This window comes from Carassius carassius, chromosome 23, assembly GCF_963082965.1.
Source record: "Carassius carassius chromosome 23, fCarCar2.1, whole genome shotgun sequence".
Taxonomy (NCBI): domain Eukaryota; kingdom Metazoa; phylum Chordata; class Actinopteri; order Cypriniformes; family Cyprinidae; genus Carassius; species Carassius carassius.
In genome coordinates this window covers 3,740,282-3,865,729 of record NC_081777.1, presented here as the reverse complement: position 1 = coordinate 3,865,729, position 125,448 = coordinate 3,740,282, and the positions used below count along the sequence as shown (strand labels likewise).

The 125,448-nt window shown below is 38.5% G+C and overlaps 6 protein-coding genes and 1 long non-coding RNA gene across 19 annotated transcripts in view; 3 read left to right on the top strand and 4 right to left on the bottom strand.

Annotated features, from left to right (window-relative positions):
- Positions 1–5,967: 5,967 nt before the first annotated feature.
- LOC132101217 (PTB-containing, cubilin and LRP1-interacting protein-like) lies at positions 5,968–30,297 on the bottom strand. Of its 2 annotated transcripts, XM_059505977.1 has the most exons (3): positions 30,069–30,287; positions 17,283–17,429; positions 5,968–7,228 (listed from the first exon to the last, which is right to left on the bottom strand). In XM_059505977.1, exons 1-3 carry the CDS (start codon positions 30,096–30,098, stop codon positions 6,740–6,742), a joined length of 666 nt encoding a protein of 221 aa, XP_059361960.1. In that variant the 5' UTR covers positions 30,099–30,287; the 3' UTR covers positions 5,968–6,739. The 2 variants fall into 2 exon arrangements, with proteins under 2 accessions (XP_059361960.1, XP_059361961.1); XM_059505978.1 differs by lacking the exon at positions 17,283–17,429 and having other exon boundaries at positions 30,069–30,297.
- A 57-nt stretch (positions 30,298–30,354) lies between these two features.
- Positions 30,355–32,474, top strand: LOC132101218 (uncharacterized). Its single transcript, XR_009423154.1, has 3 exons — positions 30,355–30,665; positions 31,366–31,469; positions 32,071–32,474. It is a non-coding gene; the product is annotated as an uncharacterized LOC132101218 (long non-coding RNA).
- An 84-nt stretch (positions 32,475–32,558) lies between these two features.
- Positions 32,559–73,008, bottom strand: LOC132101216 (delta and Notch-like epidermal growth factor-related receptor). Its single transcript, XM_059505976.1, has 13 exons — positions 72,594–73,008; positions 54,658–54,987; positions 54,472–54,566; positions 53,565–53,728; positions 51,682–51,830; positions 51,357–51,510; positions 43,064–43,177; positions 40,513–40,743; positions 37,992–38,114; positions 37,804–37,917; positions 37,376–37,507; positions 36,483–36,729; positions 32,559–35,184 (listed from the first exon to the last, which is right to left on the bottom strand). Exons 1-13 carry the CDS (start codon positions 72,888–72,890, stop codon positions 35,073–35,075), a joined length of 2,262 nt encoding a protein of 753 aa, XP_059361959.1. The 5' UTR covers positions 72,891–73,008; the 3' UTR covers positions 32,559–35,072.
- Positions 73,009–76,261: 3,253 nt separating this feature from the next.
- On the top strand, positions 76,262–87,085 carry LOC132101853 (protein LBH-like). 2 transcript variants are annotated; one of them, XM_059507073.1, is made up of 4 exons: positions 76,262–76,591; positions 84,344–84,419; positions 84,914–85,193; positions 86,255–87,085. In XM_059507073.1, exons 1-4 carry the CDS (start codon positions 76,470–76,472, stop codon positions 86,323–86,325), a joined length of 549 nt encoding a protein of 182 aa, XP_059363056.1. In that variant the 5' UTR covers positions 76,262–76,469; the 3' UTR covers positions 86,326–87,085. The 2 variants fall into 2 exon arrangements, with proteins under 2 accessions (XP_059363056.1, XP_059363057.1); XM_059507074.1 differs by having other exon boundaries at positions 76,459–76,591; positions 84,297–84,419.
- A 206-nt stretch (positions 87,086–87,291) lies between these two features.
- On the top strand, positions 87,292–90,059 carry LOC132101852 (C5a anaphylatoxin chemotactic receptor 1-like). 2 transcript variants are annotated; one of them, XM_059507072.1, is made up of 3 exons: positions 87,292–87,449; positions 87,924–88,477; positions 88,597–88,798. In XM_059507072.1, the coding sequence occupies exons 2-3, from the start codon at positions 87,929–87,931 to the stop codon at positions 88,648–88,650; spliced, it is 603 nt and encodes a 200-aa protein (XP_059363055.1). In that variant the 5' UTR covers positions 87,292–87,449; positions 87,924–87,928; the 3' UTR covers positions 88,651–88,798. The 2 variants fall into 2 exon arrangements, with proteins under 2 accessions (XP_059363055.1, XP_059363054.1); XM_059507071.1 differs by having other exon boundaries at positions 87,924–90,059.
- Positions 90,060–96,519: 6,460 nt separating this feature from the next.
- Positions 96,520–104,740, bottom strand: LOC132101851 (dapper homolog 3-like). Of its 2 annotated transcripts, none has more exons than XM_059507069.1 (4): positions 104,216–104,740; positions 98,652–98,787; positions 98,214–98,306; positions 96,520–97,938 (listed from the first exon to the last, which is right to left on the bottom strand). In XM_059507069.1, the coding sequence occupies exons 1-4, from the start codon at positions 104,423–104,425 to the stop codon at positions 96,608–96,610; spliced, it is 1,770 nt and encodes a 589-aa protein (XP_059363052.1). In that variant the 5' UTR covers positions 104,426–104,740; the 3' UTR covers positions 96,520–96,607. The 2 variants fall into 2 exon arrangements, with proteins under 2 accessions (XP_059363052.1, XP_059363053.1); XM_059507070.1 differs by having other exon boundaries at positions 104,212–104,342.
- Positions 104,741–105,598: 858 nt separating this feature from the next.
- Positions 105,599–125,448, bottom strand: part of LOC132101214 (protein Aster-B-like) — a 144,916-nt gene continuing 125,066 nt past the window's right edge. For 6 of the 9 annotated variants that reach the window (XM_059505966.1, XM_059505968.1, XM_059505967.1 and 3 more), the window contains 12 exons: positions 123,460–123,575; positions 123,177–123,348; positions 122,901–123,093; positions 122,000–122,146; positions 121,484–121,602; positions 118,998–119,140; positions 118,807–118,910; positions 110,830–111,030; positions 110,262–110,352; positions 109,659–109,766; positions 108,573–108,696; positions 105,599–108,491 (listed from right to left, as the gene is read on the bottom strand). In XM_059505966.1, the coding sequence (XP_059361949.1) occupies positions 108,402–108,491; positions 108,573–108,696; positions 109,659–109,766; positions 110,262–110,352; positions 110,830–111,030; positions 118,807–118,910; positions 118,998–119,140; positions 121,484–121,602; positions 122,000–122,146; positions 122,901–123,093; positions 123,177–123,348; positions 123,460–123,575 (1,608 nt within the window). In that variant the 3' untranslated portion in view covers positions 105,599–108,401. The remainder of the gene's footprint in view (positions 108,492–108,572; positions 108,697–109,658; positions 109,767–110,261; positions 110,353–110,829; positions 111,031–118,806; positions 118,911–118,997; positions 119,141–121,483; positions 121,603–121,999; positions 122,147–122,900; positions 123,094–123,176; positions 123,349–123,459; positions 123,576–125,448) is intronic. The other 3 variants (XM_059505974.1, XM_059505970.1, XM_059505973.1) reach the window with 1 other exon arrangement.

The window sequence follows — 125,448 nt, the reverse complement described above, 5'->3', positions numbered from 1 at the left end:
TATTTTCATCATTAAGTATCAACTCCAAAATCTCTATTATAATATATGAACCACAAAAGCCTTAAAAAATCAACAAAAACATGAATCTGATATGAAACACATACTTTCTCCAAAAGACCATTATTAAAATGTTTTTTTTTTTTTTTTTCGGACTATTATTTAATATATCAGGCTTTACGGGGTTAATCTCCACACATTTTCTTGAACTTGAATTCATTTTACTGACGTGTTTTTGAGTGTAACATCAGCAGGTTGTAAGGTTGCATCAGCCCTTCTGCTTCGCCCCTTGTGTTTGGAATGAATCAGTCGGGTGGATTAATGACACTTGATCTTTACAACCTGAGAAAAACAAGCAAGCTAATTCATCCGTTCGGACATCACTGATGCCTACTCAGAGCTTCCATTAAAGCCCCTGCATGATGCTATCTGCATTACAAAAATCTTCTTGGGAACACTATGCTATTTCATTACCCACAATGCACCTGTCTCGCTGATATGAGTTTGTGTAGGGATTAAACCAAATCGGGTGCTGACCTTCATTCCTGTGATAACGCCACCTCACACTGGTCACAGATCAGCATTGGACACATTAGCTTGGACTCTGAGGTTGTCATAGTGCTTCACTGATGGATGATGGTATGATAGGAGATCCAACAGTGTTCATAGAGGTGAAGAAGAGAGAATTGAGCAGGGGGATTCTCTTGATGCCTTTTTTCAGATATCAGGATTCAATCTTTGCAGCTTTCTAAAAGGTCAATTAGAGATGTCAGATATGCTGAGATAATACTGCTTAATCTGACACAGCCCTTTCGAGCAACACCCATCGGCCTCGGATCAGCTGATGTCCCCTGATGTCTGTCACTGATTTACATCTTGTTTTGACTAGTACCACCATGCCCTGCTCAACACAGGGTCTTATTCCAAAATGATTCCAATTTTAAAAAGAAAGGAATTTTGGAAGGTGTGTTCTTCCATGAGTTTTTATATTGTTATCCCCAAACAAAAGACTCAAACGGTTCTTTTTAAAGTGAATCAAAAACATACAGGTCAAGCCATATGCTGTATAAAAACATGGATGTAGTGTCCGTGACGTCATGCTTCCGAAGAGTGTTTTTGAAGCCCAAAGTTCCTGGAAGTGGCCGTCGCCATTATTGCAGCATGTCACTGAGCATCACTCCTGGATAATCGAAAATGGGCAAAAAGGCGGGAACTGGTTGCTGAAGCCTAGCCCGCCTAGCAGTGTCAACAGGCAATCCCCCTGTCACTCATGTGGCCACGCCCTTAATCATGCAGAACTTTAAGACTTAATATAATTTAAACAGTTGAGTTATAAAAAAATCACCCCCCTCACAGTTGTCATGAAGGGCAAAATTAGCTATATAGACCAAAATAATTTTTTGACCCAGGCTGTAAACATGTTTTTTTTTTTTTTTTCTGCTGTAAAGTTGGGAATTTTAACATGGGGGCTGACTTGCTGCCTCGCTGCCATGAGGCAATGACTTTGTAGGCAGCGTTTATGCATGAAGGCATCTCATGAAACTGATTTCGGACAGAGTTCTATCGGTTTAATGATCTACGACAATATAGAACAAGTTTTTGTGATAACTAAACGAATATTTAATTAAACATCAAAAGTGCAAAAAGTCAGAAATATACATTTACACACAAACTTACCACCAAACGCAACTTTCAGACGCCAATTTTATTTTTATTTTTTTGTATCTCAACCATCATGGAATGGAATGCACAGGATTGTGGGATATCAAAGGGAGTAAAGGATAGGCTAGATCTATGCTGCCTTCAAAATTCGATCAGAAGAAGGTACCTCCGGAGACAGGAAGTAAAGCAGAATTTGGATTCGAACGTGTCTTGATGCCTTCCTTCCTTGGAATGCTGCCTCCGAAGGCAGCATTTTAGAGTTTTCGGAATGCCGCCTGTGGGATTGACTCTCTTTTGCTGCCAGCCTCTAGCAGACAGTTGACGAATTACAGTTTAAGTCAATTCCGTATTGGCTTCACGAGAGAGAGCGGGAGGTTGCCGCTTAAGTCAAGAGTGTAGTCAGATTCCTCAAACAAATGACTCTGTCGGTTCTTTTCAGTGAATCAAAAACACAATACAATTGTAGTAAAGTTCCCTAAACAAATGACTCATATACTGAAACATGCATCTCAGTCGGTGTAGTTAGATTCCCATAAGAATGACTCTTATGAGCTGGTTCTTCTTGATGAATCAAAACAGCTGAACTGGAGTGAAGAGTCTCATTCCCCAAACAAATGACTCTTATGAGATGGTTCCTTGTAGTGAATCAAAAACATACAGCTCAGCCAGTGTAGTTAGATTACTGAATGAATGACTGCTATAAGATGGTTCTTTTTAGTTACGCAGCAACTTAAGTAGTTTTTCAACCAGCTATTTTTTTTTTATTTTTACTCTTACTTTAGGAATATTTTACTTCAGTACAAGTACTGAAAATTAATATAACTCAAGTAATACTTTTACTCAAGTACAATTTCTTAGTACTCTTTCCACCACTAATTATTTATAAATTACAGTGGATTTGGGCATCCGCACGTCCTGATTTTGCGGAGTTAGATGTGTTCCTAGGTCAACATATTTTGTGGACCCTGGAACATTTTAGTCCAAAAATATATTCTTGACCATATCCCTACACCTAAACCTAACCTTAACCATGAGTAATCCCTAAAATCAGAGGAAATGATAGATGAATGACACTGATGTACGAGCACCAAACAGTGATTTTAAGCGTAAACTTCACAAAATCTATAAACTGGTTCTTCAAATCTGATTGGTTAATCACAATGTTGTTCCAGGGACAACAAAGATGTTGTCCCAGGAACATGTCTCACTTGGTAAAATCAGGTTCTGCTGGGCATCCGCCATGACACTTGCTGTAAGAAAAAAGAATTGTTGGATTTCTGTGATGACTAGAATATAGCACCACTGGAAAAGGCTCTCAGCCAATCAGATTCCAGAACCAGAAATAACTGTATCTGTGTGTGTGTGTGTGTGTGTGTGTGTGTGTGTGTGTGTATAGAACACAACCTCCAACTCCAACACTGTCTGTGAATCAGTGCTCAATAACAAGAAAGAACCTCCGGATCGTGATGGAGCTGAAGCTGAAGAGCTGAGTGTGCAGTAGAGCTGTGACAGATCTCACTCATGACGCTGGCGAAGGGTTTCGTCTAAAGTGCCTCCAGAGGGAGAGAAATAAGAGCTTGGTGCGTCTGAAGAGGCTTATATAAACCCTTTGATCCGAGCCCATATGTTCAGCGATCTCACACATTACTTAATCTGACACCAAACTGTATTCACACTATTCACTTTGACTCGTGAGAGCTGCTTATATGAAGCTGTGAGTGCACTGCTGCAAATAACACATATTAGTATATCGAAGTATTTATTCACGCTGGTCTGTTTAGTACTGAAGCATATTTAATTAGTCTACACTTATGAATCAGTCATTAGTCTCCTACAGTTATGTCCAATCACATAGCTTGCGCGTCAGGATCTTGTCAAGAGCAAATTTCTTGCCTCAGGCATTATTCTATAATTATCTTTTGCGTAATGATTTTGCTTTTCATTTTGAACGATCGATTATTATTTGACACACAAGGCACCTTCACAAAAGTCCTGTCAGTAGAAATAAAAGCAAGCATGTGAGATGAAATTAATGAGCAGAATGTAGCCTACCATATCATATGTGGAGGTGTAGCCTATATCGTTAATTTGAATGATGATTTCAATACCGCATTTCCATTATACATTCTTCAATGCTGCAGCGCCTTCTAGAGGTTCAAGATGAAGAGAAAATAGTGGCATAAAGTAAAAAAATCAGTTTTCTAGGACTCTGCCGCCACCTACCGACTAAGAATGAACGTGCAACTATCGGCACAGATCTCAGTTACTTTATAGGCCTAGATTATATATTAATATTTAAATTAAATATATACATAAAATATTTAATTACAAAACCTGATCCATACACCTCAGTCTGATATGTAAATAATAACAGAAAAGAACCACAACATAGCTTGGTAAATAGTTTATATATGACTGTATCTTTATCTTTGCAAATACAGCATAAAAAACACATGGTAACATTTCAGAACATTAAAGCGGGTCTGAGCCATTAAGACGTACGTAGTGAGAATGTTCATCTGCAATTTTAATAAAAAAAAACAGCAACAACAACAACAACGAGACGCTCATCTTCATTCTCTCCTGACATTTCATCACTCACAATGAAGGCTGGCCTCCGCTTCCAAGCCAAATTCACAGTCGGCCTTAACACTGATTTCTTCAATGGTGCTTGTCACTTCAAAATATCAAACATTTAATGCAGTATTTAAAAGAAGAAAAAAAAGGATACATTTGTATTTACACTAATCAAATGATTTTTTTTTTTTCAAATACACTGTAGCTCTATATCTTTTATATATTTCTTTGTATTTATAAATGTCACTGCCAGATGCACTCCAACAGAATCCAAATCCCAATTAGAATCCGATTTCAAATCAGAATTCAAAATAGAGTCGGTTCATTCATCTGCTCGATGCTCCACACTCCATCGTCCCATAACAGGGTTTTCACAGGTGAGTGGAGCCACGTGTAAAATCACGCATGCATTATATTACACACACGTGCTGCTGGGCATCTTGTAAAAAGAGTGACTCTAAAACACTATACAGCTTCCAAATTAACTGCAAATACAAATGTATATTTAAACAAAAAAGTAAAATTATAATAATATTTTAAAAAGGCTTTCAGTACCAGTACATACTGTATATAGCGCTTGCAGCACAAGAGACTTCATACATTCAGCATGGGGAGAGACAGGCACTCTAAGGGGCAGCTATGCTATTGGGGTCCTCCCTCTCCCTGCACAAAACATTAACACAGCTCTCTCCAAATCCACCAGAAAGACGTCCCAACACGTGAACGAAGGACCGTTCGCGATAGGAGAAACAACGCTTTTTGAAGCTTGGAATCAGCTGAATCATTTGCTTCATAATATCATTTACGGTTTCAAAGCACACAAAATCTCTACAGTCTGGCGGCACCTGCTGGTCAAAAAGTGTAAACGTAATAAAAACTCAGCCCAGACATGCATTATGACACCTTTTATAAACCAACTGCAAATATTTTCACGAGTGTGTAATATATTAAAGGTAATCCACAAATAATTACATATGAAGGTTCTTTGAAGTTTGCGTTTTATTAATTTTTAGTGTAATTATTGTTTTTGCTTCATTTGGCAGGTGCTAGGCAATTAGAAGCATAATTAGAAGTATAGCCTAATATCTTGAATTATACACGCAAACTTTATTAAAAATGAACCTGACTCAGTTAAAAACCATTGATAGTTTCGCTAGATCCACAGCATCTGAATTTTTATGTTTTGAAGTCGAGGTTTGAAACCGTTCGGCATCACAAAACCTTACTTAGGCTAAAATCACATGATTTGGGGAGTTTGATTCAGCGATTCGAAAAAAATAACAAAAAAAATGTTTCATGAAGCCTTGTTTCAAAAGGACCTATCGCAAGTTTGTGAATTACAGGTGTGGTCACAATATCGTAAATTTCGCGTCAAAAGGTCTACTATAAATAGCTTAGCAATGTATCAAGCTCAGCTCACACTTAAGCCTCTTTCAAACCAAGCAAAACCTGCACGGTGAACTCTTTCCTCCTCACAAAACGTTTGCAGACTACTATCAGATTGACTGGATTTCGCTCACAAACAAGGGTGAACATGACCCTGCAGGAGTTCAAGAAATAAGTTCACCCAAAAAATGAAAAGCAAAGTCTCTTTCTTCTATTCAACACAAAAGAATTTTTTTTTTTTTTTTATATACTATGGAAGTTCATGGCTACCGCAATTATTAGTTACCAACACTCCTCAAAATGTCTTCTTTTGTGCTCAACAGAAAAATACACAAAGAAATGAGGTTGAGTAAATGATGACAGAATTTTAATTTTGGGTGAACTATGGCTTTAAAATACAGATGCATCTGGAACATCTTGCTTTCAACATTTCATTTAACCCAAAAGCGTTAGTATTTTTTGTTGGAAAGCACCTCGCGCACACAAACGCACAAAACTACGCTGGACAGACAAGCGCACTCAGTTTGTAGTAGAGAACCCGTTCCATAGTTAATCAAAGGCTCATGAGCTGCAGACAAACAAACCCTAGATCGCACACTGACTTTTGGCATCTTAAAAAAAAAACACTGAAATCGATGCATGGTCCCTATAAATACACTTCAATGGCCCGATAAAGGTAAAGAAATGCCCTGGACTGGCTGCCCACCATAAATATCTTTTTTATCTCTCTGAAGTCTACTTCGCAGAGGAAACACACCTCTGCATTATCTAAAAAAAATGACATAAAAGATTTCAACACACACATCAGGAACTCCCAGATCCAACGGTTTTGATGGGCAGAACGAAAGCAACATAACAGGTGAACGTGTAACAAGTTCTTGCCAATTCACACGTGCCATATCAAAACCAGCAGCTTTCAAGTGGGAGTGTGGACGCTTTAATAAAACGGGCACGAACTGTCTGGCAGCCGAGATGGAAAAAAGACAGACTAGTTTCTTGGTTTGTGGTTTGAATTTCCATTTGCGTTCTCTTTCTGTTGTGGTTATTTTTCTGCATATTCTATTATGGCACAAAGACGTGAAGAGCGCGAGAGCCGTTCCCGAGCCCCGGTGCTCTCTCAGCCGTCGTCGGGTGAGCTGGCCTCTTCGGGGAACTCGTCGGACGAGCCGCTTTTGTGGATGCGTCCTTCGCTGTGCATGCTGTGGAAGGTTTTCTTAAAGGCTTCCATCATGGAGTGTGCCAGTTTTTTGGCCTCCAGTTTACTCTCGCACTCCACGGCGTGGCAGTCCATCTGGAAGGTCAGATCGTCGTTGATTTGCCGGTAGATCCAGGCGAAGACGTTGGGGCTGACGTCGTGATCCGCCGTGCAGTACGCGATGCGAGCCACCTGGAAGGTGTCCATGGCCCCCGTGGTCTCGCCCCGGCCGTCCAGGTGATGCAGTCGTACCTGGAACGGACGGATCTCCAGTATACCGTTGCTAGAGGTGATGGAGTCATCGTGGGCCACTGATGTCCGCTTGGTGTCCCATAATCCCACCACAGCTGACTCGGTGCAGCCGGACAGGAAGTGAGTGCCGGAAATCGTCACCTTGCCAAGGTAGGTCACCTAGTGAGGCAAACACACAAAATGATAAATTCAGACAAATGCCCACATGCATGAAAGATATATATATATATATATACACACACACACACAGTATATATATATATATATATATAAACATTTGGGCATACAATAAACAACTAGTTAATAACCTGAAATCAATATATTTTTTTGCTTTACTGGTTACTGAATTCGTTAATATATTTTGTTATACTGAGAATATGCTGAAATGTTTTGTTTCATCTATCATTTTTTAATTGCTTTTATTTTTCTTAGTATTTATTTTCACATATCTGTGCATGATAGAAACACAGTATTGATATTATAGAAGGACATTTACATAATTTTCAGTGTAGTAATCATTTTGTCGAATTGCAATAATAATGGAAAAAATAAAACTCTTTAAAACTATAAATTATTATAGAACTGTAAGTATTAAATTAGGCCTTTTTTTGTTTGGGTCAGTTTATCAATTCAATTTTAAATGTTCCAAAAACACTTTGGGGGAAATTATATTATAATTATTATTATTATATTAAAATAATACTATATAATCAAGTAACACATTTTAAAACTAAAAGCAGAATTTGTCACATTTTTTAAACAATAATAAAGATTTTACACATATTAAATGTGTTTCGTTCCTTGATGGTTACACTACTTCACATGTTCTTGAATCATAACCTTTAGTTAAAAATGAAAAAAAATAATACACACACACAAACACTATATGAACTATAGAGATACACTGTTTTTTTATTATTATTTTTTTAAGAAAAACAAAAGATTTCAGTGAAGAGGAGTAGTTGTGAATCCCTGATCTTCTTGTGTTTGAATGCATGTGTTTTGGCAAAGGTTTGGGAAGAAAAACACTGTCTGTCTATCTGTTTTCCTCTTCCAGACGTTTTGTTTAGTCTGCATCCACAAGGTCTAGCTCTGGCCTCCCATTTCTTTAACTCGTTTAGGAATTCAATAAAACAATATAATTTTTTTGTTGCATTACACACTGTACAAACTTTGAAGACATGCCAGGGGTCGAACATCTGTGCTGTACTTGCTAAGAGAATTTCAGAACAGAATGCCAATTCATCCCTCTTATGAACATGACTGTGGCGTCTCTCTCTCCAGATGCGTTTGGTTTTTCTTAATCTCATTCCTTCTCTTCTGTCTGAAACAGAAAGATGAGGCCTTCCTGCGAGCAGGGAGCGGAAATGCCTGTAATATCTCTTCTCTCCTGAAAGTGATTTACATGAGTGAGAGGATGAGTGTTCTCTTCTGGAGGAAAACATTCGACCTGAAAGCAGCCCCTCACTACTCTACGACGTGTGTTTCCCAATATCTGATGGATAACATGAGGCCTTCAGATACATCTACATTTATTTTTATTAAATAAAACTAAAATCAAATCAAAACGATGAACTTTTCCAAACTATACTATCCACGATCCTCACCCTTCCATCAAGTCATTCCTCATCTATGTGATGTGTGTTCCCTCAGCGGCGACATGACAGATCACAGTCTTTCTGAGAAAGTGCGTGTTTGTTCACACGAACCTCATGATGTCTGCTCCTATGTGTGTGAGCGTATATCTCTGAGAAATCATCAAACACGGGCAGATTGATGCCTCTCAGTCACCAGAGTCTAGACAGCGACAGAGCGCTCATTCATCTCTCCGTCCTCTCACATCCAGACCACTGAGAGCCATCCAACAATACAGCTGCTCTTCCAGATCCTGATGCACAGGGCTCAAAGTGAGTGACTGCAAATACATTAACCTGATGAAAATACAGCATCCTATGATTGTAAACTAACTAAAATAACGTAAAACACGTAGTATCTCCACACAGTGGAAGCACATGCACACACCTACACTAAGTACATGGAGAAGCAATGTTGTTTGTGCAACTCTGTTATGCAACATGTGGCCACAATTACTCACTATGTGTGTGATTCACTCCTTTAGTATTTTATTCCAAGGGCTGGGTGTTCTGGACAAAAATAGATGTATCTCAATATTTGTTTAGCCTTTCAGTAAAAATTTTCGACATTCATGTATTTACAACAAAATAATTTGAGTTTTTTTTTCTTTTTTCAGAGAAACGTTTGTTTCAACAAAACAGTCACTTTTGTCTGTACAAAGCGATATATATATTTACAAGGTTAATAGGACTGCAATTTTGTGTGCAAACCAGATTTTATTAAAATGTTTTTAGATTATATTTACTGCTGTATTTTCAAACAAATAACTAGTTAAATCACAAGGCAGTACCAAAAAAAAAAAAAAAAAAAAAATTAGCAATTAACCAAGTACAGATGATGGAGATCAAGACAAATTTATGCCTTGAATAAACATTTTTCTTATGAAATCCAAGGTTGTAAACCTTTGGGGAACTTAATTGATAAATAATAATACACTAAAATCACGAAACATGATTTACGATGTTGCAAATAGAGATCGACCGATATGGGTTTTTCTAAAGCTGATGCTGATGTTTAGAGGTCAGGGTCAGCCGATGGCCGATATGTGCTGCCGATTTTTAGGGCCGATATCTTGAAGTTTTCACCTTCATTTGCATGCTAAAATGTCACACTAATAAAAAGTGGATGCACAACATTTGTAAACTTATCATCATTTATTGAGCACTGACTTGAACCATCTCTCGAATCTTAATTTTGTGCACTGCACAGTATTCAAATAAAAAATGGATCCAAAGTAAACCAAACAAATCAATAAACTTACCAAAGATTTAAATATATAAAACAGGTAATATATATATATATATATATATATATATATATATATATATACACATACACACAGTACAGACCAAAAGTTTGGAAACATTACTATTTTTAATGTTTTTGAAAGAAGTTTCTTCTGCTCATCAAGCCTGCATTTATTTGATCAAAAAATACAGAAAAAAATTAATATTGTGATATATTATTACAATTTTAAATAAATGTTTTTAAATTTATTATACTTTAAATTATCATTTATTTCTGTGATGCAAAGCTGAATTTTTAGGATCATTATCACATGATCCTGTAGAAATCATTCTAATATGATGATTCATTATCAAAGTTGGAAACAGTTCTGCTGCTTAATATTTTTTCAGAACATGTGATACTTTTTTAGGATACTTTGATGAATAAAAAGTAAAAAAAAAAATGAAGCTATGTTTTTAAAATATAAATATTTTGTAATAACAATATACATTACTGGTCATTAATTTGGGGTCAGTAATTTTTTTCTTTCTTTTTAAAAAAAAAAATAAATACTTTTATTCAGCAAGGATGTGTTAAATTGATAAAAAGTGATTGTAAAGAAAATATATTATTAGAATATATATTATTAGAATTGTTTTTTTTATTTTGAATAAATGCAGTTCTTTTTAACCTTTTATTCATCAAATATATTAGACAGCAGAACTGTTTCCAACACTCATAATAAATCAGAATATTAGAATGATTTCTAAATGATCATGTGATAGACTGGATGTTACATGTGACACTGAAGGCTGGAGTAATGATGCAGAAAATTCAGCTTTGCATCACAGGAATAAATTATTTTTTAAAAGTATATTCAAAAAGAAAACTATTATTTTAAGTTGTAATAATATTTCACAATATTACAGTTTTTTCTGTATTTTTGATCAAATAAATGCAGGCTTGAGGAGCAGAAGAAACTCCTTTCAAAAACATTAAAAATAGTAATGTTTCCAAACTTTTGGTCTGTACTGTATATATATATATATATATATGTGTGTGTGTATGTCAATCATTTACATAAAAGTTTTAGAGCATTTATCAAGTAGAATTTTTCAAGTTTGCTGGAACATAAATGTAAACTTAAATATAGATTTAAATAAATACAAGTTTAGAAATAAAAATAAATTAAACTGAAAAATATAAAAAAATAAATATATAAAAAATAAATAACAGTAGTGCTGCAAACACACTAGCGACCAGCAACATTTGTGTTTGGTGTAAATGACACAGAACATCTAAAGTGCATACTTACATCGCAGTCTGTTCATTATTAAAATAAAGTACAGTCAACCAAACATTTAAAAGGTTACACTGGTCAGTTTAAATAGACCGTAGTATACCGGTCCTCTCTGCTGTTATGCACGTTTTTGCTCATGTGAAGAGGATGATCTTTTCCGTCTAGTTTACATTAAAAAAAAATATATATATTATAGTTTAACATTCAGATACATTGCGAATATGGAAACATTTGGATATGTGCAGAACGAGACGTGAGCAATAACCTCCAAATACATCTAGTCAAACCCGCGCTCGCTCGTCCTCGTATGGATCGGATCATTTTTCAGATCAGCAAAAAAAAAAAAAAAAAAGGCCAAGACAAATAAACATACGTTTTGTCTTTTTTTTTATTAACATTAAATTATTATATTAAAATATATGAAATCAACTTAAAGTGCACATAATATCTTCTTTTTAACATAATAGCCCGACTTCTCATCTTCCAGTGTGCTGTGATGAAGTGAGCAGTTATCATCACAGAGCTCTCCGTCCCCCTGGACGTCCACCCTTCTGTCGTGAGCGCAACAGAGGATGCTCGGGATAGTTCATCCACAACTTTTTTCTTCTGTTCATAAAGATCTGGCACAATCTTTTCGCTGAAGTGGGTGCACGACGGGATGTCGTAACGTGGCTCTACGCATCGTCACAGTTTTACACCTCTTTCCTCATCATTATATCTGACAGGGAAGCCAAATGCGTGGGGCGTTCAAGCTCCTCCGTTCCTCCGCTCGCCATGACCACTGAGTGTGGACTGAACATGCACAACTTTTTTTTTTTTCATAAATCAATCCGCGGGTCACGTGTGTGCCGAACCGAAGATATTGATCTGAATGAATCCCGGATCAATGATGATCCGTTGCACCACTACTATAGTGTCATTTGAAAACATTGCAGTTGCGTTTTAAAATACAACAATAAGCACCACGAAACCATTTAAAGAGGCGCATTCAGCGGTCTCCTTGACGGGAAACAGTCAACAAAGTAAAATGATCTCCAACGTATGGCACGCTCTCTCTTTATTTTATCAAATGATCATAATCACATCGATTCATTTTATAGTCCTGCTACTAACATTTTATTCATACTAAAACCCCTTTAATTCGGGTGAGAAAGCTTTTTTTCCAAGTGGCTTTTGCACATAATAATAATACCGCTGCAGACGCATTTTGCAGCATTAAGGTTAATAATTGATCCATAATTTAAACGACGATCGATCATGGAAATTATCGAATATTGACATTCCTAAGTACAAATGAGTTGGATGGAAACCTGGTTATTGTCTGCATGAAACCATGCTCCCGAACAAATGTCATTCACCGTTCTGGGCAGCTCCAGGACAGCTGTCTCTCCGAGTGCGCTGCTGTCTGTGAGTGGCGGAGTAACGCTGCAGTGTTTGTGAGAGCTGTCAACTTCTCCACCCCATTTACAGAGTGAAATTCTCTGACTACCTTTATCTCCCAGGACTGTCTTTGGGTCCTTCACATGTGCAGCAGCACTTTCCACTGCAGGCTGACGTGCCTGACCTTAAATCGGCGCTACTAAACACGGATATCGGCCGATGTCGATATATTAAAAAATGACAAATATCGGCCCGATATATCTGCCGACCGATATATCGGTCGACCTCTAGTTGCAAATGTATCACATCATAGAATACATCACCCAGTACTACTTTATGTCTACCAATTATGTTATGGCATTTACAAATCAGTCAAAAACCAACAAATATTTCCAGCACACACTCATAAAGCTCTACAAGTTGCTCTGCTGCTGACTCTTGTGTCCAGCAGGTGGCAGCGTGACGAATCACAGTCTTCTGCTGCTCAACACTCTCCATGCAGCACTCTTCACCAGCTCAGCATTCCAGAGCGGAACGTTAATGATTCCAGAAGGGAGGCGCATGTGTCCCCCGAAACACATCTGCACACAGTCATATACACAGAGAGTGAGAGTGTGTGTGTGTGTGTGTGTGTGTGTGCCTAAGCCACAGAAAGATTCTTCTGAGGGAAAGTGATGGCTTTATTTGGTCTGTGTGCGTGTGTGTGTGTGTGCGTTTGGGTGGTGGGGGGGGGTCACTATGTGTGTTAACAGAATATATATATATATATATATATATATATATATATATATATATATATATATATATATATATATATATATATATATATATATATATATATATATTATGTGTGTGTGTGTGTGTGTGTGTGTGAGTGGGTGGGTCACTATGTTTGTTAACAGAATATATATAAATGTGTGTGTGTGTGTGTGTGTGTGTGTAAACCGCACACAGAACAGACTTTGTACACGCTGAGCTCACAGAAAGAATCTTTCATAATGAAGGCTTTCCCAAACATACAGCACCAACATACACAGAAATAAACTCTCACCAAACACATTCTCACAAAAAAAAGCATCTAAATGAAGAGTAGCTAGTACACACACACGCACACACACACACAAGCTATGAGTCACCCGCTCTAAGTGTTGCTACACTGCTGAGGTCCAGACACATTCTCTACACAAGTGTGTGAACACAGACGCTAACAGCTACACAAGCAAATTTTGTGCGTCACTGTATTTCGAAATTTGTCAGAACTCAAAACATAATGCTGGACAAATGTGTGCCGCATTCTCAGAGTCACCACATGAGATGCTTTCGCAACATTTGCAGAAACATCATCTTCTAGAGTCTGTTTTCTCTGTCATGGCACAGAAACAGTTGAAGAGACTCATGCTGGTCAACTCAGTTAAAGCTGGTCAACGTTGACATGTTTCTCTGATTTGGTTGATTACCACATTGTTGATTAAACATTTTTACCATTATGGGGCTTTTTTTTTTAAATAACTATTTTAACTGAAATATTAAATTATTTTATAAAATGTACTGATACTTTTAAATATGAAGCTATACCTGTTAGGTGGTGGCGGCAATTTACCGTCTTAATGAGTGAGTCATTGAATCATATACTTAACCAATTTGTTTAAACTGCTGAATCATTTGTGAGTGAAGCAAGTGACGGTCTTAATAGTGGATTATTGAACAAAACATGATTTTTGGCCATTGTGCTTAAAAGTGCTGGCAGATGAACGTGAGATTGCAGAGGCGGAGTTAAAGCAATTCAACACACACACACACAAATAAATGTTTCCACTAATGATGACATTTTGATTTCCAACATTATGAGGTCAAAAAAAAAAAAAAAAACCTTGTCGAATGAGATCTAATAACATGCCTTTAGAAAATATGCCAAATTATATTTAATGCTGGCTTTAAAAATGTGACGCTCAAAGATGTCTGTCTAGCACAACCTTCCACAGACCATCAACCAAAAGCTTGTGTAGCAGTACCCTAACAGTACCCAGACTGCACAATAAGTGCCATTTTCAAGTCCAAGAATGTCTACTTCAGCTTCGTGGCTTCTTTAACAGGGTCTTGCTCTCTCAAAGTGCTTATTCAGTTCATGGGAATTCTAAGAATAAGACAGAGACAACAGGGCAGAGGAAGAATGTGTTTATGGCGTATTGTGGTAACAGTTTAAACCCATGTATGACCCTGATTAAAAAGCGGCCAATTCCACAAACCACACAGTTATGAGGAGATCAATACAGAAACCACAGTTACAGACACACAACAACACACACATTCATGGGAAACATTCATCATTCAATCACATCTGTCAGCACACACACTGCAGAAACAACACCGAGTACAATCTCAATGAGACGGGAACTATTAAGAACAGGAATAAGACAATCCTGAAACAAGAAATGGGTTGAAATCGGGATTATTAAAACTAGTTACTTAAACTACATATTATATATATATAATTAGTAGTACAATTAATACAATTCTAAATTAATATGAAGACATATGAAACTGACCCAGATCAAAACAACAAAAAACTAAACTAATGAAACTTTACAATTTTAAATATAAAAACAACTTTGAAATATATATTTTTTTAAAAACTAACCAGGTTAAAAAAAACAAAAGAAACACACATTACATGGTAGCCAACTTTACAATTAAAATAAAAACAGAAAATACTAAATAAATACAACAAAAATTCCTAGACTTAAACTAATTTTATTTCAGCTAGTTGCCGAAGCAGCATTTAGAATTTTCATGTAGCTTAAATTCATGCATTAAAATAACTAAACTTAAAACATGAATGAAATCTATATAGACATGAAAAAAAAAAACATAACAACATGATTCAAACTGTTAATAAAACTACAATAGCATCTCAATGACACTAAAATAACACTGGTTTAAACAAGAAGAGCAGACATTTCATATATGCCTAGTGAGAAGTGAGCACAGGAGTGTGTGTATAGAACACACACACACACACACACACACACAGAGAGCGGGGATGATCGCCATGGAAACAGCATATAGGCTAGCTTTGTTGCTTCGTTACATAATCAAAGGGCCTCAATGGATGATTAGGTGCTTCTTTCTGTCTTTCTATCACTAACCCTCTCAAACAGCTAACCTCGTGCAACAACAAGTGGTCAGACATCGGTTCAAACGGCCTCTGCCATCTCAAGAATCATGCAAATCATTAGAAAACCAGTCTACACCCAAAAATGTAGAAATGCTTGTGGTGGAGTGTGAGTGAGTGGGTTTAGGGCAAACCAGATGCTTTATATTCTCTGAGGTCCATGTTAAAATACACAGATGAAAATATGTGAAATGTTTCAACGGAGCGCAAATATGTGCCCACAGTACATTCCTTAATGGTAGAAATGTGGCATAAATTATGGAGGCTCTACAGCTTTCAAGAGAAGGAACGAGAAACACTAGTGAGGTGGAAGAAACACGACAGAGACAGAGATACTCTGCGTTTGTCTTAGCCAGCATTTTGCCATGAATGGATGCTGAGGTTTCCATGGCAACAACATTGCAGCTTCTTTAGTAGGCCGATATCCTTGAGAGATTTTCTGTATTTTTAGCTGATGTATTATTCGGATGTTCTTTTCTCTCAATACATGCATGTGACTCTACAATATTCTACAAGGACAGGTCGACAAACAATAGAACATGAATACAGCCAAATGCAGGAACCCATTTTTAATATGTGAAGCGTGTCATTTGTACACTACTATTGGAACTTCAAAAAATATTGTTTTCCCACTGGACAAATAAGTTGTCCTGCCCAAACTCAAAACATTGCAGAACAAAATAACACACTTCAATTTGAATATCTTTAGGATTATTTGGGTCATTGTGGAGCTCTTTTACATTTAAAAATCAAATCGGGTCAATGACATGATGCACACTGTTATGTTTAGATCTATTAATGTATTCAATAATATGTAAAAAATTTTTAGATATGCATGCAAAATCTACATCTTTAAACATTTGGGGGGGGGGGGGGCATCAGGGTGATTCAACTATCCTGAGATCATGAAGAAGAAACCTCGTTAAAACTGTGACATTCTTGAAAAGAACAACAACTTATAAACAACAACTACAAATATTTTAACAGAACTGCCTGACTGTTTATTCAAATTTGAAAACCTTTTGTCTGCCAAATCATTTGGTGCAACCAAGATCCAGATAAAACATAATACATTAAAAAAATATTATAGAGAAGACACGTCATCAGTCGATAAAATATTTGATAATTGTATATTTTTATGACAAAGCAAGGTTAGTTCAGGTTATAACATATCATGCAGTTTGAATCCCTAAAAACATAATTATATTATATCTTGAATGAATAAATCACGGTATTTCTAAAAACAGATTTTTTTTTTATAGATTATAAAATGTTAAGACGTTTACACTCACATGCATTCAAGGAATAACAAAAAAAAAGGGTTATTTCCTTTATTACTTGATGGTTGCACCACATGACGATAAATTTAAACTTCTTGTGAAAATGGTATCAACATTTTTTCAAAAGTACATGGCAACAACATACATTTCTAGGAACTTGTTTTTTTTTTAAAGACACTCTTATTTGTCATTGAGCATTAAATACAACAGCTTGTTCACCTTGTATCCTGTGTGTGCGCGGTTCTTGGTATGAGGTGTGGTGGAGCACAGCTCGATGGCTTCTGGCTCATGAAAGATCACTGTAGGCAGCGGCTCCTTCCGGAGCGTCAGCACGTTGAGTTTGGACTTCAGCATGGTCTGTAAATGCTGAAAAAAGAGAAGAAGAACTCAGTATAGGCTGCAGTTTGAACATTTTTAACAAATACAGATTCACAGGTGCCTCTGTTTAAACTCATAAAACACCATTTCAACAACTTGGACAGATGAATGAATGGTTTGCGCATAACATCCAAGTTACCCCATACAGTTTATGGCACCCTTGTGTGATATTTCACAGACGTCTGTCTCTCTCGGTCTCAAAAATAATCTATTTACAGCTTATTCAACAGAAGAACGTAGAGAAGGAGCAATGGAGGCCTTCCATGAAAAACGTTGTGCTCTTTATTTGTGCTAAAAATGTTTACCAAAACATATCAGTCTGCATTTCCGCAGGGTCATAATAAAATGTGTCTTCTAAAACAATGATAATTCAAAGTTTTGGTATGTCGACCTTAAACTTCCCTTTCTGAAATAAGATATTGTTATCCAAACTTTACCTCCTGCAGAGCGAAGTGTTCCTCTCCAGAGAGAGAGAGAGAGTTTCTGAGAAACAAGAGGACATTCTCAGAGTAGAGTCCTCATTTCAGGAAGCCTCGACACACATTTTCTCCCTTTACATCAACACTGGATGCACGTTTCTGTAACTTAGGCAAGTTTTCAATGGGCTGATCCACAGGAACAGTTTCACTTCTGTTTTTAGTGGCCAACAAAAACAAGTGCTGAAGAAACATCACGGGGCTGAGCTTCAAAAAGAAGCTTTAGTACCAAACCAAAGAGCATTGTTAACAATTCTGAATTATTTGGGATTTGCTAGATGCTGCATGTACTGAGAACAATGTGACCCAGAAAAAACTAAATCATCTCATTGGATTTTTAACATTATTATTATTTTTTTTAAATAAATAACCGTTAATAAATAACAAACGGCAAATCTCAAAATGAAATCTATTGCATATTGTCTATTACAATGTTGTGATGCCTAAATTCAGCTGCAGTAATTAAAACAACTCTTTTTAGTGAACTTTTACAAATTTTTTGACAAATATATGGAATTGAAACCGTAAACGTGCAGTGTAGAATTTTATTTATTTATTTTAATAGTTTAATAGGTCTGCCAATATCTGCAAAAATTCTATTCAAAACAATGTTCCTGGCCCAAACTGCTGCCAAAGAGCTTCACTTAATGACTTCCACACCTGAACTACACTAATGCCCCGAGTTTGTCATATTCAACCAAACTTAAGGGTCACATCTGCAGCACAGTGCCACACTAACAACAAATTAAACCAACGGTTCTTAAACATGAAAGTTCCTAATCAAAAATACTGGATTTTATTCCTCAGTTCATCAGTAGTTGCTTCAAGATCAAAATAAATGGGTGTAAGATAAGGGAGATATCCAAAATATGGACTAATGTGGGGCCTATGGGGACAGGGTTTGGAAATTTTACACTTGCTTTCATCATTTGGTCAAAATCTAAGTTTGAGTCCATTATTATTTGGCACATTTGCGTCATCAACATGAGTACTCGTGGCAAACAAACAAAGGTCCAAAACAAATGCTCTATTGAGAAAAAGGTAGGGCTGCACGATTATGACAAAATTCATAATTGTCGATTACTCTCTTGAAAATGTAATTGCGATTATTAATTACGATTATCACAATTTACATTAATGATGTTTATACCATTGTTTTATGCAACTGCATGCAGTATTTTTATATGAAATAAACAAGCTGAAAACACTAACTGAGCTTTTCTATGGTTTTAAGCTTCAAATGTCAAATATATATCGGATTGGTTTCTTCTTTAAATTATATAAAAAAAAAGTAATAATATGAATGGTATTATGTTATACTAAAACTAAAATTAAAACAATGGAAAAACCTTTAAGGTAACATGTAGAAAAAAAAAAAAAACATATCTTAAGCATGCAAAATAACATAAGTGGAGTTTAAATGATTTATTGATTAACAACCCTCTACGGACACCTTGGCAGTTGAATCGCCATTGGCTAGTAATTTTTTTAGTTTACTCGCCAGACTGATATATATATACACACACACACGTTTGTAAAATGGCACAGTTTTTTTAATATCTGAAAGTACACTCTTAACATCAGTCAGTTAAACATTATAATAATTAAGTATTATTTAATAATAGAACTTTAGTAATTAGAATTTAAACTTGATAACCATGTTTGAATGCATATTAGTCATTTTAACTGAACTTAGGACTAGTGGTGGTGCTTTTTTTGGTAATTCAGTGTTTCTGTAAAAAAAAATATTGGGAAAAAACTAACAAAAATACTGATAAAATAATAATGGTACGAATACTACTAATAAGAACAATATAAAACACACTAAGGATTAATTCATGAATATTAATCAGGTTGTGTGCGTTCGCTTGAACTGATTTGCTGAAATCAATACAGGGATGATAATAGGTGAGCGCCAGCCAATGAGATTGCGTTTTGTGCATTAGCTCTGGCCACTACAGGAGAAACCGGAAGTTCTTAATCTGAAGAATTCCAAAGGAACGCCGTTATTTTTACAGGAAAATACATCAAAGAATATCTTTTAAATGTGGCGTGTCAATTCTGTCTCTATTCGCTATCTCTCTGCGTGTGTGGGAGACAAAGCGGCAAAGCGACACTAGAGTTTATGGTACGTCAAATACAGGTGCGTTGCACATCCATTCATAAGAAAACTCAAAAATATCACAGATCGCTTGACGGGGAGTGAAATTCTGAAGCGCTCAGTCCAACAGTGTTTGGGGAGTGAAAATATATCTGTGACTAACTTAGCCTCCAACTCACACACTGGTGAGTAAAAATTGAGAATGTATTGGCTGTTGGCTAATATTTGACATAAGGTAAAGATTTAGTCGCATATGCCAATGATTTACTCGCAATGTAGAGGGTTGATTAATTTGAATGATTACTTAATTGTGGCATCCATAAATGTTATCGCAATTAGAAATTCGATTTATTGTGCAGCCCTTGAAAAAGGGTGGCCACATATTGTTATAATGTTGTTTTATTATCATAAAAACAAAATACATTAAAAAAAAAATACATAAAAAATATAATTTTCCATCAGGACTACAGAACAATAAGTTTAATAAATTGTGCAAACTGTTGAACTTTACCTTGGTATATCTCTCAAATAAGTTGCATAAGCAGCAGTTACCAGTCATAATAAAAGTTGCTGAAAGTACTTTCGTAGACGAAGTATCTAGAAAGACTACTATACTTCTCGAAGCTCTACAACATGCATTAAATAAAATGCAATTAAAATATGCAATGTTTCTATGTGTATAAAAAAGGGAGGTAGAAAACTTGTCAGATTTAAAGGGATCATATGATTTTTTTTTAAAGATCATTATTTTGTGTAATTGGTGTAACAGAATATGTTGATATGCTTTAATGTTTTGAATATCTTAGCACTCATCGGAAATGTAATGCCCCTTTACATAATCGTGAGCTTCATCTTTCAAAATAGATGTTAAGACAGTTAATAATGTCCTTAATTTTACTATCAGTTCAAGCCTGAAAGAGGAACAGAGTCACATGACAGACACAGTGATGAAGCTCGTATGTGTTTGCAGAACACAAGCCACAGACGGTTAAGGGGCCGTTCACATATCGCACCTAAAAACGCATGGAAAACGCTAGGCGTGCCGCTTTCGCCTTCTTTCCAAAGCGCTCGGGCAGTTGCGCCCCTGAGGCGTCTGTCGTTGCTAACCAATCATGACCCGCTCTTTCCATGAAGACGCGGAAATTTCAGCAAAGGATAAATGGATTTGCAGCACTAAACATTGTTTGCAGTAGCTCTGCTACTAAGTTACTAAGTTTATTTAAAAATGGCTATCCATATACAGCTATGATCAGCTGTTCCTTCATCTTGGCTGAGCTTTCAATGTTGTTACGGGAAAGGATGAAGCTGATTGGTTAGTTCTTGTCACATGACCTGCGGTGCGCTTGCGGCATTCTGAAAAGTTGAGATGTTTTTAGCTCGATGCGTTGCGGACGCGCCTGGAAAAAATGAGCGCGTCGCAATTGGGCGGCATTATGCACATTTTCCACAGTGATGTAGGACATGTGGAGGCATTTTTGAATGAGACGTTTTAGGGGGGATTGGCAGAGTCTTAACTTTGATAAAGAATATCTCTTTTGATTTGAGACTTTAGTCTTTGCAACTTTACAGATCTTCTTTATGAACCAAGAGCTTGTGACACTCCAAAGAGAAAGGACAAATTTTAATTGCATCATATGACCCCTTTAAACTGTGAACCATGTATATATGTGTGTGCCGGCAACCTGCTGTGTGTGGGTGAGAGATGAACCTAAACTGGGTCAGTGTTTAACACATTATACGGATGTTTGTGGGTCTGTCCTGCAATGATGGGTTTAACAAGACCAGGAGTGTCTCTGTTCATTCATATATCACTCACAGACAGAGACAGAAAGAGAAAAACACAAGAGAGCTGGAGTGAGTTAGCGAGGTAGTGAGACAATGGAAACGGTTCAGCCAGATCTCTGGTGGCTATCAGCTTGATTACATCTGACAAGCCTCGTATTTCATCCACTCTCAGATTTAGCTGACTTCTGGCGACATTCTTCAGCAATTTGGTCTTGAAAAAATATAGGTCAGAAACACATAAACAGAGTCTTTGCAGAATATTTTGAGTTAAATGCAACAGTCTTCACGATGTCTGCCAATATCTGCAACAATTCAAAACACTGCTCTTGGCCTTCACTGCTGCCAAAGGCCTTCGCTTAATGACTTCCACAACTGAACTACAAAGCCATCTCCATGCCGTCTCCACTCATCTTCAGGGACATGTGTAGCCACCATTAGATTATCCAGGCAATGTTTTCAAACTCCGTTTAACTGTTTGTTCAAAACGTGAACTTCCCATTCATGTCTCAATGGTCTGAGCTCAAGATATTTTCATGCCTCAATAGTAACAGTAAATTTAATAGCAAATATCCTACATTTTGCTTTTCACTTATTGTATACAGGCTTCAAAATTCATAAAAGATGTGTTTATTTGTGAGGATGGTCATGAAGAACAAAACCTGTAAGAATCATAAACTTTTCTTGGCCACAGAGCTCATTTTCCACAATAATCCAAAAAACTAATCCAAAAATCCTACTAGGTTTTTAACAAGAGAATCAAGATGATATGAACTATAAAAATATAATAGGCCTAGTCACTGCAGCAATCTATTAAAGTGATAGTCCACCAATAATCAATTACTCACTACTCATACATGTTGTGACAAACCTGCAAGACCTTTGTTCACCCCTCGAAACACAAATGAAGATATTTTTGATGAAATCAGAGAGTTTTCTGACCCTGCATAGACAGCAAGGGAACTACCATGTTCAAGGCCCAGAAAGGTAGTAAGGACATCATTAAAATAGTCCATGCAACATCAATGGTTCAACTGTAATATTATGAAGCTACAAAAGCAACGACTTTATGCAGCAATTTTTTCTCTTTCATGTTAGTATTACAGAGGAATCCAATTGTGCTTCACCTTGTTTATAAGCAGAGGAATTCACACATATGCATCATGTACTGCCATGAGCGCATGTCGAAGACTGACACGGAAGAGAAAAAACATTGAATAAAGTCATTTTTGTATACTCTGTGCACAAAAATCTCTTAGCTTCATTAAATTATGGTTGAAACACTGATGTCATTTGGACTACTTTAACAATGTCCTTACTATCTTTCTGGGCCTTGAACATGTCAGTTGTGTCGCTGCCTATGCGGTTTCAGAAAGTTCTCGGATGCCATCCAAAATATCTTCATTTGTGTGCCAAAGATGATCGAACGTCTTATGAACAACATGAGGGTGAGTAATTGATGACAGTTTTCTTTTTTTGGGTGAGTTATCCTTTTAAGACAAATTAATTGCATGGCATTTGCAGCTCAGGCGATTGGCTCAAAATGTGTCCAACCAAACTTTGCAAGAGATGCGAAGAATGCGAGTTGCTCTCCAAAGGCGATTTATTGGTCTATTTGAAAACTGACTTTCACACAGAGATGGTATAAGCCAATAGTAGGTTAAGAATAAGAGTGTGTACAGACAAAGCTTGTATGTTCCAGTGTGTGTGGCCTGTCCGGGTTTGCATATAACTTTATGATGGTCCGTGTTGCATTTCACATGGACCTACCAGGACCTACCAAGTTAGGACAGACACGTAGGAGGTCCCATGCTGCCACTCGATACAAATATCTGGCAAAATGGCGTGGGAAAATGCCAATGGCAGCGGAAAACCTCAGTCAATGCTGGCCCCGTCCACCTTCGTAAAAACACCAATCAATGTCAAGTAGCACAAGCACCACTCACACATACGTACAAATAAAAATACATTGGTTAACTGTAAATGCATTCATTTTCACATATTTTTCAGAAGTATTTGCACACACACGCATTCCCACCCATAAGCTCTCCGTGAACACTGTGAGAGATTCCTGCCATACACAAGAGAAGCTAACGACAGACATATCTGTGGTATACCCCCAAACTCACTCAACACACACACACACACACAAAATTATATTCTTGGAAACTCTGAATTGTAACAAGTAATGCAATAAGGCAGTATTGTACTACAGTTCTCCCAATTAATCCTTTAAAGAACACCCAAAAACACATACTTCACACAAATGCCAAACCCAAATCTCTCCTCTCCATGCGAACATGCTACAGAAAGACTGGATTCAACTTTGAAGGTGGGTTCACTTCAGTTCCCTTATAATGACAAACACTGGAACAATGTGGGATGGAAATTTCTACAACAAGCAATTTTGTAATGGGACAAAGAATTAGCATCCACCATGGGCGTCTTTTCCGGATAGACCTCAGTGTTTTAGAAAATTCACTGTTATTTAAAAGTCAAAAATCAAGGTACCTCTGATGAGCTATTCTCTGAGATGATTTGAACTCAACTGAACTCAGATCTTTGATATTTTGAACTTAAATTCAGACAATATTGTTACCTAGTAGTATTTATAGCTGAATTCCTGAAAATGTAATTATTTGCACTTATAGTTAGCTTTGATTTATGATTTGGGGCTCTGTGAACCAAATTGTTACAGGACATTACATTTTAAACTTGTTGCATTTAATAAGTGTAGAAAATTGTTTTAGTTTATGCTCTAAAATACGGGTTGACCGATTATCGGTGCCGATATTAAGAACTTTTATGGTTAACGGTATTGTTCATTTTCAAAACCAATTCGCAGATAAAATAATAAAAAAAAAAGGAAAGAAAGTTTTCGTCAGAGCCCTCTTTATTCTTAATTTTTACCATAATTGTAATTTTTGCAACAGATAGTTCACTATTGGATAGTTCACAAAAAAAATGAAAATCATTTACTAAATGATAAAATATGAATTTCTTCTCTTCTGTTAACACAAAAGAAGATATTTTAAAATATGTTGGGAAACAAACAGTTGCCAGTTAGCCATTGACTTAAATTGAGTAGTCTTCATTGTATTTCCATACTATGGACGTCAATGGCTGCCAGCAACTGTTTTTTCCTCAACATTTTTAAAATATATCTTCTTTTGCATCCAGCAGTAGAAAGAAACCCATATATAGATTTGGATCAACTTGATGGTAAGTAAATGATGACAGAATTTTCATTTTTGGGTGAACAAAGGCGGACCTGAGAAGTGCATTATATTCTGAGTGAAAGGGGAAATTAAATTTAACCTGTTAACTGTCACCCCATCCTGTATACGGGATGCCTACGTTTATTTCACTATATTACAATTAAGTCCTAATCTAATCATGACAAACTATATATCGTTGGAAAGTTCTAAGACAGGGTTATTCAAATCTTGCCCTGGAGGGCCAATGCCACGCAGAGTTTAGCTCTAACCCTAGTCAAACACACCTGAGCATGCCCTGGTCTAAGACTCCTAAATAGATATTTTACCAATCGTTTTTGTTAAAATTATGTAGGAAAAGTAATAGATTAATTTATCACAAGAGTTCACCTCAAAAACCTACATCATAAAAGGAGTTCTGACCTTTGTCAAAAAAAAACTTTTTTTCTCTATCCCATTTTAGAAATAATCATAAATTATATTTCACTTGAAGACTTAAAATCTCAAAATTCATCCTTTGAAACCCATTTTAAAGTCGAACATTGGATTACCATGAAAATGGTACATCAAAATCATATTACAAAATGTTTTCAGACATGAATTATAAAAATTTAGGTTTGGATCAAGCACTTTCAAGTCTATGTTCAAAAATGTGAGTGACAGTTACCAGGTTAAGTATTAGTAGAAAATAATGATGACTATGTAGATATATGGGAGGAAAAGAAGAACTTCTTGCATTCATTATAAGTTACAGCTTGTAACAAATAAAAATGTTTTTTGAAGTATAGACAAATCAATGTGGGAATGATTTGCATTGATGGCATAGTTTCTGTTTTTTTTTTTTAGGGCATTTGAACATAATTACAAGTCCTGCTGAGAAATCTAAAGGGATAGCTCTATAAATGTTTACTCACCTGCACGTCGTGTTCAGATCACTGACTTACTAAATGATCCAGTCTGAGATGTTAACATCTCACTGGACGTGATGTTTATGATAGGATGGAATGGGGGGGGGGGGGGGGGGGTTATCTGCCCTGATTATAACTTGATAAAGCTCAGTTCTGAAGCTCAGTTTCAGAAACAACAACACAGAATACAGCAGAACGGTTCCAGATCACAGAATGGGAGAGACGAGAATGAGATTGAGCATCGCCATTAACACAGCGATGCCCGTTACCATAGAAACGCCATAAAGAGAAAGCCTGCCTGTAGTCATGGTTACCATGCAGCGGACACCGAGAGTGCTTCAGTGCATTCTGAGAAAAGTGCGCTGGAAAAGTATCAGTGTACACGAGTGTTTGTGTGTGGAGGGCTCGAGAATTAGATCTTGTTTCAATGCATTGTACGAGAATCAGCCCCAAGTCCCTTTGTTAATTGCAACATCAGGCCATTGCCCATCACTAGTGTGGCAGTCGTATAACTGTACCATGCCTGGATGGTTTTTGGAATCAACACTGGGAATGTACTCTGCTCAAATCACAGTGAGACCCTCAGCTCCGGAGAAACGATGTCTTTATTTGTGATGCTAAGAATAGTGTTACACAAACACACAGATTACACTGGGCAGAACATTCTGTAATATAGATAGCAATGTAGGAGTGATGTGAAGCGTATTTTTTGCCTCAAAGCAATATCATTCACTCACACAGTAGTACACACAGTAATGACAGAACATTTCCATTTTGACACAAGTTCCCCAACTCAACTGAGTTTAACTTGTTTTCAACCCAGAATATCCTGGATTTATTACCTGTTAAAATAAATCAACTTGAGCCATAATTTCAAATCATCCATCCTTTCCTTTTTGTACCAATTTTACAACTTGCCACAATTACATAATTCTTCTTCTATTAGTTATGTACGTGCATGATCATGTATGGCAGAACATTTTTTAATCATCATTTTTACAATTCTGCTTTTAAATCCTCCAAAAAATTTCCCTACTTGCCACCTTCCATTGCAAGTGCTTCACTGTAACCTCATTGTTATCTTAAAGAAAAAGTCTTAATCATTTTATATGGAAAAGAACATTGCAACTGAGCTTAACTTCTATTAAAGTTGCAATATTCCTTTAATAAACATGAGAAGTTTTGCATTTATCAGAGTACTAAACCATGCTTACTACATGCTGTCTCAGATCCAAGTGAGAAATTGCTCTGTCTTACTTCAAAATGAGCAAAGTGTGAAAACACAAGTAAATCCTGATCTGCACAAAGTCAATGAACCACAAGGGTCTACTCAAAAAGCAATGGGTTTTGAGGTTGGTTCTGGCCAGTTGAGATCCAAGAGAGTGGGGTTATGCTGGGTGGAGCTCTCTGAGAGGACAAAACTCTTCAATATATTCTTTGACTGGCTAATATATTGCTGATTATACTTCGGCTATATGAGATATAATATCCTACTGTTGCCATACATAATATCTGATTGTAGTGTTTGATGGTATAATCCCATTAGATTAAAATCTCCATGATGTAATGCTCTTAATACATCCCATGGAATTCAATGAATCTTATTATATCCAGTCTTTATGAGATTAGAAAGAGCTCACTCCAGATCCAGAAAACTGAACTGTGTGTAAACAGTTCTAAATCATGTCTTTAACTATGTACTCCTTTTTAAACGTATTACTATGTACATAGACTCTTAAAAAATAGAGCTTTCATAAGTGGGCTTTCACAACGAAGCATTTTTAGCACCCCAAAGAACCTTTCAGTAAACGGTTCTTAAAATAAAATATTTTCTTGGTGAGAAGAATTTTAATTATTTTAATTATCAAAAATATATATATATATATATAACTCACTATATTCACTATGAAGAACCTTTAAGGTCACATGAAAAGATTCTTCATGAAACCATTAAAACCAATAATTAACCTTTATTATTAAGAGCAATACAGTGATTTAATTAGGTACAATATTTTACTTTATATATGAAATACTCATTTGAACACCAGTGTAAATAGCATATACTATTATCTATTTAAGTACATACATGTACAATAAGAAAGCATCAGAAATGCTTTAAACACTGAGATTTATGAATTATTAAAATGGTGTCAACGGACAAGAGTAAACATGTTCCTGAAATACTATGTATGAAGTACATACTATGTATTTTACCGGTGATAAACTCAAAAAAGGGAAAATCTGTCTTTTGTTACATGTCTTTAAATGGTTTATAGTGGATTGAGACAAACGTTTTGTTACGCATAACCGCACATTTTGTTGATCAAATCAGTAAAAGCAGCTTTCAAAAGAGTTTACTATGCTATTTAATCAGTGTCGCCATGCCAAACTCTGGGGAAAGGTTGTGCAAGTTTATCTGGCAAAGTCCACCCAGCTCCACATCTGGATAATATTACAAACAGTGGAGACGTGAAGCCCAGCACCCCGGGAGATAAAAATACTTGACATGAACTTTTTTTTTTTTTATTTGAAGGAGATTTACAGGTAACTGCTGGACTTCATCTATAACTGGATGAATTTGAATCCTTGGAGAAATCTGGCTAAATATTCTGCACAGAAACTGGATTCCAGTGTCGCTTCCTTGCAAAGTTACACTGTAAAAAAAAAACAAAAAAAAAAAAAACGCACAGCTTGTCAACAGATGTGCTGTACGTGTAAACCCAGTCTGAGGTGCCATTCAGATATGATCAGGCATCTTGAACTGTTTTAAATTGACATTCCGACTTAAAAACATAAGGCTCAACCGTAGTATTGTGTCTGCATACTTTAGGATTCCCAAACCTTTTTAACCAATTTCCATGGACTTTCCATTTGTGATGTGTGGATAGGAAATAACCGCTACAAGAAAATTCAGTTTAAGCTGGTAGCTTTTGCAAAGCTTCTTGCCGGTTCAAGTTGGTTATTAGCTAGTTCAAGCTGGCTGTCCAGCTTTGATGCTTCAAAGGCCATCTTAAGCTATGGTATGACCAGCTGGTAGCTAGTTTGATGCTGTTAATGATTAAGTTAAAAATTCTGTCATTAACTCACACAAAAGTCATTCCAAACACTAAGACTTTCTTTCATTTTCAGAACACAGATTAAGATATTTTTAATCCCGTGCTACATAACACAGGAGAATGAACCTCACTGGTTCTCACGTGTCAAGCAAGCCTGCTTGAGCTCCTGATGTGTGCACTGATTAGGGTTTATACTGAATTAAATCTGATCATTATATAAAGAGATCATTTATCTTCAGAAAATGTGGACTAGACCATTCAATTCATATCAGTTTAGCAATCTCTTTATAATTGTTTCAAAGTGTAAGATTTTTTAGTGAGGACTGTCCGTGGAGGAACAGAAATCTCTTGGATCTCATTAAAAATATCCTCTTTTGTGTTCCGAAGATGAACAAACGTCTCATGGGTTTGGAATAAGGAGAGAGTGAGTAAATCGTGTAAGAATCTTCATTTCTGGGTGCACTTTCCCTTTAAAGACCAGTGTGGACTAGCTAGCTGGTTTTAGTAGGATTGTAGGCACTCTTCTGAAACTAACGAATCTGCTTTGTGTTGAGCAGTGACTTTGTAGTAGTCGTGACTTTTACACATTGAAATAATTTCTATGGTTTTTTCCAGGCCTGAAAACTTAATTTTGAAACTCTCCCGTTGACGTGGGACTCGCGGTGTTTAAAAACAGCGCAAACGCAACACAAGAACGCGCCCTGTGTGAACGCGCCCTCAGCAAGGCCAGGAGCACAGTTGGTTCCAGCAGCACAACAGCGTCGCTCCAGCCATTTCACAGACAGCAGACAGACACACCGACGCTGGGAAATGGCCTTGGGTCTGGAACGGCATGATATGGTTTAGAAGAACTGTAAAACTTCAGCTCTATTTTGCGACCAGACTAGCAGCTGCAGTCCATACGCGCTGAGCTTCAGCCAGGAGCAGCGATACAAAGTTGAAGAGGTGTAGCAGTTTATCAGATGAACTGAATGAGGCTTGCTGAATGAGAAGCTGGTGCGCCCGATGACTGGCCTGCACTCCGCGTCTCCAAAATGAACGACAGACAAATAAAAGCGTTTCTTACAGAAATTAGACGTCCGATCTTACCTGCAATCGCTCCGACGCAGGCTGCCACATTTTTGTAGATGATACGCTCGATTGTCAGGCTGGAAACAGGGATAGACCAGCTATTTCATCTGCTCGCTGACGGCGCGTGCTTGCCCCTTCTGTCTCCTCAAGCAATCCCGAGGAAAATATAGAGAGACAGTGGATTCCAACGGTGCGCAAGAACCAAACTCCGCCTGTGTGAAAACGCACAGGCTCTTTTCTTTCTTTCTCTCCCCCTTTCTCTGTCCCTCTGCGTCCTCCGCCCCCTCTCTCGACTGCTGTTGTTCTCAGAGTGACCAGAAGAGGGCGCTACTTAGTGCAGCGCATCAGACGTTACATTTATCTTTTAAATATTTATTTTCACAAAATACATGAATGCAATATTCTAGAATACAAATGTTTTCACATATGATGCGCTACTCTAACAAAATCCGTTACGTCATAAAACATAAGATTTTTAACATCAAGAATTAGGCTATATGATGAACATGAATGATATTCAGTTCACAAAAGTTGTCACGGAGGGCGTTTCTAGCCTTTGATAAATTGTGTTTGCTTTTTGATTTCGTTGGGCTGTGCACTACTGAGCAACCATAAGTAAATATTCGAGTATGAACATATTTTGATAGTCTTATATTCATAAATGACAATCAATCCTCATTTATCTACACGGATGCGTGCACAAACTGCATGCGCAATAAAGAGCTGCTTTGTCTTTGACAAATGAAAGCAGACATTTGCAAGTTTTGTTTTCCCACAATAGTTTGTAAGGTAAATACACCTAATCCAGTACTCTTTTTGTTTCATGTCTTGTAAAATATTAAGCTAGCTTACTTTCTCCGTTTTTAGAAACCCCTGCTAATGATTCAGCGCATGCGTGAACTGTCCAAATAAATGACGAACAAATTCAGAACTTTATGCAGCTCTGATTCTAAACAGCGGCAGAAATCACGACTTGATTGCTGAAATATTCTAAAAGAAAATAATTATCTAGAAAAGGGTCTTCTATGAATTAATAATAATATATTAATAAAGTTTTCCTTTGAAATATACCTTCATTTTAGTTAATAGTTTACTAACTTGCCTTTACGATTTTATATCCAATGTGCCAAACTTTGTAAGTAATACAGAGAGAGAGAATAAATAAATACAGATATCCAAATTTATTTTAAAGAATCTATAGACCGATATTTCTGCTATATATCGAACATTATTGCCCCTATGACAAATAGTTCCATTCTTATTTAGTAAGACATGTCTGTTTTTTCTTTTTTTTTTTTTTTTTTTTTACAACTAGGTTTAAGCTTTCAAACCAGTTGTCCGCTGAATGAATGAGTGTTTTGGGGAATCAGAGAGAAGCAGTCTGATAAACCTGGACTTTCTGAAACCATGATATCACAGGTCAGAGACTGACCCTACCCAAATGCTGTGTTAAATGAAGATTTTCCAAGTTTTACATACAGTTAAACCACCAAATCTATGTTACATCCATAGTAGCCTACACATCTGGTATTTAAAGAGAATATTTAAAATGCAATTTATATTCTGGTCTTAGAGTTTGTACGATGGCTAAGGATGCAGCATGCTCACATGCATATTTGACCTATTATTAATTTACTTATTCATGTACTTTTCAGTTTAATTCATGTGAGTGCACTTTTTAAATATTTATTACAATCACAATATTTTTGAATAAAAACGGCATCATATACTGTATGTACTTTTCTGTTAATCTCATAACTGCATATGCATCAGAATCCATTATAAGTTTTTGTATTTTCTATATGTAGTAGAACAATTGCATTCATCTTTATTCTAATCCAGAAACTGATTCTAGTCGAATGAGAGGTCAAATAAACACTTAAGGGGGTTATAAGGGACCTCAGTCTGTTTCAGAGGTCAAAGCCATCAAAACCGTGTCCTTTCTTGCCTGTGGTGGGGGGACTTCTGAGCGACCAGAGCATCATCACATTACGCCATTCTTACAGATGTTTACTTTCAGAACATCTGGAGCCCACACAAGGTCACTGAAGGGTCCAGGACATCGTTTGAACTCCATATAAGGGCACTGCCAGCTGGGGGACATTCCATGTGCAGACTGATGGTAGAAAACACATCCTCTCTTACCGTCTGCATCTGAGTGTGTGTTTCTCATCATGAGGCATGAGACACGATTGCAACACTGAATGCTTTTACAAATGTCACGTTTGCTTTCTACAAGGAAAGTGGTTCTGAGTTCGGGCTGTTTGGAGTGATAAAGTGTGTTCGTGTGTGAATGAGGCGTAGCATCTGTTCTTTTTTGGATAAACAAAACACGTCTGATGTGTGCGGCATCTTCCAAAACGTCTGGTTCCCTGTGATATGAAGTTACATGTTGTGATACCTTATCTACAATTAAATATCTTCAACATGTTCTAGAAACATCCATTTGTACTTTTAAGGTTTGTCTCGTTTATCACATGTTAAACATCCAAGCATTAAAAGAGGCTATAGGCTTTCACTATAACTTTTATTAATACATCGTTCCACATATATAACCAAATGGGTGTTATCTTTATCTAACAAAAACAGTTCTTGGGTTAGAAGTTTCCCTTTAGTACTGATCCTAGACACAACCTGTTCATTCACCTAAAGATGAAGATAAAATCTTAAAACTTGCCTTCATGCTGTTCATTTCCGATCTTCTGTCAAACACTATAATAGGATATTTAGAGAATCTCCAAGGGCTGATATAGTTTGGTCAAGCTCCAAAATGGACAAAACACAGTAAAAATGCCAAAAGTCTCCCAAATAGCTTCCAAATCCCATTCACCCTTTAGTTCAATTGAAAACATTCAAATAGTGAGATCAGCTTTAAGAAACCTGAGCCAGTTTTATTTGATATCATTCAAACCAAACATGGCACGATGCTTCTCAAGGAGGAATGTTTTCATACTTACAAACACGATTTGAAAGCTATGACAGAGATTTGTGGCGAGCATTATGCATTTCAGTCTGCTCTTCGTACAGTTTTATCATACAGCTTCAATGTGTCTTATGAAAATGAACTGTTTTTATGCTTTTTCCAGTACTTTCATTGAATGGAAAAGAGCAGCTTGGACATTCTGCAAATTAAGTCATTTTTAGGCAAATCATTTCCTTAATTCAGGCTTTAAAAAGCATCAAAACTGGTCTCAAATCAGCTACAGAGGGCAACTTCTACCGGTCTATATACTAAGCAAAAAGATAACCATAGGAGTACAATGAGTATAAGTAAGAGTAGATAAGAGAGAAAGGAAAGAATGAAAACATCCTATGAGTACCACTCCAGCCAGATGCAAATGAAGTGAAAGAGAGGGAGAAAGAGCTGGAAGCCATTGCAGGAACACCAGAAGCACATGGCAGAAATACACCAGTCTTAACCAGAATCCAGGACCTGTCGGAGACACTTCACTTGTTCCAATACTCTGACTCACTAATGTCTCAGTAGATACTAATGGGGAAGGTAATCTTATTCTTGGAGGCTATTTTTAACTCCATTTCAATGCCAGTAAACATTCTGTGCAGATTAAAAGTTTCAAAGTTTCCTACTTGTGCACATTATCTTCCCTACAACTTCCATTACATAGGCAGCATTTTCAGTTCTTGAATTTTCCATGGCTCTCTCACACATTAATGTGTTTACACTCACAATCAATTAAGTTTAACAGTCTGAAAACACGTAAGGCCATCTAAATGCCTTAAACTTTTTTTGTTTTTATAAATTAAGTAAATGTCAAAAACCATTTGGCACACTTTTATTTTTCCTTTACTCAGATTTCCTTTGCTCAGAAACTGCTGGTTTTGCACATATCCGTTTACCAGTATATTTGGACAATGAAACCAAAATGTAAACTCAGTTTGATTGTATTGCCAAATAGTTTTTGAGCAAATTCTGGATAGTTATTGCCATTTTACAGTATGTCTAAACTGACTCACTAGTTTTCGTGAAGATTTTTCGGAAGGTTTTTTGTTTTTGTTTTTCTCTCCTCAACTCTCTGATAATTTGTGGTTACATTTGCAAAATTTCTACACGATTTTGCAGGCAAATGTTTTATTTTTTTTCCCCAATTTTCAATAGTTAAGGGAATGAATGACACACAGCTCACACAGAAGTCACCTTCAAAAGCTGTGAATCTGCATGTGAAACTCCCAGTCGCATAGATTCCTCTAGAAATCACTGGATTTAGCCAGAAAAATTTAGCCAGGCAGCGGTAAATGTGATCAAAACTTAAGGAGCTTTGCAGGTGTACTGGAACAGAGAAGTCTTCCAGAAAACACTATGCAATATAGATCAGGGGGCCTAGTTTATTACTGAGGAAAACGACACCACCAAATATTACTTTTAAAAGCACTTTGTTGTGCTGCCTTCACATGGACAGTGGTATCTTAAGACTTTGCTAACACCAAGTTTATGACACAAAAGAGACCACAATAAACAAGAAGAAAGAAACAGCAAACAACAATGTACATAAGGTTACAGAGTAATGCCAAACCACTGACCATATCCATGCACCAGTAAGGCAACCTAAATTAATTATTCTGTATAAAGTTACAGTTTAACTGTACTATGAGTTTTTTTTACTCCTAATTCTAAAGCTTTTGCTTGGATTGCTGCTATCATATTTGTAATCAGAGTCTAGAGGGTGGAATGGTTTGGTTAAACACCCCCTCTCATACACATTTTGCAATGTAGCTTGTTATTCATCTACTTACATTCCACAAAACATTTGCGTCTGCAAACAAAGCACATTTGTTTGGGACTATTCCATTAACTAATTCTGTGCAGCACTGCTAGTGCCTGATATGAATTAAAAGCTTCATGGTTTACAATGATAAAATATATCAATTTCAAAAGTTTTTTGTAAGGTTTGATTAATTTTTTTAATCTGTTCTCTGGAAAGAAATACTGCATGGATTGGCTCGTTTTAAAGACTGGAACAGTGGCTGTGTGTATGTGGTATGTGTGTGTGCAGATGTATTGCCTCACAAATCTTTAGTTTTAATGAGTGCAACTAAAGGCTTGTCATCAGGGCTGTAATCTTCATAACTGATGGGAGTCGCATCATACATCGCTGGTCTAGATTTCTTCCCAAACCTGTAACACACACAAAGGAATAGGAGATTTTTGTTGTTGAATAGTTGTTTGATCTCATGATACTTATAGCCTGAAATGACCCGGTTTGACCAGCATGGCACTGTTGTGCAAGACTTTAATTCAGCACTCTTGGCTGCAATCCAATAATAGAAGTAGACGCTTATGAGAAGTGCAACGAAACCAAACCAGTTTTACGAATCTACAAACAAAAAATGCTGTCATGTTTAAATCCACCGATATACTCACGGCAGAGTTCTCTTCACTTCGCTTCACTTGGCTTGAAGGTTAAAAGAAGTTTGATATAAGCAAGTATTGGTTTACTGTTAGCGAATATCCCAGACCTGCTGAGAGCTCGGTTTAGATGAATATGCCAATATGTGCTGCACATTTTCCTCTCAGAAACGAAATAAACACACAACAAAATGAAAGCGGTGAGAAAACAGCTGTTAAGAAAGCATCTGATCGTAGTGATGTGGATAAGTTTGCATCAGTTCTGCACCTAACACTCCAGTAAAGTCACATCACATTTATATATTCATATAACACTTTATGCAATATAAAGCAGCTCTATTTGCATATGAATGTATGGAATATGTATAATTCGATATTTATAGGAACTGCGAAAGCTGAATAATTGATTAAAGCTTAATGATTAATCTGTGAAATAATCGATTAGTCGATTAATCACTACAATAATCGTTAGATTAATTGATTTTCAAAATAATAATTTATTGCGGGCCTACACATTCTGTCATTAGTTACATGTCTTTCCAAACCCGTAAGACCTTCGCTCATCTTTGGAACACAAATTAAGATATTTTTTAATGAAATCAGAGAGCTTTCTGACCCTGCATATACAGCAAGGGTCCTACCACGGTCAAGGCACAGAAGCATAGTAAGGACATCCATAAAATAGTCAATGTGACATCAGTGGTTCAAGCTTAATTTTATGAAGCAATGAGAATACGTTTTGTGTTAAAAGAAAAAAAAAGACAACTTTATTCAACAATTTCTTCTCTTCCCTGTCAGTCTTCAACGCACGTCCTTGCTACCTTTCTGGGCCTTGAACATGTCAGTTGCGATTCTGTCAATGTAGGGTCAGAAAGCTCTTGGATTTCGCCAAAAATATCTTCATTTGTGTTCCGAAGATAAACGAAAGCCTTACTGGTTTGGAAGTAATTAATAACAAAATATAAATTTTGGGGTGAACTATCCCTTTAAGTAGTATTAGAAAGAACAGACTGAACATTCTTTAAAAATATCTTCTTTTGTGTTTTACAGTTGAAACTATATATTACCTTGCATGGCGAATAGAGGCGATGGCGTTGCTGAATTCACTGTCGATACTGCGGCAGTTGTAAAACTCCTGGTAGGTGTGACGGGAGGAGCCCTGGTACTCGATACGGCTGATGCGACAGATGCCAACGATGAGGATGATGAGCATCAAGACGAAAGCCACGCACAGAGCACCAATGATTATGTACAGAGAGTGACGCGGCATGTTGGTCAGCGAGTCAACCTGCTGAGCCATCTTCCACTGCAGATCTGAGAGAAAAGAAAGTGTAAAAGAGTGTCTTCTTGAGAAAAACTTGCGCTGTACTATGTGGTTGATAAGGACTTCTGTTATAACGTTGATAGGGTGTTCTGGATGGGGCATTGCTAGGGGATTCTGGGTGTCTGGGTGCAGTTCCTTTCATTTACAACAGCAGTCTAGCTGATGAAATGCTTTAAAAACAGCCACAGACCAAGCGTCATCTAGCAAGGTCATACACACCCCCGTAAACACAGTGGGATAATCCTGAGAATCTCTGAATGGCCAGTTATTTCAGAGAGTTACATGGCCAAGCCTCCTCGCACGTCACAGTCATCCCACAATGATGTGACCTGGCAGAATGTGAGGAGGTTCACAGAAAGCTAATGGTGCAGAGTCACAGCTGCCATAAAAGGCAGGAGCACGTCACTCCTCAGAGGATCCGCTGTGCATTCCTAACGCTGTCCTTGAGGCCTAAGTCATCAAGGAAAAATGACTGAACTGCCACAAGCAAAGCAAGAACACCGCATCCCTTTAAGGCGCTGCCCCCAAGGATGATTTTAAATCATATCTGTGTTATAAATTAAAGAATTATAAATAATTAATGATTATGCAATAACTGTGTAGTGTTTGTAGGTAGGAAGTCTGGCGTAAACTCACGGATATCACAGCTTCCGCCGACCCAGCCAGGAGGGCAGTGACAGGTGTAGCCATTTGATTGGTCGATGCAGGTGCCGCCATGGTGACATGGGTTGCTCTCACACTCATTGATGTCAACCTCACAGTTCTCACCTACAAAGAGACAAAAAGGCAACATACAGTACAGACCTACTATCTGTACTATATATATATATATGTATATATATATATATATATATATATTAGGACTTCATATCTGAAAATATATAGCTGCCTTGCAAAATCCTTGTCCCTTGCACAAATAAGATAATTTTTAGAAGTCTGTGGATTCTAACAGGTTCAAAATCCCTATATTAGAAGTAGTAGAATGGTAGTATGGTTATATGTTATTCCGAACCCAGCCAAAGACACACTTATATCATACAAAAATAACAAACACTAATATTCACCCATATATCCTGGAGGACACACACAGGATGCGTTTCTCCCTCCACTCTCACAGCGTCCTCCATTCTGGCACCTGAGCTTCAGACAGGGGTCCTTAAATATCTCACAGTGCTTACCTGAAATAACCCACAACACATGAATCACATGCCATTTCTACTGACATTTTTATCTCCAAGTGCATTAAACGCACCTGTGAACTGTGGGGCGCAGATGCACTCATAGGCATTGATCAGGTCTCTGCATGTGGCATAATTCTGACAGGGAGCAGACAAGCATTCATTATACTCCTCCTCACAGTACAGACCATGATAACCTAAGAGAGTAGATAGAAAACACTAAATTATTGTCTGTAGCAATCAACAGCATGTCATAGATGTAGTCTACAGTATAGAGTTTAATTTGTATTTCCCCTTAAGTTTTCCTAGAGAGCCACTAGAGAGCAGTGTTCAGCTTAGTTCACTTTTTTTTTTTTTTAGTTGGGGTTTACAGGATGAGGACAGCAGGAGCAAACTGATGGCACAGATGACTGTAAGAAATTTTTTTTTCTGTGTAGTATATACATATATAAATATATTGATCCATAGATATCATCATTAAATGGCTTCATTTCTTTATTCTGTTTAAAAGTTTAAAAATTGGAGTAAGGAATCTGTTTAAATCGCTAACTCCAATTAAGAGCGATAGCAATAGTGATGTTAAAGGTCAAAGTAAAAACACTGAACGCAGAGCATTTCAAAGTATACCGCATTTGATATTGTGCGCAAACACAATTCTTTGCAAAAAATATGGTTACTTCACAAACTAACTGACATCGCCAACTACTGGCCTGGCATAAATAATACAGCAATTTAAGTTGTTTCACAGATCCATGTAAACAGTGATCAGTTTAATAAAGTAATTGTGTGTAATGTGTAAATGTACACATTTATTAAAGCAATAAAATATCAAATATCTGTGAAAAAGTGCATAATGTTTATAAACAAAACATAATTAAGTTTCTTAAACAATTATAAACAAAAAAGAATCATGCATAGTTCAATACAAAGAGATGAAAGGCAATCACACAGAGTAGGAGATGCAGTGGGATGAAAAAAAAAAAAACCATAAAGTCCAGAAACATGTTTTTTTTAAACATTGAACTTACTTTAATTTTACATGAATTTCTAAACATGTGTCTCTTTTGTGCGATAGATTGATAGATGTCCCTCTAGAAAATGCGCAAAATATGTGTTCTGTGTGAAAGGACTTGTTTTTAGTTTTAATGTAAACAACATCTTCTCTGCATTGATGTTCTCTTTTCCCAAAGGTTTTGATTAAACAGCGCAACATCACTGCATCTAGTGGGATCAACTGGATAGGCTAACAAAAACATAAAAAAGCAACGACACATCATCATCGCATTTTTGAGCGCCAATCTACCTGACGCACACCTAACATTTGAATGCAGTGTTTTTGCATTCAAAAGTGCATTTTATTTTTAAGCTTGAGGAATAATCAAAATTCACATTTTTATTTGACAGCCCTACTACCATCTTGTGAACAAACTAATTAGTGCAAAATGAGTGTGCATGTGCAAGCTGAGCGTACAGAGTATGTGCGGTTAGAAAAAAATCAGGCTGTGATCTTGCAGTACTATGATGATACTGAAATTTACACAAACACCATTTCATTGAAAGTAATATACAGCCAAGTATGTTGATGCTCTGCAATAAAACCCATCAAAAGTGCACACACACAGCAGTGAACTCACACCCGGAGCAATGGGCAACCATTTATGCTGCGGCACCCATGGAGCAGTTGGGGACCTTGCTCAAGGGCACCTCAGTCGTGGTATTGCCGGGCCAAGACTTGAACCCACAACCTGAGGATTAGGAGTCAAACTCTCTAACCACTAGGCCATGACTTCACCATTGTGTGCTGGAACACAACCACTTGACATATGTGCACTAGAAAGTCTAATCCTCGTCCAGTGCTATTTATTTCCAGAATTTATGAGCAATAAAAATATATTTCTATTTGTTTAAATTAGAGTTATGGGTATTTCTTAAAACTTTCACAAAACCGCTTATCAAGACATGCTGGGAAACAAAAGTTTGGACAAGTGATGTGGACAAACTAATTAGTGGAAAAACCTCAAGCTAGTTAAAAAAAAAAATAGAATGTGCATGGTTTGGGCTGTGCTTATACAGGACATGCATTCTATGCTGATAATTAAATTTAAGTCATGCCCACATCATGCACTGTACGTATACCTTAGTGTATGTGTAAAAAACAGAGTAAACCTTAGCCTTTTGGGGGTTTTTACTCTGCATACATCACTAACTAGTATCCCAGGCCGAGAATGCTGCCGTTAAATCATTTGATCATTTATTTAGCTGAGGATCATTTTGTGTTTACAGAGTGTGCAAATCTCAGCAATCCCACCGGAATGGACATTTGTTGTTAGAAGTGTCATCTTCATAGCACCATCCCATTGAGCATTATTTGCAATCCCACTGGAGAACGTTATGTCCCATTGGACACCTCTTATCAGAGCGGGGTGATATCAGTGGATAGACTAATCTGACTGCACAGCTGGTGCAGTCACACTTCACAGACAATGATGTCTGAGCACGCAATATGCAGGAGGCAGTTGCCATGGCAACCAGACATAGTTGGAGGGAATGTAACGGACAGATACAGCTATGAGCGGAGGCCAATGAGATGCTCACCTGGTACACACAGACACCTGTAACTAGTGCCGATGCTGCGGCAGATGCCGTGAGCGCATGGGTTGAGGGCACAGAAGTCCACTAGCTGGGCGCAGGTAGGACCAGTGAAACCTGCAGGACAGGTGCAGCTGAAGCCCAAACCAGCACCCTGTGGGGAGCAGCTGGCATTATTGTGGCAGGGCCCAGAAACACAGGGATCAATCTTCTGCTCGCACATGGCACCCTGGTAACCTAACAGAGAGAAAGAGACTAAGATGTGCAGTATTGCATAAAGAAACCAGTTTGAGTCTGATGCAGTTCATTTTATCTGATCATTTCATAGGGCCTTGAAAATGTAATTTGGTTGTATATTAAGATGTGGGTGTGGCACTCAGAGACAAACGTGAGCTTGTAGGGTTGTGTTTAAATCGATAATTAGTAAAAGATTTTGGTCACAATGCAAGAACTATTGGTTTTATACACAGTTGAGTGACAAAATAAAGGAAAAACCTGTAGGAAGTGTCTTAGTAAGGTTGGGCTACCACTACTGCCAGATGAGCTTCAATGCGCCTTGGCATTCTGTAAATCTCTGGAAACTCTATTGGTTGGAAGGAGCACCACTGTAATGTATTTCAATAATGATGATAGATAAACTTGAAAATCGAAACGTTTTCGACTGGATTAAAGATCCAAAAAGTCAGTAAAACCCAGAATTCTGTATATAAGTGTGTGCAGGCACACATGTATAGTGTATGTTTGTTATTGTGCATTTGTAGTCTCCTCTTAGTAACAAGCACGCACCAGCAGATTACAAGCTTGGTGGCTATGATCCCCCTAATAAATGTCAATCACACACAGAGAAATAGAGCTCAGTGCACTGATCCACCCACAGTTTTCCTTACGGAAGCGCTTTCATGCATTATCTTAATGAAACTCTCGCAGCCTGACAGAGCCAACATGAATGTGCTTCACTGCCAGTATTAGAGGAATAGTTCACCCAAAATTGAAAATGCAATTTCCAAACCCTTTTATTCTTCACTCTTTTTTTTTTTTTTTTTTGGAACACAAAAGGTGAAACTAGGACAGATCATTGTGATTACGAATGTGAAGCTCCAGCAAAAAAAAAAAAAAGAAAGAAAAAAAAAGCGCCTTGATAGTCATCCATTTAACTTGTGTACTATTTAATTTGTCTGAAGTCAAACGTACATGTAAGCTCAAATCAATGTACATTTTTATAACAATTTTATCAAAAAACATTGTTGTAATGTGTCTCATGACCAAACCTCACTGCCATCAAGCATCACATAACTGGTACCATATTTCATTTGAGAGCTTCATTGAAGGGAACGATTTGCAGTGAATTATTTAAATTTTAGTCTGCCTCTTACACAAAGCCATTGTATGGAGATTTGGAACATAGTGAAGGAGTAATTTGGACTAATTTTATAGTGCATTTATGACGATTCATAAATGTGAATATTACCAACTGTAATTGTATGATAAACTGCTTTGAAAAAATCATTCTATTGTGTTCCACTGACATTCAAATTTATACATTTAGCAGACATTCTTATCCAAAGGGACTTACAATAGAGGAGAATAACCAATTTTGCAGCATTCACAGTATACAATGCTGTGTTTATTAGAAAACTAGAGGTTGGTAGAGCAGAGGAGAAATGCAGAGAAGAATTCAGTGGGCTGTAGAGTGGTTTAGGGTTGTAGAGTGGTTAAATGCTGGTGGGAAAAGGATGTCTTCCGCTGCTTCTTGAAAGCAAAAAAAACTTCTTGAAAGTTGATGGTTTCAGCAGTTTGGGTGAAGGATAGTAGCTAATTTAAATAGATAATGGAAGAAAGGGTGACAGCTCTGGAAAACTGTTTTCCCCATTTCGAATGGTACTAAAGGTTTGATTCCAACCGAATGCCTTTCATTGCTGTTTGCGGTCGTTTCTATTACCGTCCAGAGTTTGAATGTATGGTTTAGCCCTGATGCTGAAATAGCTATTAACTGCCTCACATATTTAAAGCCGTACCCTGAGCTGTACCACACTAATTAGAAATGTGCTAATGGTGTCACTTTCCTTATTGTTTCAACGTTCCTCGTGTTTCAAACAGTGGCTTACGGTGCCTGTTCACACCGCAAGATCGATATTTCAGCCTACGAGTGCATTTCTGCCACCAAAGTTCAAGGGACTCCTATCAAATTTCCTTTCTAGTCTGTTTATAGTGCTTCTTTGGGAAGCAGAAGTGGTTGTGTCCCTGTTCTATCTGCTGACTGAGAGCGTGCCCTGGTTAGAGAAAGAGCCAGCTCTGAAGCTGCGGTCCCCATGAGAGAGAGAGGGCGGCGCTGGGTTGTGTTTCACGAGTAATTGGAAGAAAGGAAGACAGTTTAAAATAAGCAACTCTCTGACACACTTAGAGAGACCAAGAGGAGATGGAACAGAAATAGTGCTTGAATCAGGGCGATTCAAGATTAACACACACATACACTTGCAAACATACACACCGAGACAAACACACAACAGATTTGATCATGTCAGACATCATTTCATAAGAGCAGGCTATTAATAAGTACCTTCAGCACAATAGCAGTGAGGTCCTTCTAGGCTGCTGGAGCAAGTGGCTCCATGCCTGCAGGGTCCAGAAACACAGTGATCTACCAATGACTGACATCGGTCTCCCTCTAAACCTAAAACGCACACACAGAGTGTAGTATTATTTACATTTTCCATAACACATAAGGGATTAAAAACACATTACATTTGAATGCATCATATATAGAGACTGACCAATAATCGGTTTTAGTGACCGATAATCAATTTTCCTTAATCGGTTTGGTAATATCAGACACCAATGTTATGCAGTAAATAAAGGTGCACATTAGAGTGTTTGATGGGATGTGCTTGTCATATGCTGCAGATGTCACACTCACTGTTAATAATTAATAACTGTGCTGTCAGCATGTATTTACATTAACTAATTTTGTCTGCAATAAAAATAGTAATAATTCTGATAACATGTAATTTGAAAGGGACACTAATGTGAAGTGTTAACTGTTTTCTTAGTAACTTATGACAATTTTTCAAAGGAACTAGTATGACTATTAAAGTAAAACATTAAATATATATCAGTTATCAGTAGGGGTGTAACGTTACGCAAAAATCATGGTTCGGTACGTTCCTCAGTTTTAAAGTCACGGTTCGGTTCATTTTCGGTACAGTAAGGGAAATAAGTGCAAACATTAAACTGAAGGTTGTTTATAACTATAAACTTTTTTTTAACAATTTGTTTACATATATATATATATATATATATATATAATAAAATACTGCTGCAAAGTTCTCCACTAAATAAAATACTCTGTCTCAAACTAATATCACATAGTAAAATATAATGAAAAATATAAATAAATAACTATGATTACAGTGCAGCATTACCAATCCCAGCTTGTAGGGCTGCTCATATTTAAAATATATATATATAACTTTTCCAAAGTGTAAAGTGCAGCAACAACAGTTTCAGTTTTTAGACCTGCTCAGATTTCGTTATTGCGTTGGCCCGATCGGAATTAAGATCAAAGGTCTTTTTAAATGCTGACGGGAGCTGCGTTTGAATTACAGTCGTTTTTTTTCCTAGTTGTAGTGATTTTCACACTCGCGTGATGCCTTTTGAAAACTTTAGAATCAGCTGCAGGGCGGGATTTGCGCTGAACGCGGAGACTTCCGCCACTTAAAAAGTGAAAAAAAGTGAAAGTGACGTGACATTCAGCCAAGTGTGGTGACCCATACTCAGAATTCGTGCTCTGCATTTAACCCATCCAAAGTGCACACACACACACTGTGAGCACACACCCAGAGCAGTGGGCAGCCATTTATGCTGCAGCGCCCAGGGAGCAGTTGGGGGTTCAATGCCTTGCTCAAGGGCACCTAAGTCGTGGTATGGAGGGTGGAGAGAGCACTGTACATTCACTCCCCCCACCTACAATTCCTGCCGGCCTGAGACTAGAACTCACAACCCTTCGATTGCAAGTCCAACTCTCCAACCATTAGGCCACGACTTTCCCATAATATAATATGTTCATGTGGAAACACGAAAATGCACCTATGTTACACACACAAAATAATGCATTCGGTCATTCGGTAAACACGTGCACCGTACCGAAAGCTCTGTACCGAAACGGTCTGGTACGAATACACGTACCGTTACACCCCTAGAATTTCAATATCGGTCAATCACTAATACACACACACATTTGTTTTTATATTAAGCTAAATATATTTTTATCCCTAAAACCATATCTAAAAAAATTCATTTCACATTTCACATTTTTATAAAGACATTTAGCATGTTTATTAACGGGGTCATATGATGCGATTTAAAAATGTCCTTTCTCTTTGGAGTCTTACAAGCTCTTGGTAGATGAAGAAGATCTGTAAAGTTGCAAAGACTAAAGTCTCAAATCCACAGAGATATTCTTTATCAAAGTTAAGACCCTGCCACGTCCCCCTAAAACGTCTCATTCAAACATGCCCCCACGTCTACATCACTTTGTGGAAATATTTTCGTAATGCCACCAAATGTTCATTCTAAGAAAGAAGGCGTGGTTTCAGTAACCGCAGTTAGTGTTGAAAGAGCTATGTCAGGGAGATGCTGTGTGTATCTAGGCAAAAGCAAAAGCAATTTGTCCTTCCGAAAGTAGATGCATTTAGGAATCTTTAAGATTACTTACAACTGAACAGCAACACATTTAATGTACAATTGTTTCGTGAACCTAGGAGAGGAGTTCATTTTGACTTTGCTACGACAATCTGGCACTTCTGAATCAGCTACTGTATGTTTTGTTATTAGTTTAAGTATGCGTTTTGAGTTTTGCATGTCACAAGTGTGTGTGTGTGTGTGTGTGTGTGTGTGAGAGAGAGAGAGAGAGAGAGAGAGAGAGAGAGAGAGAGAGAGAGAGAGACATCACAGAGAGTCACATCACATAGTGGAGTCAGCTGTCTTAACTGTCCGTGGCTTGTGTACTGCAAACACATACGAGCTTAATCACTGTCTGTCACGTCACTCTGTTCCCCTTTCAGGCTTGAAACGATGGTAAAACTAAGGACATTATTAACTGTCTTTAAATTTATTTTGAAAGATGAAGCTTGTGATTATGAAAATGGGCGTTGCATTTCCAATGAGTGCTTGCAGTGTTCGGCCAATCACAATGCACTGGGTCAGTTGGCCAATCAGAGCAGACTGCTCTTGTTGAAAGGAGGTACTTTGTAGAAAATTACACGTTTGAGAAAGGCCAGCATAGAGGACCTACAATAATGTACAGTATTTGAAAAATAATGTGCCTTTGAACATTGAGGCATGTCAACTTATTCTGTTACACCAAATACACAAAATAATGATCTTTAAAAAAGCATCATATGACCCCTTTAAAATGTTTTCCTTTTTGTGGGCATGCTGTTGATTTTTGTGTTTTACTATTCTTGAATGACTGACAAAGATCTCCTTCAAAGCACACAGACAGATTGCATTTTCTCAGTTCTAAAAAAAACATTAAATTTTAATGCATCATACAAAGTAGACAATGACCAATAATCGGTTTAAGTGGCCGATAGGTTTCCTTAATTCAATATAGTTTTTGTAATATCGGATCCACCAACAATGAATGATAATGTATAATTACTGTATACACAACAAGTGAACTGATTGTGCTTGCATGATATATAAAGTAAAACATAAAATAAATATACATTTTGCATATCAGTTTTCATACATATACAAACAATCGGCATTGTTATCGGTTATTATAAGATCTATATCGGTTAATCAATAATACAGAAGCAGTCCTTTTTTGGAACTTTCCTTTGAGTTCCACTGTATTTATATTGAACTAAAAACCCTCACAAAAACCTTTATGCTTTTTTTACATTTTCATTATGAGATGATGCCATTTTCCTCATGTGGATATTGGTGATTTCAGGTTTTCCTATCATTGTGGAAACAGTTATTCCTTGTAATGTAAAAAAAAACTCTCACACACACAAATGATTGCAGTAAACACAATCTGTTATTTTCCTTCAGAGTGAAAAAAAAACTCACCAAAGCCTTCAGTTATAAACCAACAAGAATCAGTTGTCCAAAGCAGGCTGGCTGCTTTTCTTACAACAACACTAATTGACATCATTTATCCCTTCCTGTGTTCTCCATAATCCGCTTACAAAAACGGCAAACAGTGTTTCTTCGTGTGCTTGCATGACTTCCACTAGACATTAACAGATATGCCTTTGCTATCAGCATGTCCATGACAGCATTTCTTAAAAAGGCACAGTTGTTTTTTCTAGAAGGCTTTAAATAACAGGCTCAAAATAATCTTCATTTATATGATCAAAGTCACAAATCCCCGACCTTCAATGTCTCTTGCACAACCCTTTTTTGTTCTTTCTTTTTCATTTTCTTCCCCTGCCCTATCTTTCCATTTAGAGCATTAAAGCCCTGTTCGCTGCCCAAGGTTAACCTCCATTATTCACAAAAACAGACACAAGACAGCACATGCATATACACAATTTATAAGACATTGCTTCTTGCTAGATTCCTGTTATGCAAATACTCAGCACTATTTCATGTTCATATTTTAATGTATTTCAATTAATAAAAGCACATTGTAGATGTTTTTTTATGTTTTTAATAAAAAATGTTTGATGTTTATGTGGAACTAACCAGGGAAAGGGAATGTTACAGCAAAACTAATGCTAAATGCTGTTCTTCTGATCTGTCTATTAATCAAAAACGAGTAATAACATTTGTGCAAAGCTGATGGACTCCCTTCTCATTTGTTTGCTTATGTTCTCCATCTCAACACATTAAACTTCGTCAATTTAGTTTGTCTGTTGTTAATATTATTGCTGCAGCTGCTGTTGTGTTATGAAGATGAAACTAAATAAAAACTGAAGCAAAACATTAAATAAACATCAGTTCTGGATATCAGTTAAAAGACATAGAAATATACAAATAATTGACAACTATATTGGTTAAAAAATTATAAAAAATTTTTTATAATAATAATAATCACAACTAACTATATATAATTGATAATAATATATGTTTGAACAGTCAAACAGCATATAAGGATGTTTTCCAAAATTATGAGTTTATCTATTTTATATACAGTCGTGGCCTAGTGGTTAGAGAGTTTGACTCCTAACCCTAGGGTTGTGGGTTCAAATCTCGGGCTGGCAATATCATGACTTAGGTGCCCTTGAGCAAGGCACTGAACCCCCAACTGTTCCCCGGGCGCCGCAGCATAAATGGCTGCCCACTGCTCTGGGTGTGTGTGTGTGTGTGTGCACTTTGGATGGGTTAAATGCAGAGCACAAATTCTGAGTATGGGTAACCATACTTAGCTGAATGTCTTGTCACTCACTCGCTCATATTTCACAATAATACTGTTTTTATTGTGTTTTTGATTCAAATAAGTGAAACACTGATGAGCATAAAATACATAAATATAACATATATGGTATTATATTATTGTAATCTGACTTTTCATATATGTTATAATTTGAACTTGCATAGCCACCACAGTGAACTATTAAAGAGATGGAAAAAAACAAAGAAACAAATGTATAGGCAATGAAAGCTTGGTTTCGAGTAAAAAAACATTTAAAAGGTTTATTTTTCTTTGAGGAGGCAATCTGCATGCATTGTGAGTGTTTTTTCAATGAAAAAGCTCAGCTCTCATTCGTCTCTTCCCGAAAGAAAAAAAGGCAGCAATCTGCTTCCCGCGGTTCAGGACCCGCTGCTGCTGAGGCACGGAGGGGAATGAGCTCGTGATTTCAGGTGGATCTGTCTGAATGTTTAGAGAGGGACTTTCCCTTTCGTGAGAGAGAGCCTCGGGAGGATGATGTTATATCTTTAACACTTTCTGATACTGAGGTTAGTTCTCTGCTGGGTTTTTACCCAGGAGAAGCAGGAGATATTTGAGGATGGTGAAGAAGCTGAGGCTGAGCCTTCTCAATCCTCCTACCCTGCGTATGTAGAGCTGTTGGAGTTTATGGATCTTGCCAAGGCAAAGTTGGACTTGCCATGAAAGTGCGCTAACAAGGTGACGCCGTGAGGCTGCCTCGATGAGCGTTCTTTCTGACCATAGCCCTCCAGCTCAGGTGAGCCTTCCATTTCTGCCTGATCTTCATACAGAGATCGAAAAGAAATTAAAGAGGCAGTTTTCTTCTCGCATCCATTGGTTTCGGCATTAGAGTTGTGCCGACATCGAGGCGATGTGCGAAAGCAGCTATGAGAGAATGCCCCATGTAGAAAGAGCTTTCTTTTTGCGGGGGAGACATCCTCTCTAAATCTCCCTCCTTGCCATCTAAACCCCTTCAAGAAATATATCTCGCTTAAATGGCAAGGCATAAGCAGCAGCAGGTCAGGCTGTTGCTTTATTACACACGATGGGGGTGCTTCAAGCATATCAGACTGATTTGCTAGGAGACCTGGATAGAGGCAAGGGCCTTTTTCCTGATCAGGTAGCCGAGCTGCGCCGCACCACGGATCTCTCTCCATGCTACCAAGCAGGCCGCCTCCGCCATGGGCAGGACTATGGCGGCCATGGTGGTAGCGGAGAGACATCTGTGAATGAACCTGGCAGACATCGGGAAGAAAGAAAAGGCTTTCTTCTCAATGCTCAGGTTTCGCCTTCTGAACCTTTTTGTATTTTCGTTAAGACGGTGATCAAGAAGTTCAGTGAGACGAAGGCGCGCTCCACTGCTTTCAGATCCTTCATTCCATGAAGGTCCAGGTCTGATCCCGAACAACATAGGGGTCCTGGCCTGTCTCGATCTGAGGATCAAAGACAGGCACAGAAAGCTAGTGTTGCTACTCGCGCTCCTCCCCCACCTGCGGGCAGGGGTAAGAGGAATCGTGGGTCACAAAGAGGTAAGCAGAACCTAAGGGATGTGATCCAGACAAGGCAGCGTTCTTGTCCAAATCAGATCAATACCTAGGTATCAACTCATTCCCTTTGGGAATTTTTAACTTCTGCTCTTATCCTCCTTCCTAATTCCCCTGTAAGAGACACTGCGTCCTTTAGCTCCCTGCCATGCTTCAGACACAAGCTTCAGACGAAGAAGTGAATGATGTGTTCTCCCGGTGCCTGTTTATAGTCACGGCGGCAGTGATGTCAGAGGCTGTCGCCGGCCAACTCGTTGTTGTTTTTTCAATGTATGCTTCAGACAGGGGTCACGATGAGGTGTTCCCCATAGCATCTCCTAGAGGACACAGTGTCTCGTTCCCTACTCAGGGAACCATGGTTACATTCGTAACCTGAGATGATTTTTAGAAATCTTGGCCAGCTGAAAAGTATGAACATGATAAGTATGAGCATGTACAGCACTCAATACTTAGTTGGGGCTCCTTTTGCCTGAATTACTGCAGCAATACAGCGTGGCATGGAGTCGATCAGTCTGTGGCACTGCTCAGGTGTTATGAGAGCCCAGGTTGCTCTGATAGTTGACTTCAGCTCACCTGCATTGTTGGGTCTGGCACATCACATCTTCCTCTTCCCAATACCCCATAGATTTTCTATGGGGTTAAGGTCAGGCGAGTTGGCTGGCCAGTTAAGAACAGGGATTCCATGGTCCTTAAACCAGGTACCGGTAGCTTTGGCACTGGGTGCAGGTGGCAAGTCCTGTTGGAAAATGAAATCTGCATCTCCATAAAGTCGGTCAGCAGCAGGAAGCATGAAGTGCTCTAAAACTCCCTGGTATATGGCTGCGTTGACCTTGGACCTCAGAAAACACAGTGGACCAACACCAGCAGATGACATGGCACCCCAAGCCATCACTGACTGTGGAAACTTTACACTGGACCTCAAGCAACGTGGATTGTGTGTCTCTCCTCTCTTCCTCCAGACTCTGGGACCTTGATTTTCAAAGGAAATGCAAAATTGACTTTCATCAGAGAACATAACTTTGGATCACTCAGCAGCAGTTCAGTTCTTTTTTAAGCGAAACGCTTCTGACGCTGTCTGTTGTTCAACAGTGGCTTGACACAAGGAATGTGACAGCTGAAACCAATGTCTTGCATACGTCTGTGTGTAGTGGTTCTTGAAGCACTGACTCCAGCTGCAGTCCACTCTTTGTGAATCTCCCCCACATTTTTGAATGGGTTTTGTTTCACAATCCTCTCCAGGGTGCAGTTATCCCTATTGCTTGTACACTTTTTTTGTACCACATCTTTTCCTTCCCTTTGCCTCTCTATGTGCTTGGACACAGAGCTCTGTGAACAGCCAGCCTCTTTTGCAATGACCTTTTGTGTCTTGCCCTCCTTGTGCAGGGCGTCAATGGTCGTCTTTTGGACAACTGTCAAGTCAGCAGTCTTCTCCATGATTGTGTAGCCTACAGAACTAGACTGAGAGACCATTTAAAGGCCTTTGCAGGTGTTTTGAGTTAATTAGCTGATTAGAGTGTGGTACCAGGTGTCTTCAGTATTGAACCTTTTTACAATATTCACATTTTCTGAGATACTGAATTTGGGATTTTCCTTAGTTGTCAGTTATAATCATCAAAATTAAAAAAGAAATAAACATTTGTAATACGTATCAGTCTGTGTGTAATGAATGAATATAATATAATATAATTATTATTTTTTTGAATGGAATAAGTTAAATAAATCAACTTTTTGATGATATTCTAATTATATGACCAGCACCTGTAACTCTCAGATGAATAGGGATATGCAAATGTGATATTCCAGTCAAAAAACAAATAATGCTAATGCTAATAACTAAGATCAAAACCCTGTTAATCCTATCATAGTTATTCAGCCATGTCCTGACACAGTTTCCTGAGAATCCCTCAAACACACATAAGCTCACACACCTGGCTGGCAGGTACAGGAGTAGTTTTGTCCTTCATCTCTCTGTTTGAGGTCAGCACAGGTGCCGTTGTTTTCGCAGGGCTTCAGGTGACAGGCATCAAACTCCTCACAGAAGATCCCAGAATACCCATCATCACACTGGCAGTAAAACGTGTCCTGTGATTCACATTTAAGCACACATCATCAAATCTTCACAGAAACCCCATAACCATAACTATTATATCAACACTTTGAAAAGCACAGGTCCAGGGTTGTAATGCTTGTAAAGTTCTTCAAAAAGAGAAAATATGAGAAGAAATAACACTTATTATGATCTGAGATCATTACCACAGAGGACTGGGTGATGCATTTTCCTTTCCCAGAGCATTGTGGGTCGCTGAAGCCACTGCCGGGCTCCACACAGTTATTGGTTTTTACATTGAGATGCAGCCTCAAAGTGACCTCTGGACCAGAGGGTGCACCAACATGCAGCACACCTAGAGAGAGACAAAAATAAATCCACAATTGTAATAAAGAGTTACCCTTTTCCCAAAGCAAATCCATGTCATAAAATTGTAATAATATTTTTTACTCAACTATAAACCTACAAAATTTCCTTTTAGGCTCAGGACCTGATATTTTATAACATCTGCTATGACAACAACAGCGTCTTCTTTCTCCCTCTCAGACATAAATAGACATGTGCACACAAACACACACACACACACACACACACACACACACACACACACACACACACACACACAAACACATAGCAATGCCTCAAGGACAGACATTGTTTGGCTCACAGAACCAGACAGGGTCAAATAAAAGACTCATCAATGTGTCTGGAAAAACTCTGAATTGCAAACAAGTTGGAAACAGACATTATGCTCAAGGATGTTTCAAAGGCTAAGTCCCAATTTGAAGCTTGGAATTTCTCATACTGTGTGTGTGTGTGTGTGTGTGTGTATGTATGTATATATATATATATATATATATATATATATATATATATATATATATATAGTATAAGGAATTACTTGATTTAAAAATTGGGATATATATATTTACACTCACTGGCCACTTTATTAGGTACACCTGTTCAACTGCTTGGTAACACAAATTGTTAATCAGCCAATCACATGGCAGCAACTCAGTTTACTTAGGCATCTAGATGTGGTGAAGACTTGCTGAAGTTCAAAACGAGCATCAGAACGGGGAAGAAAGGGGATTTAAGTGACTTTGAACGTGGAATGGTAGTTGGTGCCTGACGGGCTGGTCTGAGTATTTCAAAAACTACTGATCTACTGGGATTTTCACACACAACCATCTCTAGAGTTTACAGAGAAAGGTCAGAAAAAGAGAAAATATTCAGTGAGGGGCATTTGTGTGGACATAAATGTCATGTTGATGTCAGAGGTCAGAAGAGAATGGGCAGACTGGTTAGAGATAATAGAAATTCATCAGTAACTCAAATAACCACTTGTTACAATCAAGGTAAGCAGAATACCATCTCTGAATGGACAACACATTGAACCCTGAAGCAGATGGGCTGCAGCAGCAGAAGACCACACCGGGTGCTGCTCCTGTCAGCTAGAAACAGGAAATGGAGGCTACAATTCACACAGACTCACCAAAATTGGACAATAGAAGTTTGGGAAAACATTGCCTGGTCTGATGAGTCTCTATTTCTGCTGCAACATTCAGATGGTAGAGTCAGTATTTGGCATAAAGAACATGAAAGCATGGATCCTTCCTGCCTTGTCTCAACGGTTCATGCTGCTGCTGGTGGTGTAATGGTGTGGGGGATATTTTATTGGCACACTCTGGGCCCCTTAGTACCAATTGAGCATCATTTAAATGCCACAGCCTACCTGAGTATTGATGCTGACCATGTCCATCCCTTTATGACTACAGTGTACCCATCTTCTGATGGCTACTTCCAGCAGGATTAACCAAATCACAAAGCTCAGATCATCTCAGACTGGTTTCTTGAACATGACAAAGAGTTCACTTTACTCAAATGGCCTCCACAGTCCCCAGATCTCAATCCAATAGAGCAGCTTTGGGATGTGGTGGAACGGGAGATTTGCATCATGGATGTGCAGCCAACAAATCTACAGCAACTGCATAATGCTATCATGTCAATATGGACCAAAATCTCTGATATTTATTTATATAATCCTCCATGTTGCAGGCAAATACATATGTTTGAAAAACACACTTACTGATGAAGTAGTTTTGTCCAAAGGGCAGGGACTGGTCAGGGAGCACCAGGCCATCTAAGCTCTGCTGAAACCACATGATTGTACCATCTGCAACAGAGCACTGCTCATAACCAGCCTCTCCTACACGCCACAGCACAGCGGAGCCACTCACATTACCCACCAACCTACACACACACACACACACACACACACACACACACACACACACACACACACACACACACAGATCTCATCAAAATCAGTCACATGCCAGTATGTCAATGAACTAAAGTCAGAAAAAATTATATAGCAAACTGTACAATGGGAACAACGATAAGAACAAGATAAGCTTGGACTTTTATTCTTCCATAAATGTGAGAGCCTAATGTATATTGTATAATTTTCTGAAATTTACTATATTAAAGCTTTTTAAATAATTCATATGATCAAAAATATAGATTTATCTGTCATTATTGGCCAAAAATCATATGAAAAGTACTTTGAAATTATATGGTAAAATTGTCAGTGTATTTCAAGAGTGTGGCTGTGTGTTTTAAATATATAATGGATGTAAAATAATAATCTATGTATTTGATATTGTAATATTTAATTGTTTGTTTTATTACATTTTATATATATATATAAAGTATTTGGAAATGATATGGTAAGATTGTCAATGTACTCCAAAAGCATGACTGTGGTTTAAATGCATACTTTAATTATATAATTAAATTAATACAATTAAACATATAATCTATACAACTGATTAATAAAAATAAAAAAAGTACAATTATTTTTATTATGTTTTATTTTGCAATAGTTAATGGCTAGAAATATCCATATATGCTACAAAAAACTGAAAGCCCCCAACTCTCTTATTTTAATAAATATCTTTCCAAGAAAAATAGGACATGAGAAAGTTTCTTACTTCACAGCTGTTTCCTCGGCAACCTCCATGGAAACGGTCATCATTCCTGCAGACTCACCTCCGGCGGTACTCACACATTCGGCTTCATCAGTAATCTTCAACACACACCCGCACAAAATAAGCTACATACAGGAGGAACCCAGCTGTCATGACACATCGGGCTCACACAAACGCACACCTGCTCACCTGCTGTTCCTCCCACAGTATCTCCACCACTTTCTGAGCCGGTTTGGGTCTCCATGGCTCCAGGGTGGGCGGAGCTTGAGTGGTGGTGGGGACTGTGGTTGGCTGGAACACTTGAGTGGTGGTCGCAGGTGTGGCAGGCGTGGCATGTTCCGGCACGAGGCTCTCGGCGAGGTCCCAGGTGGACTCGGACAGGTCAAAGGTCAAGGTAGGCAGGTCACACTGAACCCCACTGTAACCCTCGCTGCACTCGCACGCAAACCCATCCCCCTCGGTGTCCTGGCTACAGTTGCCATGGAGACAGGGGCTGCTGGCGCATGGATCTGCAAAAAACTGCACCCGATAAAAACAACAAGTATGAGAGATGAAAACTGCATCATATTATCAAACATTTTAAATTGCTCCAGTCGCACAAAACAGCAGCAAACGATCCAGCTTTTATTTCAGGCAAACATCTATCGACTAACAATCACATGGCCTGAAGACTGAGAACTGAGAGCAATTAATATACTGAAAGTACAGACGAGCGCTGTTATAAAAATGAACAATAGCAATAGAAAATCTACAGTGCTAATTCTTTTATCTTACAATTATGTCGTGATATTGATCCAATTACTCTAATTACTGTATGCTCCATTTCCTTTGGCAGGGACATGCCTTCTTCCCAAGAGATAAAGTAGGACTTATATGTGCTGGCATTACATAAGTAATCGAACATAAAATGCTTCTGCTGGAAAATAGATGATATTAAGGATAATCAACAACATATGGCCGCTGAGTTAAAATAGCTTCTCCTTATATACAAGAACTTCTCTGTAGTACTGAATCAATTGAATCATCATTATCAGGCCCAACATAACAAAAACATGTTTGTAATTACTGTAACATTTACAAACCATCATTCATTGAGAAAAAAAAACATGCCTGTGGCAAAATTAAATTGCATGTTTTGTGTCACATTAAAAGTGACAATAAAAACATGTTTAGGTTTATCTGAGACAGGTAGAAGTGAATCTGGCAATGTTTTATTACAATGTTGTATGTATTCTGAAATTAAATTCGTTGAGTGGTGCTAAATGGTTAATGCTCTTATGCATTTGAAATTCTACATTAAACCTGATCTTAAAATAGTGTCAACAAGAGCAAACCTGAGATAAAAACTCATTTGCTGATGCAACCATGACATGTTAGCTTGCATAAACAAGTCTTTGTGTTCTTTTATTGTGATTCACAGAACTTGTACCCGAGTGCTTTGTATCACAAGGCTAATGCTGTACCAGGTGCGCTAACAAGCAAGTTTACTACATTAGAAAAGCCTTACAAATGGAGCTGGATATGCAACACAGATGCCAAAATGTTTCAGTTTACAAAACATGCACTATGGTAAAACTGCACAAAAATATGTCTTTATTAATCAATAATCTGCCAACATGATTTGTGTGAAAAGGAATGAACCTTTATGTTGTTTTACTGCTACTAGTGATCATTTCAGGAACTGCAGTGAAATGCACGTAGATGTAGAGGTCTGTAGAGTGATGTTTTCCTATGAGCCTTGGTTGAAAATTCATCAACTGTAAACATTTATGGTGGAAATAAAGTGTAACTAAGCCCTTTTATGCTGCAGAGAATTTGAGATGTTATGTCCTTCTTCACATCTGTCCTTGAGCCCTGTTATTAAGCTAATCAACTCAAATGTGAAAATCACAGAGGCACATCTGAAGTGCACTACAGTACTTCTGCTGCACGTGTTGAGGGCTACATGTCTCACCAGCCACAATTATGTTTTCACAGCAGATGAAAAACATAAATATAAAAAGTGACATACTGTGTTTTTAAATGTTTTTAAATTAATCTGCAGTGTCACTTTTCATCAAGTCCACCTGAGCTTTAACACCTGCAGCAGTTGATTCATTATAATTATTATTAATTTTTTATATGTATAAACAAGTAAAGATACATATCAATCAATATTAAGCATTCAATTATTGTCAATACTAGCAATTTTAGTTTAAGACATGAAATTATACATCTGTGTTCATAACAAATTCAGATTTATTTAAAAATTATGATATTTTAAAAAAGGAAGCAAAAATAGTGTGGGGAGAAGAAAAGGTCATGGGTGAGGAAAAGACCTTCAAAGTGTGAAGCAATGGATGAAGCGTTTACAGTATCAAACTCTCACAATTCCCAACTAAAGATATCTCACCAGACCTGCTCTCACCGACATTAACACATCCCTGACCTTTGACTTCTTCAATCTGATTTGAACAGAGAGCCTCCTCTAATGTGAAGAGCTGTGGACTGGTTTCAACCCAAGATATTTATCCAATAGAGACAATGTTTAATTTTCTTTCACTGCGACTGAAGAGAGTATTTCAAAAACCTTTCAAAAGCCCAAAAGGTTAGCTACACGTCATCTTGCAGCAAAGATCATCACTTATTCTCTTTCCCTATTTTTAAAGGTCAAATTGCTTCTAAATCTTGCTGAAATGTCTCCTTGGACATGAATAACAACTCATGGTCACAAACTTGAAAAGGGTGAGCACTTTTCTACTTAAATGTTTTTTTTTAAGAATATGCATAAGACTTTTTATTTTTATAACCAGTCATTAGTAGCACGGGTATGATATATAATATTCAACAATACATTGTATGGGTCAAAATGATAAATGTATCTTTTATGCCAAAAATCATTAGGATATTAAGTAAAGATCATGTTTCAAAAATGTAATTTTTGATTAGTAGTATGAATTGGTAAGAACTTCATTTTAAAGGCATTTTTAATATTTGAATTTTTTGCACCCTCAGATTCCAGATTTTCAAATAAATATAGTAATATAGTTGCATCTCTATGCATATATCTTGGCCAAATATTGTCATATTCTAACAAACCATACATCAATGGAAAGCTGATTTATCTAGCTTTCAGATAATGTATAAATCAAAAATGTAAAAAAAAATTGTCCAGGGTCACATTTTATGTACTGTATAATCATTTTCTTTTCTTAACAGTTTTAATTCATTTTAAATCCAAATGTAAACAATTTTAAAAGTTTTTAAATTCCTTGTTTTTATTGCTGGGATTGTTATCTTTTAATGATTGTTTTAATTATTTTATGTAAAGTACTTTTAATATCCATTGTGTATGAAATGTGCCTTGCCTTGCCTAGAATTTATTAATTTTTTTGAAAATGCATGGTTCTCCACATTTATTCCACATTCCAGTGTTTTCAAAGTGTAATCACTAAATATCTTTAAAATCAGGATTGGTCCATGATTTGGTCTCAAGCCGTGTGACACATTTATAGGTGGGACATTATTTGGAGAGAAATGTGAGTGAGGTTGGAGCATCTTGCACATGTGACACTTGTATTGTTGTTTATGGACAGGTAATTATGTATTTGTGCAGTGCCTGTTGAACTGGACAGCTTGGCACTTTCTCAAAGCATAATCACAAATCCACTCAAAAAGAACAATGTGTAGGTGTGCACGTGTTTGTGTGTTCAGGAAAGAGCACAGAAAGAACAAAATATTTCTAACACACACACACAAACACAGCTTGAAAACGTACTCGGTAACTAAACGTAACCTCGGTTCTCTCTAGAAGAGCGAACAAGTACTGCGTCTTAGCTAAGACGCTACGGGAAAAGTCTCTTTTCACGAAATACTGAAGCAAAAAATTATCCTTAATTTTGTATTTTTGTAAAGCGCATTTGCAGCAGTACACAGCCATAGGCGAGACGGCTCGTTCGCTCATTGGCTTGTTCTGCGGCAACTGCACAGCCTATCGAGCTTCGCGCCCTTCTTGCCACTTCCCGCCGAAACGGGTGTGGCCCAACCTATAAAAGGAGCTCGAAAAGGCTGACTCACCTGATTTATTTCATCGCCGAAGCGAACCAGAGTGAATCGTACGCACGGCAGAGAACGCAGTACTCGTTCGCTCTTCTAGAGAGAACCGAGATTACATTTAGTAACCGAGTACGTTCTCTTATGAGAGCTCTCTCGTACTGCGTCTTAGCTAAGACGCTACGGGAACCCAATGTAAAACGCTGTGCGCGCAGGGATCACACACCAATAAACCTGAAGCAACGCCCAGGATTTACAGTGCACAGTCACCTGAGGGACTCAAAGAGAGTCCAGGACAGAAAGGGGGAAAAGCCCTCCGTCCCATATCTAGCAGCATCCGTAGATGCGGCAATATGACATCACACAGCCGAGGCAAGGCCTGACCAATGTGGCAATGCGGGTCTTACGCAATACTGCCCATATAACAGTCGGCAGCGCATAGCGCTCGTGAACTCAGAATTCCCCTCAGGGCCCTGATTCGACTATACCGACAGCAGCCTTGCTTGCAAGGCTGGAACCTCCAGGTTATAGAACCTGATATATGTAGACGGCGAGGCCCAACCTGCCGCCATACATATATCCTGCAAGGAGATCCCAGTAGACCATGCCCACGACGAGGCGACGCCTCTTGTGGAGTGTGCTCTGACGCCCAACGGGCACTGAAGGCCCCTGGAAGCGTAAGCTAACGCTATGGCGTCAACTATCCATCTGGATAGAGTCTGTCTCGAAACAGCCATTCCCTTGGAACGTCCACCGAACGAGACAAACAGCTGCTCCGTCTGCCGAAAGGCAGCAGAGCGAGACACATAAGCTCTTAAAACCCTGACAGGGCAAAGAAGACTCGAGTCTCCATCCTCCCCTGACACCGGCAGGGCAGACAGGGCAATAACCTGAGCCCGAAACGGTGTGTTGAGGGATTTCGGCACATAACCGTGCCTAGGTTTGAGTATGACTCTTGAGTCATTGGGCCCAAACTCCAAGCACGACTGGCTCACAGAGAGCGCGTGCAAATCACCCACACGCTTCACAGAAGCGAGAGCCAACAAGAATACTTGTCTTGAACGACAGATGCTGAAGGCTAACCGATTGGATAGGCTCAAAAGGGGGACCCTTCAAGGCCTCCAAAACCGCCGCGAGGTCCCACATAGGGACTGACGGAGGTCTGGGAGGATTCAGCCTCCTAGCTCCTCTGAGGAACCGGATGACTAAATCGTTCCTTCCTATTGACTGACCGGACGCCGTTTCAGAAAACGCCGCGATGGCCGCCACATAAACTTTGAGCGTGGATGGGGCTCTGCCCAGACATCGTGTCGACGGAGCTCTAGGCTGAGTGATGGTATTTAGCACTCCCACTGCGAGATCAGCGGGTAACCGTTGAGTGCCCACAAATGGAGGGACCACAACTCCGGTTGAGGGTGCCAAATCGAGCCCCTGGCCTGCGAGAGGAGGTCCCTCTTTAACGGTACCGGCCACGGGGCGACATCTGCGAACTGCATCAAATCTGGGAACCATGGTTGGTTCTTCCAAAGAGGTGCTACAAGCAGTATTGAACATCTCGTTTCTCTCACCCGTTCTATCACCTGCGGAAGGAGGGAGACGGGAGGGAACGCATAAAGCAGGCAGCACGGCCATCTCCGTGACAGCGCACTTTCGTTCTTGGAAAAGAACGCGGGGCAGTGAGCGTTTTCGTGGGACGCAAAGAGGTCCACCTCCGCCATGCCAAATCTCTCCCACAACAGCCGGACTGTTTGCGGGTGTAGAGACCATTCGCCCGTAGGAACATTGCCTCTGGACAGCCTGTCTGGACCCAGATTCTGCAGTCCAGGCACATGCACTGCTCTCAGCGAGCGCACGTTGCGCTGAGCCCAAACGAGGAGGCGTTCCGTCAGCCTGCACAGGTTTCGGGACCCGAGACCGCCCTGGCGATTTATGTAGGACACCACGGACCTGTTGTCCGAACGGACTACGACGTGGTGATCCTTGATATGGGGACAAAAGCGCGTCAGCGCATTCTTCACTGCCAGCATTTCTAGGCAGTTGATATGATGGAGCTTTTCCCGTTCTGACCATAGGCCAAAGGACGGTCTGCCTTCGAGCAGCGCTCCCTATCCCGAAGTGGAGGCGTCCGTCGACACCATTTTCACACTCGGGGAAGTCCCCAGGCTTACACCTGATCGGTACCAGCCGTTCGCTGTCCGAGGTGCTAGAGCCGCAACACAGCTCTGATCGACCTTGAAATGCAGCCGGCCAGACGCCCACGCTCTGCGCGGCACCCGAGCCTTCAGCCAGAACTGCAGGGGGCGCATGCAGAGCAGGCCCAGCCGCAGAACCGGAGATGCTGAGGCCATGAGACCCAGCATCTTTTGACAGTGTTTGAGCGACACGGTCGCGCCACAGCGGAAAGAACTCGCTGCACGCTGAATGCCCATCGCGCGCTGTGGTTACAGCCGCGCCGTCATGGAACACGAGTTCAGAACTATACCCAGAAACAGGATCGTCTGACTGGGGTTCAGCGAACTCTTCGCCCAATTGACACTGAGGCCAAGCTTCTCGAGGTGATCGAGTAAAATGGCCCTGTGGTCCACAAGCTCCACTCGTGATCGGGCCAGAACCAGCCAGTTGTCCAAATAATTCAGCACTCGTATGCCTCTGAGTCTGAGAGGAGCGAGCGCTGCATCCATGCACCTCGTAAACGTACGAGGAGCTACGGACAAGCCGAATGGCAGGATTGTAAACTGGTATGCCTGGCCCTCGAAGGCGAATCTCAAATATCGCCTGTGGTTTGACGCTATCTGTATTTGGAAATACGCGTCCTTCAGATCTATTGACATGAACCAGTCCCCTCTGCGAATCTGCGCGAGGAGCTTCCTGGTCGTGAGCATTTTGAAACTGCGTTTCATCAATGCCTTGTTCAGCTGTCTTAGATCCAGTATGGGCCTGAGACCCCCGTCTCTCTTGGGCACCAGAAAGTATCTGCTGTACAGCCCCCCCTCGCTTTGAGCTTGAGACACAGGCTCTACAGCCCCTTTGCTCAACAGTTTTGATATTTCGGCCCGAAGTATGTGTGCTACTTCTGTTTTGACCGTAGTTTCGACGCGTGCTGTAAAGCCCGGTGGGCGTCGAGAAAACTGTAGCGAGTAGCCTCTCTTTATAATGCCTAGCACCCAATCCGAAACCCCTGGAAGCGCTGACCATGCATCTGCATGAATGGCTAAGGGCTGGATGCGAAACACGCTCTGTTGACTGGGCAACGGCGGCGCTCGACTGTGCTGCGTATCTGAGGCGGGGAGTGCGCTGATCACAGCGGGCAGATCGCTCTTCCTCGACCCCGTTCCGGAACTTAACCGACTGGGGGGAGGCTGAGCAGGTCCCGTGGGACTCGATATATCTGCGAGTAACCGTGGGCTGCATGTGTGCACTTTTACCACTTTCAACTCGCTGTCTGCCTGTGCAGAATGTACGTGCACGGGCCTCGTTTTTACAGAAGCCCCGCGCCGTATGTGACATAGTGTATGTGGGCACTGAGGGGTGGGCACGTTTACTATGCAGTGTGCGCGACCGACTTGAGTCGACATTATGGGCGCAGGCCCTGTGTGCAGGGCTGTGCTTACATGTGGAGATGGGCACTGAGGAGTGGGCATCGTCACAACATTTATAGCACCATCCGCCGTGGCCGGAACACCAGAAAAAACACTCTTTTTGTGAAACATCTGGGTAGCCGTGATAACAGCTTTTGTGTGCAGGCAAGCGGGCACTCGTGCAGGCTTGCGCATTGCAGAAGACACTGAGGCAGTCACAACTCTTGGAACTGCAACAGCGGCGCGCTTGGGTGAGAGCTCGGCCACAGCGGAACTCGAACACCGGCGCTTTCCCAGCAATGCTAGGATGCTTTCGGGGCTTCTGGCTTCACCGCAATCCTCTGCCGCGGCTCCCGCGGCGCGGGGCGATGGCTTGAAGAGCGAGAACGGGGTCCCGAGCTGCGTTGCTGACGCTGTCGCGATGACGCAGCAGGTGGCGGTGGGCGTGACTGAGAGCTCTGTGGGGCCGGTCTAGAGCGGCTAGCTGCAGAACTGGAGCGCTTCGGCAAGAAGTGCTTGAACGCCTGCGAAGCTTTATGGTCCTCGGCGAATCTCTCCACAAACTCGTTGACGGAAGATCCGAAGAGGCCGGCAGGAGTTAGCGGCGCGTCAAGGAACGCAGCGCGCTCAGACTCCTTGATGTCAGAAAGCGTCAGCCACAAATGCCTCTCAGCCACCATAGCGGAAGCCATAACCCGTCCCATGGCCTGTGCAGCGGACTTAGTAGCGCGGAGGGAGAGATCCGAAGCACTCCTCAGATCCGCGAGACAGATTGCTTCAGGTCCCATCTCATCCAGCTTGCGGAGAAGATCGCCCTGGAAAATCTGTAGCGTAGCCATGGTGTGTAACGCAGACGCAGCCTGCCCAGCAGCAGAGAATATCCGTGCGAGCAGCGATGACGTCATGCGGCAGGCTTTGGATGGCAACGCCGCCTTAGTCCGCCGTCCAGCAGAGGGCGGGCAAAGGTGCGCTGCTATAGCCTGTTCCACCGGCGGAAGTGACAGGTAGCCTCTGTTCTTAGCACCGTCCAGTGTGGAGAATGCTGGCGAAACAGATGAGCGGATTCTCGCCGAGAATGGAGCGTCCCAAGCTTTCGCCACTTCTTCGTGAAGCTCAGGAAGAAAAGGGGCGTGCTTTGAGCTTGAGGGAGAGCGCTCATCCGGAAGATAGCTACCATCCAGCCGGGAACGTGAAGGGGGCACTGGTGCAGACCACTCGATGCCGAGGCTCGCCGCGGCCAGCGAGAGTACACGCATCAGCTCCTTATCGATATCCCCCCGTCTGCTGGGCCTCTGAGCAGCGGGCGCGAGATCCACGGAGCTCGCCCAACCCTCACTGCCCGAAGCAAGCAGAGAGCACGTGTCTTCTTCCTCCGACGCGGGCCTGAGATCCACTTCCTCAGATGACGCGTCGGCAAGCAGCGGACGCTGAGCATCGGGAAGTGATGCAGGGGAGGCCGGCGAAGCGGAGGGAACCGGCGAGCTCGGCCGAGCTGGAGGCGGTTCTGGTAGGCGCTGCGAGCAGCGCTTCTTACGGCGCTGCGGCGCAGCGGATGATGCAGGCTTCGAGAAGGATGCCAGGCGAGTCCTCAGAGTCACCATAGGCATTAACTCGCAATGAGGGCATCCGCCGTCAGCGAGCGCGAGCGCTGCATGGTCCTCACCCAGACAGGAGACGCAGATGACGTGACGATCTCCTTCGCTGAGCAGGGCTCTGCACGAGCCGCACGAGGGCATCTTAAAAAAAACGCAGCTCTTTTGTGAATGTGCATCGCAGGGCGAACACACACACAGGAAATAAAAGAATAAGGATGTAAAGGATATGGGCGCCGGATAGCGCAGCAGGAACGGCAGTGGAAGGCGGCGATGCCAGCGGCTTCAGGATGGCTCGTCCTGCTGATATGCTCTTCCAGACGGCGCTTGCTTCCTCGTGATCCAGCGATGCGTGAGCTTTGCTGAAGAGATGAAAAATCAGGTGAGTCAGCCTTTTCGAGCTCCTTTTATAGGTTGGGCCACACCCGTTTCGGCGGGAAGTGGCAAGAAGGATAGCGCAGCAGGAACGGCAGTGGAAGGCGGCGATGCCAGCGGCTTCAGGATGGCTCGTCCTGCTGATATGCTCTTCCAGACGGCGCTTGCTTCCTCGTGATCCAGCGATGCGTGAGCTTCGCTGAAGAGACGAAAAATCAGGTGAGTCAGCCTTTTCGAGCTCCTTTTATAGGTTGGGCCACACCCGTTTCGGTGGGAAGTGGCAAGAAGGGCGCGAAGCGTCTTTATTGGTCTGATGTTGCATCAGCCTGCGCTCGATAGGCTGTGCAGTTGCCGCAGAACAAGCCAATGAGCGAACGAGCCGTCTCGCCTATGGCTGTGTACTGCTGCAAATGCGCTTTACAAAAATACAAAATTAAGGATAATTTTTTGCTTCAGTATTTCGTGAAAAGAGACTTTTCCCGTAGCGTCTTAGCTAAGACGCAGTACGAGAGAGCTCTCGTAAGAGAACCCACTGCCATTCCCACTGACTATTAATAGAGAAAGTGAGAGAGAGTGCGTGTGACAGCTCATGTCTCATCATTCAACTGTATAATGATTTTGAATGAATGAATTCTCCAGTTTTCTTTGAGAAAAGGGATAGTTTTCATTTATGAAAGTGTCTTTCAAGCAACGTTTGCACTCATACTTTATGAATATCATCAAAGGCCAGGAATGAAATGGAAATGAAAGTGTGATTGGCTCATAACCACTAAACATCAGAGGATGGCCTGAATGAATATTAACCAGCCTGCAGACGGAGGACACAGTTAACAGGGAAATACAAATACTTGGAGTTGCATCAGAAAAAATAAAAGTTGTTTATAGCAGCACGGGCCACAAAGGATTCATGTTTACTTACATTAAAGGTTGAACGAAATGAGATTCAACTCATTAGCGCTATCTGATGCAGAAGTGGAAAATCTTTCTCTGGGGTCTTAATGCAGAAGGCAGTTTTATTCAATGTCATGGCTACATAATAACACACAAAGATGCACTCAAAGCCAGACATCACTGGCAGTGACATTTATTAATGCAGCACGTTCTGAAAGGCAGGTAGAAAGAGCAGATGTGCCACCAATTAACCAGCCAGATGAGGCCAAATCAGTGCAGAAGAGCTGCCGAATTACAGATTCTTTAGAAAAATTGACTTGTGTTTCTAAATGAGGCAAGACTAAATAGGCAAGATCAATTTTCCCCATTCAACATCATTATAACAAATACCTACTTTCCCAGAAGCTCTAAGAATGTGATGTTCGTCTTAACGTACCGGTAATGCATGGTGTTGGATCTAAATTCTGTTGAATTAGACTTGGCATCTGTTTAATAGGATTTTCTTGAAACTACTCATGTTGAACATTAGGAAGTAAGACTTAAAGTCAGAATTGTGGGATATATATATATATATATATATATATATATATATATATATATATATATATATATATATATATTTTGAGAACAAGAAAAAAAAACAGCAATTCACAATTGCGAGATATAAACGTGTAGTTATGACTTTTTTCAAAATTGTGACATATAAACTCGAAATTACTAGTTATGAAGTCCAATTCTGAGTGAAAAAAGTTTATATCGCACAATTCTGACTTTAACTTGCAATTACTTTAATATTAATATTAGCAATAATATATAAACTCCAAATTCAGAGGAAAAAAGTTAGAATTGTGAGTTTATATATTGCAATTCGGACTTTATACCACACATTTGCGACTATATATCATGCAGTTCTGAAAAAAAAAATGAAGATGTTTATCAGAATGTCTAGGGTGTGCTCTGAGTGGTAATGTGTGCTGTGCAATATGGAGCTCCGCACATGAGATTCAGGAAAAAAATTATTGCGTGCACAATATAATATTTCGTTCTTTGTTTTACTAAATTGTATGCACGACACAATTTGTTCCCTCGTTTTACTAAATCACACAATTACTAAATTGTGGCCATGTTTTAGTTGAATCAAATCGAGTGAACGAATTATTATACTGTGCCATGCACACAATTTATTTAAACCGATGCAATGAGTTGGTAATTTGTGCGTACAACTTAGTAAAATGAGGGAACTAATTATTATGCTGTGTGCACGATTTACAATTTTCCCCCTGCATGTCATGTGCGGAGCTCCATCGTTAAGCTCCAAAAGCATCTTAAAAGTACTTAATTTGACTTGTCCACATAATTTCAAATCATCGCTGAAACAAATTTTAAATATCATTCTAATTTGTGCACTTTTAAATGTAGTGCTTCAAGATCATGTTCCTCAAACGAAGCTATCATATGACTTTAGAAACACATTTTTCCTGTGTTTTTAGTGCACTTTCTTTGAATGGAAAAGAGCAGTGTGCATTAATCTCTCCTAAATATCTCCCTTTGTGTTTCCCAGAAGAAATAAAGTCATGTAGGTTTGGAACAACATGAAAAACATCTATCTATCTATCTATCTATCTATCTATCTATCTATCTATCTATCTATCTATCTATCTATCTATCTATCTATCTATCTATCTATCTATCTATCTATCTATCTATCTATCTATCTATCTATCTTTTCACCCCTTCCATTCTCATTTTAATCATTTATTCTACCCACAAATCCCTACTTTAATGAGACTCCCTCTCTTACATGCTTACAAGTCTCCATACAGCTAGTGTGAGTCTTCAATTTTTCAAAGACAAAAGCAATTGGTCAGTCCAGCTCTCTCTTTAATATTAATGAATTCCCCTTGCTGCTTAACAAGCTGGAATCAAAGCCAAAAGACCAAAGAGAAAAAAAAATAAAAAAAAAAAATAAAAACATGACGACCCTTAAAATAAGCATCCCTGGAGATATGACCAGCAAACAGATCTACGGTTTAGTATGCATCCACCTACTGTACTAAAAAAGTGACTGTTCAAATCCAAAACCACATACATCCTTCTCCTTCTAAACACGAGTTCTCAGAAAGGACAGGTGACTCATACACAATCACTTTGCGTCAGATGCTGGTTAAGAGGTCAAGTGAGCTCCTCAAGGGCAAAAAGGCTACTAACTTATATCAAATCATTCCAAAACATCCCTTTCTCAGAGTTCACAAAAAGTAATTTAATAAAAAACATGTGATTCTGCTGCATCACATACATCCAGTCACATCAGCAGCAGTTAATGAAGTTCAGAAAAATGGCTGTCTCATTACAGGGCAACTGAAGAACACCAGCCTTGCCTGGAGAAATGGAACACTGAGTGACATCACAATGACGTCAAGCCTTGTCGACCAATCATGGTGAATCTTGTCAGTGCATAAACCAATCACGCAGCAGCATCCTTTCTAACTGCATTGGGGGAGATGTAAAGGAGCAGTATGACGTTGCAGGACACAGGTTTAGATGCAAGCTTTAACTAAGGTTGAGGAAAGGACAGGACACTCTGGATACACACAGAAACCATGCAGAGAGATGCATGAGATGCAACCACACACAATGTCTTAACTTCATGAGTGCCACCTGTTGTCCAGTGAATGTACATGCGCACGCAGTGAGACAGCTCTTCTGTGGATCCCTGCTCTGGGTCCAGCAAAGCTTTGGTGTTATTTAGGTCAGAAGCCCTAACTGTGTCTAGCTGTGCTACCCACATTCAGGCTTTGTTCCCAGTAGTGTATTAAGTCTGATGTGCGACTACAGCCAATAAACAACAAATCTATGGTTAAAACCCTTTCCCTAAGGGAATTTAAGCATATCTATGAGCTGCAAAATAAATAAATAAAATTTAGCATTATATTCAGTGCTTTCAAGTGAATAATCCGATATATCGCATCCGAAAGAAAAGTGTTTGTTTACCATATCATATATGTGTATGTACAGTACTGTGTATGTTTATTATGTATATATAAAGAACCACACATACAGCATATATTTTGAATGTGTTTTCGTGCATATATTCATATTCATATAAATGATATAACATAAATATATTAAATATATAAACATTCAGTAACATATTTTCTTAAATATATACATATGTGCGTGTGTGTGTATATATATATATATACATAATAAATATACACAGTACACAAACAATTTATGTAAACAAAAACTTTTATTTTAGATGTATAAGATCACGTTTAGTCGTTTGACAGAACTAGTTAAATATATATATATATATATATATATATATATATATATATATAGATAGATGCTGATCATATAATTAGAATATTATCAAAAATATAATTTATTCACTAATTCCATTCAAAAAGTGAAACTTGTATATTATATTAATTCATTACACACAGGCTGATATATTTCAAATGTTTATTTCTTTTAATTTTGATGATTATAACTGACAACTAAGGAAAATCCCAAATTCAGTATCTCAGAAAATTTGAATATAACTTAAGTTCAGCTCAGCTCTTCTGCATTCTTGGGTCTGGCATATCGCATCTTCCTCTTCCCAATACCCCATAGATTTTCTATGGGGTTAAGGTCAGGCGAGTTTGCTGGCCAATTAATAACAGTGATACAATGGTCCTTAATCAGGTACTGGAACCTTTGGCACTGGGTGCAGGTGCCAAGTCCTGTTGGAAAATGAAATCTGCATCTCCATAAAGTTGGTCAGCAGCAGGAAGCATGAAGTGCTCTAAAACTTCCTGGTGTACGGCTGCGTTGACCTTGGACCTCAGAAAACACAGTGAACCAACACCAGCAGATGTGTTGACCTTTACACTGGACCTCAAGCAACGTGGATTGTGTGCCTCGTTGTGACAGCTGAAACCCATGTCTTGCATACGTCTGTGCGTAGTGGTTCTTGAAGCACTGACTCCAGCTGCAGTCCACTCTTTGTGAATTTCCCCCACATTTTTAAATGGGTTTTGTTACACAATCCTCTCCAGGGTGCGGTTATCCCTATTGCTTGTACACTTTTTTCTACCATATCTTTTCCTTCCCTTGACCTCTCTATTAATGTGCTTGGACACAGAGCTCTGTGAACAGTCAGCCTCTTTTGCAATGACCTTTTGTGTCTTGCCCTCCTTGTGCAAGGTGTCAATGGTCGTCTTTTGGACAACTGTCAATTCAGCAGTCTTCTCCATGATTGTGTAGCCTACAGAACTAGACTGAGAGACCATTTTAAGGCCTATGCAGGTGTTTTGGGTTAATTAGCTGATTAGAGTGTGGCACCAGGTGTCTTCAATATTGAACCTTTTCACAATATTCTAATTTTCTGAGATACTGAATTTGGGATTTTCCTTAGTTATCAGTTATAATCATCAAAATTAAAAGAAATAAACATTTGAAATGTATCAGTCTGTGTGTAATGAATGAATATAATATACAAGTTTCACTTTTTTAATAGAATTAGTGAAATAAATCAACTTTTTGATTATATTATAATTTTATGACCAGCACCCAGAGGTGGAAAGTAACGAATTACATTTACTCGCGTTACTGTAATTGAGTAGCTTTTTTGTGTACTAATACTTTTTAAAGTAATTTTTTAAATCTGTAATTTTACTTTTACTTAAGTATATTTTGTTTGAAGTATTGTACTTTGCTACATTTTAAAACACATTAGTTACTGAGTAAAAAAAATAAAAATAAAAAAAGAAATGCTCCCTGGAAACTACGGCAGTAAATAATGGGCAGGAGGGCAAACTGGCGCTAAAATCACAAGAAAGATGCAGACGGACAAAACAGGCAATAGTGGTGCAGACACCGCTGAAAACGAAACCCCGTCATATTCTGAAGTTGAACTCGAAGGAAATGAAGTGAACCCCTGGCCATATGTATGCTCTATTATGCAGTGTAAGCTGTACTTGCCTAGGAAGACCAAACTAGCAGCTTATACAATCTCGACAAGACATCAACCCTTCGCAAGAATGTCGAGAATTGCATTGGTGGTTAAAATGAAGCTTTGACATTTTAGCATGAGGTTTTGCACAAATTATCCAAAAAGACAGTGGTGAGGAGTGTGCTATTTTTGTTTTAATGATGTGCGCGCGCATTTATAGTGCGTTCTTTCACTGTGTGATTCAGTCTCCTAAAATGCATTTAGAATGATCACAAAATTTATGATATAGGGGCAGAAAATTCACATATTTATATAATTTCATATATTAAATCAAAATCACACAAAGAATGCCATCTTTTCCTCCAAAAATCATCATGAATATATACATACATATATATAACAGTTCAGTAAACAAGTTAATTAAGAGACTTGCGTTTTAGACACCATATTGCCTTTTTTAGCTCTATTTCTACAACAGAAAATAATTCCAAACACAGCCACCAAAGCACAGTTTTGCGTCTCTGAGCAATGTGACAGTGTTTCGTTCATGAATGAATCAACCGTTTAAATGATTCGGTTCAATCGCAATGACTCACTTATTAACAGTGTCTTGCTTACACATACTGGCCATTTTAATTTCACATTTAAAGTATCTTTTGATTTTTTTTTAAATAATTAATTTCTTATAATTTCAAATGAGTATTCAACATTTTATGTCTTGTATATCAAAACATTATTCATGCATTTGTAACTGCAGGTTAAATGCATTCTTGTCCTATACATCTAAATGCCACTTCCAATGAATCTTCTGCATTTCCTCTGCATTAAAAGATGAGTTTGTTGATACTGATTTGCCTGGTAACAGCCCAAATGTTTTATTATTCAAAATAACTGATTCCTTTAATTAAAAACAACTAGTTTGAGATTAATAGACCTATCCCAGGGGTGTCAAACTCAGTTCCTGGAGGGCCGTAGCCCTGCAGAGTTTAGTTCTAACCCTGCTCCAGCACATATATCATGTAGTTTTCAAATAAACCTAAATGATTAGATTAGCTGGATCAGGTGTGTTTAATTAGGGTTTTATCTAAACTGTGCAGGACCGTGGCCCTCCAGGAACTGAGTTTGACACCCTTGGCCTGTCCCATTTTTGACTCCCTCCCACTGTTAAAATGTAACTAAGTAATTTTTACTCTGAGTAAAGTTCAAATGAGCTACTTTTTACTTTTACTTGAGTAGATTTTTAGACTGGTACTTTTACTTGTACTTAAGTAAAATTTCATTAATGTAATGGTACTTTTACTTGAGTAGAATATTTTTGTACTCTTTCCACCTCTGCCAGCACCTGTATATATAATTAGATTTTTGTTTGTTTGTTTTAGTTACATTTTTAGTCATTTTTGTAAATATGTCTATATAGTTTTCAGTCCTTTTATTTACTAGATTTAGTTTATGCAGTTTTGGTTATTTTAATACATCAGCTTAACTAAACAGAAATTAAAAAGTGTTATCTAAAAACAAAATAAGGTCAATTTTTGTAAAATATATTTTATTTTTATTTTATAGTCGTGGCCTAATGGTTAGAGAGTCTGACTCGTAATCCAAGGGTTGTGAGTTTGAGTCTTGGGCCGGCAGGAATTGTAGGTGGAGGGAGTGCATGTACAGTGCTCTCTCCACCCCTTAATACCACGACTGAGGTGCCCTTGAGCAAGGCACCGAATCCAAAACTGCTCCCTGGGCGCCGCAGCATAAGTGGCTGCCCACTGCTCTGGGTGTGTGTTCACTGCTCTGTGTGAGTGCACTTTGGATGGGTTAAAAGCAGAGCACGAATTCCGAGTATGGGTCACCATACTTGGCTGTATGTCACGTCACTATAGTAACTATTATGACTATTGCAGTTAAAATTAATATTGTTTGAGTTAACTATTTACACACAAACACATACACACACACACACACACACACACACACACACACACACACACACACATATATATATATAAACAATTTACTTTCTTTGGATACATCCAATTGTAGAATTTTCTTGCTTTCCGCATAAAATTAATATTTGGAAAGGTTTCTTTTTTTACTAAGTAGAAAAACAATCTTATGCAGAAAAATATTTTAATGATATTTTTCTGTGAAAACAATTTTGAAAGTAACTCATTTTTATTAGTATATTTATTATTATTATTTTAATGTAAATGTTTATTGGTTAAGTATATATTGTCCTGCAAAACAAGAAATATATCGATTAAAGATTTTATTATTTTTTTACTGATCCAGATTGGTCCATCATCACGCCACAAATGCTCCTAACTAGAGGTTGAAATAAAGCTTGCATCACCCATCACAGAAAGCCCCATAGTGGTTTCTTATAAAACAAAATGCATGCAAGGAGGTCAACGCTGGATACTTGCAATGTGAATCAAAATGGTGTCAGACTGAGAATGTTTTCTGCTGTGTTTGTGTAGCAATACACTACACATACCTCAGATACACATATCTAACTGCAAGACAAACATTAATGCTGTGATCTTTTCCTCTAACACACACACACACACACACACACTCAGAGCCGCCTCTCCTCTTCTCCTATCTGTTGCCACAGCAACACAGCACTCTCCATCACGTCTTACCGACAGCACATGAGCTTCTGCAGACTTTTGACAGAAATGCAATTATGATGGTTTATTGACACCGACGCGGCTCTGCTCTCACCTCACAGTTCTGTCCCATGAAGCCCTGCCCACAGATGCAGGTGTAAGCCCAGAAGTCAGTCTGCATCTGTGTGCTCGGACTCTCCTCCATCTCTCCCACTCGACTACAGACGCCTCCATTCAGACAGGGTCTGCCCTCGCAGGGGTCCGGCGGGGCGCTGGGGGAGTCGGTAGGGCCAGGGCTGGATGTCAGAGGGGTCCCGAGTCCATCCCTCACCCCGAGGATGAGGAGGAGAGGAAGTATGTAGCGCTGCATGAAGGCGGTGTAGATCTGGTTCTCTCTGCTCCTGCTCTGCATACGCTGCTGTGGAAGGCAGATCAATGGATTACAGTCGTTCGCTTGCGGCTGTGTGCGTGTGTGAGAGAGAGACAGAGGGAGCGGTTTACTGGACTGGAAGGTCTGAGCGTGTTTGAGGACGGGAGAGAGGAGCGGAGGGGAGGGGAGTGACGGCAGGTGACGACACACACGCTCCTCCTCTCAGTGTGTTTCAGTGTGTTTCTGCTGTGTCAGTGGAGCTGAAGCTCTGCAACAACAGTCAGACACCTACACATTACACAGTCTCATCACTCAGACTTTCTCACTGGATGCATGCAATTATAGCCATCTGATAAATGGCATATATTAAAATTCTACATCATTTTGTTGGTATCACTTCAGGTTAGTAAACACATATTCACTATTAATCAAGAGTTCCCCCCCCCTCCAAAAAAAAATCTGATATTACTGATAGTAAGTCAGGTAGTTGTTGTAGTAGTTATGTGTTCCCACTTAATATTAGTATAGATGACCTTAACTACTACGTACTTACTGTACATAAAAAGTTAGGGACAGATTTGGTGGTATAGGTAGGTTTAAGGCATAAGGGATTTGTCAACAGTGTGTTACAGAAATTGCAGATGTAATTACATGCAGGTATTTAAAAAAAAGTTTAATGTGAAAACATGTACACAATAAAAAAGTTATTAATCTAAATGTAAGTACATAGTAGTTAAGGCCACTTAATGTAAAGTGGAACCAGTTATTTTTAGGTAAGGGATATGATTAAGGGATTTAAAATATGAATAAGGCATTAATAAGTGATTTATAAGTTCTAATAAGCAATACCAATATGCTAGTAAGCAACTAGTTAATTGTGAACACTGTTCCCTTAGCTAAAATGTTACCCACTTCACAATATGGTTCCATTACTTGGCTATCATTACTTAACATAAACTAAAAATGAAATATACTACTGAAGCATTTATTACTCTCAGTTAATGGTATTGTTAATATCTGTTTATATTATTTAATGGAACTTAACTAATTATGTTAACAAAAATGGATAAATATTGTAAAAACAAAAACTATCCATTGATAGTAAATGTTATAGTGTTAACTAATCATTTTGACTAAATTAAATTAAAATAAAACAAGAAACCGTTTTTAGTTCTACAAGTACATTTAGGAATCACAACACTGTAATGTACAGTATAACAAATTCATGTTGAGATTTGTTAAACATTATTATTATTATTATTATTATTATTTTATTATTATTATTTTTTTAAGATTAACTAGGTGAATGTTACGATAATCTAAAGGTAAAAAATATGTGGTATAAAAGAGTAAGCAAATACTGACCAGTGTTATTTTAGTATTATTATAGTATTACAGTAATTAGCATTCAATTTGGTTTTAGTTTATTTTGATATTTTCAGGTTTCAGTTTAAATTTCAGTCATTTTGTCACATGCTTTTGTCATAATTATTATTTCATATTTCTATTTAGCTTAACTTCAGTTTTAATAATTTTAGTACTTGTTGACATTTTTCAGTTAGTTGCAAAGGCACAACTAATTAAATTAAATTAATGGCATTCTCATTTAAAATGAGCTTTTCCATCTAATATTCAAGTTTTATTTAATTTAGGCTTAATTTAAATGAACAAAAACATAGTTTAAGTTAACAACAACACTCATAATAACTGAAACTGACTATAAAAAAGCAGCCCTGAGTAGATGTTACTATACTATTACTATACTAAGTGATCAGGCTCAGTTGGATGCATGGTTTCCGAATGATAAAATGATAAAATGAGAGAAAAGCGTTCCAGCAATAGAGCAATCAGAATCATATTTTGAGCTCAGGCTTTTTTGACACTCTAATATGTGCATAGCAATGCACTAGAAATGACTCAGAACGTCATAGCAACTGAAAGACAACATCTTGGCAAGAATTTCATTCTCATTTCTATCTGTAAGCAGCTTATTATTTACCCTGCAGTCTCCAGCAGAAATGCACGGAACATCCAGTACATTCTTCAAGCAACTCAACATCCAACATCTACTTCACCCTTTCAGCAATCCAGTTACAGTAACATCACACTGATGTGCATTTCTAAACCTGCTTCTCACTTAACAGCAGCTTCTACATCCATAAAAGGATGAACTGTAAGCCGACTGTGAAGTGCAGTTGTGTTTTATGATGGCAGACGCTTTCACTGCGCTTCCATCAGAATCTTCTTCAACTCCTGGTTACCATGACAACCGCAAAGGCAGCCCCAGTGCTCTAGCATCTTCATTGTAAGGGCAAAATCTCATTATAAACTCTTTATGAGCATGCATAATACTAGCATATTTACTGTTCATCAGTACTTATAAAGCACATATTAATGCCTTATTCTGCATGACCATATTAGATTGCTTAATCCCACTCCATTCCTAGACATAACAACTTGTTAACTATTAATAAGCAGCAAATTATTCTAAGTGTTCACTGAGGCAGAAGTCCTAATTAATAGTAAGCTATAGCGTTAAAAGTGTGAACAAAAAGCATATATTTTAGACAAATTTTGTCTTTTTAGACTCATGTTGTCTGTTTAGTTTCAAACTAAAACTAATATATTTGAACTAAGATATTCAGGAGCAATATATAGACAATGGGGCCGCCTCCTGGTTACAGACGGTAGGACACATTATAAACAGTATAAAAGTATATAGTCCAAAAACTAGCTTTATTTCACAACTTATTCCAAATAGAAAGAAAGCGACACACAAGAGCCAAGAGCGAGTTCGAGGCCGCTTCAGAGAGGAAGGGATTTATGTGCTTCTGCAGCAGTTTGAAGGCTATTTTGAGAGTTTACAGTTACAGACCTCTGAAGCTGCAAAAATATGTCTATAATCAAGTCTGCCCATCATAGTGTCGAAATGGATTTCCGGTTAAATCTGCACCTGCTGTTATTCTTGTCTCATACTTAATGTAGATAACATTTTGTAAAGGAAGTGGCATATCATTTCTGATTACAAACCAGATTGTATGTTTCCTGCTAATGTCTTCACAAAAAATAAATAAATAAATAAAATAAATTGAAATGAAATCTATGCTATTTCAGGCTATATATATCCAGCCCCTCCCTGTGTACATGCTTAATTCCCAGAATTGTCCAGATTTGGTTAGATGGACATTTGGTTTCAATTAAAAAGCACAGAGAGTCCAATGCATTTTTAAGAAACCCAGCTCTTAAAGGCAGCATTAGGCTGATATTAGATCCATGCACACTAGTAAGTGCACACCTGGCACGTGTGCCAGACCGTTTGAGTCCACTCACTACTCTGACGTCACCGGCCCTGCCATACTAATCGACACAGACACTAATCCAGCTCTTCTATAAAGCCTTTCTCCTCTGCTAGGGAGGGAGCGAGAGAGAGAGAGAGAGGAGTTTAGGATAAAAACAGTAAGGCAAGTGGAAAAAGTCTCTGAGGGAAATGCTCAACATTGCAGTGCTTGACTGAAATATCTACTTGCAGTATTTTTTCTATTGCGTCCACCATTGACCCAGAGCTACAGGCCTTCACCTGTCACTGCACTCTCAGGCATCGCACTGGACAAGTGTCCCCCGATGGGACCGGTGGAGGGGCAGTGCTGTGGGAGCTGCCCCTCTCTGCCCCCTATCATCATACCCGACATGGGCATCGTGGAGCTCTGCACCACACAAGAGGATGGATGCCTTCCCACAGATGGGTAGGACCCCATACAGATTCTGTGTGCCTCTTTCTGTGCAAGACTGAACAGATGGCTTGAGTTTGAAATATGTAACAGGGGACTAACACCTATGTATAACGCTAATGGCTTTTTGGCCTAAGATGTGGCAGCAGGTATGCTTGATTTATAGCTTAATTGCATGCATGCAAACTGATGATGCGTTTGCTTTTCACTGTAATAGTAATGCGATTTTAAAGGAAAAATAAATAAAAATGATACATGTATATTTTGTGATACATTTAATATACAACAACATATATAGCTTTACAGTTAAAAAAACATATATTTTTAAGAATATGTTAACAATAGGAGAAATATGCATTAAAATTCCATCCCATGATGACTGAAACATTATCAGTTTTTCTGATTAATTTCTGCCAGCTGACAGATTGCAATGCCAAAAATTAACAATTTTTTTTTTAATATAATATTATACAATTATTTATATTATATTTTTTTTAAAGCTGCATTTATATATACAAATAGTTATAGTGAAAAGTGCTATACTAATAAATTTCCTGTTCCAACAAACTAAAATTCATTAGTTTAACCCAAGCTACAGAATAATAATGCGCATTTGATCAGATAATCACTGCTTATCAGTAACTGATCAGAACTTAATAGGTTGCCAGTGCAGAGAAATATTGGGGAAATATGATCATATTTTCTTGACCTGGTAAGGACTCTAGCCGCTGCATTTTGTACTACCTGTAACTTGTTTATTGAAGAAGCAGGACAACCACCTAGAAGTGCATTACAATAGTCCAGTCTAGAGGTCATGAATGCATGAACTAGCTTTTTTGCATCAGAAACAGATAACATGTTTCGTAGCTTGGCAATGTTTCTAAGATGGAAGAATGTTGTTTTTGTAATATAGGAAATATGATTTTCAAAAGACAATTTGCTGTCTAATGTAACGCCCAGATTTTTGACTGTAGAGGAAGTAACAGTACATCCGTCTAGTTGCAAATTGCAATCCAATAGGTTCTGTTTACTGTTTTTTGGTCAAAATAAGTAATATCTCTGTCTTATCCGAATTTAATATTTACATTTTTAATACACTCTGTTAGCTTAGATAATTTAGAAGTTTCATCTGGTCTCGTTGTGATATATAGTTGAGTATTATCAGCATAACAGTGGAAACTAATTCCATATTTTCTAATAATATTACCAAGGGGCAACATGTATATTGAAAATAGCAGAGGACCTAGGACAGATCCTTGTGGTGAAAATGTCACCTGTGACAGCTGTAATATTTTAAAATATTTTTTACGCAATAAATATTTAACAGGTTTAAGTTTAATTTCAGCCTGTTATATTATCTTTTGAACATGCAGCAATTCAAATTGTACAGTATAATGTATTTTTAAATGCCTGGTTAGGGGGTATGGGAAAAACATTAAAATTCGTTAAAAGAACACCCACATACAACCACGTTTACTTGCATATCTTGTTAGAAAAGTTCACAGCTGCACTGCAAAATAAACAACAGAAAATTTAGTTCAATTCTGCCCACATCGAAATTTTGTACTTCTCCCTTTTCAAGTTTAGAATAGCACATTTGTTTCGAATGCAACATTTCTTTGCATAAAAGTGTCTATTCAGCACATCAGAGTGAATGGAAAAAGTTGAGCTGCTAAATGTGATTCGACACATACTGCATGGATCACACATCCCACAATGCAAAGCTCTCAACTCTGCATTCCATTTCTAGTGTGATGAATGAACCAGCTGATAACAGCTGTGATCTATATTTTTTTTTAATGCTGAGATATATTTGTCACAATTTATTTATTAATTTTTTTCAAGTTTTATGTAGATTTCATATCTGCAGAGATGACCCATAATGCCGTAGTCATCCAATCTGTTGGTAATGAAAACTGACTATATGAGGGCATAATCCATTTTGATATAATCTGGCCCAGGTTGTCTCTTATAAGCATCGTAATCCGACCGTTCAGCAGAGGCTTGAGAGAGGAACGATTAGTCACAGGTCACCTGAGAGCAACTGCGCCACACCAACAGACCAGATCTTGTTTCTTAGCATTATGACTGTTGTAAACACACATGTTCAATACTTTCTTTGTGTCTTTGCTTTGTTTGAGTGGCTCACATACCTGCTTAAAGGGACAATAAGTAACTTTTTAGGTATTTTATTATCTAAAATCAATATTTTTAATCATAAATATGTCCACAATGGTGTACAAATACCTATGTCAATCTTTAAACTAATCCTCGTAAATGAAGAATTTATTATCTTTATATACATGGGACGGGTAGGTCGACGGAGGCTTCCATGTAGTTCCGCCAACTTGCAAAACTATAATAGCAGAGAGGGACAAAAAGTACTAAGCCAACGCGTTTCCACAACGCGTTTTCGGTCAGAGCCAGAAACGCAGGTGCAGAGCAGTGAGAGGCGCTTGAAACTGCACCGGCAAGTTTAAAAGTCTGGATTGCATTCTTATTATGGACCATACATATGCCGCGCCACAGGAGAAGAAAACATCGTCGCCAAAACGAAGTGCTATTATTTTTGGTACATATCGCCTACCGTAGATGCAACGCGCATTTGAAAAAGCGAGGCGCTGGAGAGCAAAATTAGTTTGAATGCAAAATACAATTTCACCACTAGATGGGAGTAATTCCTACTTAGAGTCCCTTTAATATTATTGATTTAGGTTTCCATCAGAAACATTGAGATGTTAGGGTTATGATAATCACACAAGCAAAGTTATTGTTCCAAGGGTGATATTCAAAATTATTTTTATACAACAGTTCAATTAACTAGAAATTCTTGTTAAAGCAATTTTTTGTTTGGTTTAAATTTTTCCTTGAAATATCAGTTTCCAAACAATGTTTTCTTTTCAGCGATCCCACTACATGTCTGTTTTTTTTTATTAATTTAATTTAATTTAATTTTGTTTTATTTTTTTTTTGTTTAACTTGATAATACTCTAAATCCCCCACAACAGGTTGTTCGTCACTCTACCTTAACAGTCTGTTTTCTAATTTCAAATGTAACTTGCAAAATGTTAATAAAATATAAATAAATAAAAGGGCAGATTGCTTTAATGCAGCAGCTAATACACTTACAGCTGTTGATTTATTTATTTACTGATTTATTCACTGTAGGGGGCTCAAAAGTCACAATAATACACAAAACAATTTTTTACTCTGACGGTTTTGCTAAAAAGTCAGAGTAAACAAGCAAAGCACAGCAGTGTTGTTTCGTATGTGATTAGAATCCCGCCAAATGTATTGCATTCACATATCTAAAAATAATAAGCGAAGATCAAATATTTAAAAACACGTGTAAAAAAATGATTTTTTTTTTAAATAACAAACATCACAGTCATGAATCGAAAGAAATTATAAGCGTAAATCAAAAATGTAAACACATTTACAATTATATTGCACAAAACTGAAACATGAATTCAAAATTTTCCAAATCTCAAACAAAACCAGGTTTCCTGCTCATATGTTATTTGTGTTCTTGTGGTCTTTTCCCCTTTGCTCTTGTTTCCACGTTCTGCGCTTGCGTTTCTAAAAGTTGCAGTTAGAGTTTCATGTAAATCAGGGCAGGCTTCAGCGTCACCATTGGCCCGCAAGTTCTAGATTGACAGCTGCTCCTCTAGCCAATCAGTCCAAGAGGGAGTTGACGTGACTCCAATGCGACTCTTGGCTGCTGTGGCAGGTGTGTGAAGTAGAGGGTGACAGTGACACAGGAGTGGATTTTCAAATCTCTCCCGTCCCACTCCCGCAAAAAAATAACCCCTCCCATCCCAATCCCACGAAAAAACTGGGGGAAAACCCCGTCCCTTTTCCCGGAATGACTCATGTTCTCTCCCACTCCCATGTTGTGTTTTTTTTTTGGGCCGGAATCTGTCCATTACAGTGAAAAACTACAACACAGATCACAGCATGCCCACTTTAGTTGAATAAAAATGTAGAATGTAGTTTTTTTGTTTTGTTGTTATTTTATTGAACTGAAAGCCATCTTAAACAATGCACATTGTGCATTGCACACAAGCAATGTAAATCATCCATGCTAACACACATTTTCTATTTTATTTATTTTTTCATTTGAGCGTAGACATTGCACTCTAGATTTATTTTTCATACACAGAGTTTCTCGCTCAAGTTCACATGACAGAGACGACAGAAACCGCAGCTTGTTTTCTTTAATTATTTTACAGAAGCACAAAATTTCGTTGTTATTCTGAGTGCACACAAATAAACGTAAGTGGATTAGAACGATTTATTACTTTTATCTGTATGACCAAAAATGACGGAGTATTTTAAGAGCAAGTGAGAGCAACGTGCCTCCATCTGTCCTGCTGTTCAACCTCCACACACACTTCAATAGTGCACATTTCTCTAGGTTAACAGTAGATTGAGCCATGTATTACTACATACATCTTTTAGATGAAAAGCTATATTTGAGGTCTATGAATGATAGGTAGGCTTTTGGATGTACTGCCCAATGTAGGCTACTGTATTACCACATAGACCATCTGTTAACGATCTGGGCCCGGTTCCCCAAAACGTTCTTATCGCTAAGTAGTTCTTAACCTATTCTTTAACCTCTCTCTTAACCTTATGGCATGATTTCCGACACGTTTGTACACTAAGTATATCTTTTGTAAGTCACACTTTCGTAAGGTTGGTCTGGACGATTCGTAAGCTCTCTCTTATAAGTGTTGTTTTTAGCTCAAGACGCTAGAAATCTTTAGAAAATCTTTAGAAATCTTTAGAAATCAACGTAGTGCAGTACAAGTCAAAAACTATTGTATGTTGACAATGTTAAGGCTCAACAATGATTTTATGTTATGTACATTTTAAGACTCATAATAAAATATGTTCGCAATGGATACAGGCCTATTTATGAAGTTGACTTTATGTGGTTTCAGAACTAATATGGTGGTAATTAGCCTAGGCTATTTTGTAATGTAATTAAAGCGTTTAAATTAGCAATCACTTTTGATAATTAAAATCTGGCAAACAATTTGGCTCTAAATGGCTAAGATCTATAAATGGGTAAGCATGGTGGTGTCCAGTTCCAACGTGTCCTTGTATTGAATCAAAGACGGAGCCGGACGCGGAGCCGTTTAGTCCATGTCAATTTTTTTATTTGGCAAAACTTATGCCCTTTTGACATTTTGCCTGACGTGGCTATATTAAAAAAAAATTAGCCTCCCAAGACAACTCATTGTGGAGCAGCTGGACCTTCCCAGACCTGCGCTGGCCAGGCTAACCCGGCGGGATTTTGCTTTAAGCCCTGAAGTCCTGCTTGCACCGCTACATTTTTTTTTTTTTTTGCTACAGAGAGCTTCATCGAGGTCGTGGGAGAGGGCTACGGCCTAATCAAGACCTCTGTGTAGAGGTGCGTCCACACTGTCACCAACACCCTTCTGCACCATGCCGGGGATTACATCCTGATGGATGGCACACTCATCCCTATCACCAATTCATCAGTGATTGATCAGGCGTAGGCTAATTATCGTGCCATAAACGTGCAGGTTATAGTAGACCATAGGGGTGTGATCTCTGACCTGGTGGCAAGGTCCAGCAAAACTTCAAGTTACTCTGACGAGAAGCTTGGTGCCCTTTTTTACGTTGCTTCCCCAGCATATTCTGTATCTAACTCTCTCTCTCTGTTCATTGTAGATAGCTTGCTTTTTATTGAAAACATTAACCAATGGCAATCAATACCGCATCAAACAGAAGTAACTGCAGCTGCTTGCCAATCAATTCTGATTGTAAAGTACCTTACCATTAATATAAAAGTGTATTATATAATTTTTAGAAGTCGTTAAACCCATGTCAAGAAGCGGCACAAGTGGCACAACGGTATAAGGAGGGTGGATGATTAGCGACGGATACCCGGTTCGTCTAACCGTCACAACATATCGTGTGAACATATTACTGACCATTTGATCATTTAATTTATAGTCTATATTCTACTGATAACTTGAAATATGTTAAAATAAATATCACTGTAATAACTTGAGGAATGTTTCATTTTCATAGAACATGTTGTCTTTCTTAAGGCTGTAATGCACCTTCACGTGAAGTGGAAAATCGATTCCTGAGCAATCGATGCCAACTAATTCAGCACCCTCACTTGGGACAGAGCTTTTGTAACGTCGGACGTAAGAGGCAGCGTGCTTAGAAGCTTTCTAAGGGACACTTCGGGGAACACACTTAGGAACATAAACAACTTTGGTAAGATATATCTTTCGAGGTCTTCTTAGCACGCTAAGAGTGAGCGTTATCGGGGAACCAGGCCCTGTCCTTTACCAGCCACACCAAAGCAAACAGGAGGAGAGCATATAGAGACAGGACAAGTATAATTGAGTTCACAATAATAGATTAATAGTGATTTTGTTTCCAATCAATGTCAGCCTCTAGTGTGAAGATGGATAACCAGCGTCAGCAGGCAAATCCCGGATTATCTCAGGTAATTAGTCTTAAATATTTTGTAACTGGGTGACAGAAACATTCCCTTTGTGTGATATTTAATGCGCATCTTGTCAGTAAAGCCGGTGATGAAGATTTACCGATGATTACAGAACCGGCTTTACTGGCAAGATAAATTAAATATCGTGTGTGATTAATCGTGCAGCCTAACTGCCTAAAATTTAAGTATTGCTCACTAAACCAAACTAACAAGACACGTGTTAAGAGGCTAGATATCGGCCTACTCGGACAACATAGAGCTTGCAGAAAATATCATAACACACAAAGGGAATGTTACTGTCACCAACTAACAAAATATATATGGCTAATTACCTGAGATTTTCCTGCTGACGCTGGTAAACCATCTTCACACACCTGCCACAGCAGCCAAGAGTCGCATTGGAGTGACGTCAACTCCCTCTTGGACTGATTGGCTAGAGGAGCAGCTGTCAATCTAGAACTTGTTGGCCAATTGTGACGCTGAAGTCTGCCCTGATTTACCTGAAACTCTAACTGCAACTTTTAGAAATGCAAGCACAGAACGTGGAAACAAGAGCAAAGGGGAAAAAACCACAAGAACACAAATAACATATGAGCAGGAAACCTGGTTTTGTTTGCGATTTGGACTTTTTTAATTAATATTTCAGTATTGTGCAATATAATTTTAAATGTGTTTACATTTTTGATTCACGCTTATTATTTTTCGATCCATGAGTGCGCTGTTTGTTATTCAAAAAACATTGCATTTGTTTTTCGGTCTTGTACTTTATTATTTTACACGCATTTTTAAATATTTTATTTAAGCTTATTATTTTTCGATCTGTGACTGCAATACATTTGGCGGGATTCTAATCCCATAGTTTCGTTCCTGAATGTATCTGCATTACTGAATGAATCTGTTGAGTAAAACTTCCTCACAGACACTGTGTCTTAATTCTAAATTGCATTGTACTCTTACTATTTATACCAGATAAATATTGAGATAGACATTATAAAAAGTGCATGCAGTTCTGAATTTAGGCAATTAATTTTGTCCTTTGTACTGGCATAACTATAAACTACAGAAATAGTACTGTGTGTCTGAATTCACATTATTTTGTACTGATCTGTTCCCTCGTCATAATGCTCAAACAGACTGCTACAGACAGTTAAAATTGTAGTGGGAAGTGAGTATATGAGAGCAACGAATAGTAGTTGACTGTTCCACTGCTATTCCAACTTGTAGGCCTAATTCAGATTTGTTCCAAATGCCATGATCTCACTATATAACAGAGGGATGGAGTACCCAGAGGCCCAGGCCATGGATGAATATCCAGTTCAGAGAAATGGGGACAGACTGCCCTTTCAGGTAAAAAACTGAGTCATCGTTCATCCTTTTGTCTTTTCTGTGAAGTCTGTAATGATATAGGGTAAGTTTAGGTAAAATGGATAAGGTTTTGCCTTGCAAACACTGTGTAGATTTTTTATATTGCTATGTCAACATTGGCTAATCCAATGTCATGAGTTTGGAGCGGGAATATCTGTTTGGAAAGTGTTCAGCAATTCCATTAGTGGTGCCATTAGTTGCACACAGCAGCTTCAATTTGCAGACTTAAAGAGTTACTAGGTATTGCATCAACAGTGTGGTCATGCTGAAGCAATGCTTATCTACATTTTGTTTTATTTGATTACAACTGCGGTTCCCTCACTAGTTTTTAAGCAATAAAGATCCCAAAGAGGACACATGCAGATTGTGACATCACATATGCTAGAATTTCACAATGGTGTTGAGTTTCATCAGTTACGTGATGGACATGAACCACTGAAGATTTCTCTGCTCTCTCTCTTTCCTTTATTTTGCAGATCTTCCCAGATCCAGTGGAAGTAGTTTTGAGTACTGAAGGATGTCTGACTTGCGCGCCGCAGGAAAAGGAGCGCCAGCCGTCCATCATGGTGGAGCCGACTGACATCAGCGAGGTGGAGAGCGGTGAGCTGCGCTGGCCCCCAGAAGACGTGGACTTTGACGAAGATGAAGATCTGTTCTTGGAGCAGTGCATCCCACCTGCTAACATCGCAGACTGGGGGGAGGATGAGGAACAGAGCTCGGTTATTGAAAACCACCAGCAGAACACTTCTCTGTTAGGTACTTTCACAACCATTCTGAACCACATCTAGACCCATACAAATTGTGTTGCCTTCCTTTGGGGGTAATTTGGTGGGAAAACAGTGGTTATCAGTTGAACTGAACATGGTAAAACATGATAAAACAGATCTGAGAGTACTACACTTTTCAATGATGTCATATTATTGTAGGCCACCCTGGAAGTTTGCAGCACACTAGTTTCCTTAATAAAACCCCAGTAAGATTTTAATTCCCCCACTGGTTGCTGGATTATTTCAGAAACTAAGCTCTGTGAATAACAAAAATTATGATTCTTACAGTACATGCTTTGTTCATAAGATAATCGATAACGATAATCTTCACAAATGAAGATGTTTTGCATTTTTGAAGCCTAAGTAAAAAGCTAAATAAACTACACCATGGCCACATGACTTCAACATCACTACCATTAACCTTCCATCAACTCTTTATTTGAAATCTACAAGTTGGAAAGTTTAAGAACAAGGCTGTGAAAGTGACTAGAGAGTATAATGAATAGCTGTTGGGTATGATGACATTTCACCTCTCCGACAACCTCTGTAAAAAATTTTTTTTTTTTAAAGATTTTCAAGTAAAATCTTATATATATCACAAGTGGGTATTACTGATCAATTTAATGTCACGGAATAGGATGCGACTGGAAGTGTTAAAATGCTAACTTCGTTTCCAGGTTATGGCTTACAAAAATATTCCATTCTTGCAGAACTCTGTTGGTAGATAAAATAATGCTCAAATTAACCAAACTATCAAACATACAAAAATGCATAGAGAGGAGATGTGTTGAACCATGAACTTTCAGACTGAAGTTCCATGGGCTTAAAAAAAATAGCAGTGGTTTCTGCAGGAAATCAGTCTACTTCTCTATCTTGCTCCTAAACCTCAATTTAAACATTGGGCAACAGATGTTGTAGCCAAAATGGGTTGTTGCAAAACTATATATATATGTATACTTATTGCTCATTTTCAGTTTTATTTACATTAGAGGAGTCTGGTTGCTTTAGTTTTGTTTCAGTTTCTCTATCTGTCTATCCATCTGTATGTAGATCTTCAAACAGATGACTTTAGGGATGACACCCCAACTCTACCTCCAGAGAGTGCTTCAACGCTGAACTGATGCCCAAAGAACCCTTCCTCTAATGACTTTATACAGTAGGTCATTACCACGAACCCTACACTTATTAATAAACCCTTCAGGAAATGAGAGGATATTTACTGAAGACCTATGGGACTGTGCGGTGTAGATTGTGGTCGGACACTTTCCGTAGACTAGAAAAAAAGAGCAACAGAAACTTGTGAAGACATTTACTGAAATGAAATCATATATTGTAATATAGTGGCCCATAGAGTCATTACAGTCTTTCGTAGGTTTTTTGAATGCAAAATGATTATTTATTTTTTTTCTGTATTTTGGCATTTAGACCAGTCAGCATGTTCACATTCCCCCTTATCATGCAAATCTGAAAGAAAAAAGAGAAATCATCGAAAAAAGGGGAAGGAGCATAACAGAAACTTCCATTTTAGTGACACCACTTATCATCTGTAGAAGTGTTATGTAACAGAGGAGTACAAATGTGTTGTAATGGAATATTTCTTTCAACGCTTTGAAAGAAAAGTTTAATTTTGTGCCATATTTGTCCCTTTCTTCTTTTACCCATGTCAGTTTTTGTTGCATTTCTGTCATGTTCATCTGCATTTTAACCATTAAGTGCACCTCTGATCAGAATAAATTAGCACATTGTGTATGTTTATACCAAACAGAAACAACTTTTTTTTCCAAAGCAACTTTGCCACTTAGTTGTTGAGAAGCATTTGTCTTTGCAATCTGTACATACAATGTTTTTCCTCAATTCAAAGCAATAAATGCATCAGTACGACTACTGATTCTTGTTTTGTCAGAATCAGTTTTGAACAGTTTTGTCCAATCACATCACAATAACATGAGCCTAAAAAAAGGAGAACAACATCTGCTGATACAGATAGCTAGACATCATCCTTCTCTTCTCTGTTCCAGTTCCAAATGAGTCTTCCATGAATTTTTTTAAGTTTAGAAAGTTTTAAAGACCAACGACTGCATCAACATCGTGTAAAAGTGCTTGTAAAACATCGCTTAGGAAAAGGCTCTGCACACAGCACTTCACCTGCGATCATTTCCTGGCTATAAGAGACACAAAAACAGACGAGCTGAATCACATCTGGTGTAGCAGATCGGTATAACTTCACAGCGTGAAATTCTGAGAGGTATTTTTTGTTGTTCATTTTCCTTGATTTTTCACACTTTTAGAGTTTCATTTATGTATTGTTGAACTGAATAAAGAAAAACAAAATGTTTCTTTATTCCGAGAAGAAAAAGAAAAAGATTTTCATTGTATGGACACTTCTTTCATGTTCCACATAAGAAAGAATGACTTTACAATAAATAAATTATAACATGATTTTCTTTATTTTTTCATTCAAAATGTACTTTTAAGAAGAAAAACTTTAAGAAATGCCTTGAAATTTCTTAATAATGACCTCTTAAGTTGAAAAAGATTCATTTTAAAAAACGTGTCTTCACAATTGCATCATAAAGTTGCAATGTTTGACTCTTTAAAATGAGATTTATTTAGCAAATAACATGAATAGACATAAATAACCACTAGACACTGCTTTAAGGGTTTTAGCTTTGAGTAACTTTGAAGATTTACTGTTGTTTGTCTGTTTCTCATTTCACAGCTGAAATGGAGGAAGTTGACAATTATTTTGATTACTTTAATGTAACCGACTGGTGTGAGGGGGATACAAACTGCACCCCTTTTGTGTTCCCTACTGAACCGCCACTGTCCAGGATTGGTTACCGGCATTGGATCACTCTGGTCTGCTACCTCATTGTGTTCCTGCTGGGTGTCCCGGGGAACGCTCTGGTGGTGTGGGTGACCGCGTTTCGAATGCCGAACTCTGTGAACGCACAGTGGTTCCTAAATCTGGCCATCGCGGATCTGCTGTGCTGCTTATCGCTGCCTCTCCTCATGGTGCCGCTCATCCAGGACCAGCACTGGCCTTATGGTGCTTTGGGTTGCAAAATACTCAGCGGTTTGCTCTACATGATGATGTACTGCAGCGTTCTGCTCCTGGTCGTGATCAGCTTGGACCGTTTCCTACTGGTGACCAAACCGGTGTGGTGCCAGAACCACAGAAACACGAGGCAGGCCCGCTGCGTCTGTTTGGTCGTCTGGATTCTTGCTCTCCTCGCCGGTTCTCCTCAGTTTGCTCACATGGAGATAAATGAAGTGAGCAAGGCTAAAATATTGTGCCAAGGCATATACAATGGCTTAGGTCACGCATGGTCCGTAACTCTTACCCGCTTTTTTCTGTCTTTTCTGCTGCCTTTCCTGATCATCTGTATCAGCCATTGGAAGGTTTACCTCAAGACAAGCTCTGGCCGAGGGCAAAAAGGCAGTGACAAGTCAGGCCGGGCGCTACGTGTCATCCTGGCATTGGTGCTCAGCTTCTTCCTGTGTTGGATTCCTTTGAACATTGTTGATATTCTTCAGTTAATAATGCAAAGACAACCCCATCACGTTCAAGCCAACTTGCATCTAGCCAATGTGCTGACGCTCTGCTTAGCTTACATTAACAGCTGCCTGAACCCGCTGCTCTACGTATGTCTTGGCCGCGGTTTTAAGGAAAATCTGATTAGCTCACTGCGAAGTGTGTTTCACTTCGCATCCGAGGCATCGCCCCATCGAATCAGCATGACTGCAAACAGTAAATCAACCACAGACGGGTTCAGAGAGAAGCCCTTATGAAATTTTAGCATGGAGATATGGATCGAAAACCTATTCAAATACTACCCTCTGGAATCATTTGTAGGTTTATAGAAAGGTTTATCTTTAAGTTTATGGCTCACTAGTGGACACGCTGCTCAAAAATGATGAACAAACTTGGTCACCAGTAACCAGTGTAGTAAACCTCCGAAACATTCTTGCACAAAACAAACCAATATATAACCATTTCCTGTCATAGCTAATCAAAAACAGCAGTGCACAGTTCACTATGTTAACATGCACTAATTTTCACTAATTGGAATTAAATTTTAATTCAGATTCTGAAAGTTGTGTTTATTTGAACACTAAACCTTGCAATCCTATTCACATATATTTGTTTATATGCACATTGTACCTGTTGCGAACAAAACTTTAAGTGCATGAAACAGAGAAAGTCACTGCAAGAATGTTGCAATCGTCCTATCTGTAAGCCCCGCCCACTTAGTTAATGTTGTGAACTCGGACAAACAGTGTTGCTAACTGTCTTACAATGACAGCTGTCAGTGTGAAAACCTTGTCTTTATATCTTTTGATAAATATTGGACACAGAAGGACCACCATTCAAGAGCAACTTAAATATTCAAAGGAGAGATATGAAATATTTTAAAATAAATATGATAATGTGTGAGTATTCATTTGGAAGCAAGGGTTTACAGATCACAATGCAAGCGGGAAAAGCCTCATGTTATGTTCGTCACGATCACAGACAACAACATCCCGGATCAATGCTGTTTTCTGTGTCACAGGGTGTGGGAAAATTTATTTACATTTAACCAGTTTAATATAAGAGACAGTGAAATGTCAACCTTCATTTATGTTTTTATTTTTATTTTTTGTCCTACACTGTACACGACGTGAGAACAGTCCGCTATTTAGATTTGTACGCTAACATGCATGGACTAACTAACTTTTAACGTTAACTAGTTTTGGCCAGAGATACCTTGCTGAAGCACAAGATGACATTAACTTCAGCTTGAACAGATGAAAATTGTAACTTGATTTGTGTATGACAACCAGAAAATAAACGTTTTTGTCTTCATTGTGATTGGGTTTAGGAAATAGAATAAAATAAATTCATTGCCCGTCCTCTAAGGATACCTTGAATAAGTGTCACAAGTACACCAGGGCACATTGTTTTTCCATTTTTGAAGCATAAACCCCATAAAACCAATCTTTCAAAGTTTCTCTATGGTGCTGAAACCTACAGATGTCCGAGTTCCGCTCCTCGTGCAAGTGATGCTCAACTGCCATTGGCTAGTCTGCGTTCGAGGGGTGGGGCTTACCGATAGGTCAATTGGGAAATTATTCAGTCTCCTTCACACAAGTCATCATGCACGTTAAGGAGTGGTCACATTTCGTTTTCATGAATGCCTTTCAGTTGGATTGAGCCATCAATCTGATTATACACAGATTATTTGGGTGCATGTGAATGTAGTTTATAATGCATCCATGATGGTTTTGATTAATTAGTAATCATGTAATTCAATTGATTAAAATATTAATAACCATTTACAGCCAAATTAAACATAATTTTAAATATTTACTTTTTTACATACAGCTTTATGATATGGTTAGGCCATATATGGCATTTATGTGTAGTGATTTACTGTAATCCCTTGTATTAACTTTTTTTTTTTTTTAATTATACAAAACTATTTTAGATATATGGCACATCTAGCCTTTTACATGCTGACAACTTAAATGCTGTAATATTTGTTTTGTTTCTAGTCAGATTTGTTTCACTGTTAAAAGAATGTTCTGGATTAAATACAACATAGTTGATTACCACAGAAAGTAGTTTTGGCTGTTTGTAAATTCGGACAAAAACGCAGTTACACACTTATGGAAGCCATATTGTGAATGTAGGCTTCCACACCAAAATAAATGTTAACAACATACTGTATCAAAGGTGCACACATAACAATTCATGTAAACTTTCGATGTGTTTTATTTTGTCCTTCACGGTTGTAAAATGCCTGCTGTTCATGAGCTTGACTAACCAGTAAAGGCCAGTAAAGTGTGAATGTTAAAACTAAATTTGGCAGGCTAGTGCTGAGATTCCCAGCCGTGAGCTGTGGCTTTTGGTGTATATGGCTGAGTTTCGAGGCCATATATGTATATTCACCTGCAGCTGCTTAAAATAATTCCACACTAACTTTCTGTTTCTGACATAAATCAACACAGAATTAATGGCAAATTCATATATTATTACAAAGTAATCAATTATTATGGACACTCTAGTTACCTCAGCAAATAAACATGAACGATCATCTCTTTCGCTTTACTTCTACTTACATCAGCAAATAAACATGAACGATCATCTCTTTCGCTTTACTTCTACTTACATCAGCAAATAAACATGAACGATCATCTCTTTCGCTTTACTTCTACTTACATCAGCAAATAAACATGAACGATCATCTCTTTCGCTTTACTTAGTTACATCAGCAAATAAACATGAACGATCATCTCTTTCGCTTTACTTAGTTACATCAGCAAATAAACATGAACGATCATCTCTTTTGCTTTACTTCTACTTACATCAGCAAATAAACATGAACGATCATCTCTTTCGCTTTACTTCTACTTACATCAGCAAATAAACATGAACGATCATCTCTTTCGCTTTACTTCTACTTACATCAGCAAATAAACATGAACGATCATCTCTTTCGCTTTACTTAGTTACATCAGCAAATAAACATGAACGATCATCTCTTTCGCTTTACTTAGTTACATCAGCAAATAAACATGAACGATCATCTCTTTCGCTTTACTTCTACTTACATCAGCAAATAAACATGAACGATCATCTCTTTCTCTTTACTTCTACTTACATCAGAAAATAAACATGAACGATCATATCTTTCGCTTTACTTAGTTACATCAGCAAATAAACATGAACGATCATCTCTTTCGCTTTACTTAGTTACATCAGCAAATAAACATGAACGATCATCTCTTTCGCTTTACTTCTACTTACATCAGCAAATAAACATGAACGATCATCTCTTTCGCTTTACTTCTACTTACATCAGCAAATAAACATGAACGATCATCTCTTTCGCTTTACTTCTACTTACATCAGCAAATAAACATGAACGATCATCTCTTTCGCTTTACTTAGTTACATCAGCAAATAAACATGAACGATCATCTCTTTCGCTTTACTTCTACTTACATCAGCAAATAAACATGAACGATCATCTCTTTCGCTTTACTTAGTTACATCAGCAAATAAACATGAATGATCATCTCTTTCGCTTTACTTCTACTTACATCAGCAAATAAACATGAACGATCATCTCTTTCGCTTTACTTCTACTTACATCAGCAAATAAACATGAACGATCATCTCTTTCGCTTTACTTAGTTACATCAGCAAATAAACATGAACGATCATCTCTTTCGCTTTACTTCTACTTACATCAGCAAATAAACATGAACGATCATCTCTTTCGCTTTACTTAGTTACATCAGAAAATAAACATGAACGATCATCTCTTTCGCTTTACTTAGTTACATCAGCAAATAAACATGAACGATCATCTCTTTCGCTTTACTTAGTTACATCAGCAAATAAACATGAACGATCATCTCTTTCGCTTTACTTAGTTACATCAGCAAATAAACATGAACGATCATCTCTTTCGCTTTACTTCTACTTACATCAGCAAATAAACATGAACGATCATCTCTTTCGCTTTACTTAGTTACATCAGCAAATAAACATGAACGATCATCTCTTTTGCTTTACTTCTACTTACATCAGCAAATAAACATGAACGATCATCTCTTTCGCTTTACTTAGTTACATCAGCAAATAAACATGAACGATCATCTCTTTCTCTTTACTTCTACTTACATCAGAAAATAAACATGAACGATCATATCTTTCGCTTTACTTAGTTACATCAGCAAATAAACATGAACGATCATCTCTTTCGCTTTACTTAGTTACATCAGCAAATAAACATGAACGATCATCTCTTTCGCTTTACTTCTACTTACATCAGCAAATAAACATGAACGATCATCTCTTTCGCTTTACTTCTACTTACATCAGCAAATAAACATGAACGATCATCTCTTTTACTTTACTTCTACTTACATCAGCAAATAAACATGAACGATCATCTCTTTCGCTTTACTTCTACTTACATCAGCAAATAAACATGAACGATCATCTCTTTCGCTTTACTTAGTTACATCAGCAAATAAACATGAATGATCATCTCTGTCTCTTTACTTTTACTTACATCACCAAATAAACATGAACGATCATCTCTTTCTCTTTACTTCTATGAATACCATAAATCATGGCAAACTTATGGCAAAACATTGATTTTGAAAACCATTGTTAAATTATTTTAAAGCCAAAATGTTGTCTGAATATGGGTTAGCAACCTAACTGCACTACAAGGCATCTAAATATAATAGCACTCCATGGCAACGGAAAACAAAAGCTGAGCAATGAACATAATTCATATGCTTTAACCTCTCCTGCTTAATCATTGTGAATTGTAAGTTTGTGTTGCTGTAGCATTTTTCATCCCACTGCTTATCATAATCCATTTGTAGATATAATCAGTGTTCGAAACACCCCCACCGCCCAAACTATAATACTTGAAACATGAAACTAGTGAAAATGAAAATGAAATGAAAAGATTTGACTGCTGTATTAAATTTAGACCTGCTCATGTTACATCATATTTTATTTGTACACATTTTTGCTCATTATAACCAATCACAAGGTTCTGTTGAGCTTAGGAATGCAGTGGCCAATCAGAGGCATTCAGATTAGATTTGCATTATGCATTCATTATAATGCCTTAAGAATACCATTATAATGTTTTATAAATATGGGCTTCATAGAAAGTGTTACCAAATAAATTTTTATCTTAGAATTAGGTTTTCTCAACGGTAACAAGGACAAGACAAAAATATATGTCATATTTCTATAAGATTTTATTTGTTGATTGATAGATTGATTGAAAGGGGAGTGGGGTCTATTTAGGGGGAGCTTTGACACAATTCAAACAATGTATATAATCTGCTTTTTGACCATATTTTAACCGTTTCTGTATAACTAATCTTATTCTGTATAAAAATTGCAAATATAAAAATAAAGATATAAAGTTTTAACACCCATCTGGAGATTATGAACTTTTTTTCTGGTATTTGCTTTATCTTCTGTTTTAAAGGCACAATACATAAGATTTCATGCAACTGTGTATTTATGCTATGCCAAAAATTCCCAAGAATTTGTAAATCCAGAGAAATTCCCACTTTAAATAACAATGACTCATCCCTGGTCATTATCCCCTATCAATGATGTAATACCCTTATAATCAGTTACCGCTTGTAGAAACTATGGCAACACATGGACACAAATGCTGTAGGCTACAGTTAAACTACATTCATTACGGCTATCAAAAATAAAATGAAAAGTGTTGACTGCAGCATCAAATTTAAATCAAATCTATGCTGCGCCATGATTTTGTTGCCCTCTTTTACAGTGTTGCACATTATAACCAATCACACGAGTCTGCTGAGCTTATGAATGCATCCGTGAACATCCTCCTTTATAGCGCCATCAAGCTTTGCCTTTGTTATTGTTTTGAAAATGCAACCTCTGGTGATGAAAATTTAATTGTGCCTTTAGAGTGACAAGTGAAAGTGAAGTGACTTATGGCCAAGTATGGTGATCCATACCCAGAATTTGTACTCTGCATTTAACCTATCCAAGTATGCACACACACACACACACACACACACACACACACACACACACACACACACACACACACACACACACACACACACACACACACACACACAGTAGTGAACACAAACACCCAGTTAGCAGTTGGGGGTTTGGTACCTTGCTCAAAGGTCTCACCTCAGTCGTGGTATTGAAGGTGGAGAGAGTGCTGGTCATCCACTCCCCCACCACCTACAATCCTTGCTGGACCTGAGTCTCAAACCCGCGACTTTCAAGTTATAAGTCCGACTCTCTACCCATTAGGCCATGACTGCCCCAGATTTTAAGGACCTATCTAGGATAATTGTATTTTCCATTCAAAAACAGGGAACAAATATGCCATCTTTACACCATTTCTGTCAAGTCCTATATAGCAGATGTATTAAATAACATAAATAAATACATAAACAATAAAAACAGCTTTTGCTACATCACTTCAAATCACACTCACGGATGACTGTGAACAAGTTTATTTACAACATGCAATGAGCAGGAACATTTTCAAAGACCACATGAAAACCTTTAAAATACACTGTGAGCATGAAATCAGAAAAGGTGAAGAATTATTTTCAGGAAAGGCATATTTTAATACACCCCACACTGGAATCTATTTCCACTGTACAGCACAGGTAAAGGAGTTTGTCTGTGTAGCAGCAAGAAAATAACATTTCCCAAGTCCTCCAATGCACTAGGTGGCGCCAGTAAAGAAGCTATGTTATATCAAAGTTCATAAAGTATAAATACTAACCAATTACTATAAATGTTGAAAAATTTTCAGTACACTACAAATGCATTTTAACAAACATGCTATAAAATATTCATCAAGCTGACTTCATTCTTATGAATGGATAACGTATGTGCAAACTAGAGACAACCCCTGGGACATGGCAGGCAAAGTGGTACGTAGTACTGATAAAGATGCCTCCATTAGCAATCCAGGCACATCCTGTCATGTGTGTGAGTCATGAAAATGGCCTCTTTAAAATGCTAAGCTAATGAGAATCAATTTCTCTTCATGCTGCAGATTGCTCTGAGTTCCTAGTAATTCCTTTTTGCTTGTTGACAGAGAATATATTCCCAGGCAGTATATTCTCATTCTGCATTACATTTTGGACAGCATGATGTTATCATTAGCAATTTAGTGTTAAAACGGCATTGTGAGCCACACTCTTCAGGTGACCTGAGTTCAAGCCATGGCTCGAGGTCGTTTCCTGATCTTGTTTACCTCCCTCTTCTTAAAATGACTTTATAAAATGAATTAGCAGGGAAAGCTACAATATATAGCAGTATTGTTAAAAATAAAAGATTTATGAGCATGCCTTAGAACTTGAAGCTGAAGAAAGGGATTTATAAACATACACAGTCATTCTTAAAGGGATAGTTCACCCAAAACTATAAATTCTGTCATTTACTCACCTTCAAGTCATTCACATTCAGAACAAATATTTTAAATAATGTTGGTGATCAAACAGTTTTGGTGGCCATTGACTTTGGAAAAAGTTGTATGGACTAAATACTATGTGATCCTTTTGTGCTCGACAAAAGAAAGTTATATAGGTTTGAAATGACACGAGGGTAAGTAAATGATGCCAAAATCTTCATTTTTTGTACAAACTAATCCATGTAATCATATAATATTGTAATGGGTTTGGTGTGCTTAGTGGGTTTGATTTGTATCTTGTCGTTGCATCTCATCAACTCTTTTATTAACAAGAAGAAAGATACTATAATCCCACAGTATTCAGTACACCACATATAATGTAAGAGTATTACATAAAGCTCTCAAATGAATTTTAAGTATAAATAGGCAGAGATGTTCATGGCCAGACTCAGACCGTGGTCATGAGTTTGAGGGAGCCTGAACGAAATCGCATAATCTTCTTTTTGAGCGCATGTGAGGCTTTAATCTTGACCACGGCATTGGAGGGATTCTGAGAAGAAGAAGGGGACGGGGTCAAGCGAGGGGGCAGTTGCTGAGGCCAGACCAGCCCTCCGCTCTCATCTGAGTCACTAGACACCGAACTGTTTCCTGGAGAGAAAGTCTCACTCAGACTGGAGTTGGACCCATCGGTCGGTGCAGTAGCGGTCTCTTTCACCCTCAGGGCCTGCTCCACAAATTGAACGGTGCGTTTGGCGGGTAACTGATTTAGTCTGAAATCATTTACGTCTTCTCTGAATATCCCGTCATCTTCTTCTTGACTGAGGTCTGCCGAGGAGCACCACAGCCGCTGATTAGATGGATACAATTCGTCGCTATGATGCTTGCCCATGTCCCGTCCCACAGTATAATATTTGTGCTCCGGTTGGGCAGTCCACCCTTGAGAGACGCAACTGTCCTCTGACCGAGAGCGGGTGGTCGACTTCGTTTGTCTATCTCCTTGAGTTGCCCACCTTTCCTCTGGACTCCTTCTGGCTAGGGACCAAAGAAGGGCCCACTTTTGGGATGGAATGGGCTGGTGTTGCTCATGGGACTCAGCAGCTGACAACGTAGGTACGCAGGTGTGATTGCAGCAGGTGTGAATGTGGGGTTTCATGGTGTCTGTTATTGTGGGACGGCGTTCGATGTAAACCGGTTGATGCCGAGGAGAGTCGTTGCTGCTGGTGTGGACTTCTTTGACTCCGTACTGATCAATTTCCAAGGAGGATTCTGGCACTTCACAGCTTAGGGAAGTTGGTCCAGCTTGGGCACTGGGAAGGTTCATGTAATATCCATCTTGGGATTCACGCTCATTCTCTTCCTCAGAGAGAGTTACCCATTCCTGCCATTCAAACTGAGGGTAACTGGGTGGGTATGTGTGTAAGTCATGCCACTGATCGGGATCAGATCTGAGTTCTGCTGTAGATCTGAGATGCCTTCGCTGCAAGAGTCCCAGGATGTACGTCTCCACACGCATTGCCTGTTGGATGTCTTCTTCCGTTGGGCCATCTTCTATCTTCACTGCAGGATCTGCCTCAGCATCAGAAGTGAGGCTCATCTCTGGAGTCAGGCTTTCATCAGCTATCTGATCTGTAACCCAGTGAGGACTTTCTTCATCTTCTTCTTCCTCCTCTATTCCCTCCGCAATACCCTCCAGTGGGGGGTAAGGGGCAGAAAATGAGCGGGGCATGGGGACATGTACTGTGGGCTCCATATAACCCTCCCAGTCCAGCATGTAGGCATCTGTCAAAAGGGGAACACTTTAAGAAAGTCTGTACACTCTATAAAAAAGGGGGAGAAAAAAGTAATACAATTTGGGATAGGGTCATTGGGATAGTTTTGAGCTATTATTGATTGGCTATTGACTATATGGCTACTGGGGTGTTTCGATAACCAGACCTGGCAACCCTGGCTTATGCTTTATTGCAGGAACTTTTATACAGTGAGGGAAAGAAAGTAAGAATTATATTATCAACACCACGAGTTTAGGTGTAAATATGATTAAAGGAAACACTAACCCATAGATCTGGGCCTGTGACAGGACACACTGAGGTTTGGGGAGGAACAGGAACGCAGTGGAGGAGACAGACTTTCAATTTGCTCATAAAACCCTGAGGGATAAGATAAATCGAAAAATTATTTCCATTTATCATTTATTAGATTTCATAGTTTTATTTACAATATCTGGATGTATGTTTCCAAAACTGATCTGTCAACTATTACTGAAAAACTTTACATGATGACAACATATTTTCTAACACAGATGCCAATCGTTGCATAACTAGGTGTGCACAATATATCTGTGACTAAACTGGTTAATGATCAGAATCATCCTGATTATGTTGGTGCTGGAAGTAGATAAAGAGATCAAAGAGATCAAGTATCTGACATCAGAATTGGCCAACAGTTTTGGAGAACACTATGAGGAATAAATTATTCATAGAGTGGTGGAGTACCTGAGCTTGAAGCGCTGGGACTGTCCAAATCCTCCTCTGTATTCTGCTCACATGTGAGTCCTGTATCCAACCTCAACTCACTGAGTTGCTGTTGCAGTCCCAGCATCAGTAGGCTGGGGGCGCCCTGGAGTTGGTTCTGCAGGGTATGACACAACAGTCAATACTGAAGGCAACTGGAAAAGATTTACCTACGCATCTCTGTAGCGCCATTTTGGAGAATATGAGCTGAACACAGGCAGCTTACACTCTCTTGTGCCAGCTGCGCCACAAGGATACGTTTTCTACGTGTATTTATGCTTTGATTTAAAAGAAAACAGCACATTCTTATGGCGCGGCTGACACAGAAGAGCACGCTGCCTGTATTCAGCTCATATTCTCCAAAATGGCACTACGGTGATGTGGAAAGACAATGAGGAGATAAATTGTTGAATAAAGTTGTTATTTTAGTTTTATTCGCATACAAAAAGTATTCTTGTCGCTTCATAACGTTGCGGTTAAACCACTGATGGCAGATGGACTATTCTGATGATGCTTTTCATAGTTTTCTAGATCTTAACAGTGTAATTTACTTGGCAGTCTATGGGACAGTAACAAGCTTCCAGGTTTACATCCAAAATATATTCCAAAGATGAACAAAGCTTTTAGTGGTTTGAAACGACATGGGGGTAAGTGATTAATGACAAGATTTTCATTTTGGGGTGGAGTATCCCTGCATTTGGCAGACACTTTTGCAGTCAAGGTCTACATTTTTCAGTTCATGCACTCCCTGAGAATCAATCCTGTAACATTGAAATTGGGAGAGCTAACGTGTTACTGTCTGAGCTACAGGAATGCAATAACACAATAAAAGTAAAAGGTTGGAAATCAGTGATTTTACAGCCCCCAGAACTGGTTCCAAGTAAAAATTAAAAATAGTAATGGTATGTAAAACATTAACATTAGAATAATCAGAATTTGTGTGGCAACAAACAGATATAAGAAGGCTTGGATATGTGGCTTCAAGCATGTAGCACATGTGTTTTTGTGTGCATGTATGTAACCTGTGCACACCACTGCCAGTAGTTATGTAACCCAACGGCAAAAGCACAAAAACCTGGAACATCAATAATTTACCAAAGATGGGAGAGATACTGTTGTACTTGCTATTTTTTTATCCTGTGCTTCTCGTTTTGTTTCAGGACCTAGTTTCATGCACTCGGGAGCTAATAATTCATCTATAAAAACACACTCTGGTTGGCACCATGTCTTAAGTGAACCTGTGTTTAATGACGTCTGGGGTTTATTTAAGTTTTGTTCATGGTTTAGTTAGTCCAGATTTTGTCCAGGCATCACTGTATGTTCTACACCTGGCCTGAATCACCACTCAGAGTGTATTTTGGGTTTTTTGTTATATTTTGCTGGTGAATGACGCAAATGTGGTTTAGTTTGGCTCATTATTTTAACCGCTTTCTCTATTTACAGTTCAGTGCTTTTCTATACTTATTATTTTCCATAATAAAGGTTATAACGATGACAAAACCAACGTTTAGGTGCATGGATCCAAGACAGATGTGAGAAACAGACTGGCGAGAAAGAAAATATTTTAGTTAATGCATTTCATATTCAGCATACCATTTTTCATAAGATTTACAACAATTTCGGTTGAGTCAGGTTATGTTTAAGATATGTCTGGAATAGTTTGGGTTTATAAAACATGGAGGCTTGCCATGGTGTACAGTAATACAGGTTTACTTATATATATATATAATCAAATCTTCAAATATGATTCATAAGGCTTTTGAGGAATGTTAATGTGTTCATCTCCCACTCATCATTGTAGTGCTTTGGATTAGCCTATATGTTTTGCACCCTACAATAAAATACTACAGAGCTTTGATAATAAAACTATCAAAAAACATTAAAAAAAAACTCAGCATTTGAATATAATTTTACTAAGACATATTAGTGGGAATGACATCTAATATTAATATGCATAGGTGGTAAGTAGTCTGTTATATTGTTATAAAAACTTAATTTACAATACAAGTTTCAAAATGTTTTCATCTCTCTCTCTCTCTCTCTCTCTCTGTATCTCTCTCTCTCTCCTTGAGTGCGAAATCCATATTGTCATTTATAAAATGCCATAAAAGCCTAATTTAATGTACAATGTTTTAAAAGATTTTTTTCTAAAAGTTCAATTAATTTAAAAAAATATATATATTTTTTAATACAATAAAATGTTTACTATTATATCATATGTCAGACTTTACAGGGTTGAACTAATCCTTTAAGTTTGTAAATTAATTTTATAATTTTTTTAGTTGCATTGTTTAAACAAACAAAGAAATGTGACTGCATTAGTTTCATTTTAAGTATGTGGAAAGAGCCGAGTCAGTTTAAAATCAAGTGGGAATACAGCAAATTGGATTTCAAAAAGCAGAAGCCTCTCTGAAATTCTATTTGAATATTGGACGACTGCATCAGAGCTAAGTTCAAATCTGAGAAAAATTCTTGTTTTTTCCTTTACATTCCTGCAACAAACCATTTCCTTTGAAATCTGCACAGAAGTAGGTTTATTTTTATTTCAAGACTAAAATAAGACTTAAAAGAACATAACTGTTCTTATAATTGCACATATAAAACCATGGCAACATGGTTTAGCTGAGGTCAGAGCTCAAGCACATGAGAAAAATGACAAGTTTAGAACTGAAAAACCAAGGAGGAGGACAGCGAGAGTGGAGCAGGTCTGCCAGATGTGAACAAAGACCCCAACCCCACTGAAAACATGATCCAGTTGTGATGATTTTAAAGCTAATATTGGCTATTCTCTGTAAAGTCTATGACTCAACCTCATCTCATGTTCCCTTGGAGATCTTTATTCAGCTTCACGATTAACCGTCGTGAGATGGTGTGACAGCATGCAGTCTATTCGATTATCAGAGAAACAGACAGGACCTGAGGGAGATCAGGCTGCTTGTGTATTCTCATTATCCGGCTGCCGTGAACACCTTGCTTTTAATGTGCCAAAATGGGACACAACCAGCACCCCCATCAAACACACACACACACACCCTGTCCCCACTATATCACCACACACACATCGATCTAACACTCCTACATACAAAATACATCACTAAACTGCACTAATTCATTTCTGACGCACATATACACGAGTACAGTGGGGAAGCTTTGGCCTTGAGGATTGATGTAGTTCGTTTGAACACATGTTGTATGTACAAACGAACTACTATAATGCAAACACTGCTGGGTTCTCAACTACAAAGCTGAACTACACACAAACCTGTAGTGTGGAAACTGGTTTAAAGCGCACGGATTGACATGAAACAACTGGGATGGGATGTAGGATTTCTCCCAGTTACATTGCTAATTATATAATTATAGGGTGCATATGTAATTACATGTTACCAACAGGGCTGTGTGAATAATCACTACAGCCTGAAGAGATCGAATCTGATTGTCTTTCTGTAACTGGTTAATCAACAGCTGCATAGATAGATAGATAGATAGATAGATAGATAGATAGATAGATAGATAGATAGATAGATAGATAGATAGATAGATAGATAGATAGATAGATAGATAGATAGACAGACAGATAGATAGATTTGTTGCACAGAATATGTGCTTTGCCCTTACAACATGCAGTTTCACTTGGCCGTATTTAATTTTTTCTTCTTCCAAATGCTCTTTGAAATCATCTTTTATACAATTTTGAATGCAGATAAGCAACACTCAGATACCAAAAGCTATTATTAATTTGCAATTTATTTATGAGGTACTAATAATTATGTAAGTATGAATATGATGTATGAAAGTATGAAAGTAATGAATAAAATAACTGCGGCATTCATAGTCTGCATAAAAACAAAAAGTAGAATGGTTTTAGAATCGTGTCATGATACCAGACTCGACTTCAGATCGTGATGTGCCTAAAGAGTCCCACTCCTAACAGATCCTGAGTGAAAGGCTAAATGAATGTCGCTTTGGTGAGAGAAACTCTCATCAGTCGGCAGATTGAAGAATGTTTTCCGGTGGCCGCTGGAGCGGAGCGCGCGAGCCGCTGACAGCTCATTTATGTGATGCGTCTCGAGCTCACCGCGTGCGTCCCGCGAGAGTCTGACTCATTAATATTCCGCTCCATGCGCCTTTTGTCTGATCTATCTATGGGGGGGAGAAACTCTGGGGAGAGAGAGACTGCTTCTTATTTGATTTCTCTCACCGCCTTTATGGAAAACTGAGTTAGAGTGCGGTCCCGACCCTGAGGCACACTGATGGACAGGTAATGAAAGCACAGGAGGGAATATACTGTATTACTTTGATAAACACTATGACTCGGAATCATTGACTCCCCAGGTACTTATGAACGCGCAATACAGAGTTAAAGAAAATATAAATATCACCTAGTGTCCATCAGCGAATTGCAAGACTTTTTTTTAAAGCTATAACTGTAATAATAATTGAATTACAACATTGATAATATAAAATAATATAATATAATATAATATAATATAATATAATATAATATAATATAATATAATATAATATAATATAATATAATATAATATAATATAACCTACAATGTTACCCTGGACCACAAAACCAGTCTTAAGAGCCATTTTTATTTGAAAGTGAGATACATCATCTGAAAGCTGAATAAATAAGCTTTCCATTGATGTGTGGTGTGATAGGACAACATTTGGGGACTATTTGAAAATCTGGAATGTGAGGGTGTACCAAAACTCTAAACACTGATAAAATCGCCTTTAAAGTTGTCCAAATGAAGTTCTTAGCAATGCATATTACTAATCAAAAAATAAGTTTTGATATATTTTTGGTAGTAAATGTACAAAATATCTTCACTCGAACATGATCTTTACTTAATGTCCTAATGATTTTTGGCATAAAAGAAAAAATTACCATTTTGACCCATGCAGTGTATTTCTGGCTATTGCCCATGCTACATATTGCAGTATAATATAATATAATATAATATAATATAATATAATATAATATAATATAATATAATATAATATAATATTATATAATATTATATAATATAATATAGCAGCAACGTTAATACAAATTTAGCTAAAGAAATGAAAGGTTTGATATTTCGTTAGATAAAGTAGGAATTGGTAAATCCACGCGAAACGAACAATGGATAGTTAAAGGTCTGTAGACCCCGCCCCTTTTCCTGAGTGCACATCAATCACAGCTGTCAAAAAGCATAGCCTACACTTGCTGTGAAAGGAAATTGCCTTTAATTATGCAGCACAACTGACTGCTTGCGTTAATGGCATTATAACGGCATTTTAGTGTTATAAAATATAGAACGGCACACTGCAGTTTTCACGTGCCAATTATGTAACACCAAAAAGTAACTAGCTTATTGTTTTTGTGCACTCTTGCACACATGAGTTGAAAAATAAAGACTGGCACGTCATTCCTCGTCATTTCTAAACTTTTCACAACACTTTCCGTCCGAATATCCACACCTCCTTAAAGAGAAAGCCTGGAGGGAGTTTTAAAAGCATGGTTTTCATCAGTGAACATGTCGCACCTACCAGCTGTCGTCTTAAAGTGATGTGCTCCTGCTCTCTGCTGCTGCGGGCCGGACCCACATCACCCCAAGCGGGGCATCCCGGCACGGAGTCCCCGAGGGACAGGGCACCGAGGACCAGGCTCTCCTGCCGCTGCTTCAGGATCTCCAGCTCACACAGCCACGTCAAACTGGCCTCCAGACGCTCTTTATTGCGACTGCGCTCTTCTTCCATCTTCAGAGGAACCCCGAGGTCCAGCAGGATGCTCCTCACCCTTCCCAGCAGAACAAAAGCAATCAATCTTTCAATATGATCTGCGTCAGCCTGATTCTGTTATATCTGTGGACGTTTATCACGTTCAAAAGAGACAATTCCCATTTAGTTTGAGCGTTTTCCCCTAACACGCGTCTCTGTTACTGCGGTCGGACAATATTTATGCATCTCAATTTTGAGTCTTCCCCTCACGCCCCTCGCATTGCTGTACATTGAGGTGTTCCCTGCTCATTAGAATATCCCGCCCTGTCCGCTGTGATTGGTTTAAAGCTATCAGTCGCCGCCCTCTCGTGGACTTCCCACACTCTAATTGGTCAGTTCCCCCGCAGCTTCATTTGCACGCAGACCATGGCAGGTCTTCGTGCGCTCAACCATATTCGGATGAATGAACGAACGGACGCCGAGAATATTCGTTTGTCTGGTGCGAACTACTGACAGATCAGAAGACGCGAAAATTCATGCGTGGGTGACTTAATAAGGATAATTACTGAAAACTTGTCAAATATGTCGGGTTTTTTGGCTAAGATATAGCTAAATATTTTTAAGAAATATATATATATATATATATATATATATAAATATATATTTTATTGTTTTAAACGCATTCACATATAAAAAGAGTCAAAGCCTATATATATATATATATATATATATATATATATATATAGGCTTTGACTCTTTTTATATGCGAATGCGTTTTTCTCAGTAGGCTATACACCTCTAAATCTAATAGCCTTTGGATATTTCAAAATATAAGCCAAAACACGTCTGTATTTAATCGTTTTAAAACGCAAGGCTGATGCAAGCTGGTTGTTTGCTAGATATATTTATGCATCAGGCGATTATGTAATGAAAGAACTGGGTTATGTCTCTATCTGGTGGCTAGACTTGATAGCGCACCTTAGCGTGATGGTTCTCTGTTGTATTGAAAATATTGAGATTTCTTTTTAATGAGTTGTTAAACGCTTCGACTCCGCTACAGGCAAACTCCCAAAAGCATGGTGCAATTGCCTGTGATATTAGCATACTGCGGAATCATTGTAATTTGTGTATTTGAGGAAACACATTTTATATTTCTCTATGGTATCCATGGTAAAGCATTATTGAAACTTAAGAAAAAAAAACCCCACAAAGTATTTTCCCAGTGTTGTTTTATTCTTATTCTTATTATTTGTAATCTGTCTGCTTCACATAGATCAGAGCCACTGAATCAGAGTCTCTATTAGACACATTTGTTGGAAAAATGGAAAACTGTGCACAGCACAATTCTGCTTCCTATTTCTGTGAACACTGCACATATTGTCTTATACATACAGTGCATATGGAAACATGTACAAATCAGCCTGGTCTAGAGATAAAAACAGCTCTAGAAAGAAGAAGAAAAAAATACAGTTAGGTCACTGCTACACCAGTTAAGTTATGAGACCAACCGAAATCAATCAGTACAGTTTCAGGAAAATAAAACAGTTGATTTGTGAGAGAGTTTTTTTGCTGGATACAGTTGTTATGTCGAGCATGGAACTACAGCACAGGTACAGTACAGTGGAAATGACATCAGTAGACACTAAAATCCCATAGCACAGTTTAATGAATGGAGTGTGATATGAACATTTGAAATATAATTTAGAACAGTGTGTCTTTTGTCTGAATACTTGATCACAAATGCTCAACATCGCTAATAACAGCAACACATTTCTCAGCTGCAAAATGCAAACTCAAATCTTTGGTCAAATACATCACAAGAAGTCACTGCATATGAGCAGAACGATCAGGCTGAGGGTTAATTATGATTTTTTGCTCGGGAGGAGTCACATGTGTAGCAGAAAAAAAAGGGGTGGTCCACAAAGAAAACAAATTTAAACACAATTTCACATGCGGCATTCACACACACATACAGTACAGTGAACATGATTGTGACATTGATTTCCTTTTCAGTTCTAAAATACAAAACCATAAGCAGTTCTTCTTTTCTAAAACACACATAATGAAAAAAAAGAGCAATCAAATCCATATTGCAGAACACAAACCTAACAACCAATACAGATGCACTCTAATGCCAAAATAATGCCTTAAAACTGAAGTTTTTTTAACAGTGAATAAACTAGTAGGAGAAACTGTCAAACTTAAAATCTCAGTAGTTCAACTGCATCCTGGAATAAAATAACGGCTCTGAACACTGCACAGAGCAACATTAAAGATGGATTCCTAAGATCCAACCCAAAAAACTCCATCAGATTTCAAAGTGCTGGACTGTGGAACACAAAATTACATTATAGCAGATTCATTTCTGGGGGGGAAAACAACATACATTCAACACCATGTGGTTTGTATCTGGAATATTATCTTATATTCTACCAGCAATGTGCCAGCAAACATATATTTCATATTTCAGACTTTGTCCTACAATGCCTGGATGTAAAGTGTCGCCTCTCTTCATGTCGTCTCACATGACATATTTTTTTTACATTGTCCTCTGTCTGCATAAAAAGGGGAATCATTGCATTTTATGTTATATATAAATAAATTCTACCATCTATAAATACTATATTTGGTTTATAGGCTAGAGCATTTGCGCTCTGTAAAAAAAAAAAAAAGAATTACATTAAAAAACACACATATGTGTCATTACCACCTTGCATAACTTTCATTTTATTTGACTGATTTAAAAATTGGTTCAATTAAAATGTGAAGCGAGTTCAGTGCCGTTTCCTGCAATGCTTCCTCATCTAGACTCTTACCTCATGCTAAATAAAAACAGGAATGGTGCCACAGCATAGAAAGCATGCGTGTGTGTGGGTTCAGCCAAGCTGGATAGTCATTTTCTGACCGCTCGGTTTCTGAAGCCAGGCGGATGTGTAAACAGATGCCCAGTGGACTGAGCTGCTGGGCAAGAAAAAGGCAGTTTGGCTCCATGTGCCGGGAGGAAGACACAAGACGTACAAGTGGAATGATTTAAAACATCACACGGACATTCTTACATTCACCAAAATAGACACAGATCAATGTACGACACACACGCGTTCACACAGACACGTCTCAAACGTGCTTGTGCGTGTCACTGAATAAAACGCAGTTTAATAATTATAAACTCTTTCCTTTTAGAGCTTTGATAAGTGTTCTGTGTAGATAAATTAACAATAAATATCTGCAATGATCTCTCTCTCTATATAAAGTATATATTTCAAACATATTTTCCTACATCAAATAAAGCAGGTGATATCACAGTTTAGTAATCAAAAACTAACAATGTTTATCCATCTTTCTGGTTGCGTTGTCCCTTTTCAGTCTTTCTCTGGAGTAAAAACTCTTTAGCATAATGGTTAACGTTTCACAGAAATGCAAGGTCTCTGTTTTTAGCGCAAGTGGCCCTGTTGCGGAAACTAGTTCTAACATTCTTAATAATTTTCGCAGAATTATCAAGGAAACCAGCCTTGAGTGAACTATATTTCATAAAGCTTTCTGTCCAAAACTCTCACAAATGGGCAAAGGGACAGGGCAGCTGTGCCGTTAAAGGTCAGAACCAAGCTAAAAGATAATTTTCCTAATTCTTTGTACCAATAAAAACACTTCAAAAGAAAAAAGGGCTGCGAAAAATAAAAATGATGGTCTTTGTTTTCTTTCTCAGGTCAGTTCCGTTCCTTTACAAACAGTGACATCCTCAGAAAGAGAACCTGAAAGAAAGCTGGAACAGTGATGAGCCCATTCGGACTCATGCCATCCCACAATTCCATGGGACAGATACGGCCCCACTTCATGTGGGCTTGCTGTCCACTTGGATTGGCCGATGGCAGTTTCTGGTCCATCTCTTCTTCTTCTGGTCTCTATCAAGTGTCTTTTTTGATTAGTATGCATAGTCATACACAAACATTTGGGCCCTTTCGTTCTCATAAGTAGCTCTACATTGCACAGCGCGCCCTGGTGGCCTGGAGGGAAAGTGTCAGTGATATCGATTCCTCTTCTCGTCCGAGTCTGAGGTGTAATCTCGTAGACCCACACCTTTCTGTAGACTCAGTAAAGAATCCTTCATCTATGTGAAGACACGGACGCGGTCATTTTACAATCAAGCTCAAACAAATCATTTCAGCGTGTATGCAAACATATTTTATACCTGATCCAATAACAGTACTGAAGACTGAATGATTTCTCTCCATTTCTGCAGCTCAGCATCGTGGTAGCGCTGCTGGGACTCCAGGAGCTGTGCCCATTCCATCTGTGTCTGCGGCAGTTTACTGCTGAACCACATGGTAACAAACACACCCCAACTCAGTCATCTACACAGGTCTGTTAAGCGATTTTAGGAATGTATAGAAACTTAAATATATTTGACTCAGTATTGTTGTGGGTGTGGCTTGTGTGATTCTGAATTTTTGTAGGCATGACTCAGTATTGTTGTGGGTGTGGCTTGTGTGATTCTGAATTTTGTGGGCATGACTCAGATTGTTGTGGGTGTGGCTTGTGTGATTCTGAATTTTTGTGGGCATGACTCAGTATTGTTGTGGGTGTGGCTTGTGTGATTCTGAATTTTTGTGGGCATGACTCAGTATTGTTGTGGGTGTGGCTTGTGTGATTCTGAATTTTTGTGGGCATGACTCCGTATTGTTGTGGGTGTGGCTTGTGTGATTCTGAATTTTTGTGGGCATGACTTAGTATTGTTGTGGGTGTGGCTTGGTATTACTGTAGGTGGAGTTTAATAATATTGTGGGTGGGGTTTGATAGACTTTACTTCCTCAATTACCGCTTTCTAATCAAACTCTCTGTAATGAGCGTGTCATGATCTTGTGGGAGGTGTGGCTCAATATCGACATTGAAATGTTGTGGGTGGAGATTAATATTAATGAGGGTGAGTACTGGTGTTGTGGGACAAACTCATAATTATGGTCAATATTGTTGTAGGGGTGATTTGACACTGTTGTTGGTGGAGCTCAATTTCATTGTGGGTGGGTCTTGGTAAGCTCATAATTATGGGCGTGGCTCAATATTGTTGTGGAGGTGGCTTGGCTGTGTGGATGAAGCTGGTGGAGGTCAATATAATTGTGTTGGATCTTGTTTTGTGAAATGTGATCACAAATGTGGGTGAGGCTCAATAGTGTTCTGGGCGTGATATTGCTGTGGGTTGAGTTTAATACCATCCTGGGTGGGTGGTGATGTTGGTGGGTGGGTTGTAGGTGTGAAGCAGTTGTAGTATGTGTTGTACCTTTCATGTAGGCGTAAGCCCTGCCAGCTGGTGAGGCTTTGTGCAGAATACTCCAGCATCCAGAGTTTGTAGAACAGCATCACATTCAAAAACACAAGTAGCACCAGACTGCAGAGTGACAACAAAGAGACACATTAAAAATAAAGCACATGGACAAATTCAGTAAAAAAAAAAAAAAGAGACAAATGCTGGATTTGTGATTTTTTTAAAAATTTTAAAATTCTAATTTTTTTTATTGATGAGTAGACATGGAACAGAAACTTTTGCTGCATTCCAGTCAAAGTCAAATATGAGATATACCCACTGTTTATTCAAACAGGATTTGGAAATTCAGACTTGTCACACTGATTGAAGTGCAGCATAAGACTGATAGAGGGGCACTGAGAAAATGGACTAGAATGACAGGAGAGAGATGGGATTTTCTGAATGGATATATAATTGGATATATAAAGGAATGTACCTTATACAGATCCTAAGGCCAACCACAAGAGGCAAAACCAACAAAAAGAAAAAAAAATCACATTTATAAAAATATTTAAAAAGTAAGCAAAACTATATTAGTATTAATTAGAAGAGTATAAACAATAGTGAAGTAGTATTTACACAAAGCTGATGATGAGGAGTGGTTTAGAGAGGTTGCAGAAAATCCCGCCCCCTGCTGTGTGCTCAGGAATGTGTCTCGTCTGAGTGGAACCTGTGGGGCGAGTACATGAAAATGAAACCAGTCCTATAAATTTACCGTATTTTTCGGACTATAAGTCGCACCTAAGTATAAGTCACATCAGTCCAAAAATACGCCATGACGAGGAAAAGAAATATATATAAGAGTCGCACTGGACTATAAGTCGCATTTATTTAGAACCAAGAACCAAGAGAAAACATTACCGACTACATCCACGAGAGGGCGCTCTGTTTTCAGTGTAGACTACAGGAGCACTGAGCTCCATGCTAAGCTCTATGCTGCTCAGTGCTCCTGTAGCCTCTCCCTGAAAACAGAGCGCCCTCTCGTGGCTGGAGACGTTAATTTTGATAAATAAGTCGCACCTGACTATAAGTCGCAGGACCAGCCAAACTTTGAAAAAAAGTGCGACTTCTAGTCCTGAAAATACAGTAAACCTAATATAATATAATATCTTTTAGTTTGATAATATGTGGATGTGCATGAACTCACCTGCCACGTGTTTGATGCGGTGGATGACCTCCTCGTCTGTTGGTGTGGTCACAGGACTGAGGGTCTCATCTAGATGGGCTGTGCGCAGGTGGGCGGGGGGTCTTTTTCTCCGCCTTAGGGTGGAGTTCTTCACTGCTTTAGCTTTAGGAGACAGTCTGTGGCTTTCCATTAGAGCGTCCTCCATCTTTCCTAACTCCAGTTCTGACAAAACAGCAACACTTGGATACTGGTACCACATACTGATTTATTCTAGTAGTCATATTAAGTGCTGACAACAAAACATTCTGCACAACATTTAATGTAAAATTTGGAGTGAAGTGGAAGAAAGTTGTGGGTGGGGCTCAATGTTGTAGTGGGTGGAACTTGATAATGTTATTGTGTTTTTAAATGTCATGTTATTGTTGAGAGTGGGACCTGATAATATTGTGAGTGGAGCTCAGTACTGGGGGTGAAGTTTAATTTTGTGCTTGCAGCCATGGCTGTAGCCAGCTATGAGGTCCGCTCCTCGGTGAATTTTTCATGTTCAAAAATAAAATTTGTTCTCTGATTGACTGATTGACTCCTCATATTAATGTCTGCATGTATAATTCATAATGTTTAGTGTCCGTGGTATGAAAATGATCTCTGCGAGACGCTTCCGAAGTGAACGAATCTTCATAGAGTTGAGAGCGAGAGCGTGAGACGCAGCCTCCGTGTTGCCATATCCAGCTATTATTAGCATTTTTGGACTCGTTTTTCCAGTTAATTTGACACTTTAGAAAGTTAATAAAGTAGGAAGTTGCGTTTTAGGGTCAGCGATAACTTTATCTTATCTAATTTCCAAAATATTTGAAATAATTTCGTTTTATTTTATTTATTTATAGGTTTTTGTTTATTTTAATAGCAATATCTGGCAACATTGCATCGCCGGCATTAGTCTGGCAGTTATCAAAAAAGGCAGCAGCTATTTACACTAAGTGCAAATAGCTATAGATGTTAAAATAGCAGGATTTTCTGCTATTTATACTACTTATTGCAAATAGAGGCTATTATCTGCACCTCAGTATTGTAGTACATTATAATTAATGAGTGTAAATTTACATTTTAATTCAAATAATTAAATGGATGCCGCCACATTGGGACAATAAAGCCCTCCCTACACCTACCCTTACTCTACCCAATACTTTATTTTCAACCTTTTGATTATTAACTTAATTTTCATTGAAAAAAAAATGCTTTTCTGATGTGATTTGAAAAGGGAGAAAAAAGTTCAAAAGCCAAAAGACGGATTCGAACCTGGGTCGATCACATCAAAATATACTGTATATGACACACGGTTTATTTTCTGCGCCACTGGAGCTGACGGTCAGTGATTATCTAAAAAAAGTCAAGGGACAGGGTATTGCTGACAAGCTATGACATTCAGTTTTTCATCCAGTGGTTGAATAGTGTGTGTTTGGGCAACGCTGACGTGATTTAACCCTTTAAACATTAACTAACACTTGTTGCTCTCTTTCTCTCTCTTATTTCTCTCTTTTCTCACTATACCACTTATTTTCATTTTACTAGAAAGGGAAATACTGACTCACAATTAGTAATTGTGACAAATTGAAATTTAATTGAAACATTACATTTATTTTGAATCATTCAAAATGTCCCTCTCAGATCATTTCATATGATCATTATTTATAGTATTCTCTTTGGGGCCTAATTATTTTAGGAATGAATAAGCCTTAAACTTTGAAAGTTTAAGTAAACTTATTCTACCTAATTTATTTATTACCCATCTGAATATATGCTATTCAGAGCTTTACTTATTTGATTGCGTTTTACCCCTCTTTCTGTTTTGCTTATACACTTAACCACTATTGTTTTACTTATTGATTTCCTCTATTTAATTTCATTTTTGCATATTTTGCCAATTTATTATTATTTTTTTAATTTTACTTTTTCTTACCATTTCTTTACCCTAGCTTGGGAACGACACACCTGAGCCCTAAAAAGGAGACATTGCTATCCCTCACTACAAGTTACACTACAAATAAATTAGAAAGACCACTCTCTTTAATTTAAAGTTTATTTTGTTTGATTAGTTGTGCCGCAACTAAAACAACGCTCTCCTCGTAGTTGAGATAACTTCTACTGTGACTTACTGTGTTCATCCTCTCTCTCCTTTCCTTTCCTCTTCACTTTTAACATTTGTAGGGACATGTAAGAACCATCAATCAATTCTAAGTGAATGAAATACACACTCGTGTCAAAGACGACGAATCATCCTTATGAATTTGATTGTAATCATCCTCTCCTTTGTTCTTCCTAACCTCCCTACATTTGGAAACGCAATTCAAGTTTTAGCATCTCATCCAACATTGAGATCAATTTAATAGAGATACGTGCTGAACATCTGTCACCTTCGCAGCCTCCCTGCTGAGCGGTCCAACTGTAAGGTGTACGATGTCAATCCTGTCAGACTAAGGAAAGAGATATCAGCATTGTTATTGTATTCTTTTGTCCAAAACAAGAGATTAAATAATATTGTTTACCTTCTTGTTAACATTTAATTGGAAAAAAAATATTTTCCTAATTTGAAAAACAATTTTTTGCTTGTTATTGAATTTGTTTTTCACCTCTTTCTCTCTTTTCCTCTTCCTCATCAGAGTGACAAAGTCTTTGCATCTCTAGTCTACTTAGACACCCTGAGACCAACAAAGTCATCAACACACTTCACTAGTGGTTCACAATCACTGATACAACACTTAGTTGTCCCACCACACATAGGCTTTTTCTCCACACAGATCTGTTTCAGTCTCTCTTCTCCCTAGCGTGCCAACATGCCGCAGACTGCAGACCCCATTGCCCATGGGGAAGATGTGAACACTTGGCTGGGAGGCATGACAGACAGCCTCACTCCAAAGACATTTGAACTGTTATTATATTTAATAATAATCCTAATCCTGAAAGATTCAAACCAGAACAACAACCACGAGGAGCTAGTCAAGCTCACCAGCTCCCTAAGCTATGCCTTCACAACCCAGCTGAAACTGAGCGACAAGCACATCACCCACCTTCAAGAGGAGCTGACACGTGCTCAACATCGCATAGACAAGCTGGAAGTGAAAGTTCAAGATCAACTCAAAGCACCCAGTGAGAGGGAGCAGGAAACAACGGAACAAGTTATGAAGCTCCAAGCAGCCCTGGCAGCAGCTCAGCTCGTCCAGCAACATACAACGGCTGCTCAGAAAGACCTGGTAAACAGACTCCAGTATGCCTAACAGCTACTAGAGAAAGCCAAGATAGACATCAGAAACAAAAATTTTGAAATCAGTGCTTTGAAAGACCACCTTGAAGGGTACAGAACTGAAATGGACAATCTGACCCAACAACTAGACGATACCAACGATGAGGTCTACATGGTCAGAAAAGAACTCCAATATGCTTACGAGCAGAAACAAGAGCCAAGAAAAGAGAAACATCTCTTAGCCTCATCACTGCTGAGCAGAGCAGAGTCCCACGTCCAAGAACTGGCATATGACGAAAGGACCGAAGGGCAACAACCCAAAACCTCACCTGCTTTCACCACACAAGCCTTTCCTGCCAACAAAGAAAACCTCCGATCCAAGACCTTGGAGCTACACACGGGATGACTATCAAAGACCTCAACAAGCTGTCTGAAAACATCAGCAGGTTCAACCCGAACTCCACAGAGGGCCACGACATCCAGGCTTACCTGAAAGATATCGAATTTAATCTGGAAATGAGACCTCATGTGACTGACAGAGACTGGTTATACATCCTTAGAGCCACGTTCAGTCCAGAGGTAAGAAACTTCCTAGATCGACAGCCCAGTTAAGCAAAGTCAAACTACCAGGGACTTCGTGAGGTCCTTATTAAAGAGTTTACAGACCCAGAGTCTGAACATGGACTGTTGACCGCCTTGGAAACCAAACAAGGTCGACAAGAGACTCCACAAGCTTACTACAACCGACTCCGACAAGCCTACTTTGGTGCACACAACAAACCTGACCTTGTAGAGGATGTGAACTTCAAAAGCCTCTTCCTAAAGAATCTGCACCCTGGAGTCAGTCACCATCCAGGTGTCATGGCCTGTCCGAACTCCATGACCATCCAACAGTTGCGTGACCTAACAGAGAAGGCCTATAACAAACAGAAGATGGCCTCAAAGAAAGGTAACATACCCTCCACATTCTTGAACTCTGTCAACAAAGACTCAAGCCTTGCACTGGACGACACCCAGTGGCATCACAACACCAGAGGCTTCCATCAAGAGCCCAGAGAGCGTGACACCCATATCCACGACCGTTTTCAGCCCAACTGCTGGAAAAATCCATGAGACCAGCCACGCTTCTCAAGAAACCAAAAGGATAAGAACATCTGGAAACCTAACCAGATATCCAAAGGTAATCACCTGACTCATCCAAGAGCAACTTGTGTGGGTAAGCGACAACAAAACCCACCTCAGCACTACTCAGACATGCACAGTGCTGAGTATGCACATGAACATGACAGCTTACCATCAGAAGACATGGAACAAGTCATGAAACAACTGAGAGAGTTCCTTCAAGACCATTTACATGCATATGGCCACAAAGTTGATTCATGCTCGCTGTGACCAGCGACAGAATGGAAGGCCGGTGATCACCTGGTACACCACATCAGAGATGACAAGCACCTGTTCAACAACACCCGGAATGAACAAGTCTTTCACGGCCAACCGTTGATGAAAAATCTGAGGTACTAAAGACCATCACCTCAGTCACCCAACGCTCACTAACAAACTGTCAAATGAACTCCAACTCAAAGAACCACATTCCCTGTCTGTGCAACAGCAACCACCAGAGCACAGAAGGTCAGAAAGTCTGCTACAGCCAGAAGGCATCACAAGAAGAGTGCACATAGGAGACAATGTTTTGCAACCCAGCTTCACACAGCCATGCCAAACTGCCTCCGCCTTTCTGCTAAAGAACTTCCTGCCTTGCTGGACTGACCCCCATAAGACCATGGACACGCCCTCATCCAAGCCAAGGATGCAGAGAGCCTTCAGTGACAAACTAGAAAAAGGGGGAGACAACAAAGACTTGAACAGATCTGACCACACATACACTACACCATTAACACACACAACATTACCTACACCCAGAGGTAACCACATCTACTGATAACACATTCAACAAACATATTCTTTCCACAGGTAGAATATCCAACTTTTAGCGTAACAAAGTTACAAATACCCACCATGAAGAAACGTACAGCCATCCTCACAATAGGTAGAACACCTGACACAAAGTTAAGGTGCATGACATCCTAGCTCAATAGTAGTTGTTAGCCATGCTAGGAAAACCCACAGCAGCTTTGATTAGTTTTGTTCTTATTTTACCTATTCTTCTCCTTCCCCTCTTTCCTGAGTAGGTGAAAAACCTAGACACACTGCAAGGGTCGAAAGGTCTGATATTAGGATTGACTCGCAACACCTAATATCCTCCAGCCACTCTAAACTGAATGGAAGCCAGAGAGCTCCATGCATGATAGGTCAATTCATTTAATTGAAAATGAGGTTACTAGAAAACTAATGGTAAACGTGTAAATTAAGACAACCTAGAAGAACCAAACAAAGTTAACCACAAATTTGATTGATAAATCAAAATACAACAACGATTTCCAAAACGATCTAAACTATCCTCAATGTGCCAAACTACATTGACTAATTGAACTTAACCAAGTGTACCTAAATAACCTGATGCCTACACCAGTACAGTAACTGTCATGGAGGTGTTGTCTTGTTGTTTGCTGTGTTTGTCCACTTCTTCTGCCTTTGTTTCTCCAGTGATCGACGATGTCTTCAGCTAAACACCTCGCCGATCGAAAGGGGGATATGTAGCAGATCTGACCCGAATCAGACAAATTAAAGAGTCGATCAGGGCTTTGGTTGAAACACGAACCGAATTCCTCAGAAAAGCAACAGGAAGCCATAAAACATTCTGTGCCACAAGTCCCAAGCAAGATAACCAACCAACCAACTCTTTCACAGAACAGCTTTCAACATTAACACCACTAGAACAATTATTGACAATTTCAATTCGGAGTAGAGATTGTCAAATTTGGGGCAAGTAATTGAGATGCAACGCCGGACATCACATGTAAACCCATGAAAGTTATACACAATATCCTTAAACACTTCCCCCACCTAGCAGAACCAGACTGAAATTCCTAAGGGGGCCTTTTAACCTCTGGTCTCCACAGAACATCCCTATGTCAGAGAATGACAACAGAAACTGTCTTTTTGATGAACTCAAAAATACTTATAAATGAATATCAGTCCATCGCTTCACTCCATAATCATTTATATGTAACCCACACGTTTGACTATCATATTTATAATCACTTATTGTGTATGTCTTTTAATAACTATTGGATAGCTTAAGGATACATATTCATGTTTCATATGTATGTGTTTGAATCTGTTAGCTTGAAACAGATCTGACTATCAGTTATTTGTCAAATGTATCATTATTCTTGTTATAGGAATCATGTCCAAAATTAGACACTGCAAGAGCGGGAAAATTCGGACCACGTGCTTGATAAGATAACATATGATTTATGATAACCCCGAGCCAAGACAGTATCTGATTGGTCAAGACAACATTTGAGGTGTGGCCAACAGGCCAGTTTAAATACTTAGGACATCATAAAATTTTGATTTTAGCTATTGTTAAGCTTTTGCTATTAGTCATGTCTGCTTTTAGCTTGTAGCTTTGCTTCCTAGCTTTTGCTTCTAGCCATGCTTTTAGTCATCACTGTTCTTTGAGCGCGGTTCCAGCGTGCTTCGGTCTGCACGCCTGCTGCTACTTAGCCACGATGAGAAGAAACACCACCTAGTCTCATCAAACTTTACTTTTTTCTTTTCCGTTTGAGAGTTTCGTGTTCTGAGTTAAGTTTTGTAACGCCGTGCCTCCGAGTCCAACCTCGAGTGCCTGTTCAACTTCAACCAGCCACACAACTCCGCGTCTTCAGCCAACGCCCAACCACGGGCTTCCCAAGACGTCACTTCAGCGACTACTGAACTTCCAGCCCATCAGTGACATCTGGAAACCCCCTTTCAACGACAACTTTACACAGGAGACACAAGTAACTTTACCTCCAGACTCTGATCTTTACTGGTGTATCTAATATAATTTTAACATCATTGAGGAACTCAATGCGAGGGCTAATTAAGTGATTGATGGTTGTTCATGTCTATGCAATTTAACGTATTGCTGTAAACTTGGGATTCCACATTTCCATTCTCTTAAACTCAGCTTTCCCTAACTTTCGATCTTCCTGCAACTTGTGTGAATGTGTGAGTGCGTGCGTTTATGTGTTAGATTAGTTTATATGTTTTAGATTTATCTGACAAAGCCTTATTCATATTGAAAAGAGAAGTATCTTGTGTTTTGTGCTTACAAGTAAATGTCTTAAAACTGCCGATCTTGTTACTGTGCTAATTGATAGTGTTTTCACTATACTTTGGATATTAATATCCAGTGCAGATTTGATGTTAAACGGCTCATTCAGTGAATCGCAGAGCGTCTCAGTGATCAGCCGTGAAACACGGATTCTGTTCAAATTCCCTTTAAAATCTTACATGATTCTCTTTGAGCTAAATTGACCTGTTTCCCTTACATGATATTGGTGTGGGCAGAGCTCAAGGTTTCTCAATTTTGTTGCAGGTGCTGCTCAATATTGTTGTGGATGGGGCTTTATATTTTTGTGGTTCGAGTGATTGCAGGAAAATGTGGAGTGAAGCGGAAGAAAGTTGTAGGTGGTGCACAAAGATGGATGTGAGTGGGGTTTGAAATTTTTTGGGGTTAAATGTTGTTTTGGATGGAGCTCATTGTTGTAAGTGAGACTCAATACTGTTGTGGATGGATCTTTAGATGACTGAGGCTGGGGCTAAAGACAGTTGAGGTTGTGAGGTTGGGCGGTTGTGAAACTGTGCCTTACCGAGGCTTTTGAAGTTCTCATCTAACCCACTCCAGAAGTTTTTCTCAATGAAACCCTTCACCAGCGCCCACGGCTGTTTCCTGAACCTCAACTCTGTAGAAACCCTGAAGGCCAAATGAATCACATTGTTGTCAGTCACACCTGCCTCTCTCTGTTTGGCTTTGACCATAACAAAAAAAAAACAAATGTACCTCAGTCTACACTTGTTCTTGGCCACGCGGGTCAGCATGTAGCGGTTTAAGGTGTAGAAGTAGTCATGGTACGGCACGTCATGAGTGATGACTTCAGCATCGATGATGTAGCACTCACTCTCCTGGCTGGCCTTATACAGAGTCTAGTTCAGAGAGAAGTTGCATAAAAAAAATAGTAATATTAAAGCATACACATACACACATACACACACACTAGGGGTTGCAGGACTACTGATTTCTGCTAGTCGATTTCTCATTTAAAAAATACTTGAGTTACTCGACTACTTGTTGTTCATGCTACTGTAAATGAAAAGACATTAAATAGTTCTTATCAATAAACACTTATTTATTCATATCCTAATTACATATGTAAATAATAATAATAATAATAATAAAAAGTCATAATTATGATATAATATGTTACATTTTCATGTAACAGCCAGTATTTGTATCTGTATTTGCATCTGTAACAATTAAAAAATTATTCGTATCTGCATTCGGATAGAACGTTGTACATCTTTTTTTTTTTCACTGTAAAACCCAACAAGTAAACTTAACTCAAACCATTTGAGTAAACAGATTGCCTTGATTTGAACCATGTAAGTTTTTAAACTTTGCAATTAAGTAATTAAGTGATTAACTAAGTGCTGATTGTGAATTAGTGATGAACAGCAGCTGTTAACAAACAGAATCACTGAAGAAAAGAGAAACACAAGAACTACAACTGACTTCATACACAGCCTTAGATGAAATCAACTGAAATAAAATACATGAAATCTCTCAAGATCTGATTAAACAACCCCACAAACAGCATCACCAGCTTCACTTATTAATAACCAAACTGACTTTATTTCTGTCAGACGTCTACAGAAGATCTTATTGAGAATGAACTAAGGTTTAGATGTCGATTTATTGTTTCATTTGAAGTAACCATGTTAGAGATCAGTGTTTGCTTTAGTTGTGCTCTTGACCCTTGACTTCTGTCTTTGTGTTTTCTCTGGCTGTTATAACCATGTGTTTTTAAAACATGTTTGTTGTATCTCAAAATGTATAGCTTCTTTTTCTGAACTCAACTGAATTAAGTTCAGAGTACTTATAACTGTTAGTTTTAAAACTTAAATGGTTTAAGGCAATCGGTTTCCTCAAATGGTTTGAGTTAACATAACTTGTCAGGTTTTAGTGAGGCTGTGTCTGAAGTCAGTTGTAGTTCCTTTCTCTCTTTTCTTCATTAATTCTGTTTGTTAACAGCAGGTGTTCATCACTAAGGCTCAATTTATACTCAATTAATCACTTCATTATTTAATTGCAATGTAAATCTTCTTTCAGTGAACTCAACTGAATTAAGTTCAGAGTACTTAAATGGTTTAAGGCAATCGGTTTCCTCAAACGGTTTGAGTAAACCTAATTTGTCAGGTTTTTAAGGATATCTGTTTACTCAAACGGTTTGAGTTAAGTTACTTGTCGGGTTTTACAGTGTTATCACCGTTAAACTAAAATAATTATTAATTTCTAAAAATATATTTATCATGCAAGCAGAGAGATGCCATGACAAACGTTTAGTGATCATTTGAACATGACTGAATCAATTCAATGCGCACATTTTAACGCAGAACTCTTTAAGCGAGTCTTTTTGTGAACATCACTAAACAAATGTGCGTGTGCCAGGCAAATCAGCAAAATATAAAGATGCAAACATGTAGGCCAAATAGAAAAAGTATCCGTATCTAAGTTTATTATTAGCCTACTCTTTAGAGAGAACTGGTTTGTTTTTTGAGAGACTGAGAGGCGAAACGCAGCTGTTTGATTGGTGAGCGCACTGTGCTTGTTCCATTCATTCAGTTCATATCGTAGCCTGAGGTTTAAATCATTGCTTATATATATATATATATCAATAATAGAACGTGTAAGATGTATTATTATAGGTGATATTACTCTTGCCAAGCTCTGATTTCTAAGAGAGGCACAGAGAGGCAACAGCAATGCTGTTTGATTTGCGCTCTTTTTATTCATAAAGCTTGCATTCATTCACTTCACACACTTATTACGTGACTTTAGTGGTCTGTGTATAATATTGCGCTGATCCCCTCAACTGTTAGCTAGCAAACACTAGACTGTGCCAGCTTCAGCCGAATATTCAGGCAGAATTATTCCTTGTCAGTTTTTGAAGACATCATCCTTGCCATTCCAAATAAAGTATTCCGCTTCGGGCACACCTCTAATTATTACATTACATATTTTAATTTTACATGCAACATAGATAAAGTCATAGAAAGTAACAGCTACACAAAGTATTGTGATCCTAAAATTCAAGTGTACTTGCAATCTCTGTGCATGCATTATGGTTAATGCATGCTCGAGTAGTCGATTGTTTCTGACAGCGCCGACTAGTGGTTGAAGTAGTCGACTAGTCGACTAGTCTATGCAAGCCCTAACACACACACACACACACACACACACACACAGTACTGAGGAGAAGTCAGTCTCACCTGAGTCTCAGTAACTGTAGCTGTTTTAGGAGCCAGCGGGTTGGTCAAGGAAATTGTGTACATGATGGCCCTGGTCTGATTCCCTGCATCTTCCTTCTTCCAAGGATGATACACCACATCTGTGAAAATGTACATAATATAGCAGTTATATATATATATATATTGTTTTTTACTTTAAGTACTAAAATAAAAATAAAATAAAATGACAAAAACACACAACAAAATGATTTTTAATAAAAAACAAAAACAATGTATAAAAACTATAATAGTATCTCCATGATACTTAAATAAAACTGATCTTAAATATTCTCGATGTACTGTATAGTTAAGTTTAGCTCATAGATACATATAATAATTAAAATAATAATATATGATTTCAACTCAAATGCAAATAGATTTTAATTATTTGGCAAACAACCGTGTAATACTCTTCCCTAAGAGATGTCCTGATGACTCTATTAGCGTTTCTCTAAAAGTTCAGAGACAAAGGAATGAGTGTTTCTGAAGTGTTCAGACCTGTGAATCTCCTCTGCTCCATGAAGTCTGTCATGAACTGCGACTCAGTGAAGAGGATGGCGTACAGCTTATCAACACTGAATTTATACACCTCGTTAATGTACTGACGGCCGTTCAGATCCTCGTGGAATGCTTGAACCTCATCCCCTGAATAAATATTCAAACAAAAAAAGATGAGCTGTACAGCACTAATCAAGTATTGGCATCAAAATATGTGGAGAATCTCACACTGTTCACTATTCAAATTATGTTTGCAGAATAAGACAGAATATGTATCCACATGCAATAAGGTATAACAATTAACTGATAAAATTGATAAAATTAAGATTGTTTTGAGCTGCTTCCAAACTGGAATTTTTTTTTAAATGGTTTCGATAACGTGAAACTGTGCACTTCACATTTATTTATTTCATTTTAATTACGTGATATCATATACCGTATTTTCCGGACTATAAGTCGCACTTTTTTTCTTAGTTTGGCTGGTCCTGCAACTTATAGTCAGGTGCGACTTATTTACAAAATTAATTTGACATGAACCGAGAGAAATGAACCAAGAGAAAACATTACCGTCTCCAGCCGCCAGAGGGCGCTCTATGCTGCTCATTGCTCCTGTAGTCTACTACTGAAAACATAGAGTGCCCTCTCGCTGCTGTAGACGGTAATGTTTTCTCTTGGGTCTTGGTTCTAAATAAATGCCACTTATAGTCCAGTGCGACTTATATATATTTTTTTCCTCATCGTGACGTATTTTTGGACTGATGCGACTTATACTCAGGTGCGACTTATAGTCCGGAAAATACGGTAATAAAAAATACTTAAATGTAATTTTTTTCATTATTAAATATTACATTTTTAGTATACAAAAATATATATTTTTTTGTAATATTTTTTTTTTTCAAACCTTCATCATCTGTCTCTGAGGAATCACTGAGATCAGTGGGTATATCCTCATTGTCGTTGAAGTCGAGTGCCAGTGGTGGCACAGGATCCAGAGGACTGGCCGGCTCGCTGTTCCTCTCCTCGGCCAGCAGAGGGAATGCCAGCAGATCTCCATCAGGAAGGCAGTCTGTGTACTCCTCAGCTGCAATGTCAAACTAACACCAGCAGAGGGCACTATTTCAAACAATGTCTCTTAATAAGACCATCCGCGAAAGCGTGCAAGAGTGCATGTACTCACAGACAGTGGCATATCAGTGCTGCTGGGAGGTGTGGTGGAGGTGATGGTGGAGTGTGTAATGGATCTCTTGTGTGACGGAGGAGAGCTGTTATCTGGCTTGTTCTCACTGCTGCTCTTGGATGAGTTATCATTACTGACCTCGTTCTCCTCCGCTGGGATCTCCTCACAGTATCTGAACAGAGAGAGAGAGAATGCGGACACTTAGATGCTATATTTGTGCAACATTGATAATGATCTGAAGATCTGAATATGTTGGTTATGAGAGCATGCGCATATAACTCACCCCATGGTGTTGAAATCATCATCAGGCGGCACATAGTCTTCATCATCGCTAGTGAGGCCCAGCTCATTTCCATAGCACTGATGTACGAAGTGCCAGAGCTCTTTAGGACAGAGAGGCTGCACATAGAGTATATGACACTTTATTAGATAACATCACATATAACATATGTAATGTTGCTCAAAATGTACTGACAAAATTCAGCCTAATTCACAGTACATGCATAAGTCAAAGTCACCTTTATTTATATAGCGCTTTAAACAAAATACATTGCGTCAAAGCAACTGAACAACATTCAGAAGGGAAACAGTGTCAATAATGCAAAAATGATAGTTAAAGGCAGTTCATCATTGGATTCAGTTATGTCATCTCTGTTCAGTTAAATAGTGTCTGTGCATTTATTTACAATCAAGTCAACGATATCGCTGTAGATGAAGTGTCCCCAACTGTGCATACACACATGAATTGGATTTTAAGCTAATTCTAAAGTTTTGTAATTTGAATAGGTTTAGAAACAACTGCATGCCACATTTTTATATGGAAAGTTGAAAACACTCTTCCTGAAAAACATTTATAGATTTTCTATGTAGCCTCAAATGTCAAGTATACTGTACATTGGTTTGGTTTTGTCTTAAAAAAAAAAAAAAGTTAAAATATGCATGTTATTATAATTTTATACTTAAATTAAAATGAAAACGATGGAGATAAGCTATAGAAAGAAAACAAAACATACACATTTTTAGGAATGCCAATAATTACATGTAAATAATACATTAAAACAGTGCGTAACTTTGACCCAATTATAAAAAGATTAATTTCGTTGGTCTTCATTTTACTAATAATATTATTAAGACCAAAGAAACACATTACACAGAACAACTGGCATACAGTACCAATGTTTTTTATTTAGTTTTTCTTTTTGGTATCATTCATTGCACGGTTATTGCTGTCAATTACCACAGTTTCAGATTCAAAAGCAAATATCACTTCCTCTTAATAATCACAGAAGCTGTCAATCATTTCAGTTCAGTGCAAGCTCACTGACAGCTCTCCAGCAAAATATCCTGTTAAAATAACACTACAAATGGTCTACACTGCAATGAATTACATCATGTCTTATTAACTTCATGTTTAAATGTTGTTGGTTATAATAAAATAATTCACCACCACCATAATGATAACAATGACGATATGACTTTATTGTCAGACAAAGTCTGAAATTTGTCGTGCGTTACAGCAGTTTCCTCTTCAGGAACTAGAGCTGCGTCAAAACACTATGGGGAACGCGCTTAGCGTGAGCGACTCTGAATATACTGTGTAATCTGTCCAATGGAAGAGCGTGACATCACGGGTGGGGTGACATAAGCGACCAGGAAGCTATAAAAGCATGTGCCGCACAGCTGGCTTCAGCTTCGCGTCTTTCAGCAAGTGCTCTGTGTGTGAATGTCCTCAGTTTGTCTTGTAAATCTTATTTACTGTTGTCTGTCTCAGTAAAGCTCCAAAACATGTCTAAGAGCAAGGCGAAATCCATTTCGCGTTTCAGGCTGTGTTCCTCCCTGCCCGCGATATATAATGAGTGGGGATACACACAGTCTGTGCGTGGTCTGCCTAGGGTCGAAGCATGCTGAGGCGGCTCTCAAGGGGCCGACTGTCCGCATTGTGAAAGATTGCCAATGCGGCTGCTTCGATCCCAGAGGGCTCTCTTCGAGGAGGGAGCCTTTGTCAGCGTTCCCCGCAGTTCTGGCCCCACTCGTGGGGTTCGCAAATGGATCTGGCAGAGGGAATGGAGATGGGCGAGTGCCTATCTCCTTCAACTTTGGCCAGATCCGGCGTCCAAATCCCTGGGGTTGGAAGCACGCTCTGCGGTTTTTCCCCCCAGGAAGAGGGATCGACACTCCGCCTCTCTTCCCCTGAAGGAGGTTGACGTGAAGGCTGTCGGCAGGTATTCGTCACCCTACTCGCTGCAATATGAGGAGCTCTTAGAGGTGGTTA

Coding starts and splice junctions, on each gene's coding strand:
- LOC132101217 (XM_059505977.1), bottom strand. CDS start 30,098: ATGTGGCAGCCTGCGTCGGAGCGATTGCAG. Junction 17,430..30,068: donor CTGCGTCGGAGCGATTGCAG/GTAAGATCGGAC, acceptor CTCTTTTTTCAG/CATTTACAGACCATGCTGAA. Junction 7,229..17,282: donor GCGCACACACAGGATACAAG/GTGAACAAGCTG, acceptor TTGCCTCACTAG/GTGACCTACCTTGGCAAGGT.
- LOC132101216 (XM_059505976.1), bottom strand. CDS start 72,890: ATGCAGAGCAGGAGCAGAGAGAACCAGATCTACACCGCCTTCATGCAG. Junction 54,988..72,593: donor TCATGGGACAGAACTGTGAG/GTGAGAGCAGAG, acceptor TATCGGGTGCAG/TTTTTTGCAGATCCATGCGC. Junction 37,918..37,991: donor CTGCGCCCCACAGTTCACAG/GTGCGTTTAATG, acceptor GGGTTATTTCAG/GTAAGCACTGTGAGATATTT.
- LOC132101853 (XM_059507073.1), top strand. CDS start 76,470: ATGGGACCGGTGGAGGGGCAGTGCTGTGGGAGCTGCCCCTCTCTGCCC. Junction 76,592..84,343: donor GGATGCCTTCCCACAGATGG/GTAGGACCCCAT, acceptor ACTATATAACAG/AGGGATGGAGTACCCAGAGG. Junction 85,194..86,254: donor GCAGAACACTTCTCTGTTAG/GTACTTTCACAA, acceptor ATCTGTATGTAG/ATCTTCAAACAGATGACTTT.
- LOC132101852 (XM_059507071.1), top strand. CDS start 87,929: ATGGAGGAAGTTGACAATTATTTTGATTACTTTAATGTAACCGACTGG.
- LOC132101851 (XM_059507069.1), bottom strand. CDS start 104,425: ATGGAAGAAGAGCGCAGTCGCAATAAAGAGCGTCTGGAGGCCAGTTTG. Junction 98,307..98,651: donor TCCCAGCGCTTCAAGCTCAG/GTACTCCACCAC, acceptor CTTATCCCTCAG/GGTTTTATGAGCAAATTGAA. Junction 97,939..98,213: donor TCACAGGCCCAGATCTATGG/GTTAGTGTTTCC, acceptor CCCTTTTGACAG/ATGCCTACATGCTGGACTGG.